Here is a 142,615-nt window from a genome sequence, read left to right as displayed (position 1 = left end):
ACAAGACACACAATTACAATTGAACACAAACAACCATCACAGTGATTGCTCCAGGCACACCCTCACTGTGATGGAAGCCAAAGAAAAGTCTTATCTCCTCCTCATTCTTCTCCCATGGTCATGCAGTCAAACTGCTGCCTCGAGGCGATCGAGGCTCCCGGAAACCCCCGCCGGGCGATGGAAGGTCCCAGGCCGAGCCGAGCAGGCCGTTGAAGGTCCTAAGCCCCCACCGGGCAATGGAAAATGCCGTGGCCGAGCCACGCAGGGCGATGAATGTCCTGCGAGCGGGTCGATCGGACCTCGCGATTCGGGGCGGTCGAGGCTGCTGCGGCTGTGGCTCCCGAAAGCCGGTCGCCAGCCAGGGACCTGCGAGCTCCCAATGTTGCGGTCTACAGGGCACGAGGCCGAAGCCTCCGAAATGGTAAGTCCAGGCCCTGCGACCGGAGTCTTCAAGGTCGATCCCAGCTGGAGGCCGCCAACTCCACAGTGTTAGGCCGTAGCGCAAACGGAGATACGACACGGAAAAAGGTCGCATCTCCGTTGAGGAGGAGATTAGAAAAAAAGGTTTCCCCCACCCCACCCCACCCCACCCCACCCCCCCCCCCCCCCCCACATATACAGAGCTAAAAATAAATCAAAACATACATTTAAACGGTAACAATAGACAAAGACCAAAAAAGACAGAGAGACTGTGACTATACTTTCAGTGACCCTCCCACTCATGCTAGCGTCATAAAGTTGTGCCTTTACTATCAGTGTCTGACAGTGTTTATTATTTCAGAGCGCGGACGGGCTTTAACACAAGGACACCCAGGTCTCGTTGCACCTCTCATTTTCCTAATCTGACACCATTCAGATAATAATCAGCCTTCCTGTTCTTACCATCAAAGTGGATAACCTCACATTTATCCACATTATACAGCATCTGCCATGTATCTGCCCACTCATCCAACCTATTCAAGTCGCCCTGCTACCTCATAGCATCCTCCTCACAGCTCACAATGCCACCCAGCTTTGTGTCATCCGCAAACTTGGAGATGTCACATTTAATTCCCTCGTCTAAATCGTTAATATAAATTTATATTGTAAATAACTGGGCTTCCAGCAATGAGCCTTGAGGCACCTGACTAGTCACTGCCTTCCATTCTGAAAAGGACCCGTTAATTCCTACTCTTTGCTTCCTGTCTGCCTACCAGTTCTCTAAGCATGTCAATACCCTAACCCCAATACCATGTGCTCTTATTTTGCACACTAATCTCTCGTGTGGGACCTTGTCAAAGGCTTTTTGAAAGTCCAGATACAACACATCCACTGGCTCTCCCTTATCCATTCTACTTGTTACATCCTCAACAAATTCCAGATGATTAGTCAAGCATGATTTACCATTCATAAATCCATGCTGACTTTCACCGATCCTGTCACTGCTTTCTAAATGCGCTGCGAGAACATCTTTAATGATCGAGGGGGGATAGAAGGAAAGTGGGTGACTCAGAGAAGGGTGATGTGGGAGATAGCAGAAGGAGAGGAGAAGGAACAGATTAACAGCCTAGTGGGGGAAAGATTGCACTTGGTGGGTGGGAGAGCTGGGGAAGGGAAAGCAAAACAGTGAATGGAAGGGGGTTACATGAAATTGGAGAATTCAAGATTCATAGAAACATAGAAACATAGAAAATAGGTGCAGGAGTAGGCCATTCGGCCCTTCGAGCCTGCACCGCCATTCAATATGATCATGGCTGATCATCCAGCTCAGTAACCTGTACCTGCCTTCTCTCCATACACCCCCCCTGATCCCTTTAGCCACAAGGGCCACATCTAACTCCCTCTTAAATATAGCCAATGAACTGGCCTCAACTACCTTCTGTGGCAGAGAATTCCACAGACTCACCACTCTGTGTGAAGAAATGTTTTCTCATCTCGGTCCTAAAAGACTTCCCCCTTATCCTTAAGCTGTGACCCCTGGTTCTGGACTTCCCCAACATCGGGAACAATCTTCCTGCATCTAGCCTCTCCAAACACTTAAGAATTTTATATGTTTCAAGAAGATCCCCCCTCAGTCTTCTAAATTCCAGCGAGTATAAGCCTAGTCTATCCAGTCTTTCTTCATATGAAAGTCCCGCTATCCCAGGGATCAATCTGTTGAACCTTCTCTGTACTCCCTCTAAGGCTAGAATGTCTTTCCTCAGATTAGGAGACCAAAACTGTACACAATACTCCAGGTGCGGTCTCACCAAGGCCCTGTACAACTGCAGCAGAACTTCCCTGCTCCTATACTCAAATCCTCTTGCTATGAATGCTAACATACCATTCGCTTTCTTCACTGCCTGCTGCACCTGCACGCTTGCTTTCAATGACTGGTGTACCATGACACCCAGGTCACGTTGCATCTCCCCTTTTCCTAATTGGCCACCATTCAGGTAATACTCTGCTTTCCTGTTCTTGCCGCCAAAGTGGATAACCTCACATTTATCCACATTATATTGCATCTGCCATGCATTTGCCCACTCTCCTAATCTATCCAAGTCACTCTGCAGCCTCCTAGCATCCTCCTCGCAGCTAACACTGCCACCCATCTTCGTGTCATCCGCAAACTTAGAGATATTGCATTCAATTCCCTCGTCCAAATCATTAATATATATTGTAAATAATTGGGGTCCCAGCACTGAGCCTTGCGGTACCCCACTAGTCACTGCCTGCCATTCCGAAAAGGACCCGTTTATTCCTACGATTTGCTTCCTGTCCGCCAACCAATTCTCTATCCACCTCAAAACTGAACCCCCAATACCGTGTGCTTTAAGTTTGTACCCCAATCTCTTATGTGGGACCTTGTCAAAGGCCTTCTGAAAGTCCAGATATAACACATCGACTGGTTCTTCCTTATCCACTCTACTAGTTACATCCTCGAAAAATTCTATAAGATTCGTCAGGCATGATTTGCCTTTCATAAATCCATGCTGACTTTGTCTGATGATTTCACCACTTTCCAAATGTGATGCTACCACATCTTTAATAACTGACTCTAGCATTTTCCCCACTACCGATGTTAGGTTAACTTGTCTATAATTCCCCGTTTTCTCTCTCCCTCCCTTTTTAAAAAAGTGGGATTACATTAGCTACCCTCCAATCCTCAGGAATTAGTCCAGAATCTAAAGAGTTTTGAAAAATTATCACTAATGCATCCACTATTTCTGAAGCTACTTCCTTAAGCACTCTGGGATGCAGCCTATCTGGCCCTGGGGATTTATCGGCCTTTAATCCATTTAATTTACCTAACACCACTTCCCGACTAACCTGGATTACCCTCAGTTCCTCCATCTCGTTAGACCCCCGGTCCCCTGCTATTTCCGGCAGATTGTTTATGTCTTCCCTAGTGAAGACAGAACCAAAGTAGTTGTTCAATTAGTCTGCCATGTCCTTGTTCCCTATGATCAATTCACTTTTTTCCGACTGCAAGGGACTGCAAGAGAGAGCTGGATAGAGCTCTTAAGGATAGCGGAGTGAGGGGGTATGGGGAGAAGGCAGGAACGGGGTACTGATTGAGAGTGATCAGCCATGATCGCAATGAATGGCGGTGCTGGCTCGAAGGGCTGAATGGCCTACTCCTGCACCTATTGTCTATTGTCTATTGACCTACATTTGTCTTAACTAGTCTTTTTCTCTTCACATATCTATAAAAGCTTTTTGCAGTCAGTTTTTATGTTCCCTGCCAGTTTTCTCTCATAATCTATTTTCCCTTTCCTAATTAAGCCCTTTGTCCTCCTCTGCTGGACTCTGAATTTCTCCCAGTCCTCTGGTATGATACTTTTTCTGGCTAATTTATATGCTTCATCTTTTGTTTTAATACTATCCTTGATTTCCCTTGTTAGCCACGGATGCACTACCTTTCCTGGTTTGTTCTTTTGCCAAACTGGGATGAACAATTGTTGTAGTTCATCCATGCAATCTTTAAATGTCTTCCATTGCATGTCCACCGTCAACCCTTTAAGTATAAATTGCCAGTCTATCTTGGACAATTCACATCTCATACCCTCAAAGTTACCTTTCTTTAAGTTCAGAACACTTATTTCTGAATTGACTTTGTCACTCTCCATCCTAATGAAGAACTCCACCATATTATGGTCACTATATATAGATTGAAGTCACCCATTATAACTGCTGCACCTTTAGTGCACGCTTTTCTAATTTGCTGTTTGATGCCATCCCCAACCTCACTACTGCTGTTAGGTGGCTTGTACACAACTCCCACTAGCATTTTCTGCCCCTTAGTGTTTCGCAGCTCTACCCATAACGATTCCACATCCTCCGAGCTAATGTCCTTCCTTTCCACTGCGTTAATCTCCTCTCTAACCAGCAACGCTACCCCACCTCCTTTTCCTTTCTGTCTATCCCGCCTGAATATAGAATGTCCCTGGATGTTGAGCTCCCAGCCTTGGTCATCCTGGAGCCATGTCTCCGTAATCCCAACTATATCATAATCATTAATAACTATCTCCACATTGTGATGTCTTGAGAGGTCGGGAGCTTTTCTCTTGAAGGTTGGGAGGCGTGGGTGCCGGAAATGAAGACAGAAAAGTTCTTGTTTTCAAACTTAAATTCCATATATTTAGTCTTTTCCAAAAACAGGTAAACTTAATTGTTTGCAGACAGGTACACAAAACCAAAACAGATAGTTAAATCAAAACTGTAGCTTGCTGCCTTCTTACAGAATATAACTCAAACACTGCTTCTCTCCCTCTCCCTCTCCCTCTCCCTCTCCCTCTCCCTCTCCCTCTCCCTCTCCCTCTCCCTCTCCCTCTCCCTCTCCCTCTCCCTCTCCCTCTCCCTCTCCCTCTCCCTCTCCCTCTCCCTCTCCCTCTCCCTCTCCCTCTCCCTCTCCCTCTCCCTCTCCCTCTCCCTCTCCCTCTCCCTCTCTGCACCAGTTGTTGTCTCTCTCTTTAAATACACTACTTCCCTTCCCTTTTAGCTCTCTCACTGAGGCAATCAGCTCATCTGGTTCAGCTGGGCAGCAATCAGTGTCAGCAGCAATCAGTGTCAGCAGCAATCAGTGTCAGCAGCCATCAGTGTCAGCAGCAATCAGTGTCAGCAGCAATCAGTGTCAGCAGCAATCAGTGTCAGCAGCAATCAGTGTCAGCAGCAATCAGTGTCAGCAGGGCAGGCAGCCCTGCTGACTATGGGTTTTGTAGTCTTTTGCTGGCAGGCATGATGGTTTGTAGTCCTTGTTGCATCCACCAGGAGGAAATGTATCTCCCCTCTATGACGCTACCTCTCATGATATCACAACATTTAATTCATCCACCTTATTACGTATATTCCTTGCATTGAGACACAAAGCCTTCAGGCTTGTTTTTACAACACTGGATTTGTCTGCCTGCCACTTTTACTTTTCACCTTGCTACCTATTGCTTCTACTTTCATTTTACACCCCTCTGTCTCTCTGCTCATGCTCCCATCCCCCTGCCACATTAGTTTAAATCCTCCCCGACAGCACTAGCAAACACTCCCCCAAGGACATTGGTTCCATTCCAGCTCAGGTGCAGACCGTCCTGTTTGTACTGGTCCCACCTCTCCCAGAACTGGTTCCAATGTCCTAGAAATTTGAATCCCTCCCCCTTGCACCATTTTTCAAGTCACGTATTCATCTGAAATATCCTCCTATTTCTATACTGACTAGCACGTGGCACTGGTAGTAATCCAGAGATTATTACCTTTGAGGTCCTACATTTAAGTTTATCTCCTAGCTCTCTAAATTCACCTTGTAGGACCTCATCCCATTTTTTACCTAAACATAGCACAAAAAGTAAGGAAATTTGTGTTTGGTAGATTATTTCTTTGTTGTAACAATGCTTCTTGGCAATAAATCTTATACCGTTGGAAAGCCTGTTTATTTCCCTTTTAAATGGTGCCACATTTGTAAGGAACATGCATTTGTGGGATGAGCAGCAGAGCTGAGTATATGGGATGCGCCCATGAAAAATTTGCCAAATCTTCTCTGCCAATGCCAAACAGCTTATTCTGCTGTTGCTATTGACTCTTGTTTTGAGCTTCTGGTACCCCCAGGTGCTGACAAGATTGGGATGCCATCCCACAACAGTGTGTGACCAGGCTGGTGACCAGCATGAGGAGGAGGTGCCAGGCTGTTGTGGCTGTGTATGGTTCTTCCACACGCTACTGTGGCTCCTGTTTATTAAATGAATAAATTGTTAAATTGCCAATATGTCTTGTTTCTTCAGACCAATCATCCAATCCACCAAACAACACCGAACAAGAGTCAATGGCAGAATAAGCTGTTTGGCATTGGCAGAGAAGATTTGCCAAATTTTTCATGGGCGCATCCCATATACTCAGCTCTGCTGCTCATCCCACAAATGCATGTTCCTTACAAATGTGGCACCATTTAAAAGGGAAATAAACAGGCTTTCCAACGGTATAAGATTTATTGCCAAGAAGCATTGTTACAACAAAGAAATAATCTACCAAACACAAATTTCCTTACTTTTTGTGCTATGTTTATATCGTTGGTGCCAATGTGCACCACGACAACTGGCTGTTCACCCTCCCCCTCCAGAATTAGGCAAGCTAATTTTAAGTTGCAGAATTTATGGAGAAAGGTTGTATGAGACAAAATGATTATTTCTAATTGGGTCAGGCTAGACTTGCCATGGGGATAAGGTTTGAATGAGTTATCTGGTCAATAGACAATAGACAATAGACAATAGACAATAGGTGCAGGAGTAGGCCATTCAGCCCTTCGAGCCCGCACCGCCATTCAATGCGATCATGGCTGATCACTCTCAATCAGTACCCCGTTCCTGCCTTCTTCCCATACCCCCTCACTCCGCTATCCTTAAGAGCTCTATCCAGCTCTCTCTTGAAAGCATCCAACGAACTGGCCTCCACTGCCTTCTGAGGCAGAGAATTCCACACCTTCACCACTCTCTGACTGAAAAAGTTCTTCCTCATCTCCGTTCTAAATGGCCTACCCCTTATTCTTAAACTGTGGCCCCTTGTTCTGGACTCCCCCAACATTGGGAACATGTTTCCTGCCTCTAATGTGTCCAATCCCCTAATTATCTTATATGTTTCAATAAGATCCCCCCTCATCCTTCTAAATTCCAGTGTATACAAGCCCAATCGCTCCAGCCTTTCAACATACGACAGTCCCGCCATTCCAGGAATTAACCTAGTGAACCTACGCTGCACGCCCTCCATAGCAAGAATATCCTTCCTCAAATTTGGAGACCAAAACTGCATACAGTACTCCAGGTGCGGTCTCACCAAGGCCCGGTACAACTGTAGAAGGACCTCTTTGCTCCTATACTCAACTCCTCTTGTTATGAAGGCCAACATTCCATTGGCTTTCTTCACTGCCTGCTGTACCTGCATGCTTCCTTTCAGTGACTGATGCACTAGGACACCCAGATCTCGTTGAACTCCCCCGCCTCCTAACTTGACACTATTCAGATAATAATCTGCCTTTCTATTCTTACTTCCAAAGTGAATAACCTCACACTTATCTACATTAAACTGCATCTGCCATGTATCCACACACTCACACAACCTGTCCAAGTCACCCTGCAGCCTTATTGCATCTTCCTCACAATTCACACTACCCCCCAGCATAGTATCATCTGCAAATTTGCTAATGATTAATGGGGGATATTAGAGAGAACACAAAGAGCAGAATATAAAAGCCGTGAAATCCAGGGATTAGAAATTGCTCAACTTGTCAGCCCATGCTAGTGAGATAGAAATATTACAGATACAGTGCGTTCAGAAAGTATTCAGACCCTTCACTTTTTCCACATTTTGTTACGTTACAGCCTTATTTTAAAATGGATTTAAAAAAAAAAAGTATCATCAATCTACACACAATACCCCATAATAAAAAAAGCAAAAACAGGCATTTATAAATTTTTGCAAAGTAATTAAAAAGAAATAACTGAAATATCACATTGACATAAGTATTCAGGCTCTTTACTCAGTACTTTGTTGAGGCACCTTTGGCAGCGATTACAGCCTCAAGCCTTCATGGATAAGACGCTACAAGCTTGGCACATCTGTATTTGAGTAATTTCTCCCATTCTTGCCTGCAGATCCTCTCAAGCTTTGTCAGGTTGGATGGGGCGTGTCGATGCACAGCTATTTTCAGGTCCCTCCAGAGATGTTCAATCGGGTTCAAGTCCGGTCTCAGCTGGACCACTCAAGGACATCCACAGACTTGTCACGAAGCCACTCCTGCGTTGTCATGGCTGTGTGCTTAGGGTCGTTGTCCTGTTGGATTGTGAACCTCCGCCCCAGTCTGAGGTCCACAATGCTCTGGAGCAGGTTTTCATCAAGGATCTCTGTTCTTTGCTCCGTTCATCTTTCCCTCAATCCTGACTAGTCTCCCAGTTCCTGTCACTGAAAAACATCCCCACAGCATGATGCTGCCACCACCATGCTTTACCGTAGGTATGGTATTGGCCAGGTAATGAGCAGTGCCTGGTTTCCTCCAGACATGACACTTGGCATTCAGGCCAAAGAGTTCAATCTTGGTTTCATCAGACCAGAGAATCTTGTTTCTCATGGCCTGAGAGTCCTTTAGGTTCCTTTTGGCAAACTCCAAATGGGCAGTCATGTGCCTTTTACTGAGGAGTGGCTTCCATCTGGCCACTCTACCATAAAGGCCTGATTGGTGGAGTGCTGCAGTTAGAGTTTCTCCCATCTTCACAGAGGGACTCTGGAACTGTCAGAACCAATGGGTTCTTGGTCACCTCCCTAACCAAGGCCCTTCTCCCCCGATTGCTCAGTTTGACCAGGCAACCAGCTCCATGAAGAGTCCTGGTGGTTCCAAAGTTCTTCCATTTAAGAAAGACGGAGGCCACTGTGCTCTTTGGGACCTTCAATGCTGCAGGAATTGTTTTATACCCTTCCCCAGATCTGTGTCTCGACACAATCCTGTCTCGGAGGTCTACAGACAATTCCTTTGTCTTCATGGCTTTGTTTTTGCTCTGAAATGCACTGTCAACTGTGGGACCTTATAAAGTCAGGCGTGTGCCTTTCCAAATCATGTCCATTCAATTTAATTTACCACTGGTGGATTCCAATCAAGTTGTAGAAACATCTCAAGGATAAGCAATGGAAACAGGATGAATCTAAGCTCCATTTTGAGTGTCATTGCAAAGGGTCTGAAATGTGATATTTCAGTTATTTCTTTTAAATCACGGCAAATTTTTCTATACACCTGTTTTTCTTCTTCATTCTGGGGTATTGTGTGTAGATTGATGATTAGAAAAATGAATTTAATCCATTTTAAGATAAGGCTGTAATGTAACAAAATGTGGAAAAGGTGAAGGGGTCTGGATACTTTCTAACTGCACTGTAGATGACCTACGGCAGACTGGCCAGTTCTGATACAAAACAAAAAAGCAAGTCAGCTGGAAGATGTTGAAATTAATATTCAATCCTGAAAGCTGCAAAATACCTTGATGAAAGATGAAGTGCTGTTCCTCAAACATGCTTTGGCCTTTATTGTAACAATGAGGGAGGTTGCATACAGATTTGTCAGAGTGGGAGTGGGATGGAGAATGGAAGTGGCAGGTAGCAGAAAGCTTGGGTTGCCCGGTGAGTAAATGCAGGTCCTCCTTAAAGCAGTCACCGGGTTTGAATCTGGTTTCCTCAGTGCAGAAAGGGCCACATTGTGAGTACCAAATGTAAAACAATGAATCAGCAGAAGTGTACATGCATAAGCTGCTTCATCTGAAAGGACCGTTTGTCATAAGTGATAGGAGCATTATAAGGCCATTTGACCCATCAAGTCTGCTCCACCATTCAATCATGGCTGATCGATCTCTCCCTCCTAAACCTAGTCTCCTGCCTTCTCCCCATAACCCCTGACAACTGTACTAATCAAGAATCTATCTATCTCTGCCTTAAAAACAGCCCTGAATATTTCTGTCCCTGAATGATGAAAGGGGAAGTGGTGCAAGAGCAGGTGTTGCATCGTTACACTGGAGAGGATGCAGAGGAGAGTGACCAGGAGGTTGCCTGGGGAGAAATAATCCAGTTACGAAGGAAGACTGGATCGGATTGTTTACCTGAGAGCAGAGGAGGCTATGGACCAAGTGTTGGTGGACATTGGCATGGTGGGCCTACTTATGTGCTTTGTGACACTAAACATTTTTGAATCCAAATATAGACCGAGTTCAATGTAAAATTGAGCAACACATGCTGGCTGGTGTGGGCAAGTTGGACCAAAGGGCCATGCATCTAAGACTACTCCAAGTGGCATGGTTTATCGCCCAGAAGAGCCTTGACAAGAGATAGAGACCTGCCTCCAATGGTGGGAGGATATGATCAAAGGTGCCAAAAGGTGAAATTAAAGTCAAATGTTCTCATGAAGGGACTTCAATCTAAAGTGTTAACTCTGTTTCTCTTTCAACAGATGCTGTCTGAACTGTAGAATATGTACATTTTATGTAAAGTGAACATCTATCTATATTTTTGGTGTCCACACATTTACAAAGAAAACCCTGGATTTTTTGTTTTTTAAATTTACTTAATGTCAGTAAAAAGCCTACATTTATGAGGAAATCAGCATATTTAAACTGACCTGATTCAATCAAGCATGTAGATCAACATGAGAGACATCAAAAGCTGGAGTAACTTAGCGGGTCATACAGCATCTCTGGAGAAAAGGAATAGGTAACGTTTCGGGTTGAGACCCTTCTTTTCAAGACCCGAAACTTCACCTATTCCTTTTCTCCAGATATGCTGTCTGACCCGCTGAGTTACTCCAGCTTTTTGTGTCTATCTTCGATTTAAACCAGCATCTGCAGTTCCTTCCTGCACATAAAAGATCAACATATTGTTTTCCTAGAAACTAATTTCCCAATTAATTTTTCAATGTGACTGTTATAATGTATAATGTTTAATATGGCTCATATACATATAAAACATATCAAACATATAATGTTTAATATTACTCAGACACAGCAGGCAAAGAAGGACCTAAGAAAATTATCGGATTTCAGAATGTGGACTCCATGTCTACCTGGATTTGGAAATACCATAATGAAACCCAGGTAAATCCAATAGAAATGCCCATGCCTGAGTGGTGACCAGACCTATTATTGTCAGATCAAGGAGCTTCAAAATAAGATTAAAACATATATCACCTTCCTTATCTGCATCTCCATGGGCTTGCATTAGCCACCAGGATATGATTTTTCTCATGGAATTAGAGCATCACACTCCACCCCCCCCCCCCCCCCCCCCCCCACCCCACACACACACTTTCCCCTCTGTAAAGCAACCTACCATAAATACTGTAAATCTAATAATAAAACAGAAAATGCTGGAAATACAGCAAGCATTTCCTATTGCTCTTGGTTGAATGAATTCATTTCATGTTTGAAGTTGTGGAAATTGAAACGATATGTGCTGGGAGCTTAACTAACCTTCCCCATTCATCCATCACTTTAACCCCTGATGGCATATTTTAGACCTTGAAGAAGAGAAAGAAACAGGTAGAACCAGGTCACCATAGAGACATAGCCATAGAGCCTGGAAGCAGGCCCTTCGGCCTCTCATTCACGTGGGCCAAGAGCCAGATTTAAATACCATGTGGAAACAGGTTCTTCTGCCCATCAAGTCCTCACCGACCATCAATCACACATTTACATTAATCCTCATTTTGATTCTTTCCACATTCTCAAAAAATCCCCATGGATCCTGTCAGTTTCCGTCACAAAAGGGATAGTTTAGAATAGCCAATTAACCTACCAGCGTTCACATGTTTGGGATGAGGGTAGGAATAAAAACATCTGGAAGAATACTGCACAGTCACATGGAGAACATGCAAACTGCACACAGACTCAAGCTGAGGTCAGGATTAAACTCAGAAATCTGGCACTTTGAGGCAGTGGTTCTACTAATGGCACCACCTTTTCACCCACAGATTACTTATTTGGTTACTGATGGAAGACACTTACCAGAGAGCAACACCAAATATCTATGTATAATGGAAGCTGCTTGCATGTTTTCATATCATTCTGAGTACATCATGTGATGTACCCTCCCATACGAATCATTTTACTAAAAATACCAGCAGTATTTGGAATGTTGCACTGTGAGAACCTGTTTGGTTGAAGTTCTTTGAAAACCTGTTCCGCAATTTTTCTATATCTGTTTCACAACAACTATCTACAACTTGCAATGTCATGGCGTATGAATGAAGATCAGCGTGTTTGCATGAAAATGTTGAGACTCGATGCTGTGGCCTTGGACACCAATTAATCTTTTAGGATTTCTTTTAAAAATTAGTTTGTCTTAGTTTAGTTTAGAGATACAGTACGGAAACAAACCCTTTGACCCTCCGAGTCCACACCAACCGCGATCACCCTGACACTAGTTCTATCCTCCACATGTTGTGGCATGCCTGACAGTAGTTTACTGGCATTAGATGGATGGGGTGGGGGGGGGGGGGGGGGGGGGGGGGGGGGAGGGGAGAATACAGAAGACCTGCGTGGACAACCTCCTGCAGATCCAAAAGTAGTTCTGGGTGTGAACCTCATCCATCGTGATATGACAAGATGATAGACAGTAGCAAAGGCATAGCTAGGTTACGGGAGGTGTGGAAGAGGGTACTCGATAAGTAGTCCATGGAGCAAATAGTAATCTCCCAGAACGATGTCTCAACAATCTTACTGACCCACTGAAAAGATTCATGGACTGCTGCACATTTACAAATCCTGAACACTGGAATTCCATGTTTGCAGCACTTTAGGGTTTGAATGGCAGTGGTCTGAACTAAAACCTTTGTTCAAACCTATATTGCAGCTGCGGAAATCTGGAACAAATGCAGAGAATGGTGGATGCACTCAGTAATTGAGCTAGTATCTGTGGGAAAAATACAGAGTTAACAATTTCAGGTGTGAATGATGAAAGAAATAAAGCAGGAGACACTAGAGACTGTTGCTGCTGGAATCTGGAGCAAAAAACAAAGTGCTTAAGGAACTCAGTGGGTCAGGCAGCATCTGTGGTGGGAAATGGGCTGTGTTTCGGGTTGGGATTTTTCTTCAGACTAATATAGTAGAGGGTAAGAAATGGGGCAAAAAACCTGCCAGGTGATAGGTAGATACAGGTGAAGAAAGGTGGAGGTAGTATCAATGACAAGGTGAAATGAAGATAAATGGTTATCAGGGAGAGAAGGGAATGAGTGAAATGTAAACATAGAGGTGAGGGTCTAGTGGGTGGAAGAGATAAAGGTGATAAAAACATAGAAAAATAGGCACTTCGAGCCATTGAATATGATCATGGCGGATCATCTAAAATCAGTACCTCGTTCCTCCTTTTTCCCCCATATCCCTTGATTCCGTTAGCCCTAAGAGCTACCATCAATTTAATTGCTTTTGTATTCAGGTAAATTATATGGAAAGCCTTAAATGGAAAACTACCAAAACCCAGTTTTGTTAATCTTGTCATTATTTTATATTTCATTATTAGAGTCTGAGGAAGAAATATCACAATACTGTTTTTTCCAAGCCAATGGTTGTGTAAATTTAAAATGGTAGCAGCTATCACTGAAAAAGAACTTCTATACATATTGAAAAGTTCAGGTGAGTCTTTTATGTGATTGCACAAGAACATTACTCAAGTTGAGAAGTTTATAATCAGTTCGTAATAGTTAATACATTTATTATATATAATTAGTCATAGAGTATTTCCTTTTAATATATTGTGTTTAGATCTGTCGATTATTTCAAATCTTGAATCAAACAGCACAGAAACAAGCTCTATCGATCAGCATTTCCATACAGATCATTAAGTATCCACCTATACCAATTCCATTAACCAACACTTATCAACCTTCTATGCCTGAGTAAGTCAATGCTTATCCAGATACTTTTTACATGTTGTGTGAGTCACTGACTCCGACACCTTCTCAGGCAGTGCATTCCCGATGACACCAGAATTGGTGGGAGAGTGGACAGTGAAGAGGTTTATCTAAGGTTGTCTAGGGAGTAGATAGATCAAATGGGGAAAGTGGCCCAAGGATTGCCAAAATGAATTGAACTTGGACAAGTGTGAAATGTTATATGTTTGCAAGTCAAACAAGGACAGAACTTGCGTAGTAAATGATAGCTCACTGGAGAATGCAGTAGAACAGGGAGATCAAGTACATAGTTTCCTGAAAGTGGACAGACAGACAAAGACGCATCTTGCACCAAACATGCATTCACAGAAGCATAGAAAAAATAGGTGCAGGAGCAGGCCATTCGGCTCTTCAAGCCAGCACCGCCATTCAATACGATCATGGCTGATCATCTAAAATCAGTACCCCTTTCCTGATTTTTCCCCATTTCCCTTGATTCCGTTAGCCCTAAGAGCTAAATCTAACTCTCTCTTGAAAACATCCAGTGAATTGGCCTCCACTTCCTCTGTGGCAGAGAATTCCACAGATTCACAATTTTCTGGGTGAAGAGGTTTTTCCTCATCTCAGTCCTAAATGGCCTACCCCTTATTCTTAAACTGTGACCCCTGGTTCTGGGCTCTCCCAACATCGGGAACATTCTTCCTGTATCTAGCCTGTCCAATCCCTTAACAATTTTATATGTTTCAATAAGATCCCCTCTAATCCCTCTAAATTCTAGTGAATACACGCCCAGTCGACCCATTCTTTCATTATATGTCGGTCCCGCCATCCCGGGAATTAACGTGGTTAACCTACGCTGCACTTCCTCCATAGCAATAATGTCCTTCCTCAAATTAGGAGACCAAAACTGCACACAATACTCCAGGTGCGGGCTCACCAGAGCCCTGTACAACTGCAGTAGGACCTCCTTGCTCCTAAACTCAAAACCTCTCGCAATGAAGGCCAACATGCCATTAGCTTTCTTCACTGCCTGCTGTAACTGCAAGGTTACTTTCAGTGACTGATGTACAAGCACACCCAGGTCTTGTTGCACCTTCCCTTTTCCTAATCTGACACTATTCAGATAATAATCAGCCTTCCTGTTCTTGCCACCAAAGTGGATAACCTCACATTTATCCACATTATAACACTGCATCTGCCCACTCACCCAACCTATCCAAGTCACCCTGCATCCTCATAGCATCCTCCTCACAGCTCACACTGTCATCCACAAACTTGGAGATGTTACATTTAATTCCCTCGTCTAAATCGTTAATATATATTGTAAATAACTGGGGTCCCAGCACCGAGCCTTGCAGCACCCCCATGGTCACTGCCTGCCATTCTGAAAAGGACCCGTTAATTCCTACTCTTTGCTTCCTGTCTGCCTTCCAGTTCGCTATCCATGTCAATACACTACCCCAATACCATGTGCTTTCATTTTGCACACTAATCTCTTGTGTGGGACCTTGTCAAAGGCTTTTTGAAAGTCCACTTACACCACATCCACTGGCTCTCCCTTATCCATTCTACTTGTTACATCCTCAAAAAATGCAGATGATTAGTCAAGATGATGATCCATGCTGACTTTCACCGATCCTGTCAGTCACCGTTTTCCAAATGCGCTATTTTAAATTCTTTAATGATTGGGGGGGGGGGATAGAAGGAAAATGGGTGGCTCAGAGAAGGGCAGTCTGGGAGAGGTTTGGAGACATGGTTCCAAGAAGAAGCAATTCCCGCGCATGCGCACGTGCATGTGTGGACTTTATTAAGTCGTTCAGTCAACCAAACAAACAGTACATGAATATTATATATCACAGCATCCCCCCTTTTTCCAAAAGATAAAAACTGTCAGATGTACAATGTATGTTGTAAAAAAAAAACTTTTAAAAAAAAAGTAAATGTATCTTAAACATTGATTCTCTAACAATTTGAAAAATATATTTCTTTACTGTGCAATGTGTCTACACTTGTCTATTACCATGACATTTATGAACTCCATTACCATGAACTTGTCATTTCTAAAAAAACATGCATCATCAAACCTAACAAATGACAATGACAAAATCAATGTCACAAAGTCTCTGAGATACTTTGACGGTCTGACTGTGCGACCTGAACGAGTTTTCATTGTTTTGTTCATGTCAATGTCATTGTTTTTGTCAGCTTGCTTTGTAGCTGTTTTCTCTTCAGTAGGCGCTGGCTGTTGTTTAAACGCCTGTGTCGCATTTGTTGTGGTCGGTGTTGTAGACACGCTCTGGTCATTGATGGTCTGGCCGTGCTTCGCGTGTTGACGTGCGACTAGCTCGGCTGGTAGATTTTCGTGGGTCTTGCGGAGGAGTATATGATTGTGACGGTAGATGCCAGAAGGGGTCTGAACCACATATGAACGCTCATCGCTGGGTGGTGCGGACTTGGTGGGCCAAAGGGCCTGTTTCCGCGCTGTATCTCTAAATCTAAATCTAAATCTAAAATCAAGCCGGCGGGAAACGATGGCTTTCTCCCAACTCTTCTTTCCTTGTACGAGGGGTTGCATTCGCAATGTATCCCCTTTGTGAAGTGGGGAAAGGGCTTTAGCTGACGTTGTAATTGTCAGCTTGCTGCAGAATGCGCTGCTTCTTGCGTTCATGATCGTGTACTACCCTGGGTTCGAGTAGGATTGCTGACGTGGGCAGAAGTGTACGCGTGCGGCGATTCATGAGGCGCTGAATGGGACTTGTGCCCAGCTTTGCTCTTACCGGGACTGCTGCACAGGTGCTCAAAATCCCATTCTCTCGTGAACTGGCGAAATGCGATCGATGTGAACTGCGGTCTGTTATCGATCACAACTTGTGTCGGGCTGCCATACCTCGTGAAATGAGCTTTCAACTTGCCAATTACGGTTGGACTGCTTGTGTCTCACAGCCGGTCTATTTTGAAGAAGATGCTATGGTAGGCAACGGTGACGAGATAATCATTCGCGTCCCATGAGAAGAGATCTGTACCGACTTTCTCCCATGGCCTAGTCGGTAGCTCATGACTCATAAGTGACTCTTTTTGCTGGCTGGCTTCATAGGTGCGGCACACATCACATGTAGCGATATATTGCTTGATGTCGCTACTCATGCCAGATCAGAATTGGTATTTGCGTGCTCGTTGTGGACAGCCTTCGATGCCCAGATGTGAAGAGTGAATCTTTTCTTCATGTCTCTGCGTAAGCTTATCGGTATGATCACGTGCTCGCCCTTGAAGATCGAACCATCTAGTACTGCGAGCTGATCCCTGTAGCTGTAATAAGGCGTGAGCTGCTCTGGTAGCGTATCGCGTTCGCTAGGCCAACAACTGATGATGATGCTTTTCAGCATCTGTAGCGTGTCATCTTTCGATGTTTCATCGCGAATTTGCTCGAGACGCTCATCGCGAATTGGCAAGTGTGATACCATGATAAGGATAGCGGAGTGAGGGGGTATGGGGAGAAGGCAGGAACGGGGTACTGATTGAGAGTGATCAGCCATGATCGTATTGAATGGCGGTGCTGGCTCGAAGGGCTGAATGGCCTACTCCTGCACCTATTGTCTATTGTCTATTGTCTATTATTGTCATGTTGACCACCTCGACTGCTTGCTCTCTGCCTGGAATACCGCTAACTGCACGTGACAGTGTATCTGCAAGATACATGAGCTTCCCCTGACGGCAGATGATGTCAAAATCATAGTTCTGTAGGCGGAGTAGCATTCCTTGGAGACCCCTCGGTGCTTTCACTAGCGGGTTCTTCGCTATCATTTCAAGCGGCTTGTGATCGCTGATCTCGCTGGTGAAACACCCAAATGTGTATTGATGAAAACCCTCCATTGCGAATACCATAGCGAGCATCTCCTTCTCGATCGAAGCATATCACGATTTGGTGTCGGTTATTGCTCTGCTCGCATACGTGATAGGCTGTCTCTTTTGGAGCAAGGCTGCCCCTAGTCCTTTGTTGCTCGTATCACACTGAATCGTCAGCTCCTCCTTGGGATTGTAGTACGCTAAGATCGGTGCTTCAGACACCATCTGTCTGATCTTGGACATCGCGTTGTCCTGCTCAGCAGACCCACTCCCACGCTTTGTCTGGTCTCATCAGCTGTCTGATGAGCTCTAGAGTATCAGACGGGCTGGGTAGAAAGCGGCTCAGGTAGTTGACGAATCCAACTAGCCTCTGCACACACTGTACATCTGAGGATGCTGGCATGTTGACGACATTGGCGACATTTCCTGTGCTAGTGATCACGTGTCCCAGGAAGGGTATCTCGGTAGCTCTGAAGACAGACTTGTCTCTGTTGAGTTTGATGTATTGCTGTACGCATTGCTGAAGCAACTGCTCGAGCTTTGAGTCGTAGTCGATGATCACGTCTTCCCTCACCTCTCCTTTGCCATATTCTGGATTTAGCTTTGTGTAATGAACCTGATCTGATAAGGGGACTCGAGGTAAAAGAGCCATTAGGAAGCAGTGATCACAATATGATAAGTTTTACTCTACAAATCGAGAGGGAGAAGGGAAAATCGGAAGTGTCAGTATTACGGTATAGCAAAGGGGATTACAGAGGCATGAGGCAGGAGCTGGCCATAATTGACTGGCAGGAGGCCCTAGCAGGGAAGACAGTGGAACAGCAATGGCAGGTATTCCTGGGAACAATGCAGAAGTTGCAGGATCAATTTATCCCAAAGAGGAGGAAAGATTATAAGGGGAGTAAGAGGCCCCCATGGCTGACAAGGGAAGTCAAGGACAACATGAAAATAAAAGAGAAGAAGTACAACAAAGCAAAAAAGAGTGGGAAGCCAGAGGATTGGGACTCTTTTAAAGAGCAACAGAAGATGACTAAGAAGGCAGTACGGGGAGAAAAGATGAGGTACGAGGGTAAACTAGCCAATAATATAAAGGAGGATAGTAAAAGCTTTTTTAGGTATGTAAAGAGGAAAAAAATAGTCAAGGCAAATGTGGGTCCCTTGAAGACAGAAGTGGGGGAATTTATTATAGGGAACAAGGAAATGGCAGATGAGTTAAACCGGTACTTTGAATATGTCTTCACTGAGGAAGATACAAACCATCTCCCAGATGTTCTAGTGGCCAGAGATCCTAGGGTGACGGAGGAACTGCAGGAAATCCACATTAGGCGGGAAATGGTGTTGGGTAGACTGATGGGCTGACAAATCCCCAGGGCCTGATGGTCTGCATCCCAGAGTACTTAAGGAGGTGGTGCTAGAAATTGTGGAAGCATTGGTGATCATTTTCCAATGTTCTATAGATTCAGGATCAGTTCCTGTGGATTGGAGGGTAGCTAATGTTGTCCCACTTTTTAAGATTGGAGGGAGAGAGAAACCGAGAAATTATAGACCAGTTAGTCTTACATCAGTGGTGGGGAAGATGCTGGAGTCAATTATAAAAGATCAAATTGCGGAGCCTTTGGATAGTAGTAATAGGATCGATCCGAGTCAACTTGGATGTACGAAGGGGAAATCATGCTTGACTCATCTTCTGGAATTCTTTGAGGATGTAACTAGGAAAATTGACAGGGGAGAGCCAGTGGATGTGGTGTACCTTGACTTTCAGAAAGCCTTCGACAAGGTTCCACATAGGAGATTAGTGGGCAAAATTAGAGCACATGGTATTGCAGGTAGGGTACTGACATGGATCGAAAATTGGTTGACAGACAGAAAGCAAAGAGTGGGGATAAATGGGTCCCTTTCAGAATGGCAGGCAGTAACTTGTGGGGTACCGCAAGGCTCGGTGCTGGGACCGTAGCTATTTACAATATACATTAATGACTTGGATGAAGGGAATAAAAATACCATTAGCAAATTTGCAGATGATACAAAGCTGGATGGTAGTGTGAACTGTAAGGAACTATGAGGTTGCAGGGTGACTTGGACAGGTTGTGTGAGTGTGCGGATGCATGGCAGATGCAGTTTAATGTGGATAAGTGTGAGGTTATCCACTTTGGTGGTAAGAATAGGAAGGCAGAATATTATCTGAATGGTGTCAAGTTAGGAAAAGGGGGCGTGCAATGAGATCTGGGTGTCCTAGTGCATCAGTCACAGAAACGAAGCATGCAGGTACAGCAGGCAGTGAAGAAAGCCAATGGAATGTTGGCCTTCATAACAAGAGGAGTAGAGTATAGGAGCAAAGAGGTCCTTCTGCAGTTGTACAGGGCCCTAGTGAGACCGCACCTGGAGTACTGTGTGCAATTTTGGTCTCCAAATTTGAGGAAGGATATTCTTGCTATTGAGGGCGTGCAGCATAGGTTTACTAGGTTAATTCCCGGAATGGCGGGACTGTCATATGTTGAAAGACTGGAGCGACTAGGCTTGTATACACTGGAATTTAGAAGGATGAGAGGAGATCTTATCGAAACGTATAAGATTATTAAGGGGTTGGACACGTTAGAGGCAGGAAACATGTTCCCAATGTTGGGGGAGTCCAGAACAAGGGGCCACAGTTTAAGAATAAGGGGTAGGCCATTTAGAACTGAGATGAGGAAAAACTTTTTCAGTCAGATTATTGTGAATCTGTGGAATTCTCTGCCTCAGAAGGCAGTGGAGGCCAATTCTCTGAATGCATTCAAGAGAGAGTTAGATAGAGCTCTTAAGGATAGTGGAGTCGGGGGGTATGGGGAGAAGTCAGGAACGGGGTACTGATTCAGAATGATCAGCCATGATCACATTGAATGGCGGTGCTGGCTCAAAGGGCCGAAAGGCCTCCACCTGCACTTATTGTCTATTGTCTTTTGTCTATTGCACAATTGTCAGCCCGTGCTAGTGAGAAAGAAATATTATGGATAGATGACCTACGGCAGACTGGCCAGTTCTGATACAAACCGAAAAAGCAAGCCAGCTGGAATATGTTGAATTCAATATTCAATCCAGAAAGATGAAGTGCTGTTCCTCAAGCATGCTTTGGCCTTTATTGTAACCATGAGGGAGTTTGCATACAGATTTGTCGGAGTGCGAGTGGGATGTAGAATGGAAGTGGCAGGTAGCAGAAAGTTTGTGTTGCCCGGTGAGTAAATGCAGCTCCTCCTTAAAGCAGTCACCGGGTTTGAATCTGGTTTCCTCAGTGCAGAGAGGGCCACATTGTGAGTACCAAATGTAAAACAATGAATCAGCAGAAGTGTACATGCATAAGCTGCTTCATCTGAAAGGACCATTTGTCATAAGGTCATAAGTGATAGGAGCTGAATTAGACCATTCGGCCCATCAAGTCTGTCCACCATTCAATCATGGCACATTTATCTTTCCCTCCTAAACCCAGTGTCCTGCCTTCTCCCCATAACCCCTGACAACTGTATTAATCAAAAATCTATCTATCTCTGCCTTAAAAACATCCCTGAATATTTCTGTCCCTGAATGATGAAAGGGGAAGTGGTGCAAGAACAGGTGTTGCATCGTTACACTGGAGAGGATGCAGAGGAGAGTGACCAGGAGGTTGCCTGGGGAGAAATAATCCAGTTACGAAGGAAGACTGGATAGGATTGTTAACTTGAGAGCAGAGGAGGCTATGGACCAAGTGATGATGGACATTGGCATGGTGGGCCTACCATGTGGAAACAGGTTCTTCTGCCCACCAAGTCCTCACCGACCATCAATCACACATTTACATAATTCTACAGAAATCCTCATTTTGATTCTTTCCACATTCTCAAAAAATCCCCATGGATCCTTTCAGTTTCCGTCAAAATAGGGAAAGTTTAGAATAGCCAATTAACCTACCAGCGTTCACGTGTTTGGGATGTGGGTAGGAATAAAAGCATCTGGAAGAATACTGCACAGTCACATGGAGAACATGCAAACTGCACACAGACTCAAGCTGAGGTCAGGATTAAACTCAGAAATCTGGCACTGTGAAGCAGTGATTCTACTAATGGCACCACCTTTTCACCCATAGATTATTTATTTGTTTACTGATGGAAGACACTTACTAGAGAGCAACACCAAATATCTATGTATAATGGAAGCTGCTTGCAAGTTTTCGTATCATTCTGAGTACATCATGTGATGTACCCTCCCATACGAATCATTTTACTAAAAATACCAGGTATTTATAATGTTGCACAGAACCTGTTTGGTTGAAGTTTGGCAAACTTTGTGTTCCGCAATTTTTCTTTGTCTGTTTCACAACAACTATCTTCAACTTGCAATGTTATGCTGTATGAATGGAGATCAGGGTGTTTGCATGAAAATATTGAGACTGAATGCTTTGGCCTTGGACACCAATTAACCTTTTAGGATTAAAGGATTTCTTAAAAAAATTAATTTGTCTTAGTTTAGTTTAGTTTAGAGATACAGCATGGAAACAAACCCTTTTGGCCCACAGAATTGACGCCAACCACGATCACCCTGACACTAGTTCTATCCTCCACATTCTGGATAATTTACAGAAGCCAATCAATCTACCAACCTGAGAAAACCCATGTAGTCACATAGAGAACGTACAAACCCCGTTGACAGCACCCGTGGTCAGGATCGAACCGAGGACTCTCGCGCTGTAAGGCAGTAACTCTACTGCTGTACCACTGCACCATCCTGCACTGAATTGTGTTAACTATTTTTTGAGATAAATCAATCTATGGAGCAATGGTGTTACATACACAATCTCTTTTTTCAGTTGGTGATAGTTGTTGTGACACAGATGGCAATGGTAGAAATAAAATTAGGTTGAAAGTGTAATGGGACATATGTTATCGGCAATGAGGGTTGGATTGAGCTGTGTTTGTTTCTCTGTGTCGGAGGTGCATGATTTATAATTATTGTAGGACCATTCTGAAGAAGGAAAAATGCTTAACTACCAAAACAATGGTAAACAAAACATCAAAGAGCAATACAATATATAAAGATCATGTGGATCTTTGTTCGTGGAACAATCTACCAGATTGTTCCCACTGTTCATTATATTTAATCTTTAATAAAGTCTCAATTGCCTCCTGATCTTTGTAGTGTGTTTGAAAGTTTGCTTTAACACAGTTTAAAATTTGGAACATCTAGAAAGACTTGATGAACAAAAATTTATTATATGTTTTATACATATTTAATGAACTGTTCATTTCCCAGCAAGATTCATTGTAAAAAGTCAATAGTCAATAGTCAATAGTCAATTTATTTGTCACATACACATAAATGTGCAGTGAAATAAAAAAATACCCGCAGTTCAACAATAAGACCAATAAAAATAAGCAATAAAAAATGCAATAACACATACAATCATAAACCAACACCAAACCAAAGAAACATCCATCACAGTGAGTCTCCTCCAGTCACCTCCTCACTGTGAAGGAAGGCCAGAATGGCTTTTTTCTTCCCCTGTCGTCTTCTCCCGCGGTCAGGCTGTTGGATTATTTAAGCAAGTTTTAAGCAGATTATTTCTTGTCAAACCATGCTTTTTGTCCACCTGATCAACCCCTTTTAAAATGATAAAGGTATCATTTTGGCAATAGTTCCAGCAGTGGACAGGTTTACAGTATCTGAGACTTTGTATTTACTATAATTTCTTGTTGCCAGTATCACCTAAGTAAACTGTTGTCACAAGCTGGTTTGCAAAAAACGACACAAAGTGCTGTCTTAACTCAGTGGGTCAGGCAGCATCTCTGGAGAACATGGATAGGTGATGGTTCTGGACATGACTTTTCGTTTAAATAAGCCTGCCCCATATATTTTATTCATTTAAAATGCTTCTGCAACAGATGAATGAAACTGCACATCATAGTCTTTGGTCTAGCTACATTTTAAGGGGCATTCAATGAATACTTTGATAAAATACATTGTGTTATGGAATCATACAATTTTGGGGCAGGCCTTCTGATCCAACTTAGTACAGCATAAGAACAGTAGAGCATAGGAACAGACGGATTTTTGGCCCACACTATTTGTGCTGAGCATGATGCCAAGTTATCGCATCTGCCTGTACATGATCCACATCCCTCTATTCTCTGCACTTCCATGTACCTATCTAAAAGCCTCTTAAACGCCATTATAGCATTGGTCTCTAACACCTGGCAATGCAATCCAGGCCCCCAATATTCGCTGTGTAATATCTTATAGCTATGTCCTTCACCCTGAGAATAAGGTTATGACTGTCTACCCGAAACATGCCTCTCATAATTTTATATACTTTGATCATCTCCCCTGAACCTCCGGCACTCCAGAGAAAACAATCCCACCTATCCCACCTCTCCCAGTAGCTGAAACCTTCTAATCCAGACAGCATTCTGGTAAACTTCCTCTGTACCCTTTCGAATGCCTCTACATCTTTCCTGTAATTAGACAACCAGAACTGTACTCCAAATAAATAGTCTAAAGATACTGCATGTACTTGTACTCCTTGATTCCTCAGCTCTACAAAACTCCCTGGGCCGCTACCATCCACTATAAAGGTCCCGTTGTAGTTTGGCTTGCCAAAATGCAACACTTCACACTTTTCTGAATTAAATTCTATTGACCATTCCTTGGCCTACTTGCCCAATTGATCAAGATCCTGGTGTAATTCTTGATAACCATCTTCACTCTCTGCAGTCCCACCTATTTTAGTGTCCTAGTTTTTAACAGAAATTGAAATGTTTTTATCTTTTTTAAGGATTTTTGGTTTCAATCAATAAAACCCATGGCATCTCATGGTTACAGGATATTATGTTTTAACCATTGTGATATCATGAGAGGTAGAGTCATAGAGGGGAGATACATTTCCTCCCGGTGGATGCAAAAAGGACTACAAACCATCATGGCTGCCAGGTTTAGACTACAAAACCCATAGTCAGCAGGGCTGCCTGCCCTGCTGATACTGATTGCTGCTGACACTGATTGCTGCCCAGCTGAACCAGTTGAGCTGTTTGCCTCAGTGAGAGAGCTAAAAGGGAAGGGGAGCAGTGTATTTAAAAAGAGAGACAATGACTGGAGCAGACAGGGAGAGAAGCAGTGTTTGAGCTATATTTTGTAAGAAGGCAGCAAGCTACAGTTTTGATTTAACTACCTGTTTTGGTTTTGTGTACCTGTCTGCAAACAATTAAGTTTACCTGTTTTTGGAAAAGACTAAATATATGGAATTTAAATTCGAAAACAAGAACTTTTCTGTCTTCATTCCCGGCACCCACGCCTCCCAACCTTCAAGAGAAAAGCTCCCGACCTCTCAAGACATCACACCATCAAGAAATCATTTTTGGAGAGCAGGTTATTTATCTACACGGGACCATTCATTTTGTCTGGCTTTTAACCCCTTAAGCCTGTCCGTCACGTAACGAGGGGGCTGACCCAAGGAGTGGCCTGATCCGCCACAGAGGGGTGTAAAATGAGGGTAGAAGCAACAGGTAGCAAGGTGAAAAGTAAAGGTGGCAGGCAGACAAATCCAGGGCAAAAATCAAAAAGGGCCACTTTTCAACATAATTGTATAAGGGGTAAGAGAGTTGTAGAAACAAGCCTGAAGGCTTTGTGTCTCAATGCAAGGAGTATACGTAATAAGGTGGATGAATTAAATGTGGAGATAGTTATTAATGATTATGATATAGTTGGGATTACGGAGACATGGCTCCAGGGTGACCAAGGCTGGGAGCTCAACATCCAGGGATATTCAATATTCAGGCGGGATAGACAGAAAGGAAAAGGAGGTGGGGTAGCGTTACTGGTTAGAGAGGAGATTAAAGCAGTGGAAAGGAAGGACATTAGCTTGGAGGAAGTGGAATCGATACGGGTAGAGCTACGAAACACTAAGGGGCAGAAAACGCTAGTGGGAGTTGTGTACAGGCCACCTAACAGCAGTAGTGAGGTTGGGGATGGCATCAAGCAGGAAATTAGAAATGCGTGCACTAAAGGTGCAGCAGTTATAATGGGTGACTTCAATCTACATATAGATTGGGTGAACCAAACTGGCAGGGGTGCTGAGGAAGAGGATTTCTTGGAATGTTTGAGAGATGGTTTTCTAAACCAACATGTCGAGGAACCAACGTGAGAACAGGCCATTCTAGACTGGGTATTGAGTAATGAGGAAGGGTTAGTTAGCAGTCTTGTTGTGCGAGGCCCCTTGGGCAAGAGTGATCATAATATGGTAGAGTTCTTCATTAGGATGGAGAGTAACAAAGTCAATACAGAAACAAGTGTTCTGAACTTAAAGAAAGGTAACTTTGAGGGTATGAGGCGTGAATTGTCCAAGATAGACTGGCGATTGATGCTGAAAGGGTTGACGGTGGACATGCAATGGAAGGCATTTAAAGGTCGCATGGATGAACTACAACAAGTGATCATCCCATGTTTGGCAAAAGAACAAACCAGGAAAGGTAGTGCATCCGTGGCTAACAAGGGAAATCAAGGATAGTATTAAAGCAAAAGATGAAGCATACAGATTAGCCAGAAAAAGTAGCATACCAGAGGACTGGGAGAAATTCAGAGTCCAGCAGAGGAGGACAAAGGGCTTAATTAGGAAAGGGAAAATAGATTATGAGGGAAAACTGGCAAGGAACATAAAAACTGACTGCAAAAGCTTTTATAGAAATGTCAAGAGAAAAAGATTAGTTAAGACAAATGTAGGTCCCTTGCAGTCGGAAAGAGGTGAATTGATCATAGGGAACAAGGAGATGGCAGACCAATTGAACAAATACTTTGGTTCTGTCTTCACTAAGGAAGACATAAACCGTCTGCCGGAAATAGCGGGGGACCGGGGGTCTAATGAGATGGAGGGACTGAGGGAAATCCAGGTTAGTCGGGAAATGGTGTTAGGTAAATTAAATGGATTAAAGATAGATAAATCCCCAGGGCCAGATAGGCTGCATCCCAGAGTGGTTAAGGAAGCAGCCTCAGAAGTAGTGGATGCATTAGTGATAATTTTTCAAAACACTTTAGATTCTGGAGTAGTTCCTGAGGACTGGAGGGTAGCTAATGTAACCCCACTTTTTAAAAAGGGAGGGAGAGAGAAAACGGGGAATTATAGACCAGTTAGCATAAGGTAGTGGGGAAAATGCTAGAGTCAGTTATTAAAGATGTGATAGCATCACATTTGGAAAGTGGTGAAATCATCGGACAAAGTCAGCATGGATTTACCAAAGGCAAATCATGTCTGACGAATCTTATAGAATTTTTCGAGGATGTAACTAGTAGAGTGGATAAGGGAGAACCAGTCGATGTGTTATATCTGGACTTTCAGAAGGCCTTCGACAAGGTCCCACATAGGAGATTGGTGTACAAACTTAAAGCACACGGTATTGAGGGTTCAGTTTTGAGGTGGATAGAAAATTGGTTGGCGGACAGGAAGCAAAGAGTAGGAATAAATGTGAGGTTATCCACTTTGGCGGCAAGAACAGGAAAGCAGAGTATTACCTGAATGGTGACCGATTGGGAGAAGGGGAGATGCGACGTGACCTGGGTGTCATGGTGCACCAGTCATTGAAAGCAAGCATGCAGGTGCAGCAGGCAGTGAAGAAAGCGAATGGTATGTTGGCATTCATAGCAAGAGGATTTGAGATTAGTAGCAGGGAGGTTCTGCTGCAGTTGTACAGGGCCTTGGTGAGACTGCACCTGGAGTATTGTGTGCAGTTTTGGTCTCCTAACCTGAGGAAAGACGTTCTTGCCTTAGAGGGAGTACAGAGAAGGTTCACCAGATTGATCCCTGGGATGGTGGAACTTTCATATGAGGAAAGACTGGATAGACTGGGCTTGTACTCGCTGGAATTTAGAAGACTGAGGGGGGATCTTATAGAAACATATAAAATTCTTAAGGGGTTGGAGAGGCTAGATGCGGGAAGATTGTTCCCGATGTTGGTGGAGTCACAAGGGCCACATCTAACTCTCTCTTAAATATAGCCAATGAACTGGCCTCAACTACCTTCTGTGGCAGAGAATTCCACAGACTCACCACTCTCGGTGTGAAGAAATGTTTTCTCATCTCGGTCCTAAAAGACTTCCCCCTTATCCTTAAGCTGTGACCCCTGGTTCTGGACTTCCCCAACATCGGGAACAATCTTCCCGCATCTAGCCTCTCCAACCCCTTAAGAATTTTATATGTTTTAATAAGATCCCCCCTCAGTCTTCTAAATTCCAGCGAGTATAAGCCTAGTCTATCCAGTCTTTCTTCATATGAAAGTCCTGCCATCCCAGGGATCAATCTGGTGAACCTTCTCTGTACTCCCTCTAAGGCGAGAATGTCTTTCCTCAGATTAGGAGAACAAAACTGTACACAATGCTCCAGGTGCGGTCTCACCAAGGCCCTGTACAACTGCAGCAGAACCTCCCTGCTCCTATACTCAAATCCTCTTGCTATGAATGCTAACATACCATTCGCTTTCTTCACTGTCTGCTGCACCTGCACGCTTGCTTTCAATGACTGGTGCCCCATGACACCCAGGTCACGTTGCATCTCCCCTTTTCCTAATTGGCCACCATTCAGGCAATACTCTGCTTTCCTGTTCTTGCCGCCAAAGTGGATAACCTCACATTTATCCACATTATATTGCATCTGCCATGCATTTGCCCACTCTCCTAATCTATCCAAGTCACTCTGCAGCCTCCTAGCATCCTCCTCGCAGCTAACACTGCCACCCAGCTTCGTGTCATCCGCAAACTTAGAGATGTTGCATTCAATTCCCTCGTCCAAATCATTAATATATATCGTAAATAACTGGGGTCCAAGCACTGAGCCTTGCGGTACCCCACTAGTCACTGCCTGCCATTCCGAAAAGGACCCGTTTATTCCTACTCTTTGCTTCCTGTCCGCCAACCAATTCTCTATCCACCTCAACACTGAACCCCAAATACCGTGTGCTTTAAGTTTGTACCCCAATCTCCTATGTGGGACCTTGTCGAAGGCCTTCTGAAAGTCCAGATATAACACATCGACTGGTTCTTCCTTATCCACTCTACTAGTTACATCCTCAAAATTTTTTATAAGATTCGTCAGGCATGATTTGCCTTTCATAAATCCATGCTGACTTTGTCCGATGATTTCACCACTTTCCAAATGTGATGCTATCGCATCTTTAATAACTGACTCTAGCATTTTCCCCACTATCGATGTTAGGTTAGCTGGTCTATAATTCCCCGTTTTCTCTCTCCCTCCCTTTTTAAAAAGTGGGGTTACATTAGCTACCCTCCAATCCTCAGGAACTACTTTGCTTTAACACAGTTTGCTTTAACACAGTTTAAAATTTGGAACATCTAGAAAGACTTGATGAACAAAAATTTATTATATGTTTTATACATATTTAATGAACTGTTCATTTTCCAGCAAGATTTATTGTAAAAGGTTTTAAGCAGATTATTTCTTGTCAAACCATGCTTTTTGTCCACCTGATCAACCCCTTTTAAAATGATAAATAGACAATAGACAATAGACAATAGGTGCAGGAGTAGGCCATTCAGCCCTTCGAGCCAGCACCGCCATTCAATGCGATCATGGCTGATCACTCTCAATCAGTACCCCGTTCCTGCCATCTCCCCATACCCCTCACTCCGTTATCCTTAAGAGCTCTATCCAGCTCTCTCTTGAAAGCATCCAACGAACTGGCCTCCACTGCCTTCTGAGGCAGAGAATTCCACACCTTCACCACTCTCTGACTGAAAAAGTTCTTCCTCATCTCCGTTCTAAATGGCCTACCCCTTATTCTTAAACTGTGGCCCCTTGCTCTGGACTCCCCCAACATTGTGAACATGTTTCCTGCCTCTAATGTGTCCAATCCCCTAATTATCTTATATGTTTCAATAAGATCCCCCCTCATCCTTCTAAATTCCAGTGTATACAAGCCTAATTGCTCCAGCCTTTCAACATACAACAGTCCCAACATTCCGGGAATTAACCTAGTGAACCTATGCTGCACGCCCTCAATAGCAAGAATATCCTTCCTCAAATTTGGAGACAAAACTGCACACAGTACTCCAGGTGGGGTCTCACCAGGGCCCAGTACAACTGTAGAAGGACCTCTGCTCCTATACTCAACTCCTCTTGTTATGAAGGCCAACATTCCATTGGAGTTCTTCACTGCCTGCTGTACCTGCATGCTTCCTTTCATTGACGGATGCACTAGGACACCCAGATCTCGTTGAACATCCCCTCTTCCTAACTTGACACCATTCAGATAATACTCTGCCTTTCTATTCTTACTTCCAAAGTGAATAACCTCACACTTATCTACATTAAACTCCATCTGCCATGTATCCGCCCACTCACACAACCTGTCCAAGTCACCCTGCAGCCTTATTGCATCTTCCTCACAATTCACACTACCCCCCAGCTTAGTATCATCTGCAAATTTGCTAATGGTACTTTTAATCCCTTCATCTAAGTCATTAATGTATATCGTAACTAGCTGGGGCCCAAGCACCGAACCTTGCGGTACCCCATTGGTCACTGCCTGCCATTCCGAAAGGGACCCATTTATCCCCACTCTTTGCTTTCTGTCTGTCAACCAATTTTCTATCCATGTCAGTACCCTACCCCCAATACCATGTGCTCTAATTTTGCCCACTAATCTCCTATGTGGGACCTTGTCGAAGGCTTTCTGAAAGTCGAGGTACACCACATCCACTGACTCTCCCCTGACAATTTTCCTAGTTACATCCTCAAAAAATTCCAGTAGATTTGTCATGCTGACTCGGAATGATCCTGTTACAGCTATCCAAATGCTCAGCAATTTCGTCTTTTATAATTGACTCCAGCATCTTCCCCACCACTGATGTCAGACTAACTGGTCTATAATTACCCATTTTCTCTCTCCCTCCTTTCTTAAAAAGTGGGATAACATTTGCTATCCTCCAATCCACAGGAACAGGAAAGGATAAAGATATCATTTTGGCAATAGTTCCAGCAGTGGACAAGTTTACAGTATCTGAGACTTTGTATTTACTATAATTTCTTGTTGCCAGTATCACCTAAGTAAACTGTTGACACAAGCTGGTTTGCAAAAAACGACACAAAGTGCTGTATTAACTCAGTGGGTCAGGCAGTATCTCTGGAGAACATGGATAGGTGATGGTTCTGGACATGACTTTTCGTTTAAGTAAGCCTAGGAACCAGAGTGCCCGCAAACATCACGTCATTCTCATATATACATGTTGCTACAAGGGCAACAAAGTAGTCCTTGCAATATCACAACATTGCCCGGTGAGTAAATGCAGATCCTCCTTAAAGCAATCACCGGATTTGAATCTGGTTTCCTCAGTGCAGAAAGGGCCACATTGTAAGTAAACATAGCACAAAAAGTAAGGAAATTTGTGTTTGGTAGATTATTTCTTTGTTGTAACAATACTTCTTGGCAATAAATCTTATACCGTTGGAAAGCCTGTTTATTTCCCTTTTAAATGGTGCCACATTTGTAAGGAACGTGCATTTGTGGGATGAGCAGCAGAGCTGAGTATGTGGGTTGCGCCCATGAAAAATCTGCCAAATCTTCTCTGCCAATGCCAAACAGCTTATTCTGCCATTGACTCTTGTTCGGTGTCGTTTGGTGGATTGGATGATTGAAGTCTGAAGAAACAAGACATATTGGCAATTTAACAATTTATTCATTTAATAAACAGGAGCCTCAGTAGCGTGTGGAAGAACCATACACAGCCACAACAGCCTGGCACCTCCTCCTCATGCTGGTCACCAGCCTGGTCACACACTGTTGTGGGATGGCATCCCATTCTTCAACCAGCATTTGTCGCAAGTCAGCCAACGTGGTTGTGTTCGTCACTCTGGCACGAACAGCACGCCCAAGCTGATCCCACAAGTGTTCAATGGGGTTGAGGTCAGGACTGCTGGCAGGCCATTCCATCCTCTCCACTCCCAAATTCTGGAGGTAGTCTCTGAGAAACCCTGCTCTGTGGGGGCGAGCATTGTCATCTTGGAGGATAGAGTTCGGTCCCAGACTGTGGAGATATGGGATTGCCACTGGTTGCAGAATCTCATCTCGATATCTCTCTGCATTGAGATTGCCTCCAATGATGACAAGCCTCGTTTTTCCAGTGAGGGAGATGCCGCCCCACACCATCACACTGCCTCCACCAAAAGATGTTACTCTATCGGTGCAGCAGTCAGCATAGCGTTCTCCGCGTCTTCTCCACACTTTGACCTTATGATCCAACTGCCGTAGGCAGAATCTGGACTCATCGCTGAACATAACGTTCCTCCACATGTTCAGGTTCCAATGCACGTGTTGCCGACACCAGCGCAAACGGACCTGACGGTGAAGGGCAGTCATGGCAGGCCTCCTGGCAGCCCTATGAGACCGGAGATCGGCTGCATGCAGTCTGTTCCGAATTGTCTGGGCAGAGAGCCGTCGGCCATATCGTCCTGCAAACCTTGACTGCAAATCTGTAGAAGACAGCCTACGGTTCCTAAGTGCTGACAGGGTGAGGAAACGGTCTTCTTCGGGTGTCGTCTTCTTGGGACGCCCACTTCGCGGCCTGTCTCTGACATCCCCCGTTATATGGAACTTGGCCTTCACTTTGGAGATGGTACTAGGGCTCACTCCAAATAATGCCGCAACTTGGTTTTGCGGAACACCAGCTTGAAGTTGCCCTATCGCACGGGCCCTATCCAGATCAGTCAAACGTGGCATGCCGATTGTTGGAGCAGACACCTACTGACCACTGTAGCAGGGCCCATGCTCACAGATGCTGCCAATCAGGTGCCAATCAGGCACCTGATTGTCAGCACCTGGGGGTACCGGAAGCTCAAAACAAGAGTCAATAGCAACAGTAGAATAAGCTGTTTGGCATTGGCAGAGATTTGGCAAATTTTTCATGGGCGCAACCCATATACTCAGCTCTGCTGCTCATCCCACAAATGCATGTTCCTTACAAATGTGGCACCATTTAAAAGGGAAATAAACAGGCTTTCCAACGGTATAAGATTTATTGCCAAGAAGCATTGTTACAACAAAGAAATAATCTACCAAACACAAATTTCCTTACTTTTTGTGCTATGTTTTTTATAAGAAAATAACTGCAGATGCTGGTACAAGCTCACACAGCTATCTGGACTACACTTCTTCCCACCCGGTCCCATGCAAAAAGTCTATCCCCTACTCCCAATTCCTCCGTCTACGCCGCATTTGCACCCGGGATGAGGTGTTTCACACTAGGGCTTCTGAGATGTCCTTGTTCTTCAGGAAACGGGGATTCCCCTCCTCCATTATAGATGAGGCTCTCACTAGGGTCTCTTCTACATCCCGCAGCTCCACTCTTGTTCCCCCTCCCCCCACTCGCAACAAGGATAGAATCCCCCTCGTTCTCACCTTCCACCCCACCAGCCAGCGGATCCAACATATCATCCACCAACATTTCCGTCACCTACAACGGGACCCCACCACTGGCCATATCTTCCCATCCCCTCCCCTCTCTGTGTTCCGCAGAGACCGTTCCCTCCGTAACTCCCTGGTCCACTCGTCCCTTCCTACCCAAACCACCCCAACCCCGGGCACTTTCCCCTGCAACCGCACAAGATGCAACACCTGTCCCTTTACCTCCCCCCTCAACTCCATCCAAGGACCCAAACAGTCTTTCCAGGTGAGACAAAGGTTCACCTGCACCTCCTCCAACCCCATCTATTGCATCCGCTGCTCTAGATGTCAACTTATTTACATCGGCGAAACCAAGCACAGGCTCGGCGATCGCTTCGCTGAACACCTGCGCTGGGTCCGCATTAACCAAACTGATCTCCCGGTGGCCGAGCACTTCAACTCCCCCTCCCATTGCCAGTCTGACCTTTCTGTTATGGGCCTCCATAGTGAGCTTAAATCCAGGCTGTTTATTTCACGGCCACCTGGAACCAGAGTGCCCGCCAAAACAAAGGATTTCTGTCCCGTTACATGCCGCCAGTCGGACTTTGCATGGTCGTAGGTGCTGCTTATATTTGTCATGTGGATACATGTCTCGTATGACCCGAAGCGATGGGTATTTCCTCCAGCTCCAGCTATGTTCACCCTCAGTCAATGTTGCCCCTTCATCGACGGGCATATGATGTTCAACGCTTCAAATGCCTCGTCGCCTATTGGAGGCATCCTGTCCATACTTGAAATGGTGATGGTATTGAAAAACATATTTGATCCTTCATCTTGACTGTCACAGTATGATGCATAACCTCCTTGGGACTGTTGCCGTACCTCGTCAACCTGTTTGTATTTGCCACTTGACAATTTAGATGGCCGTATATTACCCTTCTTAGACCTGCAACAACTTGCCCAATGCCCTTTCTTGCCGTACATCCTGCATGTGTCGCGATACACCGGGCATTGCTTGGGCTTATGAAACAAAGCACATTGGCCACAAGGGTATTGTCTCTCCTTATCTTGCGGCATTTGCTTTGTTGTCCCTCTGGTCTTGACTGCATCTATATTGCGAGACCTGGGCTCTAAATTTGCAATGCACTGTCTGCCTGCCGCAATGGCCTCATACTGCCTGCCTAACGTAAGCACCTCTGGAATGGTGTGTCCTGCAGGCTTCTGTAGAAGCTCTCGCTGTAAACCTTCATAGGGCGTTGGCAATGTCCTGCACTTGCCAGTTCATTTCAGGTAACTGAGTCATCGTCTGCCAATGAGTTCCCCTTGTTCAAACAATGTCCCGCACTTGCCAGTTCATTTCAGGTAACGGAGTCATGTTACTTGCCATATACGGCGTAAACACGGAAACATGAAATATTAAATTTGGATTCAAATCAAACGTATCACAGCATTTGCTATCGGTATTACTATATACAATTAAATGCAATCCACATATCTATATATATATATATCGGAGCTTTAAATTCAAATCATTAATACAATGTTGCCTGCACTTGCAAAATCTTACAGAAAATTATGCACAGATACACACAGATTATTAATTTTTAGTCCATATCTTCCCTTCGAGAAGCAGTCTTGCTGTGTAGGTCAGCGTAGTGTAGACTGAGATGAGTGTAGACTCTAGATGAGTGAAGGCTGTTGCTCCAACGTGACGATTTGGCCTCCCACTGCTGGGCCCGTACTCGGCTGCTTCAAGCTGCCAAAACCGCGGTGCGATCGGGTATCGGCTGTGGTGCGCGCTGGCCCCGCCCACTGGTGCTCCCGGTCGCTACCTCTTATTATCGGCACGCGCTGCCGCCGCCTCAGGCCTAGGGCTGTCCCGACTCTCCGGTCGCCGCATTGCACCTTGGTGAGTCTTCAGTCTCTCGGTCTTACCGGGCGGCCGTGGGTGGCCTGTCTCTCCGGTCGCCGCGTTGCACCTTGGTGAGTCTTCAGTCTCTCGGTCTTACCGGGTGGCCGTGGGTGGCCGGTCTCTCCGGTCGCTGTACCTCCGTGGGTGGACGGTCTCTCCGGTCGCATCGCCTCCGTGTGCATCGGTCCCTCCGGTTTCCAAACTCGGGCCTGCACAGGGCTGGGGCGCGATGTGGGCCTTCACACACCGCCCTCAGCCGCTTGCAGCGTCCCGTCGGCAGCTCAGCACTGACTTCTTATCAGGTATTTATATATATATATATAGTGACCCTGTTGAGATGCATTCCTAGCATTCCTTACTGAGCTGGAAATCATTCATATTATCTTTACTTTAGGGGTTTCTATGTTTTGTCTACTTTTTTTTTGTTTGGTTTTTATTTTCTTTACCTTTCTAGGGTTAAATCACCAAACCGCTGCCACCATCTTGTACTTCGTGGTCCGGTATCTGTTATACCGTTGTTATAACTCTGGACTGACCACAAGTACACGTGTTTAAAGGTTTGAAATCTGGAGCTTAAATCCAGGCTGTTTATTCCACGGCCACATGGAACCAGAGTGCCCGCAAAGATCACGTCATTCTCATATATACATGTTGCTACAAGGGCAACAAAGTAGTCCTTGTGATACAACAAAGTAGTCCTTGCAATATCACAACATTTGCCTGGTGAGTAAATGCAGGTCCTCCTTAAAGCAATCACCGGATTTGAATCTGGTTTCCTCAGTGCAGAAAGGGCCACATTGTAAGTAGCAAATGTAAAACAATGAATCAGCAGAAGTGTACATGAATAGCTGCTTCATCTGAAAGGACCATTTGTCATTAGGTCATAAGTGATAGGAGCAAAATTAGACCATTCGGCCCATCAAGTCTGTCCACCTTTCAATCATGGCACATCTATCTCTCCCTCCTAAACCCAGTATCCTGCCTTCTTCCCATAACCCCTGACAACTGTATTAATCAAAAATCTATCTACCTCTGCCTTAAAAACATCTCTGAATATTTCTGTCCCTGAATGATGAAAGGGGAAGTGGTGCAAGAACAGGTGTTGCATCGTTACACTGGAGAGGATGCAGAGGAGAGTGACCAGGAGGTTGCCTGGGGAGAAATAATCCAGTTACGAAGGAAGACTGGATAGGATTGTTTACCTGAGAGCAGAGGAGGCTATGGACCAAGTGTTGGTGGACATTGGCATGGTGGGTCGACCATGTGGAAACAGGATCTTCTGCCCACCAAGTCCTCACCAACACATTTACACTAATTCTACAGAAATCTTCATTTTGATTCATTCCACATTCTCAAAAAATCCCCATGGATCCTGTCAGTTTCCGTCACAATAGGGATAGTCTAGAATAGCCAATTAATCTACCAGCGTTCACGTGTTTGGGATGTGGGAAGGAATAAAAACATCTGGAAGAAAACTGCACTGTCACATGGAGAACATGCAAACTGCACACAGACTCAAGCTGAGGTCAGGATTAAACTCAGAAATCTGGCACTGTGAGGCAGTGATTCTACTAATGACACCACCTTTTCACCCACAGATTACTTATTTGGTTACTGATGGAAGACACTTACCAGAGAGCAACAACAAATTTCTATGTATAATGGAAGCTGCTTGCATGTTTTCGTATCATTCTGAGTACATCATGTGATGTACCCTCCCATACGAATCATTTTACTAAAAATACCAGCAGTATTTGGAATGTTGCACAGAACCTGTTTGGTTGAAGTTTGGTGAATTTTATGTTCCACAAATTTTCTTTGTCTGTTTCACAACAATGTCAATAGTAGAAATAAAATTAGGTTGAAAGGGTAATGGGACATATGTTAGCAATGAGGGTTGGATTGAGCTGTGTTGTTTCTCTGTGTCGGAGGTTCATGATTTATAATTATTGTAAGACCATTCTGAAGAAGGAAAAATGCTTAAGTACCAAAACAATGGTAAACAATACATCAAAGAGCAATACAATATATAAAGATCATGTGAATCTTTGTTCGTGGAACAATCTGCCAGATTGTTCCCACTGGTCATTATATTTAATCTTTAATAAAGTCTCAATTGCCTCCTGATCTTTGTAGTGTGTTTGAAAGTTTGCTTTAACACAGTTTAAAATTTGGAACATCTAGAAAGACTTGATGAACAAAAATTTATTATATGTTTTATACATATTTAATGAACTGTTCATTTTCCAGCAAGATTTATTGTAAAAAGTTGAAAGCAGATTATTTCTTGTCAAACCATGCTTTTTGTCCACCTGATCAACCCCTTTTAAAATGATAAAGATATCATTTTGGCAATAGTTCCAGCAGTGGACAGGTTTACAGTATCTGAGACTTTGTATTTACTATCATTTCTTGTTGCCAGTATCACCTAAGTAAACTGTTGTCACAAGCTGGTTTGCAAAAAACGACACAAAGTGCTGTCTTAACTCAGTGGGTCAGGCAGCATCTCTGGAGAACATGGATAGGTGATGGTTCCGGACATGACTTTTCGTTTAAGTAAGCCTGCCCCATATATTTTATTCATTTAAAATGCTTCTGCAACAGATGAATGAAACTGCACATAATAATCTTTGGTCTAGCTACATTTTAAGGGGCATTCAATGAATACTTTGATAAAATACATTGTGTTATAGAATCATACAATTTAAGGGCAGGCCTTCTGATCCAACTTAGTACAGCATAAGAACAGTAGAGCATAGGAACAGACGGATTTTTGGCCCACACTATTTGTGCTGAGCATGATGCCAAGTTATCGCATCTGCCTGTACATGATCCACATCCCTCTATTCTCTGCACTTCCATGTACCTATCTAAAAGCCTCTTAAACGCCATTATAGCATTGGTCTCTAACACCTGGCAATGCAATCCAGGCCCCCACTATTCGCTCTGTATAGCTTATATCCTTCACCCTGAGAATAAGATTATGACTGTCTACCCGAAACATGCCTCCCATAATTTTATATACTTTGATCATCTCCCCTGAACGTCCGGCACTCCAGAGAAAACAATCCACACCTATCCCACCTCACCCTGTAGCTGAAACCTTCTAATCCAGACAGCGTTCTGATAAACTTCCTCTGTACCCTTTCCAATGCCTCTACATCTTTCCTGTAATTAGACAACCAGAACTGTACTCCAAATAAATAGTCTAAAGATACTGCATGTACTTGTACTCCTTGATTCCTCAGCTCTACAAAACTCCCTGGGCTGCTCCCATCCACTATAAAGGTCCCGTTGTAGTTTGGCTTGCCAAAATGCAACACTTCACACTTTTCTGAATTAAATTCTATTGACCATTCCTCGGCCTACTTGCCCAATTGATCAAGATCCTGGTGTAATTCTTGATAACCATCTTCACTCTCTGCACTCCCACCTATTTTAGTGTCCTAGTTTTTAACAGAAATTGACATGTTTTTTAAATCTTTTTAATGTATTTTTTGTTTCAATCTGTCAAACCCATGGCATCTCATGGTTACAGGATATTATGTATTAACAATCAAGAAATCATTTTTGGAGAGCGGGTTATTTGTTTACATGAGACCATTCATTTTAGGGAATCTTGAAGTTGATCCCCTAGCTTTTACTCAAATCCTTCATAGTATCTTTATTGGGACCTGCTTCCATTCTGCCTCCATTGGATTTAAATAAAGTATGGAAACGGGTTTAATGTGGAATCCACCTAGAACATTGTTGACTTATGCATTGCAGTGTTGAATATTTACCTCAATAATCATTCTATGACATTATAAAATATGTTAATCAAGTCAAACTGGAAGAACTTCCACTAACTTTGGTTATAGGATTAAAAGGCAACAGTGTAAATTGCACCTTTCTGGCAATCAGCCCCCGCCACCTGTACCCACCTACTTGCCAGGTTTGGTCCTAGCCCACCCCTATTTTCCAGCTTTCTGCTCCCCACTCCAATCAGTCTGAAGAACGGTCCCTACCCAGTACATCCTTTGTCCACCCCTTCCACACATGTTGCCTGATTCACTGAGTTCCTCCAGCACTTTGCATTTTGTTGATTGTGAATTACATCACACATTATCTGAAATTTGATTCCTGGTCCTTCAGAATCTGGGTGTTGCCTTAATGTTCCAAATTCTCAATTAAACATACCACATGCCTTTGTGTCCAGATAGTTCAGTTCATAGTGATCTTCAGATTGTGTGGATCAAGGTGGACTGGTACGTGTTAAACTGTGCAAACTATCTCTATATAAGTGTTTTTAAAAAGAGTAAGCAGATGTTATTTGTATTTCAATTAGTTTTAATGATTGTAATTAATTTTTAGTGTGTTGCTGTATTTTTGATCTCTATAAAATGTAATCCAGTTGAAGAAAGGGAATGAATATCTCAGAGTCAAACAAGATGCCATTCTAGTTTTGCTAAGGGTTATTTGAATGATGTGGTCACAACAGGATTTTGTTTGCTGGGGTGCAATCTTCAAGGGAAGAGAAAGATAGATAGAGAATCATGATTTGTCACCCAAGGCTGTAAAGACACTTTGTATTTCTTGCAGTGGAAAAATCTGCGAGCTAGCGCAGAATGGAATGAAAAGCTATTGTTCCTTCTCAACTGAACTCAAAATGTGGCTCATCAAACGTTATCTCTCTAAAACTAATTTGCAAGAGCTATGTTAACTTACTGCTGGACAATCTCGACCACAGATACCATCTTCCCCTTGTTGAAATAGAATTTTATTGTAGGTACTGATTTGCCTCATTATTTACCCAAGATCTGGATACAGGTTGACTTTCAAAGATTTATTGCACCCTGCTAGACGGGTTTCCTTTAAAAGAAAAAAAAGCTGAAAATAGGAGATTACAGGGCAAGATGGAGGAAGAATTCAAGCCAAACCAGACCCAGGATATCACCAATAATGGTAAGTTTTAATTCTGTGTTTTATCATTTAATGTCATGTATTTTAAAATATATATACACTTTGCAACTAGATAGCTGGAACCAAATTGTTAATTTTTGGTGTACTTGTCTTGCATGCTAACATGATTCTTAAAGATCACATTTTCTTAAACTGACAAGGGATTGAGATATGGGAGCACATTGCTTTTTATTTCCAATTTAAATGCACTTTTTTTAATTAATGAGTCTACATGTAAACCATTCAGATTATGATCCATCTAACTTATTGAAGTGACAAAATGTGACTTTCAGTAACAATTAGGTTTGTTTGTTATGGAAAAATCAAGGTTAGATCTCATTTGTGTGACAGTAATCACTTAACTATGTAAATAACAATGCAATGCATGTATTGTTCAAAAACATATTAGCATGATTTGTTTAATCTCACATTATTGGGATCATTTCAAGTCAAGAGTGTTTTATTGTCATGTGTCCTGAAACGGAACAATTAAATTCTTTCTTGCAGCAGCACAACAGATATGTAAACATACTACTCTGTAAAACCCATAATAAATAACAAAAAATGTTCAGTATATATATTAAAAATTCAAAAGACAAATAAATAGACAATAATAGTGTAATAATAATATCCCCAAGTCTATATAGCTGAAAGCCTATTTGGAGGTTGTAGTGTTAAATAGCCTGATGGTTGTAGGGAAGAAGCCGCTCCTGAACCTGGATGTTATAGTTTTCAGGCTTCTATACCCTCTTCCCGAAGGCAGGAGTGAGATGATAACATTTCCCGGTTGGTGTGGGTCTCTGATGAAGTTGGCTGCCTTTTTGAGGCAGCGACTCTTTTAAATCCCTTCATGGTTGGTGAGAGGTCCGTGTCCATGTGGGACTGGGCTGTGTTCACCACTTTTTGCAAACTTCTTCATTCCTGGGCACTCGAGTTGCTGAACCAGGACACGATGCAACCAGTCAATAGGCTTTTTACTGTATACCTGTAGAAGTTCAAGAGAGTATTTGTTGACATACCAAATCACGTCAATCTTCGAAGCAAGTAGGCTTTCTTTATGATTGCATCAATGTGCTGAGTCCAGGACAGAAATTCAGAGATGTGCATGCAAGGAATTTGAAGCTTTTGACATCGAGAGCCAGGTTATTGTTCTGGCACCATTTGATCAGTCAATCGATCTCCCTCCTATAATCCGACTCATTGTCATCCATAATTCGTTCAACATTGGTGGTGTTATCAGTAAACTTGAAGATGGAGTTCGAACTGTGTCCAACTACACAGTCGTGACTATAGATTGAATATTGCAGGGGGCTGTTGACCTGTTGTGGCAGTAGGCAAATTGTAAAGGGTCCAGATTCTTGTTGAGGAAGGAGTTGATATGCACCATAACCAACCTCTCAAAGCACTTCATCACCATGGACGTTAGTGCCACCGGTTGGTAGTCATTGAGGACATCACCTTACTCTTGGGCACCTGTATTATTGATGCCCTTTTAAAGCAGGTGGGAACCTTAGACCTCAGTAATGAGAGGTTGAAAATGTCCACAAAAACTCAAGCCAGTTGGTATACACAGATTTTAAGAAAATGACCAGGTATACCATCAGGTCTAGATGCTTTGTCCAGGGTTCCCCTGAAAGATCTCTGATGTCGACCTCTGTGACTGAGATTGGAATACCATCGAGGGCTATTGGGGCCAGGAAGGCACATCAGTGTTCTCCCTATCAAAGCGTGCGTAGAATGCATTGAGCTCATCAGGGAGTGATGCTTCACTATCACTTGAGCTGCTTTCACCTTCCAGGAAGTGACGGCATACTAGCCATGCCAGAGCTACCGAACACCTGCCTCAACCTCCAGCTGAGAGCGATAGTCCTTTTAGCCTTTTTAATGCCTTATCAAGGTCATATCTGGACTTCTTGCATAGCTCCGCGCTGCCAGTCTTGAATGCCCGAGATCTGATCCTTAGAAAGAATCCAGATCTCCTGGTTCATCCAAGGCTTTTGGTTGGGGAACACTCCATGGTTTTCGGGGGAACACACTCCTCCACACATTTTCTTATGAAATCAGTAACAACTGTGGTGTATTCATACATGTCCATTGCTGAGTCCTTGAACATTTCCTAGTCAACCAACTCCAAGCAGTGCCGTAGTCACTCTTCTGCCTCCCCTTAACAGCTCAGTGCAGTCCTCACTGTTGAGGGTGTGCTCTTCTGTCGCTGCCTATATGCAGGTAGCAGATGTACAGCCAAGTGGTTGGATTTCGTAAAGTGAGGGTGAGGGATTGAGGGACAGGCATCCTTGATGGTATTATAATAGTGGTTGTGGGTATTTGCTCCTCTGGTGCTGCAGGACAAATGCTGGTGGTTGTTTGGGAGTGTTTTCTTTAGGTTGGCTTTGTTGAAATCCCTGGCTCTGATGGTAAAGGCTTCGGGGTACGCTGACTGGTGTTTGTCAATGTACCTGTGATCCTCCGTGAGATCGGGAATTCCCCGGCAGTTGGGAATTCCCTTACAGTCAGCAGCTCTCTGGCCCTCAGTAGATCTCAATAGCGCTAATCCATTTACATGGACTAGCAGCTTGTTAGTTACAACACTACTTTCTGCTGTTTCTTTGCAGGTGATCTGAACTTTGCCAAGTGAAGCAATTAACTGGCATCTTGCAACCATCCAGAAGTGACACCCTCATTCAATAATGTGCAGACAATATACCTTACAAACATAATCATTATAGCAGAGACAAATTCCATGCCAGCTCTTTGTGGAGCTATCAATTCAATCTCTTCCCCCTGTCTTTTTCACATAGCACTTAAAGGTATTTTCTCTGAAATAACATTCAATTTCTTTTTGAAAGCTTGGAAAGATTCTGTTTCCATTAGCCTTACAGACAGTACGTTGCAGATCCTCATCAATTGCTGCCTAATTAAATATTTCCCCACATATTCCCTGTATCTTGTACTGTCTCTCCTGTGTCTCCTGTCTTTAAACTAAATTACTAATTTCAATGAAGGACTTTGCATTTAACCTCTGAGGTGGGAAAGTTAAAGAGAGCATCAACCAAAGCAAAATTAATTGGCTTAACAGGATCATGTTTTACACTTACTATCAATCCACTGATTCCCTCAGCTAAACACAATATGCTGGAGGTACTCAGCAGGTCAGGCAACATCTGTGGAAAGAACAGACGGACAATGTTTTGGGTTGAAAGAAGGCTCCTGACCCGAAGCGTCACCTCCACAGATGCTGCCTGATGCACTGAGTTCCTCCAGCACATGGTGTTTAGCTTAAGATTTCAGCATCTACAGTTCCTTATGACTCGCACAGCTACATAGATTATAACTCTCCCCCCCCCCCCCCCCCCTCCCCGTTTCTTGTAAGGTTGACACCCCTTTCTTCTTGTTTCTCTGACTCTGCCCCATCTTCTCTCAAGATGTGGCCTTCCCTTCCAGGACATCTGAAATGTGTTTCCTTTTCAGGAAACAGCTTCTCTTCTACTACATTTGCTCTCATCTCAATTCCCTCCAGATAGAAAGGAGACAGAGTCTCTCTCATACCTTTCAGCCTACTTGCCTCCATATCCGTTGTCATTTTGAACAGGTACAACAAGATCCAGCCACATCTTTTCCTCCCCATCCCTCTCCACCTTTTGCAGGGATCACTCCCTCTGCAATTCCCAGGTCCATTCCTCCATTCGCATCCAATCCTCCCCAACCCATGACACCCATCTGCAACAGCAGGAGGTGCATCATTTGTTTAGACATCTCCTCCTCTCTCGTCACCATCCAGAGACTTAAATAGTCTTCCCAAGCAAGGCAAAGATTCTTATGCACCTTCTCCATCCCTCATCTTCTGCTTTTAATGCCCCTAAATTGGCCTGCTGTAAACATAAGGCGAGACCACGGGCAGACCGGTCGATGATCCTGCAGAGCATCTGCTCTCTGTTCACACTGGCCATCCTGAGCTCCCAGCGCTTGACATTACAATACAATTTCCCATTCCCACACTATCCTGTCCATCCTCAGCCTTCACCACTGCCAGGGTGATACCCAATGCAAACTAAAGAAACAACACCTCCTATTCCACCTGGGTAGTCTACAATCCAATGGCATGAACATTCAATTTTAAACTTTTAGTTTACTCTCCCTGCCAGAGTGTTCCCCCTCTGCCTTCTGGATCCTTCTCTGGAGACTAGCTTGCTTGGAGAAGTTTGCACTGGAAAGCCCATCAAAGTTAAATGCCTGCTAATAATCAATCGAGAATTCTGAACATATTTGGTGACATTTCTCATTGTTGATTTCTTAAACAGAAAATAAAATTAACACCAGATATTTTAAGAAATTAACTTTCCTACAGGTTTCCCCAAGGTTGGCTATGACAATCCTGGATACCAAAAAGATGAGAAAACAGAAAAGGTTGACCACAAAAAAAGAAAGTAAGAAATTGTCTTACAATTAAGTCATTAAGAATTTTTATTAATAGCCCATGTAAATTTAATACATATGTTTTACTTTGTGTTTTTCTACAGAGGAAAGGAAAGCAAGGCAAATAAGTCAATTGGATATTTTGAACTGGTTTGTTTCTTGTATTCTACCTTTCCTTTACAATATGGAATGAAAAATAAATTCTGCTTGCCACACTCTAAGATAAAGTCCAGAGCACTATAGCAATTATTTTCTGAGTTGCATTTTAATATTCTGGACAGACTGCCTCTATTGCTTTAATATAGGCAGATGTTCAGTGCAAAATTATTTTGGCTGGGCGAGGCATCATGCAGGGGTACAAATTGTGCTTATTAGGGTTTAGAGAATTGAATGAAATCTATTAGCTTAGATGTTTAAATAGGTTGAAAGTGGAAATAAAAAGTAATGAATCAATGTTAACTGTTAATATAAAGTTGCAAGAGGAAGTTAAATGTGAGGAAAATGCAAAAGTGCTGCAATTTTCAAGTAAATGGTACAAAAAAAATGGCATCTGTAGGAATGTGAGGAATATGAAATTATCACTGATTGGAAGAAAAGAGAAAAATTATTTTATAAAATGCCGTAGACTACAAGCAATTTGAATATCCTCGTACTTATCACAGAAGTCAATATGCAGTTGCACAAAGCATTTTGAAAAGATAATATTATTCTACACTGAAAGGTGGTTGGTTTAAAAGAATTGGGAGATTAAATCTAATGCCCATCGTGACCAGTGGGTGGGACTAAATGACTTGCCAAACATGCATATACTGTACATTACCCTGTGAATCATACCAGGACACCTTTACATGAATCAGAAATGCCCCTTGCTTATAGAGTCATAGAGTGATACAGTGTGGAAACAAACCCTTCCGCCCAACTTGCTCACACTGGCCAACATGTCCCAGCTACACTAGTCCTACCTGCTTGAATTTGGGTCATATCCCTCCAAACCTGTCCTATCCATGTACCTGTCTGCTTCTTAAAAGCTGGGATAGTCCCAGCCTCAACTACCTCCTTTGGCAACTTGTTCCGTACACCCACCACCCTTTGTATGAAAAAGTTTCCCCTCAGATTCCTCTTAAATCTTTTCCCATTCACCTTAAACCTATGACCTCTGATCCTTGATTCACATACTCTGAGCAAGAGACTGTGTATCTACCCGATCTATTCCTCTCATGATTTTATGCACCTCTATAAGATCACCGCTCATCCTCCTGCACTCCAGGGAATAGAGCCCCAGCCTACTCAACCTCTCCTTATAGCTCAGACGCTCTAGTCCTGGCAACATCATCGTAAATCTTATCTGTATCCTTTCCAGTTTGAGAACATTTTTCCTATTACATGGTGCCCAGAACTGAACACAATACTTTAAATGCGGTCTCACCAACATCTTACACAACTGCAACATGAAACAGTTATATATGAAACAGTTGTTGGTCAGTCAAAATTGGGGGGGAGGGGTACAGATATGTAAGATGAGAGAAATTTAGTGACACGAAAGGGAAAGGCTTCAAAATGTTTAAAGTCAGAATAAGATGATTAAATTTGAGGCCCAGAGGAAATCTAGTTCAGTGACTGCAGAAATGGAAGACAAATGAAACTTGTGCAAATTAGAATTGTGCCATTGAAATTTTGACTAAATTAAAGTTATTGGAGGTTTAAGTCCTTGACATTGGTCAGGAAAATATTGGAGTAATCAAGCGAAAGTGATAATTAGGGAGATGAGATTGCATGGTGTCCCGGGAGAACTAGCTAACTAGATATAAAACGGACTTCATGGCAGGAAGCCGATGGTGATGGTGGACTGCAGGACCATGACGAGTGGGATCAATGCTGGGCCCATTGTTGGTTGTCATCTATATCATCCAAATTTGGTGTTGAATTTTTTCAACCATTTGGGTACAAAATCTTTGATGAATAAGAGACTAATTTTATGATTATCATGCAAGTGCAAGGAATTTTTCTAAAAATATTTAGTTACATCAACTGACAAAAAATATTTTCATTTATAGTTTCGCTTTGCTGATAGATTCGACATCCTAATGATAATAATTGGAATCCTCTGTGCAATAGCGCATGGGATCTCTCGGATGCTCGTGACCGTTATCTTTGGACGGCTGACTGACAATTTTGTCCAGAGTGGAACTCCCCTGAATATCTCTAGTGCAGGTACTGAACTGTATTGTGATATTAATTAGAAAAAACATTTATAAATTCAGTAGACAATTTATGACCTGAAGATAATCAAATTATTGGGTGTAGAAACATGGAACTGCAGACGCTGGTTTACACTAAGTGCTGGAATAACTCAGTGGATCAGGCAGCATGTCTGGAGAACATGGATAGGTGACGTTTTGGATCAGGACCCTTCTTCAGACTGATTGTAAGGGAGAATGACAGAATGCTGGAAGGGTGGAGAGGAAGGACAAAACATCCCTTTTCACAGAAACTACACGATCTGCTGAGTGTTTCAGGCATTTTCTGTTTTTATTTCTGAATGTTTTCTGATATACAATATAGTATATTGCCACTCAGATTAATGCATTTGTGTTAATCAAATATTAATTTAAATATATAAATATTCCATTAGTCTTAACAGCATTCAACAACAGTTCAACAGAAACATGTTTTCAAGTACCTGGATTGGACTTAGAAGCTGAAATGACACGGTAAAAGTATTATTGAACATTAAAATTGATCATTGTAATTGATTGTATTTGCAGTTTCCACATTATTAATGCAAACTTTTATTATCATAGAAATGCGTACTATTTTGTGGCAATTGGATGTGCAACGTTAGTTTTAGGATCAATACATATCACAATGATTTCAGTTTCTGGTCAAAGACAAACTGCAAGAATACAGCAAAAGTACTTCCATGCAATTCTTCATCAAGAGATGGCATGGTTTGATGCACATCAAATAGGTGAACTAAATACAAGGCTGACAAAGTAAGTAACTGAGCTTTAAAATCTTTAAATGATTTAAATATGTTTTAAATGCTTCAATATAATATTAAATTGCAATAAATATATATGGGTTAGAACTGCCTAAGATATTCTATCACTAATCTGCTTATTTATCAACCCAATTTCAACCCAATTTCATGTACAGATATAAGGTGTTGAGCTTTTCAATGTCAGAATGTAAATTGTAAATCCATTTATTGGAGTTTGCTGAAACCATATGGAGGGTGTGACAACTTTTGCTTGCAGTCTCCAAATATCTTATTAGTTTATAAAAGAATACAATAAAGATTTAACCAGTTATATAATTAGTTATTGCAGGAGAAAAATACCTGTTAGAATATAACCATTGATGAATATGAATTGAAATTCCCTAGTCATAAAAAGTGAAGTGACACTGTTGACCATGAAGTAATCGTTGATGAGGGAGCATGATACTCTATTCTTTTTATATTCACAGTGATATTAAAATCATCAAAGAAGGACTTTCGGACAAACTCAGCATATTCATTCAACTCACCACCACTTTTTTAACAGGAATTATAATTGGATTTATCCATGGATGGAAACTTACTTTGGTCATATTGGCAATTTCTCCTTTCCTTGTCATCTCAGTAACTGTATGGATAAAGGTATAAGCACAACACATTTTTTAAAGAGCACCCATACATGAGGAAGTGGGTAGACACAAATGCTGGAGTAACTCAGCGGGACAGGCAGCATCTATGGAGAGAAGGAATGGATGACGTTTCGGGTCGAGACCCTTCTTCAGACGAAGGGACTCGACCCGAATGTCACCCATTCCTTCTCTCCAGAGATACTGGTTGTCCGGCTGAGTTAGTCCAGCATTTTGTGTCAACCAGCATCAGCAGTTCTTTCCTACACGTGAGGAAGTGGGATTCAATATGCATTGAATATCTGATATTGTTGGAATAGATAAGGAGGCAATTGTAGTGTGCATTCTCAAAGGTAAAGTAATGAAAAATGCATGATCTTTGATAACTGTAATGAGATTAAATGAGTTCAATTAAATCAAATCAAACAAAATACTCCATGAAGTGATTTTATTATAGATATCACTGTACTAATTCTGCTGATCAGGTAGTGTTATACCAATTTTGCTGATCAAAAATACATCTGTGCAGCAAAAACAATTATGACCTTTCAGATATCAGGTCAGAAACTAAGATGCAAAAAGATAATTTAATAACTTTGCAAATGCAGAAGTTAGGGAGGGTAAGAACAAATATATAGACAATTAATATGTTTAATACTTTGAAGACTATGTAATTGTAACACAGGGAGGAGGGGAGCAGGTGGTGATGAGGGAGAATCAGTTAGTCCATTTGGTTGCAGGCCAGCAAGGTAAATCATGAAGGTTGGTGAGGCTGCCTGCTGGAATTGTCGTAAACATGAGAAGTGTAAACATAGAAGAAGAGGTAGGCCAAACAGTCTCCACCATTACCTCCCCATCCAAATTATCTCCATAACACCCTGCAGATTGGGGTTTAAAATTATCTCCTTAGAAGAACATAACACATCGGAGCAGAATTAGTCAATTTGGCCCATCAAGTCTACTCCTCCATTCGACCATGGCTGATCTAGTTTTCCCTCTCAACACCATTTTCTCACTTTCTCCTAATAACCTTTGATTCCCTTACTAATCAAGAACCTATCAATCTTTGCTTTAAAAACACCCAATGTTTTAGCCTTTACGGCTGTCTGTGGCAATGAATTCCATAGATTCAGCATCCTTCTGTTCAGTCTTGTTGCCAAGGCACAAGGGATTCAAATGTCAATGGGACAATTGTGCCTGAAGATCGTTCCCAACATCTTTAGTCTGAGTCATGAGCAAGACTGGGGAATTCTGGGTTCCCTTCCCGCAAAGGAGAGATCTGAGAAATGAATTTCTGGAAGGCACATAAACTTCTTAAAACATTATAAAACAAAAAGAAAACTTTTAATTAAAAAATATTAAACAGGAGTGATAATCTGGGTAAAGTTTCAAATTTGCAAAATGAAACTTGAGGATTGATAAAAAGGAAATGTTTTATCACACAAAAAACCTGAGATGTGCAGAATGGACAATAAAATGAAATCAGCTGTCCATTTCTTCACCCCTGCCAAATCATTTATGAAGCAATAATCTGGTGGAATGCAGAGGCTATCGGCTCTCTCATCACAGAATTAATACAATTGAGCTAAATACTTCTTTATGAGTAATTTGTTTGTTTATGTAATTTGGGTTTCCCAGTTCAATCTGTGATTAAATTGATGCTGTTTATTTAAACCATTTAATCTCATTTTAAATAGATTTTAACATCACTGACCAAAGCAGAATTGAAAGCCTATGCCAAGGCAGGTGCTGTGAGTGAAGAAGTTCTCATGGCAATCAGGACTGTCTTTGCATTCAATGGACAACAGAAAGCTTTAGCAAAGTAAGTTTCATTCCACACCTTTGCTGAAAGTTACAAACCATAACGTTTTAGAGTCAAAAAATACTCGGCGCCAATCAGTTGCTGCTTGATTATTGGTCAAGTGATTATTGGGAAAGTAGTCTACATTTATTATGTAGACGAAAGCTTGGTCTGCATGTAATCCAGTCCAATCATACCGTACACAAGTACAATAGATCCCACTCCGGAACAACATGCAGAGGGTGACCACATTCCCACACCATCTTGCAACTTCCAAGTCTCCAAAAAGTCTGATCTTGCCCCAATTTTTTATTTTCTCATTTAAAAGCCAGGTGTCCTTGAGATACTGGATTGACAAAGTTGGGGTCAAATATACTTCTGAATTGGAATGGATGAGATATGATTAAAGAGCAATGATCTCAGTGAATGCAAATAGAATATTCACTGGGAGATGAAACATGGAACATGAGTATGAATTGTTTGCATAATAAATTAGATGCATCATATGTTGTGAGATGAAAAAAAGTTAGAAATCTCAAACCAACATCACCAAAGTCTTATAAGAGATGGGTTGCTCGCTTAACTATATTAAGGAGCATTAGCTGCTTAACTTCTAGCAGCTGAAGAGAGCTGTAGATAAGTGGCTTTGTCACAGAACATGTGAGATGAAAGAACGCAGAATGGAATTCTCTGCCTCAGAAGGCAGTGGAGGCCAATTCTCTGAATGCATTCAAGAGAGAGCTCGATAGAGCACTTAAGGATAGCGGAGTCAGGGGGTATGGGGAGAATGCAGGAACGGGGTACTGATTGAGAATGATCAACCATGATCACATTGAATGGCGGTGCTGGCTCGAAGTGCCGAATGGCCTACTCCTGCACCTATTGTCTATTGTCTATAGAATGCTTTTCACCTTCCCCTAAAACCACTTGATTCCCCACATCCGAAAAGTGGCTCTATAATTAGAACTATGTACCACGCCTCTACTTTAACTGAATCTAACAATTAACATTCAAAACAATTGAACAGTTCAGACCCACTGATTTCCTCCAGCAGGTTGTTTATATTTTCAGATTCCACCACCTGCAGTTGCTTGTATCTTAATTTTATTGAATCCGCCTGGAATCTTGTTTATCCAAGCCTTAAGCGCTTTTCACGTCAGTTTCTCTGATCCCTTCCTCCACCTTCAATTCTATTTTCACTGATCCTTCTCTGTAATGGTATTACTTCTCCAATCCTCCTTACCCCTCTGAGGTTTTCATCTGTTCTGATCTCCCTCAACTCTTCAGTTGAATTGTTCTAATCTCCTTGCACTGTTAATTTCTCAAATTTTACCCACCTAGGTTTTTTTCTGCTCATTCCAATCAATAATTCCCAGCTCTTTTCTCCCCTACAATATAATCTCCAACTAATTTCATTCCCCTGAACTGATAACAAAATCCATTAATTATCCAAGCATTTCCAATTCCATATCCTCTAACCCTTGCAATCAGTTTTCGCTGTTCCTAATCTCTCTTAATACTTCTGGAATGGCCCACAACTCTTCCAATCCAATGCACTCAACTCTCCCACTTCTTCATAACTCTGACAATTTATCTCCAGCTCTTCCAATCCATCAACACGACTGTTCTTCCCCTGATCTTTTTCATCTTCCCATCTTTTAACCTTTCCCCTCTCCCATAATCCATCGAGCCCCATCCTTGATGTTGGTCTTTAATCGCCTTTGAGAATACTGGGATCTACACAACCTTGTCCTCGGCCTTTCCTACTCCTTATCTCCCTCATTCGATTCTCCCGCTGTAAAGTGGACTGACCCATTGCACAGTCAGTTTTTCAATTGGGATGACTGCAGCCAGATGGCAAAATATGTAATCATATTCTGTTATTAAATTAATCAGGATCTGGAAATAAGCTGCTTGCCCACATATCACCCATTACATCTGACTCAACTCCCTAAGCGCCACCATCACAATATGTCCCCCAGTCTCACTGATATTCTTGTCAAGATTAATGTCTACCAACCCATGTATTCAGTACAGAACATGATCCATGAAAACTCCCAAAGGTCATCTTTTAGAAACCATACTGTGTGTGCCAATGCAAATTTCAATGAGCATTAAATCATGTGATTGGGATTTAATTTTCATTCAGGATCGGTTTAGAGGGATGTGGGCCAAATGCAGGCAGGTGGGAATAGTATAGGTGGGACATGTTAGTCAGTGTGGGCAAGTTGGGCTGTTGGGCCTGTTTCCATGCTATATGACTCTGTCACTCTATTTAAACCTATCACATTAAAGCTGAGTTAACACAGGTAAATTTAGTAACAGTTGTAAGTGGAACCACAGCATTATGGATATAGTTTCAATAGACAGCTATAGAAAAATTGTGCCCCAAAAATCACCTTTGTTTTTCTTTATTCCAGGTATAAAGTCAACCTAAAGCAAGCCAAGGAACTTGGAGTAAAGAAATCTATCACCACAAATATTTCAATTGGAGTATCACAGTTTTTAATTTTCTGCACCTATGCTCTAGCATTTTGGTATGGCTCAAAGTTGGTTGTTGACGAGCCAGAAAATTATACAGTCGGACGAGTTTTGATTGTGAGTATGTATTTTCATTGCTAAATGGTTACTAGAATTTTGTACAATGCTTTAACAAATACCTGCCATATTTTATATTTGTTCTCTGAACCGGCTATAGAATTGAATGTTGCTAAACACAGAGAGGAAACACCAGTGTTTAGATTTTAGAGATTTTATCGGTACAGTGCGGAGATGGGTGCTTCGGCCCACTGAGTCCAACGACGGCCAGCAATCACCCCGGACACTAGCACTATCCTGCACGTTAGGGCCGATTTACAATTTTTACCTAAGGCGATTAACCTACAAATTTGTATGTCTTTGGAGTGTGGGAAGAAAGTGGAACATCTGGAGATAACCAACACTGTCACTGGGAGAACGTACAAACTCTGTACAGACTGCAAATGTAGTCAGGTGCAAACCTGGGTCTCTGGTGAAGTAAGGCAGAAACTCTACTCTGCTGTTGATGCCTCAATAACTGAAACTGTATTTTTAAACATCAATAACTGCCAGAAAAGAGAGATACTCTTGTGTATCCAAATTATAATTATTTCTATTGTCCCTTTCATTTTCCACCCATCTATTTGGTGCCCCTTATCACTGTTGATCTAAATGTGTACCATGTCATGTCTGGCTCACTGAGAAAATGAGAACATATTATTCACAGAATTAATGGGACTGTGTCATTAATCTTATGTAAGATCTTTTTTTTCCTCAAGGATCAAACATTCAGTCTCATTCTCTTGCGGGAATTAGAGTAGGCACACATCCCTAATTTTGTCATTGTTTCAGTACGTCTGTTCGCATTTGGGACCCTGTTCAATTGTTAAGATGAATAAGCTCCTTCCATTTTCACCAGTATTCCTTAACACACTTGATCCAGTTTTCAGTGATATATGTTGATAAAAGTTATACTGTCATATAATATAAATCATCTCCTTTGCACAGCTTTTGAAAAGGCCTTTCAATGGTCCAGGTGAAATAAGTTCTACTGAGTGAGTAACCTTATTTCATTCATGCAGATCCTTCTCTCAGTGATGATAGGATCATTCTCATTTGGTCAGGGACTAGCAAACCTAGAAGCTGTTTCAAATGCTCGAACTGCTGCCTCTGAAGTATATGGTCTCATTGCAAAGGTAAATAACATATTTTGTATCTTCCTCATGTTTATAACCAAACAGATGGGATACAAGGGAGTCACCCTAGTAAAACTGTAAACAATAATAATAGTAGAAACGTAGAAAGAATACAAAATCACTGGGGGAACATAAAAATAATTTATATTGCATTGCAATATGTATTACATGCTCAGCTACCATGGAAGTGATTTAATTATCTATCCAAATTATTACAATGTAAATCTTTGTCTTTGCGTGTCTTTGTTTTCAGCATCGTCCTATAGATAACAGCTCCAATGATGGTCATAAGCTTGATAGTATCAAAGGAGATATTGAATTCAAGGATATTCATTTCAGCTATCCAACCAGACCCGACAGAAAAGTATGCTTCATTATTGTTTATTTCATTTGCTTATGTCAATATACTTTCCAAAAAACAAGACAAGAGTACTAATTTATGTTATTTTATCAATAAATCAAAAAGCCCTTGACTAAGTATGTTTGATTCCCCTGATGGTAGGAAGGCAACTAGTGAAAAGACATATTGCCTGTGGTTGCAAGGGTAAGTCGAGTCAAGTTGTATTGTCATATGCACACGCATGGTGAGGTACAGGTACAGCAAACAATCTTGCTTGCAGCAGCATTCCAGGTACATAGATTCAGACAATACACAAAAACAATATTTACACATAAATTCTGAAATAGAGTGAAATTTTTAAAAGCTGTAATAAAGAAGATCGTTTGTGTAAAACACAATTAGAAAACAAGTCAATGGGACTGCCAGAGGGGGTATGTACATTTTCCTTGTCAAGGTAGGATTAGGACAAATCTCATCTGCCAATTGATTACAGTAAGTGGAATGAATGAATCAAGATGCAGATTTGTCAAGATCAGAGAGTCTCATTGGGATGATAGGGAGAAGAGGGAGATTTGTGGGGACATTTAATACTGGTTTCAGAATGTGATGCAAAACTCCACCACACAGAAGTAATTTGACTCTTGCATTACATTTTCTGAAGTCTTTTGGAGAAGGGAATCTGGTGGATGCTGTTACACAAGCAAAAATCTGTCATCTTTGAATAACATAAATATTAATACATCAATCTGTTTGAGGCAAAAAATGAACTGCTGGAGGAACTCGGCAGGTCAGGCAGCATCTGCAAAAGCTAAGGATGGTTGATGTTTCAAGTCAAAGACCCTGCATCAGGTCTGAGAGTGTAAAACGAAGATAGACATTGTAAAGAAGGTGATAAGTGAAGATATCAAAGGGCAAACTGATAAATGAAAGAGATAAGTGGAACTATGGTGGGCATATGGGAACTGTAGGAGAAGGGGAGAGGAGTCATAATGGGTCGAGTGTGTGGGCAGTAGGCAGATGGAACAAGGTGAGGGAGGGGAAAGAAACTACGTAACAGGGGAATGGAGATGGGTGCGATGGGGTTTGAAAAAAAGGGTGTTTGTGATAGGATCTAGATGGATCGGGAGGTGAGAGAAAGGAACAGAGGTTGTGCGAGTTATCTGAAATTTGAGAATTCAGTGTTCATGGCATTGGACAGTATACCACTCAGACAGATTGTCTTTCATCTGTAATCTCTTGTGGTTCCAACCTGTCTGAGGTCTACATTTAACGCAGCGCAGGAGGGCAGTAATTGCATTTTGTAGATGCAGCATTTATAACAAGGCATCTTTTATGGAAAGATGGGAGAAGCACACTAGGTATGCCAATGAATGTGTTTCCTTTATCTTTTCCTTTGTTTTTGTTATATTACTTTAAAAAAAGTTAAGTAACTTTTAACTCCCCTCCTCCATTATAGATGTTATTCTTCAGGAAACGGGGCTTCCCCTCCTCCATTATAGATGAGGCTCTCACTAGGGTCTCTTCTACATCCCGCAGCTCCGCTCTTGCTCCCCCTCCCTCCACTCGCAACAAGGACAGAATCCCCCTCGTTCTCACCTTCCACCCCACCAGCTAGTGGATCCAACAAATCATCCGCCAACATTTCCGTCACCTACAACGGGACCCCACCACCGGCCATGTCTTCCCATCCCGTCCCCTCTTTGCGTTCCGCAGAGACCGTTCCCTCCGTAACTCCCTGGTCCACTCGTCCCTTCCTACCCAAACCACCCCATCCCCGGGCATTTCCCCCTGCAACCGCACGAGATGCAACACCTGTCCCTTTACCTCCCCCCTCAACTCCATCCAAGGACCCAAACAGTCTTTCCAGGTGAGACAAAGGTTCACCTGCACCTCCTCCAACCTCATCTATTGCATCTGCTGCTCCAGATGTCAACTTATTTACATCGGCGAAACCAAGCGCAGGCTCGGCGATCGCTTCGCTCAACACCTGCGCTCGGTCCGCATTGACCAAACTGATCTCCCGGTGGCCGAGCACTTCAACTCCCCCTCTCATTCCCAGTCTGACCTTTCTGTCATGGGCCTCCTCCAGTGCCATAGTGAGGCCCACCGGAAATTGGAGGAACAGCACCTCATATTTCGCCTGAGCAGCTTGCAGCCCAGTGGTATGAACATCGACTTCTCCAACTTTAGATAATTCCTCTGTCCCTCTCTTCCCCTCCTCCTTCCCAGATCTCCCTCTATCTTCCTGTCTCCACCTATATCCTTCCTTTGTCCCGCCCCCCTGACATCAGTCTGAAGAAGGGTCTCGACCCGAAACGTCATCCATTCCTTCTCTCCCGAGATGCTGTTTGACCTGCTGAGTTACTCCAGCATTTTGTGAATAAATACCTTCGATGTATGCCTCTTGAAACTCTTGATGTATGCCTGAATCGACATTATAATTCAAATAAATTAATATCCTTTATTTATAATACTCTCCTAGATACTGACATTCCGTCATCAGAATCATATAGACGAGCATGGGAGGACGAATTGAATCAACTCATAATGCAAGATATATGGGATGAAAGTTTACAACATATACACCAATGTTCATTAAATACTAGACATTCCTTAATACAATTTAAAATAATACATAGATTACATTATTCGAAGACGAAATTAAATAGGATTTTTCCTAGTATCTCTCCTATTTGTGATGAATGTCAATTTCAAGAAGCTAATTTAACTCATATTTTCGTAACTTGCATAAAAATGCAAAATTTCTGGTTGGAGATTTTTAAAATAGTTTCTAAAGTGATCAACAAGCAATTGGATATGGATCCAAAATTAATTATATTAGGATTATCAGAACATACTACAAACTTTACAACAAGTCAGGTACATTTCTTGATTACAGTTTAATAACTGCGAAAAAATTAATACTTAAATTTTGGAAAAAACCAATAACCCCCACAATTAAAATGTGGATTACGGAAATGACAGAGACCCTGCATTTGGAAAAAATAAGATTTGCCTTAATTGACAAACCTGAGTTATTTTTTAAAATATGGTCTCCATTTATTGAATTTTTAGAAAAGTAAATGGGTTTGGCACAGGACTAAAATAAAAATTTTAAATTTAAAGTTGAAACTTGAGTTTAGGGTTGGATGTACAACTGTAGTTATTGTCTCCTGGATCTACCCCCTTTAATTTTTATGGTTATACCTTTTTTTAAATTTTCTTATTCTCTCTTTCCAATAGTTTATAGTTTTTTTTTCTTTCTTCTTTATTTTTTATTTTCTCTCTTTAAAAATTTAAAAATTGAAGCTATGTAAGAACTTTGTAAGAAATTTGTCTTTTATTTCTATTTGTACATATGCTTTTCAAAAAAAAAACACAAAAAAACCCCTTCGATTTGTACCAGCATCTGCAGTTATTTCCTTATAAAAAAAAGTTAAAGTAATTTACTAAAGCCATGGGCCAAAACATTATGACCACTGACAGGTGAAGTGAATAACATTGATTATCTTGTTACAATGGCACCTGTCAAGGGGTGGGATATATCAGGCAGCAAGTGAACAGTCAATTCTTGAAGTTAATGTGTTGGATGCAGGAAAAATGAGCAGGAGTAAAGACTTGAGTGAATTTGACATGGGCCAAATTGTTATGGCCAGACAACTGGGTCAGAACATTTCTGAAATGGCAAGGCTTGTTGGGTGCTCCTGGTCAGCAGTGGTGAGTACCTACCAACAGTGGTCCGAGGAGGGACAAACCACAAACCGGCGACAGGGTTGGACGCCCAAGGCTCATCGATGCGCAAGGCAACGAAGGCTATCCCTTCTGGTCCGAACCGACAAAAGGTCTACTGTGGCACGTCACAGTAAATTTTAATGGTGGACACTGGAGGAATGTGTCACAATACACAGTGCATCGCACCCTGCTGCGTATGGGGCTGCATAGCCGCAGACTGGTCTGTCAGAGTGCCCATGATGACCCCTGTCCACTGTCGAAAGCGCCTACATTGGGCACACAAGCATCGGAACTGGACCTTAGAGCAGTGGAAGAAGGTCGCCTGGTCCGATGAGTCCCGTTTTCTTTTAGATCACATGGATGGCCAGGAACGTGTGCGCCATTTACCTGGGGAAGTGATGGCAACAGGATGCACTGTGGGAAGACAACAAGCCAGTGGAGGGAATGTGATGTTCTGGGCAATGTTCTGCTGGGAAACCCTGGGTGCGGCCATTCATGTGGACGTCAATTTGACACGTTCACCTACCTAAACATCATTGCAGACCAGGTACACCCCTTCATGGCAAAGGTATTCATCATCATCATCATATCATCATATATCTACAGCCGGAAACAGGCCTTTTCGGCCCTCCAAGTCCGTGCCGCCCAGTGATCCCCGTACATTAACACTATCCTACACCCACTAGGGACAATTTTTCACATTTACCCAGCCAATTAACCTACATACCTGTACGTCTTTGGAGTGTACGTATTCCCTGATGGCAATGGCCTCTATCAGCAGGATAAGTGCCCTGCCACACTGCACACATTGTTTGGGAATGATTTGAGGAACATGATAAAGTGTGCATGGTGTGGCCTCCAAATTCTCCAGATCTCAATCCGATTGAGCATCTGTGGGATGTGCTGGATCGACAAGTCCGATCCACGGCGGCTCCACATCACAACTTACAGGACTTGAAGGATCTGCTGCTATTGTTTTGGTGCCAGATACCGCAGGACACCTTGAGGGGTCTTGTAGAGTCCATGCCTTGGCGGGTCGGCGCTGTTTTGGCACCACACGGAGAACCAACAGCATATTAGGCAGGTGGTCATTAATGTTTTGGCTCATCAGTGTATATGTGATTAACAAACTGTTGTTTGAGGGAGAAAACAGTGAAACAGTGTACCAGTTGTTACAGCTGCAAGGGTGAGATCAACTTCAGGTTCCTATCAGTACAATTGTGTCATAACATTGCCAATTCAACTCATTTGTTCGGATAGCTTCTGCCACTTTTTTTCTACAATGCTGAACTACCCAAACTAGCTCCCCTCTCCTCTGTATATCAGGGTGGATCAATACTACACAGTTCAAAAATGTCATTGCAATTTTTTAAATAGGAACATGTAAACATTTTACATTTTGCTATTAATTCTTTCCATCTTCCATCAGAAAGCATGACTAAAATATATGGACCAAAAAAAAAAGAAAGCAAGGGATGAAAAGTTATTTTAATATAGCAATGTGCTTGTAAGTTCTTTAATTTAAAAATGTGTCACTTTATATCACTATGTTAAAAGATTATAACTCTGTAGTTTTTCCTTAAACTGTAGATTCTTAATGGTTTGAATGTGAAGATTACAAGAGGTCAGACCATGGCACTGGTTGGAGCGAGTGGCTGTGGTAAAAGCACGACAGTTCAGCTGCTCCAGCGTTTCTATGACCCAGAAGCAGGAGAGGTAAGAGATACAGAAAGTACAGTTACAGAGGTACATGTGTTTTGAGGTACTGAAAGTACAATGGCTTACATAACTCCACGCCGTGGTGTCAACCTAGGTCAAATGGAAAGAAGAGGCTTGGCTTGAATCACGTGCCAAATCATTGGCTGGCAACTTGGCATTAAAACTTTACCTATTAACTGCAAAGAATGTCACATGCTAGCATTGGAAGATTGTATTACAATAACAAAGCAATAGTACAATGAGGGAGGTTTGGCTCTACCACCCTTTTAAGGTATTGAGTTTCAGACCCAACCAGTCAATGAGTGAAAAAGTTTTCTTCACTTCCCTCGAATCCTTCCACCAGTTAACCCTCACCCATGCCATTTAGTTACTGACCATTTAGAGTAATAGAGTCATACAGCACAGAAACAGGCCCTTCGGTCCAACCGATCCATGCCAACCAACCAAGATGACCTAGGTTAATCCCATTTTCCTGCCTTTGGCCTGTATCCCTTTAAACCTATCCTATACTTGTACCTGTTCAAGTGTCTTTTAAATACAATTATATACTACCTCCTCTGGCAGCTCATTCCACATACCCAAAATGCTCAGAGTGAACGTTGCTCCTAAAGTTCCTCCTAAATCTTGCCCCTCTCACCTTAAACCTATGTCCTCTCATTCTTGATTTCCCTGCCCTGAGTAAAAGACTCTCTGCATTCATTCTTTCTATTCATGATTTTATGGACCTCTATAAGATCACCCCTCAGCATCCTGTGCTCCCTACAGTTCATGCCCTCAACATCTGGCAATATCCTCATAACTCTTCTCTGCACTCTTCCAGCTAAATGACATCTTCATATAGTAGGGTGTCCAAAACCAAACATAGTACTTCAAATGTAGCCTCACCAAAGTATTCTGCATCTGTAACATAACGTTGCAACGTCTATACTCAATACCCTAATTGATGAAGGCCAGAGTACCCAAAGCCTTTGTTACCACCCTCAGGGAACTATGTACTTGTATTTGCAGATCTATCTGCTTTCCAACACTTCCCAGGGATCTACCACTCACTGTAAAGGTCCTGCCCTGGTTCAACTTCCCAAAACAAACCTCTCAGTTGTCTGCATTAAAGTACATTAGCCCTTTCTAAGACTCATGTAATAACAAGAAACTGCAGATGCTGGTTCATGCCAAAGACAGACACAAAATGATGGAGAAACTCAGTGGGTCAGGCAGCATCTCTGAAGAACGTGGAGAGGTGACATTCCATCACCAATCCATTTTCTTCAGAGATGCTGCCTGACCAGTTGAGTTACTCCATCATTTTGTGTCGATCCAAAGACTTTCATGATCAATGCACCTCATCTAATTCTCTCTGCAGTCACCAATGTTCCACAGAAAACAATCACTTTTTGCCCATTGCTCTATCGTTAATTATATGTTGGTGCCTAGCAAATTAATAAGAGGTTTGTTTTAGAAACAACTTCAGAAATAGTATTCAGTGAGAGTTGAACTATTGCAAAATCACTTTCCACTGAGAAGTAAATACTTACGGTGGCACTTAATAATTCACTGGTATTTGAAGAACAGTTCCTAATTGACTTATTACTGGTTATAAGCACACATTGAGACCTACAGCCGAAAACAAGCACATATTCATCGTTTATTTGAATTGATGCAAAAAGTAAATAATTTTTGACTCGGCTTTCATTGTCCACAGGGACAGATGGTCAGTACCTTAGCCTTAGTTTACCAATTTTCTTTTTAATTGATCGACTAACCTTCACATACATGAGTAGTTATTTATATGTCCTGGTATGAATCTGTGCCCTGAAATGTTACTACTATATTGCTATTATATCTTCAGAAGATAAAATAAATATATCAACAATAGAATTAAAGAGTCAAGGAGTTATATAGCACAGTACCGGCCCTTCTTGTACCACCTTTTTCAGGTAGTGAGTTTCAACTGGTCAATGAGTGAAAAAGTTGTCTTCGTTTCCCTCTAATCCTTCTACCAGCTGACTCTCACCCATGCTATTTAGTTACTGACCATTTAGAGTAATACAGCCATGCAGTCATACACCACAGAAATTGGCCCTACTGTCCAACCGATCCATGCCAACCAAGATGACCTAGGTTAATCCCATTTGCCTGCATTTGGCCTGTATCTCTTTAAACCTATCCTATACATGTACCTGTTCAATTGTCTTTTAAATACAATTATAGTACCTGTCTCAACTACCTCCTCTGGCAGCTCGTTCCACATAGGTAACATGCAAAATTCTAGATAACTAAAGGTAAAGAAGGTGCAGAAAATAAATTTGGACAGATACATGGGTCGGAAAGATTTAGAAGGATATGGGCCAAAGGTAGGCAAATAGGACTAGATTTAACCTTCCTAACCTGTGGGACTTTGTCAAAGGCCTTGCTAAAATCCACGTCAACAATATTTACCATATTGCCCTCGTCGATACTCTCGTTCATCCATTTAAAAAATGAATCAAGCTTGTGTGATATAATTTCCCACTTACAAAGCAATGCTGACTTTTTCCAATCAAACCTTGCTTTCTAAATCCAGATAGATCCTGCCGTGCTGAATTCCCTTGAATAACATTCCCACCACTGATGGGAAGTATCACCAGCCTGTAGTTCCTTGGGTTGCACTTGTAGTCTTCTTCAATAATGGAACAAAAATATCTGCGAGAGTTCCAACAATTTCTTCTCTTGCTTCATGCAATGTTCAAAGATGCTTGGCCAGACCCCAACATCAAAAGAAAAATAAAATATAGTGGAAATCTGAAATACATCAAAGTATGTTGATATTATTTAACAAAACAATTATTTTACTAGAAAGAGATTAAAGCTATTGCTTCTGATAATTTAGATAACTCTCGATGAGCATGACATCCGTACACTGAATGTGAAGTGGTTGAGACAACACATTGGCATTGTGAGCCAGGAACCAATTCTGTTTGCTACAACAATTGCTGAAAACATTCGCCATGGCCGAGAGGACGCGACTGATGAAGATATTGAGCAAGCGGCAAAGGAAGCAAATGCTTATGATTTTATATCAATGCTACCTGATGTAAGTCATTACTGGTGGATTTAAACTAAATAGTGGGTTTAAACGGGTGGGTTTAAACTAAATAGCAGTAGGGAGGTATTAACAAATTGGGAGTATGAGGATGGAGTTAAAGGGGAAGAGATTACAGGAAAAGTTACAAAATACACCCAAATTAATGGGACGGAAAGTTCAAGAGGGATAAGAGAGTAAGGTCAGGTGAAATAGGAACTGGTGTGAGAGGGGAGGTGAATACTGAATTAAAAGTGTTATATATGAAGTATCATAATCATAATCATAATCATAATCCTACATTATTAGCCAAGTATGTTTTGCAATATATGTGGAATTTCACTTGCCATACAGTCATACTGTGGCGGCTCCCAAGGGTCGGGCCATACCACTACCGACCCCTCAGCACGGAAATGGACCAGTCCAGGAGGGCGGTCCGGACTACATATATAAGGACAAGGTTTTGGGCGCGAAGCCATTCCGGCAGACTCGACCTGTCTGATAACCGCGTATTAAAACCATAACGCCCCCCAAAATACCTGGCTCCTTGCCTTTATTTCGGGCCTCTACCGACGCGCCACATTGGTGACCTCGACGGTCCATTCACAGTATGATGGACACAAGATCAAAAGCCGACCATCCGTCCAGCTCGCAGGCCGACCAGGCCGCAGCTGTCGACGCGGTAGCAATCAAGCTCCCGACTTTCTGGACCACCCGGGCTCGCGTTTGGTTTTACCAAGCGGAGGCCCAGTTCCAGCTGCGGGGCATCACATCGGATGACACCCGTGTCTTCCACCTGGTGGGAGCCCTTGACCAGGACACGGCCGAAGAGTCAAGGTGTTCCTCCAGGACCCACCGGCCCACGATAAGTACACAGCCCTGAAGGAGCTGCTGCTCCAAACTTACGGGCTAACCCGAATGGAGCGGGCCGAAAGGCTCCTCCACATGCCAGGCCTCGGAGTCCGGCGCCCATCTAGCCGCCTGAAGGAGATGGTCGCGTTGCTCGACGGGCACAGACCTTGCCTGATGTTTGAATACACTTACCTGCACCTGCTGCCGGCCGACATTCGCCTGCAGCTCACCAACGCCTCCTTTGCAGACACCCGGGCCCTCGGCAGGCGCGCGGACTCGCTGTGGGCGGCGCGCCGTGATGACGTCAGCGCGCTAAACATCACTCAAGCAGCGCCCGATTTTCTCCACTGCCGCCTGAGAAGCTACGCCTGGCACGACAGGAGTTCAGCACAATGGAGTCCTTGGGGATCGTCCGCCCTTCCAACAGCCCATGGGCATCCCCACTCCACATGGTCCCCAAGGCAAACGGGGGCTGGAGACCTTGCGGGGATTATCGGCGGCTGAACGTCACTACCGCAGAGGACCGATACCCCGTGCCTCACATCCAGGACTTCAACGCCCATTTGGCTGGGGCCATGATATTCTCGAAGGTGGATCTGGTGCGAGGCTACAACCAGATCCCGGTCCACCCGGAGGATGTGCCCAAGACGGCAATCATCACGCCGTTCGGACTCTACGAGTTCGTACGGGTGCCGTTCAGCCTCAAGAACGCCGCGCAGTCATTCCAACGATTAATGAACGGCGTGTGTTGCGGGCTGGATTTCCTGTTCGTCTACCTCGACGACATGTTGGTAGCCAGCCGCTCGCGGCAGGAGCACTGTGCCCACCTCTGGCAGCTCTTTCAACGGCTCAGCGAGCACGGGTTGGCTATAAACCTCGCCAAGTGCCGCTTTGGCGTGGCCACAATTGACTTTCTCGGCCACCGTGTGTCCTCGCAAGGCGCGGTTCCCCTGCCGGACAAAGTAGACGCCATCCGCCGGTTTCCCCGTCCGTCCTCGGTGCGTGGCCTGCAGGAGTTCGTCGGCATGGTGGCCTTTTATCACCGGTTCCTGCCATCCGCGGCCCACATCATGCGGCCGCTATACGAGCTGCTGGCATGCAACCGTGAGAACGTTGTGTGGACCAACGAGGCGATAACGGCTTCTGACGACGTAAAGAAGGCCCTGGCTCGGGCTGTGCTGCTGGTTCACCCACGGGAGGATGCCCCGACAGCCCTTACGGTGGACGCCTCAGAGTTGGCGGTTGGTGCCATACTGGAGCAACTGACGGACGGGGGTTGGCGCCCCCTGGCCTTCTTCAGCCGGCACCTCAACAACGCCCAGAGGAAGTACAGCGCTTTCGACCGCGAGCTGCTCGCCCTGTACCTGGCCATTCGTCACTTCCGCTATTTTCTGGAGGGCCGCCCGTTCACCGCTTACACGGACCACAAGCGGCTCACGTTCACCCTGGCAAAGGTCTCCGACCCATGGCCTGCCCGACAGCAGCGCCAGTTGGCGTACATCTCAGAATTCACTACCTCCATCCGCTTCATCGAGGGGAAGAAAAACCGGGTGGCCGACGCGTTGTCTCGCCCTGCCATCAACGCCGTGTTAGAAGTGGCGCCCGGCATTGATTATTCTGCCCTGGCGGAGGCCCAGCTAATGGACGGGGAGATGCCCGCCTACCGGACTGCCATCTCTGGCCTCCGCCTTGAGGATGTCCCCCTCGGATCCGGAGGAGCGACGATACTGAGCGATGTGTTGGCAGGTCAGCCGCGCCCCATCGTCCCGGCCGCGTGGCGCCGGAGGGTGTTCGAGGTGGTCCACGGGCTGGCTCACCCATCCATCTGGGCGACGACTGCACTGGTAGCTGTGCGTTTCATGTGGCACGGTCTACGCAAGCCGGTTGGCCACTGGGCCCGCACCTGCATTCCGTGCCAGACGACAAAGATTCAACGCCACGTCCGGGCGCCACTCCAAGAGATCGGTCTACCCTGCCGACGTTTCGACCACCTGCACGTGGACATTGTGGGGCCGCTCCCGCCGTCCCGGGTCATCACCCACCTCCTCACGGTGTTGGACCGCTTCACGCGGTGGCCGGAGGCCATACCGCTGGCCGATACATCAACAGCCACATGCGCTCGTGCGTTGGCCGCGCACTGGATTGCTCGCTTTGGGGTGCCGGTGGTCATCTCATCGGACCGGGGGCCACAGTTCACCTCCGAGCTGAGGTCGGCCATGGCCCACCTGTTGGGCGTGCGGCTACACCACACCACGGCCTATCACCCGCAGGCAAACGGCCTGGTGGAGAGGTTCCACCGGCAGCTGAAGACAGCGCTGAAGGCGCGACTCTCTGGCCCCGACTGGATGGACGAGCTACCATGGGTCTTGCTGGGCATCCGGACTGCGCCCAAGGAGGACCTGGCTTTTCGTCAGCGGAGCTAGTATACGGGTCACCGCTCAGGGTGCCCGGGGAGTTCGTGCCCTCGTTGCCGGGGCGAGAGGAACCGCCCTCATCCACCCTACAGCGCCTCCGAGAGCGAGTTGGCAAGCTTGCACCCGTGCCGACGTCCCGCCATGGGACATTATGCCCTTACGTGCCATTGGCCCTCCGGGACTGCGCCTTTGTGTTCCTGCATCGTGACGCCCACCGGACGCCACTCCAGAGGCCGTATGAGGGCCCGTACCGGGTGCTGGAGCACGGACAGACAACCTTTGTCTTGGACATTGGGGGCCGGCCGGAGGCAGTGTCAATTGACCGCCTGAAGCCGGCCCACTTAGACATTGACCAACCGGTGCGGGTTGCCCAGCCTCGGCCACGAGGTCGCCCACCTTTGCGGGTTCCACCACCTATCCCTCCAACTGTGCCTCCGCCGGCCCCTCTGTCGACTGATTACCGTATGCGGTCCGGTCGGGTTGTGCGACCACCAGTGCGCTTCGTGCCTCTGGTTCTGGGAGGGGGTCCTGTGGCGGCTCCCAAGGGTCGGGCCATACCACTACCGACCCCTCGGCACGGAAATGGACCAGTCCAGGATGGCGGTCCGGACTACATATATAAGGACAAGGTTTTGGGCGCGAAGCCATTCCGGCAGACTCGACCCGTCTGATAACCACGTATTAAAACCATAACACCCCCCAAAATACCTGGCTCCTTGCCTTTATTTCGGGCCTCTACCGATGCGCCACAATACCAATAAAAAACAACAGAACACACAAAATACATTTTAACTTGAACATCCACCACAGTGACTCCTCCGCATTCCTCACTGTGATGGAAGGCGAGAAAAAGTTCAATCTCTTCCCTTCTTTGTCCTCCAGTGGTCGGAGGCCTCGAACCCATTTACGGGACGATCTTGACTCCCATAGCCAGTGGTCGGGCCTTTGTCGTCGGGGCGATCATGCACCTGCATCGGGGGAGAATCTCAGCTCCCTTTAGTCCCTTGCGAAGGGTGACACGGAATCAGAAGATGTAGAGTCATTGTGGATAGAACTGAGAAATTGTAAGGGTGAAAAGACCCTAATGGGAGTAATCTAAAGGCCCCCAAACAGCAGCCTGGAGATAGGGTACAAGTTGCATCAGGCGTTAAAATTAGCATGTAACAAACATCCACCACAGTGGCTCCCCACATTCCTCACTGTGATGGCAGGTAATGAAGTTCAACTTCTTCCTCTTTCTTCTCGGGGATGTCGAACCATCCGCAATCTGGGCGATCTAAGCCCCCGCAACCGCTGATTTGGAGGCCTCGCGTCAGGGTGAACAAAACTCTTGCGTCGGGGCGGTTGCAACTCTCTCTGTGGCATGAAGCTCCCAAGTCAGCCTCTTCTTACCAGAGACTGCAGGCTTCATGATGTTAAAGTCTACAGGCCCCGTGGTTGGAGCTTCGATCCCCGGCAAAGAGATCGCAAGTTCCGCGATGTTAAAGTCCTGCAGACTCCCGTGGTTTGGAGCGCCAGGAAAGGCCGCCAAAATCTCCACGATGTTAGGCCGCAATGTGGACGGAGATACGATACGGGGAAAAATTGCATCTCCATCGAGGTATGATTGAAAAAAAAATCCCCCAAATCCCATGCCCCCCCCCCCCCCCACACCCCCCACATAAAACAAACCAAGGGACACTAAAACATACTCTTTAACATGTACTAAAAAAAACAAAAAAGAAGAAAGGCCACAGACTGTTGGCGAGGCAGCCACTGCTGGTGGTGCCACCTGGTGGTCATAAGGATGGACACAAAATGCTCAAGTAACCTCATAGGTCAGGCAGCATTCCTGGAGAATATGGATCTGACGAGGGGTCCCGACCCAAAACGTCACCTTCTATGTTCTCCAGGATACTGCCTGACCCATTGAGTTATTCCAGTATTTTGTTCTTTCCTTGGTAAACCAACATCTGCAGTTCCTTGTTTCTAAAATTCATAAGGATGTTGCCTGGATTGGAGGGCTTGTGTTATGCAGAGAGATTGGATAGGCTGGGTCTGCTTTTCCTTAAGGGAAAAAGGTCGAGATGTGACATGATAAAATTATGAGAGCCATGGACTAATAGCTAGGCAGAGACCGATTCTTGTGGTTGGACTGTCTAAAACTAGAGGGCATAGGTTTAAGGCGACGGAGATGAGATTTGAAGGGTTCTTAGGGATATTTTCTTTACACAAAGAATAATAGGTAACTGGAATGAGCTGCCAGAAGAGGTGGTAGAGTTAGGAACAGTAATAACATTTAAGGCACATCTGGGCAGGTACCTGAATGAACAAGGCACAGAGAGAAACTGAACTAATGCAGGAAAGCAGGATTGGTATAGATGGGAAAGCTGGACACAAAGCTCTGGAATATCTCAGCGGGTCAGGTAGTATCACTGGAGAAAGAAAGGATGGGTGACATTTCGGGTCGGGATCCTTCTTCAGACTGGCTGTGTAAACAATAGATGGGCATGGGGTTGGCATTGATGCAGTGGGCCAAGGGACAGTTTCTATGCTATACAGCTTCATATCATTATGATTCTAAATGCATAAGCCCAGATGATAGTTTTTTTTAAAGTTAGAAAGTCTCTTTTGAAATTGTCTTGTATCCTTTCGTTCCTCTGTCAATTTGCTGAGCCAGGCTACATTGATATTCATGATTTAAATCTGATCTGATCCCATGACAAATGACGACATTGACAAATATGCAGCACTCTCTAAATGTATCTGAGATATAGCCCCCTTCTCTGTTGAAAAAAGGAATATCGTCGGTGCATCACTAATTCTGTAATGGATGGATAATGAATCTGCTATAAAGAAAGTGTCATAATTCAAAAGCGCAATTTTCACATTCACCTTCACAGAAATGAGATTTGAATGGGTCTTGCGATGGACATGCAATCAATGGTACCAGGTTAATGTTCAGGCAAGAAGATGAAAACTATCTCTGGAGACATTGGAAAACTGATAGCTGGAGTTGACATAAGGGTCAGGTGTCCTATTCTTGTTTCTATTTCTTTTAGTTCTAGTATTCATACAGCCATTAATTTGGTCAAAGTAGGCACATTTATATCTCACTGTACACATATCAGTGAGATATCAATTTTATTAATATATAATATATTAATATTTATTTTACTGGATATATTTAATAAATCAGTTTTATTTCATCTCCAGTGATGGTTACTTCAGTTATTTTGATCTTAAGCTCAGGAATTCTGTCTTTGAACCCCAATTTTTCATGAGCCCCTTTCAAGATTAATTTGCTGTATTTGTTTAAAGACTGTAGGAAATAGCTTAAGGTTTGTGCTTTCAAATCTTACAGAAATTTAACACAATTGTTGGTGAAAGAGGTACCCAGCTGAGTGGTGGACAGAAGCAGCGAATTGCTATTGCACGTGCAATAGTCAGCAACCCAAAAATTCTTCTGCTGGATGAAGCGACATCTGCTCTCGATACTCAGAGTGAATCCATAGTGCAGGCAGCTCTGGATAAGGTAAGTGGGCGTGAATTAAGGCATACCAGAATTCCTCACTGACCCCTCTATTATGTATCAGACTGCTTGAAGAAGCATCATTTAACCAAAAACTTGAATTACTGATACCTACTGAAAGTATTAAATTTACTTCCAGGTTTCTTCTTTCATATGAAAAGTTTTACTAAGCCTCAAATAATGTTTAATTCTTTAAGCCGCAAAAGTTTGAATGTCCTTGAATTTTAATTTCCATTTAATTTGGACAGAGTAAAGCAGATACCTGATCCAATCCCATCAGCTTCTGAGAAGGCATGTTCATTACAATTATTGCATGGTTTTTAATTTCCTTCACTCTCACATTCTCTTTTTTTATAATGGCATGATCATTGTTCCTGAGATTTCCCGTTTCCTAGCTTTTACAGACACCACCTCCCTAATTTCCCACTGTACTCAAATTGAAAATGTTAAACTCCATCCTTACCCTGATTCTCCTGACCTTTCTCAATATTCCAGGCTTTTACAAAGGTGTTAGAATTATAAGAATGACTCACATTGTCCTCTCTGCTATGTCATTCAACCTCAGTGTCGTTTACTTTCAATATTTTGCTTCACCTAGATAACTCTAATAATTATGGACATGGAACTCTAACAGGCTATATGATGTTTTAAGATGTGGAATTGCAGACAAACTGTGAATGAGCACCCAGTATATTTATGATAAAAATTTGAGTTGATTTATAAATGGGTTCTGGATTCATGTGATTATCAAGATATTGTTGCACAAGATATTGTTTTACTGGAATAAGGCTTGCAATCGGAGTTCTACCCACTGGATGAAATAATATTGAACCTAAATATGATATGTCTATGGTGGGGAAGGAAAGAATGGATTTAGTGGCAGAGATGGGAAGTGAAAGGGTGAGACAAACAACACTGCTGACTATGGAATCTGATAAGAAAAGAAAGTGATGAGTGGAATCGGGTAAGGTGGGGATGGTGGATGAATGGAACCAGTAGGGGAGAGGACAGAGAACCCATAGGTCTGAGTCCTTTTTTTGGCTCCACTTTTCACCTCCTAATCTGTGTTGCAATCTTTACTGTACCCCTCCTCACCTGTCTCCATCTACCCTTCAAACTCTCTTCACCTGGATCCACCTGGCTACTGCCTCCCCCTTCACCTGTTCATGCTGTTTATCTCTCCTTTATATTCTTAGCCCCAATGTAGGGTCTTGACCTGAAACATCAAATTTCCTTTTGGCTCCACAGATGCTGCTTGATCCACTGTGTTCCTCCACCAGCTAACTTTATGCTCCAGATTCCAGTATCTCCTGTGTCTCCATGTACTATACAATGCTCCATTTAAGAATTTTAATTAATTTTATTCTCTTGTGTTCAATTGTAGCTGTTTTAATGCCTTGACTGTCATATAAAAAGTACAATTAATTCAATAGGCATCTGTTGAAGGTGGAGATAAACTATTATTTTAATGATATCTAAACAATATAATGTAAAAGAAACCCAAGCTGGTTTAACCAATTGAGAATTCTAGCAAAAGAACTGGAATATATGAAACGTCCCTCAATTGCTCATTCTCCTTTTGGTAATCAGTTATATTCCTCAGGAAATAAGGCTGTCAATAGTTTCAAAAGTAAGAAATGTTATTATATCTTCCAAGAACACCTTAAGTAATGTCCCATACAATTGCCGCATTATTTAGAAAATGTTGCAGCCTGTTAGTGTGAAGCAACTTCCGCATAATAAAGATCAAATAATCTGTTTGAGGTGCATTATCCCTTTTACTAATGGAGTTATAATTATTTCTTCACATCCTCAATGATTTAAATGGGAAGATTGGTCAATTCTTGTATGGAGCTTTGTGTTTCGGATGTGCATGCTCATTTGAACTTGAATTTTGGTGTTGACAGTCTAATATCTTAGAGTCATAGAGTCATAGATTGATACAGTGTGGAAGCAGGCCCTTAGGCCCACCTTACCCACACCAGCCAACATGTCTCAGTTACACTAGTCCCACCTGCCCATGTTTGGTCTGTATCCCTCCAATCCTGTCCTATCCATGAATTAGGTTAATTTGAAGGTCTACTTGTAGATGGACCAGAATATGTATACCATGCACCTTAAATGAAAACATGAGAAGAAAATTTAAGACAAATGATCTTCCACTTGGAAGAGTGGAGATTAAAAAGCTCCGGTTCATTCCAGTCAGACGATAGAATGAGGTCACGCACAATTTTTAATCAGTACAGGTGACTTGGACTCTAATTTAAACGTTTGAAAATACTATGGGATATGCTGGCCTCTGTTTTAAAATATTGATATGACTTTTGTTCACAAACTAATGAAAATTAAGTTCCTGTTTGTCAATTAAAGGTTTTCTGCAAGGAATTTAGCATCAGTGGAAGTTTGACTCATTTTAGATGACTAGTTTCTTGTTGCCTAGCTTGCTTTGGAAACACTCTCACTGAGAATTTTACTTTCTTCCAAGTAAAGTGTTCTGAACCCATTTTGGTTCATAAATTCCAGACATATAATATGTAATTTTAGTGCATTCCATTTCAGCATCTTAATTTTCTCTCCATACAACTTCTATTGGTCAAGCCAACTATAGGAAAAAAATGTTAAAGCTGGCAACACAGTGGTCACTTGATTTGGGGGATAGTCTAAAAGACTTTTGGCATTTCAAGTTTAGCATTTATTGGCATATGCACACGTACGATGAGGTACAGGTGCAATGAAAATCTTGCTTGCAGAAGTATCACAGGCATATAGATGACACACAAAAACATAAATTATGCACAAGTAATATGTCGGACCTGAGAGTCCCAATGCACAAGTTATTAAAAGTGGCAGACACAAGAAACTGCAGAAGCTGGTTTACAAAAATTGACGCAAAGTACTGGAGTAACTCAATGGGTCATGCAGCATCTCTGGAAAACTCTCTGCTATTTCAGTCAGGACCAACTCAAAACATCACCTATACGTGTTCCCCAGAGATTCTGCTTGACCCGCTGAGTTATTCCACCACTTTGTGCCTATATTTCATTAAACATGGCAGGCAGGTTGTGAAAACAGGTAAAGAGGCATAGGCCATTCCAAGCTTATCAACAGAGACATTGTGTGTAACAAGTCAGGACATTATTGTGAACTTTATAAAATAATGTTCCAGCCTCATCTGTTGCACAATGTTCCATTCCTGTCACCACATTATTGAAAGAAAGTGAAGGGATGAAGATGATCTAAAACATCTATGAGAATAGTTCCTGGAATGAGTGATACGGTTATAAAAAATGATTGTAGTGGCTGGGAGCATTTTCTCTACTGGAGGATAATTAGAGGCTGAGGAGATTTGATTGCAGTACATAAAATAATGAGTCTGAACAGAGTGGATAGTGGGAGACTGTTATCTTTGGCAATGTAGTGGAGGATAGAGGACACAGATATAAAGCAGAAGGGAATTGAGAGTGACATGCAGAAATACTTTTTGGTGAAAGTTGTGGAGGAATCTGGATGCACTGCCTGTTGATGTGTTAGAGGCAGCTTCTAATGTGTGCTTCAAGAGAGAAATAGTTATGTATATATGGCAGATAAAAAATTGCAAAGCTGCAGAAAAAGTGATAGTGTATAGAACTAGAATTCACAGCGAGTTCATGGACAAGAAGGGCATCTACTATTCCCTGGTAATCAGCTTTGTTTATTTTGTTCTGAGACTGATGCGTTTGTATAATTTGCTTGCAAATTATTAATATTTTAAGGAAATGGGAAACCTAAGAGGTTATTTTAGTGATTATTAATTATTAATATTTTAAGGAAATGGGAAACCTAAGAGGTTATTTTCTATTCGTGGTAGAACCTTTTAAGAGCAGAAATGCCAGCCAAATTGCCTCCTTCTTTGCTGTAACCATTCTCTGATGCCATGTCCAGTGGTGGCACACATGCAGCTTTCAGCAGAATAGAGAATCTAGTCCAAGTGTTAAATCAATTCCAAAGAATGATTATGCCTGAAATATGAAGGACAAGGCTTCTTTCCAGGGTTACTGTCTGGACCACTCCTGTTTGGAAACTTTCTTGTATCTGTTTCATGTTATGTTTAATGCTTTAACAATGCTTTAGAAAGGCTCTAGTCGATTCTAATAATTTGTCTTAATAAAATTAAAGGCTCAAGATTATGCTACATGATTATTAATGTATAACAACTTAACACACATCTCTCACATCATTTGACTCCACTTTAAGATAAGTATTGAAATCGTAAGCAAGGGGATTTATTTTGTTAATAGTCACGTTTCAAAGCATGTAAACCAAAGTCTTTCATTAACAAGCAATGTGATTCCCCAAATTTAATATTTTAATGTTTCCAACCATTGTGAACAAGATTTAGATCATTCTTTCTGATCACCTTTTCACTACAGGCCAGAGCAGGTCGGACAACCATCGTGATTGCCCATCGCCTCTCAACAATCAGTACTGCTGATACCATTGCTGTTTTTTCCAATGGAGTAATTTCTGAACAAGGTATGCACAGTGAGCTCATGGACAAGAAGGGCATCTACTATTCCCTAGTAATGCAGCAGGTAAGCAGTAAACTGCAACCAAATCACCTTTGTTTATTTGTTATTCTATGACTGATATAGCTGTATAATTTGCTTGCAAACTATTAATATGTGAAGGAAATGGGAAATCCGAGGAGGTCACTTTCTATTCATGACATTCTCCTTAATAGCAGAAATGCCAGTCTTAGGTCATGGTATTTCATTTTTAAATGTTAAATTATCACAGTGGAGACTTGTTGACATTTTTCCTCTTTGCCACTTGGATTATCTGAGTTGAGGACGCAATAACCTGGAAAATTGGTCACCTGTTTAGTATAATAATTTTAAGCAAATTGGCCGATGTTATTCTATGCAAATCTGAAAGACCCTTCATTTAGAAGTCTGGGTTTCAGAAGACTTTCATTGCATCCAGAAGCCTATGGCAGATGTTGGGACTGATCTCAAAAAACAACTGACACACTGGCACGCTTTCTGCTGAGCCTGAGACTTTTCAATCCTCTGAGAGATCGGCTTTTAAATGTAAGTGTGTTGGAGCAATTTAAGAATAAGCATTTGAGAGTATGCAGGATGAGTGTCAAAATGAAAATTATGTAAGAATACAAAGTGGATGATCACAGAATTGATGATTGTTAAACACGAGGATTTTTTCTTGTCCCCCATTGAATGGGAATGAAACAGGTGGAATGCATGATGAATTGTGCCAATGGGAATGTGAGACTACAAAGTGTGTTTTAAGTTATTGGATAGGAGGAGTTCATCATATTTGTATGGAGGAACATAAACAGAATGAGATATATAAAAGCCTATCCATGTTCTTCAGAGATGCTGCCCAACCCATTGAGTTACCCAGCATTTGGTATCTCTTTTTGTACACCAGCTTCTGCCGTTCCTTGTCTCTACATTCTCACTCAGACATCTTTATCTTTAATCTTCTGAACTACTTCAATGAAGAGCAGCAGCATGTCATCTTTCATTGAGGCAGGCTACCGCCAGTCCCGATGTGAGACCATGCACGTATGACATTAACTCAGTTGTCTCTCCATCGGCCTCATCTGAATACCAACGTATTTTCAGCAATCACTTCTCTTTCAGCAGTCCAGTAACTGATCTTTTGTGCATCACACAGTTACTCTATATTCCAGTTAGTCCTGTTCACTCGAACATCCGCCACCTGCTATGTCCCTGAACCTACACTCCTCCAGACAGATCAGCTGTGATCAACAGGATGGCACCAAATGTAACACCGTCCCTTGGACAGTCTTGTTTTCTGCACTATCACATAGATATTTTTCTGTCCTCTCCATTGCTCCTCTCTCAGTAACACGCAGCATGCCTGTTTTCTCACTTTTCAATTTATGATTAATTATATTTCCTCCTCTACAGACGTGGCCATATCCACTTAGTTGCAAACTTTTCCACTTTTATTTCAGATTTCCAGAAGTCGCACTATTACCCTTTTCAAAATTTCATATATGTGTGAGACCTCCGTCTGTAACTGTAACCCACAATTCAAACTATGCAAAATTAATGAACAAAATGCCGTTTGATTTATTAAGCAATGTGTTGTTTGTCTGTTCATAAATTATTAACTGATTAAGGATTACATGCATGTGGCAACATCCAGCAGCATGAACAGCCTACCAAAGCCTCAAATTAAACATTTTCATCTCAGATTGTAAATATTCTATGTCCTTGGCTCTCCCTGCTCTCCCATTGAACTTATTTCAATGCAAAATCCTACATGAACCTTGCATTCATTCTACTCTCTGAACTCTTGCATTCTCCTTTCTTTTGTTCCCAGCATGTGGCTTGGCCTAATCCACTGGAATACCTTCCATTCCATTTTATCCCTTTGGCTGCCCTTTAAAACTCACTTCTGACCAGAGTTTTGCTGCCTTGCCTGTCACCTCTTTTATTTTGTGGAACAGTAGCTATTTCTGTGGCCCTACGCTTCTGCCAAGATCCTCTGGATATTTTTTATGCAAATTGATTTTTTATGCAAATAGAAGTTGTTGCTTTAAGCTGCAGTGGAGGTTCAGCACTGAATGTTTATGGCTTGTTAAAGTATTTAAACCACATTATGAGTGACAAAATCCAAACTAAGAATTGCTCATTGCAAAAATAAGTGATCTTTATTAGACATAAATACTATGTGGTGTGGATGCTTCTCAGCAACATCAGACATACATCTCCATCTTAAATTCTAACTGTATCTATAGTTTAAGTGTGGTGAATTGCAAAATGAATAACTACCTCTTCGAATGTGCTGTATGCCAATACTTTTGTGAAGACATAATAGTTCCCTTCTGGCCACGATTTATTCCTCCATTGTTTATACTTGCTGGGGCATTCATTGCAGTTTCTCAATAGGTTAGCATGTTATGAAAGAGTGAACAGATCACAAATATAACCTGACTTGTAGGATTTGACCTGACATGCTTTTGTATGAAAGGACACTTCCCCCCCTTCCCACCCCCCCCCCCCCCCCCCTTCCCTCACCCCACTCCTCCCAACCCCACTCCTCCCATCTCCCACTTTCTCCTCACAAGCTTTGGAAAGGTTTTGTTGATGTATTTACCAAGCAGCTTAAAATCTGGAACCAACACTTCTTGAGGGGAGGTGACTAGCTTGGGTAATTCTAACTTGCTGATAATGCAGGGCCTTTGAAATTCACCTTGCCCACTTAGAACTTCACTACATGACACAGGTGTGTTTTTTTTAGCACTTAAGTGATCGCATTTAAGTTAATCAGCAATCTTAAGAAATACTTTCTTTTTCCTCTTCTTTAAGAGTTCAAATAAGATGGGTGACTGTGCCGAAGAAACAGGCGATGCTTTGGAGAATGTGAAAGAACTGGAGAACGATGAAGTCAAAAGCATGCAGATGATGAGCAGGGGCAGTTTCAGAAGAACGTCAAGCAAGAAACTTAAAAAAATTGCTTCCTCTGAATCAAACGAAACAACAGAGAATAATGAAGAAGCAAACAAATTGGTCAGAACTGAATGTATATATGTGAATTTCCATATGGCAAACATTTTGTATAAATATTTATATATTGGCTGTGCACACATAAAACTAACAATAAAGATGAGGTGCAAGTTACAGTTAAAATGGATAAATAACCTGGTCCAAAGAGATATGTCCTTGGGTATGGAGGGAAGTTATGAAGGAAATTGGAAGGGGTGTGTCTATAATCTTCCAAACATCCATAGGTACAGGTGTGGTCACTGAGGACCGTAAAACCCCAACAGTTGCATTCTTGTTCAAGGAACTGTACTTGGATGAACTGAGTAATTACAGACCAGTCAGTTTAATGATGGTAGTGGGGACTGTTCTAAAAGAATAGTCAGGGATGGAATTAAAAGTCACTTGAACAAGTATGGATTGCATAGAGAAAGTCAACATGGTCTTATTTAAGGTAAACCATGTTAGAGTTTTTTGTTGAGGTATCAGAGGGTTGATGAGTCAAGTTTGGTTGCTTTGGTATAATGGACATACAAAATGCATTTAATATGGTACTGCATATTGGTCTTGTCATCAAGATTGAAGGCCACATAATTAAAAGGGTCTATGGTAACTTTTTTGCAGGAACAGAATGCTGATGTGAAAGGTTGTTTTATTGGACTGGAGGTAAATAAATGGGGACATTCACCAAGACAGTATTATGACTGCTGTATTTCCCAATGTATATTAACAATATCAAATCTGACATAGTTCTTTCCTCCTCAGATAATAGAGGAATGGCTTTTTGAATGCATGCCCTTATTCTGACATCTATGCTGGAATGATTTAATTATATTGTTTTAATTCTGGAATTTTTATAGGAAGAAGATTTGGCAGAAGTTTCATTTCTACAAATTCTTGCTCTGAACAAAACAGAGTGGCCATACATTGTCATTGGATGCCTCTTTGCCATTGTAGGTGGTGTTGTACCAGTAGCATTTGGTGTGGTGTTTTCCCGGATTATTGGGGTGAGATTTGTTTTTATGCACTCGGTAAAGTCAAAGATTTGAAGATATAAACCTAATTAAATGTACTAATATATATAGTCGACATTTACCTAGGAAAATGATAGCGACAATAATTTTAACATTAAGGTGGAAACTCATCCTATGAGTCAAACGTTTCAGACCCATCAAAGAGCATATGATTGTGGGTCACACAACACTGCTATTTAGTCAATGGTGCTATCTTCAGATTAGATACAAAATATTGGACCTATCTTCTCAGATGAAAGTAAAAAAAATTGCAATGTTTTAATGGAAAACTGGAGTGCTCTCTCAATTTTACTGCCCAATACTACCCTTTGACCAGAATTTAAAATGATTAGACCTTGTTTGGTCATGACATCGTTAGTTTGGAAGACATGGTGCATGCCAATGAGCTGCCACTTTTAATTACACACAGCAGTAATTTATACTTTATTTTGAGTCCAGACCTACTAACTGGTCCGTGAAATACAAAGGCCTATGTGAGAAAAATGCCAGGGTAAACTCTCTCAAATTGAGATAGATGAGGTGATTTTTTAAAATATACATCTTAAAAGCAGTGAAAGTCAACTGTTCTGTCCATGGTTGTTAATCTTATCTTGTTGGCTCCAACTGATGCCACCAAATACTAATCAATGACAATGTCTGAGGAAGGGTCTCAACCCAAAATGTCACCTATTCCTTTTCTCCAGAGATGCTGCCCGACCCGCTGTGTTACTCCACCTTTATATGTCTATCTTCAGTGTAAACCAGCATCTAATATTCTAATTACACTTCCTTCCTACACTAAACATTACCCTTATCTATTCCTCTTTATCCAAGTTCCTGGGTTTAATCTCTTTAGGTCCAACAATGTTCATAATGCCCAATGCCCTAATCATTGTTATTCACTAATAGCTGTAAGGTAATTATCATCAACCTGCAGTTTTAACTGTTTCCTTTACAATTGGCTGATAAATACTGAAAAGCTGTAAAAGACACTGCCTTAATAACATCTTTGTTTTTTTCCTTCATCTAGGTATTTGCAATCACTGACCCTGAACAGAAACAGCAGAGGGCTTCTATATTTGCTTTGATTTTCCTAGGTTTGGGAGCTCTCTTATTATTGAGTCACTGTATACAGGTGAGTGAACAGAAAGAATAGAAGCCCCTTGCCTTCCTCTGTCCACACATAATATCAAGTTGCAAAATTATAACCATTTCACTTGCTAGTATGAATGTTACTTTAGGAAATCATGAGAATACAAAAGCTCCATGGTCATCTAACATTCTAATTATATTTTTTTCTTTTGAAATCTTCAAGGGTTACATGTTTGGAAAATCTGGGGAAATCCTTACAATGAGGCTGCGTGTATTATCATTTAAAGCAATGTTACAACAGGTGGGTAGTTCTTCTAATTCCTGTTAGGACTGAAGTGCAAAGGTATAACTGTGAATTATTAATCTATACGGATCTCAGACACACATCAAGTATCTGTAAAAGTTGGAAGAGAGAGAGGAATTTGTGCAATTTGTTGGAGATTCCCTAGATTTTGGGAATCCCTAAATTTGGGGAATTAACTTTTTACAATTGGACAATAATGCTGGAGTAACTCAGCTGGTTAGGCAGCATAGAAACATAGAAAATAGGTGCAAGAGGAGGCCATTCGGCCCTTCGAGCCAGCACCGCCATTCATTGTGATCATGGCTGATCATCCCCAATCAATACCCCGTGCCTGCCTTCTCCCCATATCCCTTGATTCCACTAACCCCTAGAGCTCTATCCAACTCTCTTAAATCCATCCAGTGATTTGGCTTCCACTGCCCTCTGTGGCAGAGAATTCCACAAATTCCCAACTCTCTGGGTGAAAAAGTTTTTTCTCACCTCAGTTTTAAATGGCCTCCCCTTTATTCTAAGACTGTGGCCCCCGGTTCTGGACTCACCCAACATTGGGAACATTTTTCCTGCATCTAGGTTGTCCAGTCCTTTTTAAATTTTATATGTTTCTATAAGATCCCCTCTCATCCTTCTAAACTCCAGTGAATACAAGCCTAGTCTTTTCAATCTTTCCTCATATGTCAGTCCCGCCATCCCGGGATCAATCTCGTGAACCTACGCTGCACTGCCTCAATTACAAGGATGTCCTTCCTCAAATTAGGAGCCCAAAACTGTACACAATACTCCAGATGTGGTCTTACCAGGGCCCTATACAAATGCAGAAGAACCTTTTTACTCCTCTACTGAAATCCTCTTGTTATGAAGGCCAACATTCCATTAGCTTTCTTCACCGCCTGCTGTACCTGCACGCCAACTTTCAGTGACCTGTGTACAAGGACACCCAGGTCTCACTGCACCTCCCCCTTACCTAACCTAACTGAGCATCTCTGGAGAACATGGACAGATGACATTTTGGGTCGAGAGCCTTCTTTAGTCTCTAATAGTTGAATTGGACCGCAGAAGTAAATTATAATGTGATTAAAAGAAAGTTAAAATATGATATAGATGGGATAAGTGAATGGTCAAATGTCTGGAAAATTGATTTTTGCTGGTGTGCAACTTGGTGCTGTAGAATCTGTCCACTCCATCAAATGGTATTTGGACCTACCTGGAAGTGAGTAGATGAAATCGAGTTTAAACTTAGTTTAGTTTAGTTTTGTTTAGAGATACAGTGTGAAAACCGATCCTTCAGCACACTGAGTCTGTGCCACCATTGATCACCCGTACACTAGTTCTATGTCATCCCAGTTTCAGATCCTACACTTTAGAGGTGAGTTACAGAAGCAATTAACCCACAAACCTGCACATCTTGGGAATGTGTGAGGAATCCGAAGCATCCCACGCGGTCACAGAGAGAACGTACAAGCTCTCTGCACAGCACCCTTAGTCAGGATCTGTCTCGAAGGCAGCAACTGTACCACTCTAATGTTTACATGAGGAAATGAAGCAATTAATATATATTTTAATGCAAACTATTAGCAATCATTGGAAAAATAACGTACACAGTTTTCTTGAAGTCACTTTACTTTCTGGACACTATTTCAAATGGACATTTTAGTCTATTATTGAATAATTTGATCACAGGGATGTTCTATTTTAATGAGAATTCATAGGCACAGGTCACATCAATATGATCATAATCGGGGGCATATGGGTGGGAATAAACTCGAGCTAATCTTCCAATGGGAAGTAGATGTGCCTTTTTGGAGACTTATTTGGAATTCTTGCTCTCAAGCATTGTACAGCAAAGAATATTTCAACAGTAAAACAATTTAGATCACTATCTTTTTGAGGAAGTGTTTAGAAATAAAATACATGTGAAGTTGTCTATAGAAAATGATTTCTTGGCACAGAAACAAATGTTGAGATGATATCATCAGTGCACAGTCAGAGGATTCATCATCAAAGAGTACAATTGAACCTGCTGCGATGTGCGGTGGTAGAGTTGCTGCCTTACAACGCCAGAGACCTGGGTTCAATCTTGATTACGGGTGCTGTCTGCACAGACTTTGTACGTTCTCCCTGTGTGGATTTTCCCCAGGAGCTCAGGTTTCCTTCCACACTCCAAAGACATACAGGTTTGTAGGTTAATTAGTTTAGTAAAATTGTAAATTGTTCCTAGTGTGAGAAGAATTGTGTTAATATGGGGGAATCACTGGTCGCAACAGACTCGGTGGGCTGAAGGGCCTGTTTCCGTGTTGTGTCTCTAAACTGAACTGAACTGAACTAAACTCCATTGGATCACCTGGTCGATTGTAGACTTTAATCACTGGCATAGATGGGACACAGGACCAACTGAAATAACTGACAATGCTGAACTACATAAGGCAGACCCAAACATGCATTAGCCATTAAAAACACCACAATGCCATTTGCTGTGACCTGCAAAACAAAATGTCAAAATGTCAAACGTGCGCCATGCCTCTCGACTTGCAAAGCAAAAGCCATTGAAGGGCCCAACAAATATGGAGTAAGTAGACCTTTTGTGAACTGTGATTTATACCCTTTGCCATCAACTACCTTTTATAGAAAATGTCCTCTCCAGCTTCCAAATGGCCAACTTGTGTACAAGCCGAATGTACAATTGAGCAGTGGGGAGACCTTCGGTATTGACTTGCTGGCTGCTGTGGGTCTGTGGCCATCCTCTGCCAGCTGAGAACTTGGTTTGCGGCTGCACTTCCGACTTGCGAACTGTTCGGCCTATGAACAGCTTGCAGGAAGAAAGCTTGTCGTAAACTGGGAAAACCTGCAAATGATTAATAATTCTTAGGTTGTGGACATTTCCACTGAAATCTTTTGTGGGGGAATAGATGCAAGTCTGAATGACCCACATACTGAGTGAAATCTTAGATATCAGTTAAAGGGAGATGATCCACATGGAATATGCAATGATTCCAGACAGATCTTTGTCGGGTACGTCGAACAATCCCTGTTCTGGGCGTACACCGGCCCCATCCCCGAACTCTACCTCCGTTACATCGACGACTGCATTGGTGCTACCTCTTGTACCCATGCAGAACTCACTGACTTCATACACTTCACTTCCAATTTCCATGCTGCCCTTAAATATACCTGGACTATCTCCGACATCTCCCTCCCGTTTCTGGATCTCACCATCTCAATCACAGGAGACAGACTAGTGACTGACATCTACTATAAACCCACTGACTCGCACAGCTATCTGGACTACACTTCTTCCCACCCGGTCTCCTGCAAAAAGTCTATCCCCGGCTCCCAATTCCTCCGTCTACACCGCATCAGCGCCCGGGATGAGGTGTTTCACACTAGGGCGTCAGAGATGTCCCCATTCTTCAGGAAATGGGGCTTCCCCTCTTCCATTATAGATGAGGCTCTCACTAGGGTCTCTTCTACATCCCGCAACTCCGCTCTTGCTCCCCCTCCCTCCACTCGCAACAAGGACAGAATCCCCCTCGTTCTCACCTTCCACCCCACCAGCCAGCGTATCCAACAAATCATACGCCAACATTTCCGTCATCTACAACGGGACCCCACCACAGGCCATGTCTTCCCATCCCCTGCCCTTTCTGCGTTCCGCAGAGACCGTTCCCTCCGTAACTCCCTGGTCCACTCGTCCCTTCCTACCCAAACCACCCCATCCCCGGGCACTTTCCCCTGCAACCGCACGAGATGCAACACCTGTCCCTTTACCTCCCCCCTCAACTCCATCCAAGGACCCAAACAGTCTTTCCAGGTGAGACAGAGGTTTACCTGCACCTCCTCCAACCTCATCTATTGCATCCGCTGCTCCAGATTTCAACTTATTTACATCGGCCAAACCAAGCGCAGGCTCGGCGTTCGCTTCGCTCAACACCTGCGCTCGGTCCAAGTTGGCCAAACTGGTCTCCCGGTGGCCGAGCACTTCAACTCCCCCTCCCATTCCCAGTCTGACCTTTCTGTCATGGGCCTCCTCCAGTGCCATAGTGAGGCCCACAGGAAATTGGAGGAACAGCACCTCATATTTTGCCTGGAACATCGACTTCTCCAACTTTAGATAGTTGCTCTGTCCCTCTCTTCCCCTCCCACTTCCCAGATCTCCCTCTCTCTTCCTGTCTCCACCTATATCCTAACTTTGTCCCGCCCCCCTGACATCAGTCTGAAGAAGGGTCTCGACCCGAAACGTCACCCATTCCTTCTCTCCTGAGATGCTGCCTGAGCTGCTGTTACTCCAGAATTTTGTGAATAAATACCAGACTGAGATGCTGTAGCTTTTTATTAAACCTTATTGTTTAATAGTTTGAATTTAATTATCACTCAATTTATCCTAACACTAGGAGATTGGTTGGTTTGATGATCAAAAGAATGCTGTTGGTGTGTTACTAACTCGTTTGGCTACAGATGCTTCACAGATTAAAGGGGTAAGTGACTTGCACTGCGATATTTTTATTTCAGACAGAGAAGCCGCAATGCACCCAGTTGCAGCCAGTGACATTTTATAACCATACATTCTACAATGCAAAGTAGAACATATCCTTTGATGCTGTTGTCCATCATCGATTATATTTTTCTACATCCTCCTTCTTTAGCGCATGCCTCATAAAATAAAGCAAACATGCATGCAAGCAATATAGCGAAGCTTATAAAAAATGAATATACTGATCAACAATCTAACAACTATGGCAAAGCAAAGCAGAGCGAAGCAAAGCAAAGCAAAACCCACTGAAATTGAATCATTTATACATAGTCTCTGTATTTGGGATTCGGCTTGCAGACTCGTCCTACATGAGGTTTGTAGGGCCCTTCAGTGGTACTTTTCACAGGTGATGCCACCACTGGCACGAGCTTCACAGGCGATTTCTTCACAGGCAACTTCTCTACCTGCACAGGCTTCACGGGAGACTTTCCCATGGGTGGTTCCTCCACTGGTAGCAACATCACTGGTGGTTCTTCCACAGGTGCAGACGTGGGAACCTGATCCCAAAACTGTTCATGGTCCACTGTCACGTGTCTATCATTTAGAAGAGCATTTCCATCTTCTGTCCACATCATTTCATCCGGGTATTCCGTGGGATCGTAAGGGATTCGCTGTGATGGTACTGGCTCCTCTACCGAGAGGTGTCTCCGATTTCTTCTGCAGAAACTACCTTCTGACTGAACAAGATAGGACCTGGGTTCCTGGCATTTCTCTTTGACCGTGCCCATTGCGATCATTGCCTTTCTGGGTTTGTAGCCTGACAGGCTGTCCTTCCTGCAAAGGTTGGAGTGGATGACTTGATTGATTGTAGCACACCTTCTGTGACAACCTTTTGTGGAGTAACTGAGCCTGAACCACCTGCTTTGACAGTGCACTTGTGGCTCTAACAGTAGCTTCGAGATGGAAAGAGGAGCACGAGTATATCTGGACATCAGTCTTGGAGATGGAGAGCTAAGAGTTGAGTCACGCAGTACGTTTCTGAGATTGAGGAGATCTAGGAACAGTACAAAGACTATCTGCACTCATCAAGGAGTCAGTGTATTGCTGCTTATCGCACAGGAGACACAATCAAACCCAGAGTAATTTAAATCAGAAATTACCTCACCTTTTTTTTCTGGTTGTGGCGTAGAATCATCTAGGGGTTAGTGGAATCAAGGGATATGGGGAGAAAGCAGGCACAGGTTACTGATTGTGGATGATCAGCCATGATCACAATGAATGGGGGTGCTGGCTCGAAGGGCCAAATGGTCTCCTCCTGAACCTATTTTCTATGTTTCTATGGGTCCGACTGGGCTCAGTGGGACTTCTCCATTACTTGTTTGGCGCTGCGGACTGCCTGTTCTGCCAGTCCGATCGATTGGGGATATTCCGGACTGCTGGTGATATGTTTGAAATCCCACTGCACAGCAAAATCTTCAAAGCACTGGCTCATGGATTGCCCAGCATTATCAGACATGAGAGTATGTCAAGTCAAGTCAAGTCAATTTTATTTGTATAGCACATTTAAAAACAACCCACGTTGACCAAAGTGCTGTACATTTGATTAGGTTCCAATAGAAAAAAAATGAAAACATACAGTAGCACGCAAACAGTTCACAGCGCCTCCTCAATGAGCCTCAAACGCTAGGGAGTAGAAATATGTTTTGAGCCTGGACTTAAAGGAGTCGATGGAGGGGGCAGTTCTGATGGGGAGAGGGATGCTGTTCCACAGTCTAGGAGCTGCAACCGCAAAAGCGCGGTCACCCCTGAGTTTAAGCCTAGACCGCGGGATAGTGAATAGCCCCAAGTCGGCCGATCTGAGGGACCTCATGGTGCCCCATGAGTATGTGGTGCCCCATGGACCGAGAAATGTCTCTTTAGCTTTAGAATCACCGCTGCAGAAGTGGAAGTGCGAAGTAGATCAATCCCAAACCAGCTGGAGTATGAGTCCACGAGAACTAGGTATTGTTGATTGTGCCAATCGAAGATGTCGGCTGCCACCAGGGTTCAAGACAATTCGGCAACTGGATGCAGCAGAAGTGGTTCCCTCTGCTGGTGGGGCTTTGTGCAGTGGCACCTGGGGCAAGATTGTAACCTCTGGTGGATGTTATCTGTCATTGCTGGCCGGAAAAAAATGGCCCTCGGCCTTTTCACTGTGGTTCCCCTAGGATGCCCCCTGTGTATGGTGTCAATATACTCCCATTGGAGCGAGACTGGGATCATGGCCTTGTGACCCTTCATGCCGACCCCGTCATGAATGGTTAATTCGTCTCTAATGGGAAAGAAGGGCTGAATAGAGGGCGGAAGCATGTGCTGTTTGCTGGGCCATCCATGTTTAATGATAGAGGTGAATGTCTGCAAGGTGGTGTCCTCAGCCGTGTGTGTCACCAGTTCCTCCAGAAGAAATGAATGGATGTGGTTGACCACCATAACATCGAAAGTGTCCTTCTCAGCCGCGAGCTAGGCTGTGGATTTCCTGAGAGCCCGAGACAGAGTGTCGGCCAGGTACATAAGTGTTCCGCGATTGTAAACAAGGGTAATGTCGTACTTCTGGAGCCTTAACATCATCCTTTGTAGTCGTGCTGGAGCCCTGTTTATTTAGGATGATTGCCAGTGGCTGGTGATCTGTTTCGATGGTCACTGGCATGCCGAAGATGTAGCCATTGAACTTGCCGCGTGCAAAGACCACTGCCAGCAACTCTTTTTCGATCTGTGCATATTTAGTCTTAGTGTCCGTCATTGTCCTGGAAGTATACGCGACAGGATTTCCTTCCTGCCGGCATGCTGCGCCAAGGCCGTGTTGAGAAGCGTCACATGTAAGCGTGACAGACTTATTTACATCGTAATAGGACAGTGTAGGAGGACACGACATTTGTTGTTTGTGTGTATCAAAAGTGTGTTGCTGCTGCTTGTCCCACGTCCAGGCAGTGTCATTGTGGGTGAGGGGGGTAGGGGTGATGACAGTTCGCTAAAGACCCGACATGGATCAGGAATAGAGTGACTGATCTACATTCTGTGATTCTGGCAGTTCATGTGAGATTTCACATGAGTTTGGAGTGAACTACTGCATCGTGATCTCCAAAGGTTCACCTGTGTTAAAGTCAGCTCTATTTCTAGCCAAGTGTTAACATGAAAAAAAGAAACTTATGCCAATACGAGTTGAATGGGATGTGTGAAGGAAACTGTGTCTTCACTTGCCTTGGGCAACGATAGGTTACTAAGTGTTGTTGCACACCATTCAGTAAATGATAGAGGTTCACCTCAGTGTGTCTATACTTTCCCTATCGGTTATTTGAACCATCCTTTTTATGGTTCTTACTTTTTCCATCCTTGGGAATTATTTTTATTGCCACAATGTAGAATATCAAATGATCCATCAGCAAATTCAAGAATCATTGCTGCTGCTGGATCCTCCCATACAACCAACCACCAAATCCCCAATAAATGATTAAAGGCTGCTGCTTCCTAATTTATTTTGGCACTCTGTGTAAAAAAATAATCCACCTCTTTCATTAGCTATTACGTTTTGGATTCCATAGAACCATGGACATTTAAGCCTTCTCACTGTTGGTAAGCTAATGTATTCAAACTCAGTGAAAGCTCACATAACTTTTGAGGAACTTGAATCAGCAACAACAGAATGGTAAGGCTGATCTGACCAGGAGCCAAGCTATGGCATGAGTGAAAATTCAACCTATTAATTCCATAAAAATGATCTTTACATTATTTAGGTCCAAAATTAAGATAAGTTCCAAGCTATCTTGTCTCCTTGGAAGGCACCAGTTAGAGCATTTTTAAGTTGGATAAGACAGAATAGCGTGTCATTTGTAGCGTTCACTCTACAAATAAAACTCTACACTAGATAATGCAATCCTAATATCTTAACCCCCTTTTGTAATTTTAGCACTCAAGCTACGCTGGCTGAGAGGTTAACCATAAACACGTTAGAAAGCCATTCAATAGAACCTGTGAAAATCTAGTTTTATTATAATAAAACTTTATTAAAATAAAATTATAATAAAAGGGTTTATATCCCTTTGATACCAAGAGTAAAACAAATCTAATTTGCCTCAAGGAATCTTTGATATATAATGGATATTTTTATTTTGTGGCAATATTTCGCAAAATTTAACAGATATTTCAGGCATATAAATTTTTTTTAAAAAATAAGGACCAGAAGAAACAATACCTAGATTTATTTGAAAAAGAATGTACTAATTATGGACAGACAGCATGGCCTTGTCCAGGAAAGTCATGTCCTACAAACTTGATTGTTTTTTGAGGAGTTGACAAACATGATTGATGAGGGTCTGATAGTGGAAGTTATCTACATAGACTTTGATAAAACATTTGACATGGTCCCTTGTGGTAGGTTGATCCATACGATTAAGATGCATGGGATCCATAATGTCTAGGGAGCTTGGATTTGGAACTGGCGTATCTATAGAAGACAGAGGATAGTGGTGGAAGGATATTTTTCTGGCTGGAGGTCTTTGACCAGTGGTGTTCAGCAGGTATCAGTACTGGATTCTTTATTGTTGTTTGTGATTTATGTAAATGGCTAGGACAAAAATGTAGATGGACTTGTTAGTAAGTTTGCAGATAACACAAACATTGTTGGAGTTGTAGACATTGAAGAAGGTTGTCAAATGATACAACAGGCTGCAGAACAGTTACAGATGTAGGTGGAGCAATGGAAGATGGAATTTAATCTGATCAAGTATGAGTGTTTCACTCTGGGGGTCAAATGTAAGGGGAAAATATCTAGTTAATAGCAATATCCTTAACAACATTGATGAACAAAAAGGGATTTTGGGATCTGTCTATAGCTTCATGCTTTCGAGAGAGAGTTAGATAGAGCTCTTATTGAGTCAGGGGGTATGGGGAGAGGGCAGGAACGGGGTACTGATTGTGAATGATCAGCCGTGATCACATTGAATGGCGCTGATGGCTCAAAGGGCCAAATGGCCTACTCCTGCACCTATTGTCTATTGTCTATTGAAGAAGCAAAACTAATAGAGCGATAACAAAGGCATTTGATGTGCTTGCCTTCATCAGTTGGGGCATTAAGTGTCAAGGAGACATGTTGCAGCTTCATAAAACTGGTTAGGCTGAATTTGGAGAATTGTGGCCTTTCTGGTCACCCCATTTTTGAATGGATGTGGAGACTTTGGAGATGGTGCAGAAGAGCTTTACCAGGATGCTGCCTGGATTAGAGGGTATTCGCTATAGGGAAAGGTTGGATAAAATTGGGATGTTTCCACTGGAGGAGAGACCAGACAGAAGTTTATAAATTTACTACACAAAGTGGACCCATTGGGCCCAAACCTCTCCTGCATTGGTACAGCACCCTGTCCTCCCCTCCTCTCCCCTCTCTCCTCAAACCCCCTCCCCTCTCCCTTCTCCCCCTCTCCCTTCTCCCCCTCTCCCTTCTCCCCTCTCCCCTCCCTTTTCCCTCCTCCCCTCTCTCTCCCCTCCTTTTAAACTTTAAAATGTGAATAACTTAAAAATAGACATCAGAACCATGTTCCCAGGGTGGAAATGCCAAATACTATTGCACACAGCTTTAGGGTCAGAGGGACACATTTTAATGGAGATGTGTGGGGTAAGTTATTTTACACAGAGCATTGTAGGTGCCTGGAACACTCTGCCAGGGATAGTGGTGGAGGAACAGAATGTGGTGTGTAGGTGGCTTTTAGATAAGCACATGAATATGCAGAGAATATGGATCACATACAAGCATCATGTTTGTGCAGACATGGTGGGCCCAAGGGCCGATTTCTGCACTCTACTGCTCTACGTTCTATTTAGTTAATATTGTGTAAATGAGTTAAACTGTTTGCCTGCTGCCCACTTTAAAACACATTGTCCTTCATATGTTGCATTGGAATCAATGCATGTTTCTTTTTTCTTTCAGGCCACAGGATTACAGATCGGTAACGTTGCAATGAATGCCTGCACCTTAGGAGCTGCTATAATCGTTGCATTCGTTTTTGGATGGCAGCTGACTTTACTTATTCTGTGTTGTATTCCATTTCTTGTTGCTGCAAATGTGATTATAATGAGAACGTATTCAGGGCAATCATTAAAGGATGATAAATTTCTTGTAAAATCTGGACAGGTGAGAATTTACCAGAGTCTATTTGGAGAGTTAATTCACCAGGAAAAGTGTATTTTCTATGCATAAGGCAAGTTTTCCAATTAATTGGGGAATTAATTATAATCCAATAGTAGTTATGATATTATGATATTATATTGCCCTTTGAAAATAAAATTTAAAGAATGTTTTGTACATTGTCAAACCAGAATTGCCTATTTGATCTAAAGTTAAAATCAGCTCTAATATTTCTCATCTTCCAAGTATATTTGGAAAATTATTCCATTATAAAGACCAGTTTATTATCTCACCCACATGTAGCATGAAGAAAATCTACTCCCCTCTTTTAATCAATATAGTTATATATTATATTTCTGTTCAATTCAGACTGAAGATACTTGAGAGATGATTTTCCAAATATTATTTTTTCATATACCGAGGTATAACAAAAAGTTTTTTGTTGTTGTGTGCTATCCAGTCAACGGAAAGACTATACATGATTACAATCAAGCCATCCACAATGTACAGATACAGGATAAAGGGAATAATGTTTGGTGCAAGATAAAGTCAGGTAAAGTCCGATTATAGGTAGTCGGAGAGTCCAATGAAGTAGATGATAGGTCAGGAATCTTCTCTAGTTGGTGTTAGGATGGTTCAGTTGCCTGATAATGCTGGAAAGAAACTGTCCCTGAATCTGGAGGGATGCATTTTCACACTGCTATACCTCTTGCCTGATGGGAGAGGGGAGAAGAGTTGAGTATAGGAGCAAAGAGGTCCTTCTGCAGTTGTACAGGGCCCTAGTGAGACCGCACCTGGAGTACTGTGTGCAGTTTTGGTCTCCAAATTTGAGGAAGGATATTCTTGCTATTGAGGGCGTGCAGCGTAGGTTTACTAGGTTAATTCCCGGAATGGCGGAACTGTCATATGTTGAAAGACTAGAGCGACTAGGTTTGTATACACTGGAATTTAGGATGAGAGGGGATCTTATCGAAACGTATAAGATTATTAAGGGGTTGGACATGTTAGAGGCAGGAAACATGTACCCAATGTTGGGGGAGTCCAGAACCAGGGGCCACAGTTTAAGAATAAGGGGTAGGCCATTTAGAACAGAGATGAGGAAAAACTTTTTTAGTCAGAGAGTTGTGAATCTGTGGAATTCTCTGCCTCAGAGGGCAGTGGAGGCCAATTCTCTGAATACATTCAAGAGAGAGCTAGATAGAGCTCTTAAGGATAGCGGAGTCAGGGGGTATGGGGAGAAAGCAGGAACGGGGTACTGATTGAGAATGATCAGCCATGATCACATTGAATGGCAATGCTGGCTCGAAGGGCCGAATGGCCTACTCCTGCACCTATTGTCTATTGTCTATTGACCAGGGTGAGACTCATCCCTGATTATGATGGTGGCCTTGCAGAAGTACCGTGAAGTGTAGATGGAGTCAATGGAAGGGAGGCTAGTTTTAGTGATGGTCTGGGCTGTGTTCATAATTTTCTGCAATTTAAAAATGATAAAACTTTGAGCACAGTTTCTTATATTTGTAGTCCATTACAAATATGAATATACATTCATTGATGGTGTTGCTCGTAGTGCAGATCCCAGGTGTTGATCCTTCCAAGCAAAATGGCATGTTCATTTATTTACTTTGAATTACACTGGAACATTCTTCTCAATTGAAAGGAGCACAACAAATACACCTTTCAAAGATTCTATAAAAAGCTTAAAACTACTTCCCTTATGTGAAAAGACACAAAGTGCAGGAGTAACTCATTGGGTCAGGCAGCATCTTTGGAGAACATGAATCTGTCCATACATGAATCTGTGACTTCTCTTGTGTTTTTATTCTGAGCAATAACAGTTTTTGCTGAATTTACCAAATTAATAGAGAGACATAAAACAGAATTTACATGATATCTAACTCCACTCTCTTCTACTTTGGTGAGATTTACTTTGTATCCGATTAATTTTGTCATGTGCAGGAAAATTAGAAATAGAGTCATTTACAATATAAATCAAGACACTAAATATTTGGGCCAGTTTTTACAATACTATTTGCAAGTCTTAGCACTAAGTAGTTTATCATATCATCACTGTTTTCTGTATAATGTAAATAGTCTCTATCTACCACATCAGCCAACCAAAGGTTGTAGAAGACCTTAGGAGGCTATATATTTATTGATTGTTGAACTAAAGACACTCTGAATTAATGTTATGTTATTTACTATTACTCAGTTGAATATTGTGCTAAACTGTGAAGAAACCTCTCCATCTTATGGAGATTAGTTCAACAATATTCAGATTTTTCAGAATTATTCTTGTTCAAACTCTTATCAAGTGAAATTGTGCCCCTAATTTTAGAATTTAAATTTTCTGAAAAATACTTTTAAAAAGTTATTTGAGTTAATACATTGCATTTTGTTAACTTGCCTGCTGTTGTGTATACACATAGAAAAATAATTATGTGAAATAGTAATTATAACACTCTTGTACACATTAATGCAGATTTCAACAGAAACTATGGAGAACATAAGAACAATTGCATCATTAACAAGAGAAGATGCTTTTTTCAAACGATACATGGACTGCATAGATGGACCCTGCAGGTGCAGAGTGTTTCTAAATTACCAACTTTTAATTTACTGTATTAAAGTACAGTGTCAACTTTGAAATCATGTTTGTTGATATACACATTTCACTGGATTTTATTAAAAAGGATTTAATACTCCAGACTGTCTTTGATTTAGAATATTTGCCTGGATTATTAAGAAACCATTTTTCTGTTGTATTAGCTTCAGCAGTTTGCAGTAGGATTAGGGCAGTTACAACTGGAACGTTACAACCTTTCCACTTTGACAGTAAAATCTGCCTACATTGGAAAACGTTCTCTTTATATGGTCTCTGTCTTTAAATACCAGCATTGAAAAGAACATTGACATCAGAAGTACTGTATGTACTGCTATATGATGTCAGAAGCATAGGAGAGGTGACAAGCAGGGCAAAGGAAAGGTCGAACGATAATCATTTCAGCATGTTAAAGATGTGTGCCTACATGCATTTGTGGACTAAAAACCCTTCCATTATTCTTCAATAAAAAAAGCAATATATTCAGATTCTAATTATCCATGTTATCAAACTAACGCCAAATATAATTCAAAATCTCTCTCTCAAATCTGGGAATTGAAGCATAACTATTTTTCGCTCAATGCATGATGGGTATATTTTGCGAAAGAGGGAGGATTGTTCCATGTATAGTTCCCAGTAGCTAGGAAATCCTAAATCAAATGGCGATTTGTCATATCTTTAATATGAAAGTGAAACCTTTCACATTTCTCTGTGATGTTAATCTGAATAATATTAATAAAACATAGACTAGGATAAGAAAGCAGAATTTGAGTTTGGTTCTCATCAGTCCGAGACCATCAAATATTTTGAGTCAGACTATACAAATTTTCCAGAAGATAGTGACATACAAAATGATAAAGAAAACATTTTGGATCAATCCTTATAATAGGAATATATAATTGAAGCTGGAAGAAGCACAGCAAAAGGAGTCCTTTGATGGCATCATCACTGCAACTGTCATCTCCTCTGGGACCTGGCACGGACTTCCATGTCAATGTTTTGTATAGTTTTGATTGTTCACAATATCAAAGATGCAAAAGGATGACAAAATAAGATAAACAAGTATTTGGTTATTTCTGAACTTTAGAGAGAGTGATCACCACTCACACTAACCTCCCCAATTGCCATTTGTTACCCTAGAGGAAACATACCCCAGAGGAAACAGCCTCAGGAATTTTCCACCAACAGTTTGCTGCTGCTTCTTTGGCAAAGAAATGTTCTCATGAAACTGTTTCTCCCCAATATTTTAAATAAAATGTTGTACCCAATTTCAAACTTGTAATTGTTCAAAACTCAATGCAGCAAATAAATTGACTTTAAAATATATTGTTGCCGTTTATTAATTCACCGTTTAAAATATCAAATTTTAATTAATATTTTGGTGTGATTTTTCTTCTAGATCCACATATAGGAAAGCTCCTTTATTTGGCTTAAGCTATGGTATAGTACAAGCTATTCCCTTCTTCGTTAATGCTGCAATTTTCCGATTTGGAGCATGGCTCATTGTAAATTGCTTCATGGTTTTTGAAGATGTTTTCTTGTAAGTTACTTTCTAAAATATGCCATTGATTTAATAATTGCTATAGTTGATCTATAGTTGCCTTTATATGGTTAAATCTATACTGCATTGTGTATGAACAGGATTAACAAAACATTTCTACATTTAACAACTTTGGTTTGGTCATCTTAAATCTCTGTCCATCGCATAAGTTGTGCAAGCTTCTCAAGATTATATTTTGTTATATTCTCCCCCAAAAAGTAATAAATATTGTACCAGCCACAGGTGAAGTTTCAGATGATTGGATGCTTGCAAATGTTGTACCATTATTTAAGAAGGGCAGCAAGGACAAGCCAAGGAACTACAGGCCTGTGAGCCTGATGTTAATCTTGGGAAGTTTGGTGGTGGGGAATCTTAGGGATAGCATTTAGGTCAGCAGAAAATGATTAGGGATAATCAGCTTTGTGAATGGAAAATCGTGTCTCACAAATCCGATGAAGGTTTTTGAAATAGGTCAACAAGAGGAAATATGGAAAATATTGGCTGCATCATTTGCATAATTTGCCCAGCTCTGGCAAAACATTTGATTAATAATTGGGTTGCTATCCCAAGAAACTAAAGACGAAGAATGTGATTTTTCATTGCAAGTTTTTTTTCAAATAATTTCAGGGTTTTTGCTGTCATTGTATTGAGTGCTATCTATCTTGGACAAACAGCATCATTTGCACCAAACTATGTCAATGCTAAAGATTCTACACGAAGAATAATTCAACTTCTTGAAAGGAAGTCATTAATTGACAGCTGCGGTGAAGAGGGGGAAAAGCCGGTAAATGCCCAATATGTTTACATAACTAAGATTACTTGTCTACATATTGTTGCTTTCATTCCTATTAAATAAATGGTAATTAACTGTTTACGTTTTAATGGAAAGTTCCTGGGATTCTTATAGTTGCTCAAGAGGACCATAATTCAGAAACAAATCCAAAAACGTGGGCGGTGCTTCCCTCACATCATTTGGTGATTGAATCGCCACAAGGTATTCCTGGTAAAATGGTTTGCCCTGCTTAGACCTGTTTGAAATTGAACCAAAGTTTTAAGAACTTGATTCATATTTAATCCTCTGTTGAGTTCCCAATCTCATGTTAGTGTCTCTTTCCATTTTTCAAGAATCACATGAATCTGATTTGATTTCAGCTGAAATCCACATCTATGCCTTCTTTATCTTTACACATGACCATACCAACACAATGCTGTCTGGCCTTCTTCCCAACTTGCCCATAGAATTGTTGCTATCACTTCGAGCCGTATTGTTCACCATAAACCAACATGTTAATTTTATCATTCTTATCCTTGATTTCAAAATTATCCTCACAATTATCCTCACTTTGTCCCTAGCTATCCTTGTAATTTACTATAGCCTGCTATAAACTCAAAAGCCTGCTACAATATCTATCCAATTATGTACTCTTAGTATTCTTGAATCGAATCATAAGACCATTGGCAGTTAGCAAACGAGCAAACCTCAGATTCTGTCATACCTTCCCTTAAATCATCATCTTTGCTCATTTATGTTACATGTTAAAATACCTCCCTTTGTCCAAGCTTTTGATCTGCTTTATATTTCCTTACATGCCTCTAAATGGAACGTCGTATAGATTCCATGGAGATTGTGTTATACAACATGACAACAAGCCGTTTAGCCCAACTTGTCAATGCTGACCAGGATGTCTATCTGTGCCAATCTCATTTGTGTGCATTTGATCCATTTCCCTCTAAACTTATTGTATGAAATGCTAGAGTAGCATCATGCTCATCTGTGGGCAGAACACACTGGCCCTATCATGATTGTTTCAAAAATCTACCTTTTTAATAAAGTATTTAAGATTATATAAAATACTACATGGGTGTGGGGAAATGCCTACTCCAAGTAAGGTCATAATCACCAAATAAAAGAGGAAATCATAATCACAGTTAGGTTTCTACATCCTTGGTGTGCTTAGTAAAACACTATTCCCACCACTCAGCATGCTTCACCTATTAGAGTATGCCATCTCCACCACAGTAATATATTCAATTAGTCTGAAGAAGGGTCTCAACCCATGTCCTCCAGAAATGCTGCCTGACCTGTTGAGTTGCTCCAGCACTTTGTGTTCAATTCAAGATTCTAGCATTTGCAGTTCTTTGTGCCTTCAATATATTGAATTATCTGCCTCACATATTCTTTCAAATGATCCACATAATGGTTTATCTTCTGAATTATGCCAATAGGGATTTGGTTAAACCACACAAACTATTTGGACATTGGACTCTCCCAGTCCACAGATAAAGACAAGTAGAAACAAGGAATTGCAGATTTTGGTTTATATTAAAAAAATCATACAAAGTGCTGGAGTAATTCAATGGGTCAGGCAGCACCTCTGAAGAACATGGTAGGTGACGTTTCAGGTTCAAACCCCTCTTCAGACTGATTGCAGAAAAGCACTGGAAGAAAGGAGGGCCAGGCCAAAGCCTGCCAAATAGTTTGACACTGGTGAGGAATGTTTTTTGATATGCAGGTGGTTGGACAAGGCCAGAGATGAAAAGACAGAACTTGTCCTGTTGAACCCAATATTTCTATCATGTGAATAATCTCCCCTATTCCACCCCCCCCACCCCCCCCCCCCCCCCCCCCATCCAATCCAAAATGTCTTAGCTCCCTTCTGCTGGTGCTGCCTGGATGAATAAAAAGTCTGTGAACAAAACTAATTTAACAATATCACAAAGTATAAGGGACAAAACCAATGGAAAAATATGCTAGGGCAACAAGTGTACATTATTTTGGAAATTATATTGGGAATAATGTTCATCCAAATTGGGCTCAAATTGGATTAAAGAAAAATCAGATTGAATCCTCAAACACAGATATCAATTTCACTCAATCTCCATTTTTATTGTATTATAATACAACACTAGTAGTATTATTACTAGTGTCTATTCATTCAATTTCCACCATCATTACGATTTGATAGAATTTTATTTATCCCAGGAGGGAAATTGATCTGCCAACAGTCATAAAAACACAAAATACACATAATACATATGAGGGGAAGGGAGTCAGTCTCAGTCTACCCCATGACAGAAGGGGGAGGTTGTGCAGTTTGATAGCCACAGGGAAGGAGGATCTCCTGTGGCATTCTGTCCTGCATTTTGGTGGAACCAATCTTGTGCTGAAGGTACTCCTCAGGTTGACCAGTGTGTCATGGAGGGGGTGAGCTGTATTGTCCAGAATGCTCCGCAGTTTGAGGAGCATCCTCCCCTCCAAGACCACCTCTCATGAATCCAACATTATATGTAGAAAGTAACTCTTAACAGTCAGCTATAAAAGTATCCAAAATTTCAATGCTCACAAATGATTTAAATCAAATGCCTTTCTGCCATGAGTAGTCTCTTTTAGTACATAGACACAAAATCCTGGAGTAACTCAGCTGGACAGGCAGCATCTCTTGAGACAAGGAATGGATGAGGTTTTGGGGCGAGACTTTTTGACCTGAAATGTCACCCATTCCTTCTCTCTAGAGATATGTACTGCCTGCCCCGCTGAGTTACTCCAGCATTTTGTCTATCTTCGGTTTAAACCAGCATCAGCAGTTCCTTCCTACACCCTTTTAATACATCTTTTATATCTGAATTCTCATAATCATTTCAAATTATTTATTTTCAGAGCAACTTTGAAGGCAATATTGAGTTTCAAAATGTCAAATTTGCTTATCCAATGCGACCAGATGCAGAGGTTCTCCAAGGTCTCACCATAAAAGTGAATAAAGGACAGACCATAGCATTGGTTGGAAAGAGTGGATGTGGAAAGAGCACCTTGGTTCAGTTACTTGAACGATTTTATGATGTCATGGGTGGACAAGTGGTAAGTATCACTTCATAAAAGGAAACATTTTATCGGAAATTCCTATCCAAGAGTTCAGCTGCGATGTGGAGGCTGAGTGAATTAAAATTTCTGTTGTTGGGTTTTCAACTTTCCTGTCTTCTTCAATCTCCAGCATTCTTTTTTGTAGCAATCTATTTGTTCAACCACTGCTTATATGATCATAAGGTTATAAGTGATAGGAGCAAAATTAGGCCATTTGCCCCTTCAAGTTCAAGTTCAAGCTCAAATTTCGTTCAAAGTTCAAAAACGCTTTATTTGCCTCCTTAACCCCATTTTCCTGCCTTCTCGCCATAACCCGTGACACCAGTACTAATCAAGAATCAAACTATCTCTGCCTTAAATGTATCCATTTACTTGACCTCCATAGCCTTCTGTGGCAAAGAATTCTACAAATTCACCACCCTCTGACTCAAGAAATCCCTCTTCATTTCCTTAAAGGAATGTCCTTTAATTCTGAAGCTATGACCTCTAGTCCTAGACTCTCCCACGTGGAAAAATCCTCTCCACATCCACTCTATCCAAGCCTTTCACTGTTCACTATGCTTCCTTGATCTTCCTCAATCTCATGTTCCAGTAATTGGTACTGATAAGAGGACGGCAACCAGTTCATAAACCATTTGATCTTCCTGAAATATTATTGATTCTACATGTGGGACTAATCTTCCAGCAGGGAAGCAATTCCAATCTTTTTTCTGATACCTTTGCAACTCTCAGTCTCTGATTTTAACCCAAATTTCCATTTACGTGCATCTCATTAATAAAAATAAAACAAACTAATAATTGTTCAACAATGTAAGTAAAATATAAAGACAAACAGTAAATGTAAGAAAAATTAATACTGTGAAAAGACAACCAGTAATTTATTCATTTAAAATACTTTGTCTTAAAAAAAACAGAAAATGCTGCCTTTTAAAATGTTTAGTTATCAATTATTAAAATGAGACTTTCAATAGCGAATGGTTCCCATTTATTTCTTGTCTATCAATGCTGATATCAGTATGCTTAACACAAGACTATCAAATAATATTTATTCACAAAATGCTGGAGTAACTAAGCAGGTCAGGCAGCATCTCGGGAGAGAAGGAATTCCTTCTCTCCCGAGATGCTGCCTGACCTGCAGAGTTACTCCAGCATTTTGTGAATAAATCCATTTGTACCAGCATCTGCAGTTATTTTCTTATATCAAATAATATTTGATAGATATTCTTTGTTGACTATACCGCCGAATATGAAAACATACTTAATACGATCTATAGTGTGTACGCAAGCATTTTTAACTTTTCTTAGGTTTGCATCATTATTATCAGCACGGATCATGACTTGTTATCTTTTCCAGTTGGTGGATGGGAAAGATACAAGAAGCATCAATTTGCCATGGTTGAGACAACAGTTGGGAATTGTATCCCAGGAGCCCATACTTTTTGATTGTAGTATTGCTGAAAATATTGAATATGGTGACAACAGCAGAGCTGTATCTCAAGAAGAAATTGAAAAAGCAACAAAAGCAGCCAATATTCACACTTTCATTACAAGTTTACCTGAAGTAAGTCTATGTCATTCTGTGTGCTTTCTAATACACTGGTATTTAATATTCTATCTGTATATGCTTATTTTATGATAATTATATGGTTAGATATAAATGAAAAACATATGAACATATTTAAGATAGAAAAGGGCAATGCTATGTGATGTTTTCACTCAATCTCCTTTGTTGCATTATCTAAAATATTTTGCAATAAGCATTGTTTACAAATTGACTTATGTGGATAGAAATGGTTATAAGCTGTACCTGTTCTCAGTGAGCTGTCTGGACATCTTTGAGCAAATTTTTTTAAATGATATGGTTGATCTCCTGATCTCAGCTTTCAGAGTTTGTATTATGAATCACTTGCAGTGACTTTACAGGGTCTATTAAAATAATTAATGGAACGGAAACAATAAATATGGAGTACTATCTTAAATTTATCTCTAGCAAAGTAAGGAACACAGCTTCAAACAATGAAAAGCAACGTTAGCACTGATGCTATGAAAAGCTATACACAAAGAGTGATCAAAATTTTGCATGGACTTCCAGATAGTTTGCAATCATTTAAAAAGCAATAATTCAGTACATCAATGAGAGATAACACAATTTGAATAAATAAGTTTGACACCTTATATTTCTTCATCTATTAACATCTTGTATTGGTCATTGAAGTTTTTTTCAAGTAATAATTACTAGAATGATACTGTGTTCGATGGATTTAAACAAACAAGTTACTTTTAAATAGGGATACAACACAAAAGTAGGAGATAAAGGAACACAGCTCTCTGGTGGTCAGAAACAGAGAATAGCCATTGCCCGAGCTCTGATACGGAAACCAACGGTTCTAATCCTTGATGAAGCTACATCTGCCCTGGACAATGAAAGTGAAAAGGTTACAAATCTTGAATTCTCAACTATATTAAGTAAACAATATTATGTTTATGGTGCATGCATTTAATTGTATAAAATTCAAAGGGATTTAATTATCCAAGCACAGGGAACTTGGGATCTCTTTGGCATTAAGATATGACGTTATAGCGAGTCCGGAAACTTGTTCTTTGTTGAAGAAGTTTATTGCGACAGCAATATTCGATTACAAAGTTTTCTTAACAAGATAACGGACAACCATTAAAACTCACTGTCTTCTTCGAAGACGTCTCCCAACTAACTCTTTACGGGCGCCAAAAGCGCACATGACAACGCTGTCCAATCAGCGATGTCGCTCTCTGGACCAATCCCTACGGTCGCGCCCACACGTGACCTTGCTGGCCAATCTGAGGGTTCGACGACTAGAACCACTCTCTATGGTCGCTACAACATTATATATCAAAGATATGATGTACAAAGGGTTTATCACAGCAAAAATTAAAATTGGTTTGCATGTCACTATATGTAATGTTAGAATGGCAATAGTTAGCAGTGATAAGAAACCTCACAAAGGGCTTGCTTTTGATTCTTATTTTGGAGAATAAAACAGATTATATTTTAGTAAATATTAGAAAAACCCACAATTGCAATATATTTAGTGCTGTGCTGATTCTGAATAGTGAACCCCAATTTATCACTATTTTATTATAGCTTCTCACTATAATAGATACTATTTATTCTGAACTATAACATTACTATGTGTAGGAGCCATTTGTGTTTGTGCTGGCTGTTTTAGCATATTATATTATTTTGTCTAGATATCTTGCTGTGTTATTTTGGACACTTGGGGGCTGTAGTGAGATGAATACATATATGGGCAGAACGTACTGTGAGGAGCCAGAACTTGGCGGTATACCTGGAGACACAGAGACGGGAGGGATCAGACACAGGGTATAGGCAACTTCGAACCTTTCCATCGATTCGTCTCCTTTAGTCACCACTTCACAAAAGGAGTAGAGTGATCATTCTTGACACAAACAACAACAGAGATCTTCACGACATTTCAGTTTAATTAGTCATTTATTGAAGTAGTGTTACAAACAGATAGTGTTTCTCCCGTCATAGACTTGATAAAGACTCTATCTCGCCATAGCTTCTCGCCATTTTTTAAAGCATTATGTCAGTGCATTCCCAATTATACTCCTAATTATCGCTCCTCCCAGTCCACATATGACCATATGCCCATATATGTGTTCATCTCATGACAACCCCCAAGTGTCCAAAAATAGTACAGCAAGATGCAAAATAATATAACATGCTAAGACAGCTAACAAACACACATGGCTCCAACACAGGGAGTATGGTGAGATACAGTTCTTACCAGACCTGCATCGAGAGCTGAAAGCTTGGGGAGCCACAGACCTGCAACAGACCTGTTTGTACCGCTACTTCAATAAACGACTAATTAAACTGAAAATACTTTTGGAAAATCTCTTTGTTGGTTTGCGTCAAGTTCACTCCCACTCCCTGTGAAGTAATGGCAAGCGGAAAGGACTTTACTGGAAAAGGCTGAAGTTGCCATTACACTATGTTTAAAGATTTGTAGGCTGGAACTGATCTCTTTGCACCTTGCATGTTGTACAGCACCCTTGCTATTCCTGCTCAAATTTAGCATTTGTTTTATTTTTCCTTTTTACAGATTGTCCAGAAAGCCTTGGATGAAGCTAGGCAGGGCCGAACTTGTTTAATCATTGCCCACCGATTGTCGACAATCCAAAATGCTGACATTATAGTTGTTATACAGAAAGGAAGAGTGGTGGAAATAGGAACTCACAACCAGCTCCTGGCAAAAGAAGGGGCTTACCATGCACTTATCAATGCACAGTTTCAAAATGAACGTGAAACTTGAATAGATTTATTTTTAATGGCTTTGTAATGTAGTTCCTCAGTGTTTCACCCATTACATTATTGAAATTGTGATGAAACTCCTGTGAAAAATAACCCACTTTATCCTTTGTCTATGGTAAAACTTGAAGCTGAGTTATCAAATAAGAGTTTGTTCGCAAACTCACAAATATTGCAAAATTACAACCTGATTGCAAAATAATTTGTTTATCTCCAAACAAGTAAAATTTTGAATATTTCTCATAAATGTTTTCCGTATTTTTCCTAAAAAAAACGGATCCTCATTTTAAATAGCAGGTAGCTTGTTAAGACCATCTGGATTATTTGATTGCATGCAGTGAAATATAAATCAAAAAGCTGATTTTTAAAAATTGTTTTATAATTTTGATTCACCATTTACATGAGAGGGATATGTGTTGTAATTAAGGCTGAATTTACAGTTGGAAGTCCCACCTGCCTGCATTTTTCCATATCTCTCCAAACCTGTGCTATCCATGTACATGTCTGACTACTTCTTAAATGTTATGATAGTCCCTGCCTCAATTACCTCCTCTGGCAGCTTGTTCCATACACCCACCACTCTGTGTGAAAGAGTTACCCCTCGTATACCTATTAAATCTTTTCCCCTTCACCTTAAACCTATGTCCTCTGGTCCTCGATTCACTACTCAATTATCCATCTGCAACTGAAACGTATCCACTCTTATTGATCCATCTGCAACTGACACCTTAATGTACCTCTTCTCAAGTAAAGTACTGTAAGTGTAGGCTTCAGTGGTTGGCACGGAATCATTGGGCGAAACAACCTGTTTCTGTGCCGTATGATTCTATGCCTTCTCTGTCGTGAACTCATGTGCCTTGGGCTGTGATGAGTCCAAAGATCTCATTGTCTTTCATATGCTGGCATTGGATTGATACTGGGCTTCTTCCCACTGTTTTAGTTGTGTCCAAAACGTATATTATATATGACAAATAAATGACTGTATATAAAAAGTTTACAGAATGATATGGGAATGTACTGCCAAATTGGTCATCTGGTACAATATTTGACAGATTTTATAGAAATGTTATATTTGTTATCCCTCAAGGGATTCATATAAATTTTTACTAGTGATGTAATTGTTCTGCATTGCTGCCTGAAAGAAGCAATATTCTTGTTTTTGTATAACAATGTTAATAAATACATATATCGAGGGGAATTATGTGAATTTATTTTTTGTGTTAACTGCTATAAGAGTTCTTCTGAGGTTTGTATAATACCAGAAATCATTCAGAAGATCTTAATAACAATAATACATTTAATTTATATAGCACTTTTCAGGAAACTCAAATATATTTACAGAGCAAACAAGACATAAAAACAAACAAACAAACAAAAGATTTGTCCAGACGGAGAAGCGGCGAACAAACAGCGCCAGCGTCCTCTCACGTCAGGGTCCGGCAGTAAACAATAAAGAACACAAGACACACAATTACAATTGAACACAAACAACCATCACAGTGATTGCTCCAGGCACACCCTCACTGTGATGGAAGCCAAAGAAAAGTCTTATCTCCTCCTCATTCTTCTCCCATGGTCATGCAGTCAAACTGCTGCCTCGAGGCGATCGAGGCTCCCGGAAACCCCCGCCGGGCGATGGAAGGTCCCAGGCCGAGCCGAGCAGGCCGTTGAAGGTCCTAAGCCCCCACCGGGCAATGGAAAATGCCGTGGCCGAGCCACGCAGGGCGATGAATGTCCTGCGAGCGGGTCGATCGGACCTCGCGATTCGGGGCGGTCGAGGCTGCTGCGGCTGTGGCTCCCGAAAGCCGGTCGCCAGCCAGGGACCTGCGAGCTCCCAATGTTGCGGTCTACAGGGCACGAGGCCGAAGCCTCCGAAATGGTAAGTCCAGGCCCTGCGACCGGAGTCTTCAAGGTCGATCCCAGCTGGAGGCCGCCAACTCCACAGTGTTAGGCCGTAGCGCAAACGGAGATACGACACGGAAAAAGGTCGCATCTCCGTTGAGGAGGAGATTAGAAAAAAAGGTTTCCCCCACCCCACCCCACCCCACCCCACCCCACCCCACCCCCCCCCCCCCCCCCCCACATATACAGAGCTAAAAATAAATCAAAACATACATTTAAACGGTAACAATAGACAAAGACCAAAAAAGACAGAGAGACTGTGACTATACTTTCAGTGACCCTCCCACTCATGCTAGCGTCATAAAGTTGTGCCTTTACTATCAGTGTCTGACAGTGTTTATTATTTCAGAGCGCGGACGGGCTTTAACACAAGGACACCCAGGTCTCGTTGCACCTCTCATTTTCCTAATCTGACACCATTCAGATAATAATCAGCCTTCCTGTTCTTACCATCAAAGTGGATAACCTCACATTTATCCACATTATACAGCATCTGCCATGTATCTGCCCACTCATCCAACCTATTCAAGTCGCCCTGCTACCTCATAGCATCCTCCTCACAGCTCACAATGCCACCCAGCTTTGTGTCATCCGCAAACTTGGAGATGTCACATTTAATTCCCTCGTCTAAATCGTTAATATAAATTTATATTGTAAATAACTGGGCTTCCAGCAATGAGCCTTGAGGCACCTGACTAGTCACTGCCTTCCATTCTGAAAAGGACCCGTTAATTCCTACTCTTTGCTTCCTGTCTGCCTACCAGTTCTCTAAGCATGTCAATACCCTAACCCCAATACCATGTGCTCTTATTTTGCACACTAATCTCTCGTGTGGGACCTTGTCAAAGGCTTTTTGAAAGTCCAGATACAACACATCCACTGGCTCTCCCTTATCCATTCTACTTGTTACATCCTCAACAAATTCCAGATGATTAGTCAAGCATGATTTACCATTCATAAATCCATGCTGACTTTCACCGATCCTGTCACTGCTTTCTAAATGCGCTGCGAGAACATCTTTAATGATCGAGGGGGGATAGAAGGAAAGTGGGTGACTCAGAGAAGGGTGATGTGGGAGATAGCAGAAGGAGAGGAGAAGGAACAGATTAACAGCCTAGTGGGGGAAAGATTGCACTTGGTGGGTGGGAGAGCTGGGGAAGGGAAAGCAAAACAGTGAATGGAAGGGGGTTACATGAAATTGGAGAATTCAAGATTCATAGAAACATAGAAACATAGAAAATAGGTGCAGGAGTAGGCCATTCGGCCCTTCGAGCCTGCACCGCCATTCAATATGATCATGGCTGATCATCCAGCTCAGTAACCTGTACCTGCCTTCTCTCCATACACCCCCCCTGATCCCTTTAGCCACAAGGGCCACATCTAACTCCCTCTTAAATATAGCCAATGAACTGGCCTCAACTACCTTCTGTGGCAGAGAATTCCACAGACTCACCACTCTGTGTGAAGAAATGTTTTCTCATCTCGGTCCTAAAAGACTTCCCCCTTATCCTTAAGCTGTGACCCCTGGTTCTGGACTTCCCCAACATCGGGAACAATCTTCCTGCATCTAGCCTCTCCAAACACTTAAGAATTTTATATGTTTCAAGAAGATCCCCCCTCAGTCTTCTAAATTCCAGCGAGTATAAGCCTAGTCTATCCAGTCTTTCTTCATATGAAAGTCCCGCTATCCCAGGGATCAATCTGTTGAACCTTCTCTGTACTCCCTCTAAGGCTAGAATGTCTTTCCTCAGATTAGGAGACCAAAACTGTACACAATACTCCAGGTGCGGTCTCACCAAGGCCCTGTACAACTGCAGCAGAACTTCCCTGCTCCTATACTCAAATCCTCTTGCTATGAATGCTAACATACCATTCGCTTTCTTCACTGCCTGCTGCACCTGCACGCTTGCTTTCAATGACTGGTGTACCATGACACCCAGGTCACGTTGCATCTCCCCTTTTCCTAATTGGCCACCATTCAGGTAATACTCTGCTTTCCTGTTCTTGCCGCCAAAGTGGATAACCTCACATTTATCCACATTATATTGCATCTGCCATGCATTTGCCCACTCTCCTAATCTATCCAAGTCACTCTGCAGCCTCCTAGCATCCTCCTCGCAGCTAACACTGCCACCCATCTTCGTGTCATCCGCAAACTTAGAGATATTGCATTCAATTCCCTCGTCCAAATCATTAATATATATTGTAAATAATTGGGGTCCCAGCACTGAGCCTTGCGGTACCCCACTAGTCACTGCCTGCCATTCCGAAAAGGACCCGTTTATTCCTACGATTTGCTTCCTGTCCGCCAACCAATTCTCTATCCACCTCAAAACTGAACCCCCAATACCGTGTGCTTTAAGTTTGTACCCCAATCTCTTATGTGGGACCTTGTCAAAGGCCTTCTGAAAGTCCAGATATAACACATCGACTGGTTCTTCCTTATCCACTCTACTAGTTACATCCTCGAAAAATTCTATAAGATTCGTCAGGCATGATTTGCCTTTCATAAATCCATGCTGACTTTGTCTGATGATTTCACCACTTTCCAAATGTGATGCTACCACATCTTTAATAACTGACTCTAGCATTTTCCCCACTACCGATGTTAGGTTAACTTGTCTATAATTCCCCGTTTTCTCTCTCCCTCCCTTTTTAAAAAAGTGGGATTACATTAGCTACCCTCCAATCCTCAGGAATTAGTCCAGAATCTAAAGAGTTTTGAAAAATTATCACTAATGCATCCACTATTTCTGAAGCTACTTCCTTAAGCACTCTGGGATGCAGCCTATCTGGCCCTGGGGATTTATCGGCCTTTAATCCATTTAATTTACCTAACACCACTTCCCGACTAACCTGGATTACCCTCAGTTCCTCCATCTCGTTAGACCCCCGGTCCCCTGCTATTTCCGGCAGATTGTTTATGTCTTCCCTAGTGAAGACAGAACCAAAGTAGTTGTTCAATTAGTCTGCCATGTCCTTGTTCCCTATGATCAATTCACTTTTTTCCGACTGCAAGGGACTGCAAGAGAGAGCTGGATAGAGCTCTTAAGGATAGCGGAGTGAGGGGGTATGGGGAGAAGGCAGGAACGGGGTACTGATTGAGAGTGATCAGCCATGATCGCAATGAATGGCGGTGCTGGCTCGAAGGGCTGAATGGCCTACTCCTGCACCTATTGTCTATTGTCTATTGACCTACATTTGTCTTAACTAGTCTTTTTCTCTTCACATATCTATAAAAGCTTTTTGCAGTCAGTTTTTATGTTCCCTGCCAGTTTTCTCTCATAATCTATTTTCCCTTTCCTAATTAAGCCCTTTGTCCTCCTCTGCTGGACTCTGAATTTCTCCCAGTCCTCTGGTATGATACTTTTTCTGGCTAATTTATATGCTTCATCTTTTGTTTTAATACTATCCTTGATTTCCCTTGTTAGCCACGGATGCACTACCTTTCCTGGTTTGTTCTTTTGCCAAACTGGGATGAACAATTGTTGTAGTTCATCCATGCAATCTTTAAATGCCTTCCATTGCATGTCCACCGTCAACCCTTTAAGTATAAATTGCCAGTCTATCTTGGACAATTCACATCTCATACCCTCAAAGTTACCTTTCTTTAAGTTCAGAACACTTATTTCTGAATTGACTTTGTCACTCTCCATCCTAATGAAGAACTCCACCATATTATGGTCACTATATATAGATTGAAGTCACCCATTATAACTGCTGCACCTTTAGTGCACGCTTTTCTAATTTGCTGTTTGATGCCATCCCCAACCTCACTACTGCTGTTAGGTGGCCTGTACACAACTCCCACTAGCATTTTCTGCCCCTTAGTGTTTCGCAGCTCTACCCATAACGATTCCACATCCTCCGAGCTAATGTCCTTCCTTTCCACTGCGTTAATCTCCTCTCTAACCAGCAACGCTACCCCACCTCCTTTTCCTTTCTGTCTATCCCGCCTGAATATAGAATGCCCCTGGATGTTGAGCTCCCAGCCTTGGTCATCCTGGAGCCATGTCTCCGTAATCCCAACTATATCATAATCATTAATAACTATCTCCACATTGTGATGTCTTGAGAGGTCGGGAGCTTTTCTCTTGAAGGTTGGGAGGCGTGGGTGCCGGAAATGAAGACAGAAAAGTTCTTGTTTTCAAACTTAAATTCCATATATTTAGTCTTTTCCAAAAACAGGTAAACTTAATTGTTTGCAGACAGGTACACAAAACCAAAACAGATAGTTAAATCAAAACTGTAGCTTGCTGCCTTCTTACAGAATATAACTCAAACACTGCTTCTCTCCCTCTCCCTCTCCCTCTCCCTCTCCCTCTCCCTCTCCCTCTCCCTCTCCCTCTCCCTCTCCCTCTCCCTCTCCCTCTCCCTCTCCCTCTCCCTCTCCCTCTCCCTCTCCCTCTCCCTCTCCCTCTCCCTCTCCCTCTCCCTCTCCCTCTCCCTCTCCCTCTCCCTCTCCCTCTCCCTCTCCCTCTCCCTCTCCCTCTCCCTCTCCCTCTCCCTCTCCCTCTCCCTCTCTGCACCAGTTGTTGTCTCTCTCTTTAAATACACTACTTCCCTTCCCTTTTAGCTCTCTCACTGAGGCAATCAGCTCATCTGGTTCAGCTGGGCAGCAATCAGTGTCAGCAGCAATCAGTGTCAGCAGCAATCAGTGTCAGCAGCCATCAGTGTCAGCAGCAATCAGTGTCAGCAGCAATCAGTGTCAGCAGCAATCAGTGTCAGCAGCAATCAGTGTCAGCAGCAATCAGTGTCAGCAGGGCAGGCAGCCCTGCTGACTATGGGTTTTGTAGTCTTTTGCTGGCAGGCATGATGGTTTGTAGTCCTTGTTGCATCCACCAGGAGGAAATGTATCTCCCCTCTATGACGCTACCTCTCATGATATCACAACATTTAATTCATCCACCTTATTACGTATATTCCTTGCATTGAGACACAAAGCCTTCAGGCTTGTTTTTACAACACTGGATTTGTCTGCCTGCCACTTTTACTTTTCACCTTGCTACCTATTGCTTCTACTTTCATTTTACACCCCTCTGTCTCTCTGCTCATGCTCCCATCCCCCTGCCACATTAGTTTAAATCCTCCCCGACAGCACTAGCAAACACTCCCCCAAGGACATTGGTTCCATTCCAGCTCAGGTGCAGACCGTCCTGTTTGTACTGGTCCCACCTCTCCCAGAACTGGTTCCAATGTCCTAGAAATTTGAATCCCTCCCCCTTGCACCATTTTTCAAGTCACGTATTCATCTGAAATATCCTCCTATTTCTACACTGACTAGCACGTGGCACTGGTAGTAATCCAGAGATTATTACCTTTGAGGTCCTACATTTAAGTTTATCTCCTAGCTCTCTAAATTCACCTTGTAGGACCTCATCCCATTTTTTACCTAAACATAGCACAAAAAGTAAGGAAATTTGTGTTTGGTAGATTATTTCTTTGTTGTAACAATGCTTCTTGGCAATAAATCTTATACCGTTGGAAAGCCTGTTTATTTCCCTTTTAAATGGTGCCACATTTGTAAGGAACATGCATTTGTGGGATGAGCAGCAGAGCTGAGTATATGGGATGCGCCCATGAAAAATTTGCCAAATCTTCTCTGCCAATGCCAAACAGCTTATTCTGCTGTTGCTATTGACTCTTGTTTTGAGCTTCTGGTACCCCCAGGTGCTGACAAGATTGGGATGCCATCCCACAACAGTGTGTGACCAGGCTGGTGACCAGCATGAGGAGGAGGTGCCAGGCTGTTGTGGCTGTGTATGGTTCTTCCACACGCTACTGTGGCTCCTGTTTATTAAATGAATAAATTGTTAAATTGCCAATATGTCTTGTTTCTTCAGACCAATCATCCAATCCACCAAACAACACCGAACAAGAGTCAATGGCAGAATAAGCTGTTTGGCATTGGCAGAGAAGATTTGCCAAATTTTTCATGGGCGCATCCCATATACTCAGCTCTGCTGCTCATCCCACAAATGCATGTTCCTTACAAATGTGGCACCATTTAAAAGGGAAATAAACAGGCTTTCCAACGGTATAAGATTTATTGCCAAGAAGCATTGTTACAACAAAGAAATAATCTACCAAACACAAATTTCCTTACTTTTTGTGCTATGTTTATATCGTTGGTGCCAATGTGCACCACGACAACTGGCTGTTCACCCTCCCCCTCCAGAATTAGGCAAGCTAATTTTAAGTTGCAGAATTTATGGAGAAAGGTTGTATGAGACAAAATGATTATTTCTAATTGGGTCAGGCTAGACTTGCCATGGGGATAAGGTTTGAATGAGTTATCTGGTCAATAGACAATAGACAATAGACAATAGACAATAGGTGCAGGAGTAGGCCATTCAGCCCTTCGAGCCCGCACCGCCATTCAATGCGATCATGGCTGATCACTCTCAATCAGTACCCCGTTCCTGCCTTCTTCCCATACCCCCTCACTCCGCTATCCTTAAGAGCTCTATCCAGCTCTCTCTTGAAAGCATCCAACGAACTGGCCTCCACTGCCTTCTGAGGCAGAGAATTCCACACCTTCACCACTCTCTGACTGAAAAAGTTCTTCCTCATCTCCGTTCTAAATGGCCTACCCCTTATTCTTAAACTGTGGCCCCTTGTTCTGGACTCCCCCAACATTGGGAACATGTTTCCTGCCTCTAATGTGTCCAATCCCCTAATTATCTTATATGTTTCAATAAGATCCCCCCTCATCCTTCTAAATTCCAGTGTATACAAGCCCAATCGCTCCAGCCTTTCAACATACGACAGTCCCGCCATTCCGGGAATTAACCTAGTGAACCTACGCTGCACGCCCTCCATAGCAAGAATATCCTTCCTCAAATTTGGAGACCAAAACTGCACACAGTACTCCAGGTGCGGTCTCACCAAGGCCCGGTTACAACTGTAGAAGGACCTCTTTGCTCCTATACTCAACTCCTCTTGTTATGAAGGCCAACATTCCATTGGCTTTCTTCACTGCCTGCTGTACCTGCATGCTTCCTTTCAGTGACTGATGCACTAGGACACCCAGATCTCGTTGAACTCCCCCGCCTCCTAACTTGACACTATTCAGATAATAATCTGCCTTTCTATTCTTACTTCCAAAGTGAATACCTCACACTTATCTACATTAAACTGCATCTGCCATGTATCCACACACTCACACAACCTGTCCAAGTCACCCTGCAGCCTTATTGCATCTTCCTCACAATTCACACTACCCCCCAGCATAGTATCATCTGCAAATTTGCTAATGATTAATGGGGGATATTAGAGAGAACACAAAGAGCAGAATATAAAAGCCGTGAAATCCAGGGATTAGAAATTGCTCAACTTGTCAGCCCATGCTAGTGAGATAGAAATATTACAGATACAGTGCGTTCAGAAAGTATTCAGACCCTTCACTTTTTCCACATTTTGTTACGTTACAGCCTTATTTTAAAATGGATTTTTAAAAAAAAAGTATCATCAATCTACACACAATACCCCATAATAAAAAAAGCAAAAACAGGCATTTATAAATTTTTGCAAAGTAATTAAAAAGAAATAACTGAAATATCACATTGACATAAGTATTCAGGCTCTTTACTCAGTACTTTGTTGAGGCACCTTTGGCAGCGATTACAGCCTCAAGCCTTCATGGATAAGACGCTACAAGCTTGGCACATCTGTATTTGAGTAATTTCTCCCATTCTTGCCTGCAGATCCTCTCAAGCTTTGTCAGGTTGGATGGGGCGTGTCGATGCACAGCTATTTTCAGGTCCCTCCAGAGATGTTCAATCGGGTTCAAGTCCGGTCTCAGCTGGACCACTCAAGGACATCCACAGACTTGTCACAAAGCCACTCCTGCGTTGTCATGGCTGTGTGCTTAGGGTCGTTGTCCTGTTGGATTGTGAACCTCCGCCCCCAGTCTGAGGTCCACAATGCTCTGGAGCAGGTTTTCATCAAGGATCTCTGTTCTTTGCTCCGTTCATCTTTCCCTCAATCCTGACTAGTCTCCCAGTTCCTGTCACTGAAAAACATCCCACACAGCATGATGCTGCCACCACCATGCTTTACCGTAGGTATGGTATTGGCCAGGTAATGAGCAGTGCCTGGTTTCCTCCAGACATGACACTTGGCATTCAGGCCAAAGAGTTCAATCTTGGTTTCATCAGACCAGAGAATCTTGTTTCTCATGGCCTGAGAGTCCTTTAGGTTCCTTTTGGCAAACTCCAAATGGGCAGTCATGTGCCTTTTACTGAGGAGTGGCTTCCATCTGGCCACTCTACCATAAAGGCCTGATTGGTGGAGTGCTGCAGTTAGAGTTTCTCCCATCTTCACAGAGGGACTCTGGAACTGTCAGAACCAATGGGTTCTTGGTCACCTCCCTAACCAAGGCCCTTCTCCCCCGATTGCTCAGTTTGACCAGGCAACCAGCTCCATGAAGAGTCCTGGTGGTTCCAAAGTTCTTCCATTTAAGAAAGACGGAGGCCACTGTGCTCTTTGGGACATTCAATGCTGCAGGAATTGTTTTATACCCTCCCCAGATCTGTGTCTCGACACAATCCTGTCCTCGGAGGTCTACAGACAATTCCTTTGTCTTCATGGCTTTGTTTTTGCTCTGAAATGCACTGTCAACTGTGGGACCTTATAAAGTCAGGCGTGTGCCTTTCCAAATCATGTCCATTCAATTTAATTTACCACTGGTGGATTCCAATCAAGTTGTCGAAACATCTCAAGGATAAGCAATGGAAACAGGATGAATCTAAGCTCCATTTTGAGTGTCATTGCAAAGGGTCTGAAATGTGATATTTCAGTTATTTCTTTTAAATCACGGCAAATTTTTCTATACACCTGTTTTTCTTCTTCATTCTGGGGTATTGTGTGTAGATTGATGATTAGAAAAATGAATTTAATCATTTTAAGATAAGGCTGTAATGTAACAAAATGTGGAAAAGGTGAAGGGGTCTGGATACTTTCTAACTGCACTGTAGATGACCTACGGCAGACTGGCCAGTTCTGATACAAAACAAAAAAGCAAGTCAGCTGGAAGATGTTGAAATTAATATTCAATCCTGAAAGCTGCAAAATACCTTGATGAAAGATGAAGTGCTGTTCCTCAAACATGCTTTGGCCTTTATTGTAACAATGAGGGAGGTTGCATACAGATTTGTCAGAGTGGGAGTGGGATGGAGAATGGAAGTGGCAGGTAGCAGAAAGCTTGGGTTGCCCGGTGAGTAAATGCAGGTCCTCCTTAAAGCAGTCACCGGGTTTGAATCTGGTTTCCTCAGTGCAGAAAGGGCCACATTGTGAGTACCAAATGTAAAACAATGAATCAGCAGAAGTGTACATGCATAAGCTGCTTCATCTGAAAGGACCGTTTGTCATAAGTGATAGGAGCATTATAAGGCCATTTGACCCATCAAGTCTGCTCCACCATTCAATCATGGCTGATCGATCTCTCCCTCCTAAACCCAGTCTCCTGCCTTCTCCCCATAACCCCTGACAACTGTACTAATCAAGAATCTATCTATCTCTGCCTTAAAAACAGCCCTGAATATTTCTGTCCCTGAATGATGAAAGGGGAAGTGGTGCAAGAGCAGGTGTTGCATCGTTACACTGGAGAGGATGCAGAGGAGAGTGACCAGGAGGTTGCCTGGGGAGAAATAATCCAGTTACGAAGGAAGACTGGATCGGATTGTTTACCTGAGAGCAGAGGAGGCTATGGACCAAGTGTTGGTGGACATTGGCATGGTGGGCCTACTTATGTGCTTTGTGACACTAAACATTTTTGAATCCAAATATAGACCGAGTTCAATGTAAAATTGAGCAACACATGCTGGCTGGTGTGGGCAAGTTGGACCAAAGGGCCATGCATCTAAGACTACTCCAAGTGGCATGGTTTATCGCCCAGAAGAGCCTTGACAAGAGATAGAGACCTGCCTCCAATGGTGGGAGGATATGATCAAAGGTGCCAAAAGGTGAAATTAAAGTCAAATGTTCTCATGAAGGGACTTCAATCTAAAGTGTTAACTCTGTTTCTCTTTCAACAGATGCTGTCTGAACTGTAGAATATGTACATTTTATGTAAAGTGAACATCTATCTATATTTTTGGTGTCCACACATTTACAAAGAAAACCCTGGATTTTTTGTTTTTTAAATTTACTTAATGTCAGTAAAAAGCCTACATTTATGAGGAAATCAGCATATTTAAACTGACCTGATTCAATCAAGCATGTAGATCAACATGAGAGACATCAAAAGCTGGAGTAACTTAGCGGGTCATACAGCATCTCTGGAGAAAAGGAATAGGTAACGTTTCGGGTTGAGACCCTTCTTTTCAAGACCCGAAACTTCACCTATTCCTTTTCTCCAGATATGCTGTCTGACCCGCTGAGTTACTCCAGCTTTTTGTGTCTATCTTCGATTTAAACCAGCATCTGCAGTTCCTTCCTGCACATAAAAGATCAACATATTGTTTTCCTAGAAACTAATTTCCCAATTAATTTTTCAATGTGACTGTTATAATGTATAATGTTTAATATGGCTCATATACATATAAAACATATCAAACATATAATGTTTAATATTACTCAGACACAGCAGGCAAAGAAGGACCTAAGAAAATTATCGGATTTCAGAATGTGGACTCCATGTCTACCTGGATTTGGAAATACCATAATGAAACCCAGGTAAATCCAATAGAAATGCCCATGCCTGAGTGGTGACCAGACCTATTATTGTCAGATCATGGAGCTTCAAAATAAGATTAAAACATATATCACCTTCCTTATCTGCATCTCCATGGGCTTGCATTAGCCACCAGGATATGATTTTTCTCATGGAATTAGAGCATCACACTCCACCCCCCACCCCCCCCCCCCCCCCCCCCCCACCCCACACACACACTTTCCCCTCTGTAAAGCAACCTACCATAAATACTGTAAATCTAATAATAAAACAGAAAATGCTGGAAATACAGCAAGCATTTCCTATTGCTCTTGGTTGAATGAATTCATTTCATGTTTGAAGTTGTGGAAATTGAAACGATATGTGCTGGGAGCTTAACTAACCTTCCCCATTCATCCATCACTTTAACCCCTGATGGCATATTTTAGACCTTGAAGAAGAGAAAGAAACAGGTAGAACCAGGTCACCATAGAGACATAGCCATAGAGCCTGGAAGCAGGCCCTTCGGCCTCTCATTCACGTGGGCCAAGAGCCAGATTTAAATACCATGTGGAAACAGGTTCTTCTGCCCATCAAGTCCTCACCGACCATCAATCACACATTTACATTAATCCTCATTTTGATTCTTTCCACATTCTCAAAAAATCCCCATGGATCCTGTCAGTTTCCGTCACAAAAGGGATAGTTTAGAATAGCCAATTAACCTACCAGCGTTCACATGTTTGGGATGAGGGTAGGAATAAAAACATCTGGAAGAATACTGCACAGTCACATGGAGAACATGCAAACTGCACACAGACTCAAGCTGAGGTCAGGATTAAACTCAGAAATCTGGCACTTTGAGGCAGTGGTTCTACTAATGGCACCACCTTTTCACCCACAGATTACTTATTTGGTTACTGATGGAAGACACTTACCAGAGAGCAACACCAAATATCTATGTATAATGGAAGCTGCTTGCATGTTTTCATATCATTCTGAGTACATCATGTGATGTACCCTCCCATACGAATCATTTTACTAAAAATACCAGCAGTATTTGGAATGTTGCACTGTGAGAACCTGTTTGGTTGAAGTTCTTTGAAAACCTGTTCCGCAATTTTTCTATATCTGTTTCACAACAACTATCTACAACTTGCAATGTCATGGCGTATGAATGAAGATCAGCGTGTTTGCATGAAAATGTTGAGACTCGATGCTGTGGCCTTGGACACCAATTAATCTTTTAGGATTTCTTTTAAAAATTAGTTTGTCTTAGTTTAGTTTAGAGATACAGTACGGAAACAAACCCTTTGACCCTCCGAGTCCACACCAACCGCGATCACCCTGACACTAGTTCTATCCTCCACATGTTGTGGCATGCCTGACAGTAGTTTACTGGCATTAGATGGATGGGGGGGGGGGGGGGAGGGGAGAATACAGAAGACCTGCGTGGACAACCTCCTGCAGATCCAAAAGTAGTTCTGGGTGTGAATCTCATCCATCGTGATATGACAAGATGATAGACAGTAGCAAAGGCATAGCTAGGTTACGGGAGGTGTGGAAGAGGGTACTCGATAAGTAGTCCATGGAGCAAATAGTAATCTCCCAGAACGATGTCTCAACAATCTTACTGACCCACTGAAAAGATTCATGGACTGCTGCACATTTACAAATCCTGAACACTGGAATTCCATGTTTGCAGCACTTTAGGGTTTGAATGGCAGTGGTCTGAACTAAAACCTTTGTTCAAACCTATATTGCAGCTGCGGAAATCTGGAACAAATGCAGAGAATGGTGGATGCACTCAGTAATTGAGCTAGTATCTGTGGGAAAAATACAGAGTTAACAATTTCAGGTGTGAATGATGAAAGAAATAAAGCAGGAGACACTAGAGACTGTTGCTGCTGGAATCTGGAGCAAAAAACAAAGTGCTTAAGGAACTCAGTGGGTCAGGCAGCATCTGTGGTGGGAAATGGGCTGTGTTTCGGGTTGGGATTTTTCTTCAGACTAATATAGTAGAGGGTAAGAAATGGGGCAAAAAACCTGCCAGGTGATAGGTAGATACAGGTAAAGAAAGGTGGAGGTAGTATCAATGACAAGGTGAAATGAAGATAAATGGTTATCAGGGAGAGAAGGGAATGAGTGAAATGTAAACATAGAGGTGAGGGTCTAGTGGGTGGAAGAGATAAAGGTGATAAAAACATAGAAAAATAGGCACTTCGAGCCATTGAATATGATCATGGCGGATCATCTAAAATCAGTACCTCGTTCCTCCTTTTTCCCCCATATCCCTTGATTCCGTTAGCCCTAAGAGCTACCATCAATTTAATTGCTTTTGTATTCAGGTAAATTATATGGAAAGCCTTAAATGGAAAACTACCAAAACCCAGTTTTGTTAATCTTGTCATTATTTTATATTTCATTATTAGAGTCTGAGGAAGAAATATCACAATACTGTTTTTTCCAAGCCAATGGTTGTGTAAATTTAAAATGGTAGCAGCTATCACTGAAAAAGAACTTCTATACATATTGAAAAGTTCAGGTGAGTCTTTTATGTGATTGCACAAGAACATTACTCAAGTTGAGAAGTTTATAATCAGTTCGTAATAGTTAATACATTTATTATATATAATTAGTCATAGAGTATTTCCTTTTAATATATTGTGTTTAGATCTGTCGATTATTTCAAATCTTGAATCAAACAGCACAGAAACAAGCTCTATCGATCAGCATTTCCATACAGATCATTAAGTATCCACCTATACCAATTCCATTAACCAACACTTATCAACCTTCTATGCCTGAGTAAGTCAATGCTTATCCAGATACTTTTTACATGTTGTGTGAGTCACTGACTCCGACACCTTCTCAGGCAGTGCATTCCCGATGACACCAGAATTGGTGGGAGAGTGGACAGTGAAGAGGTTTATCTAAGGTTGTCTAGGGAGTAGATAGATCAAATGGGGAAAGTGGCCCAAGGATTGCCAAAATGAATTGAACTTGGACAAGTGTGAAATGTTATATGTTTGCAAGTCAAACAAGGACAGAACTTGCGTAGTAAATGATAGCTCACTGGAGAATGCAGTAGAACAGGGAGATCAAGTACATAGTTTCCTGAAAGTGGACAGACAGACAAAGACGCATCTTGCACCAAACATGCATTCACAGAAGCATAGAAAAAATAGGTGCAGGAGCAGGCCATTCGGCTCTTCAAGCCAGCACCGCCATTCAATACGATCATGGCTGATCATCTAAAATCAGTACCCCTTTCCTGATTTTTCCCCATTTCCCTTGATTCCGTTAGCCCTAAGAGCTAAATCTAACTCTCTCTTGAAAACATCCAGTGAATTGGCCTCCACTTCCTCTGTGGCAGAGAATTCCACAGATTCACAATTTTCTGGGTGAAGAGGTTTTTCCTCATCTCAGTCCTAAATGGCCTACCCCTTATTCTTAAACTGTGACCCCTGGTTCTGGGCTCTCCCAACATCGGGAACATTCTTCCTGTATCTAGCCTGTCCAATCCCTTAAGAATTTTATATGTTTCAATAAGATCCCCTCTAATCCCTCTAAATTCTAGTGAATACACGCCCAGTCGACCCATTCTTTCATTATATGTCGGTCCCGCCATCCCGGGAATTAACGTGGTTAACCTACGCTGCACTTCCTCCATAGCAATAATGTCCTTCCTCAAATTAGGAGACCAAAACTGCACACAATACTCCAGGTGCGGGCTCACCAGAGCCCTGTACAACTGCAGTAGGACCTCCTTGCTCCTAAACTCAAAACCTCTCGCAATGAAGGCCAACATGCCATTAGCTTTCTTCACTGCCTGCTGTAACTGCAAGGTTACTTTCAGTGACTGATGTACAAGCACACCCAGGTCTTGTTGCACCTTCCCTTTTCCTAATCTGACACTATTCAGATAATAATCAGCCTTCCTGTTCTTGCCACCAAAGTGGATAACCTCACATTTATCCACATTATAACACTGCATCTGCCCACTCACCCAACCTATCCAAGTCACCCTGCATCCTCATAGCATCCTCCTCACAGCTCACACTGTCATCCACAAACTTGGAGATGTTACATTTAATTCCCTCGTCTAAATCGTTAATATATATTGTAAATAACTGGGGTCCCAGCACCGAGCCTTGCAGCACCCCCATGGTCACTGCCTGCCATTCTGAAAAGGACCCGTTAATTCCTACTCTTTGCTTCCTGTCTGCCTTCCAGTTCGCTATCCATGTCAATACACTACCCCAATACCATGTGCTTTCATTTTGCACACTAATCTCTTGTGTGGGACCTTGTCAAAGGCTTTTTGAAAGTCCACTTACACCACATCCACTGGCTCTCCCTTATCCATTCTACTTGTTACATCCTCAAAAAATGCAGATGATTAGTCAAGATGATGATCCATGCTGACTTTCACCGATCCTGTCAGTCACCGTTTTCCAAATGCGCTATTTTAAATTCTTTAATGATTGGGGGGGGGGGGGGGGGATAGAAGGAAAATGGGTGGCTCAGAGAAGGGCAGTCTGGGAGAGGTTTGGAGACATGGTTCCAAGAAGAAGCAATTCCCGCGCATGCGCACGTGCATGTGTGGACTTTATTAAGTCGTTCAGTCAATCAAACAAACAGTACATGAATATTATATATCACAGCATCCCCCCTTTTTCCAAAAGATAAAAACTGTCAGATGTACAATGTATGTTGTAAAAAAAATACTTTTTAAAAAAAAGTAAATGTATCTTAAACATTGATTCTCTAACAATTTGAAAAATATATTTCTTTACTGTGCAATGTGTCTACACTTGTCTATTACCATGACATTTATGAACTCCATTACCATGAACTTGTCATTTCTAAAAAAACATGCATCATCAAACCTAACAAATGACAATGACAAAATCAATGTCACAAAGTCTCTGAGATACTTTGACGGTCTGACTGTGCGACCTGAACGAGTTTTCATTGTTTTGTTCATGTCAATATCATTGTTTTTGTCAGCTTGCTTTGTAGCTGTTTTCTCTTCAGTAGGCGCTGGCTGTTGTTTAAACGCCTGTGTCGCGTTTGTTGTGGTCGGTGTTGTAGACACGCTCTGGTCATTGATGGTCTGGCCGTGCTTCGCGTGTTGACGTGCGACTAGCTCGGCTGGTGGATTTTCGTGGGTCTTGCGGAGGAGTATATGATTGTGACGGTAGATGCCAGAAGGGGTCTGAACCACATATGAACGCTCATCGCTGGGTGGTGCGGACTTGGTGGGCCGAAGGGCCTGTTTCCGCGCTGTATCTCTAAATCTAAATCTAAATCTAAAATCAAGCCGGCGGGAAACGATGGCTTTCTCCCAACTCTTCTTTCCTTGTACGAGGGGTTGCATTCGCAATGTATCCCCTTTGTGAAGTGGGGAAAGGGCTTTAGCTGACGTTGTAATTGTCAGCTTGCTGCAGAATGCGCTGCTTCTTGCGTTCATGATCGTGTACTACCCTGGGTTCGAGTAGGATTGCTGACGTGGGCAGAAGTGTACGCGTGCGGCGATTCATGAGGCGCTGAATGGGACTTGTGCCCAGCTTTGCTCTTACCGGGACTGCTGCACAGGTGCTCAAAATCCCATTCTCTCGTGAACTGGCGAAATGCGATCGATGTGAACTGCGGTCTGTTATCGATCACAACTTGTGTCGGGCTGCCATACCTCGTGAAATGAGCTTTCAACTTGCCAATTACGGTTGGACTGCTTGTGTCTCACAGCCGGTCTATTTTGAAGAAGATGCTATGGTAGGCAACGGTGACGAGATAATCATTCGCGTCCCATGAGAAGAGATCTGTACCGACTTTCTCCCATGGCCTAGTCGGTAGCTCATGACTCATAAGTGACTCTTTTTGCTGGCTGGCTTCATAGGTGCGGCACACATCACATGTAGCGATATATTGCTTGATGTCGCTACTCATGCCAGATCAGAATTGGTATTTGCGTGCTCGTTGTGGACAGCCTTCGATGCCCAGATGTGAAGAGTGAATCTTTTCTTCATGTCTCTGCGTAAGCTTATCGGTATGATCACGTGCTCGCCCTTGAAGATCGAACCATCTAGTACTGTGAGCTGATTCCTGTAGCTGTAATAAGGCGTGAGCTGCTCTGGTAGCGTATCGCGTTCGCTAGGCCAACAACTGATGATGATGCTTTTCAGCATCTGTAGCGTGTCATCTTTCGATGTTTCATCGCGAATTTGCTCGAGACGCTCATCGCGAATTGGCAAGTGTGATACCATGATAAGGATAGCGGAGTGAGGGGGTATGGGGAGAAGGCAGGAACGGGGTACTGATTGAGAGTGATCAGCCATGATCGTATTGAATGGCGGTGCTGGCTCGAAGGGCTGAATGGCCTACTCCTGCACCTATTGTCTATTGTCTATTGTCTATTATTGTCATGTTGACCACCTCGACTGCTTGCTCTCTGCCTGGAATACCGCTAACTGCACGTGACAGTGTATCTGCAAGATACATGAGCTTCCCCTGACGGCAGATGATGTCAAAATCATAGTTCTGTAGGCGGAGTAGCATTCCTTGGAGACCCCTCGGTGCTTTCACTAGCGGGTTCTTCGCTATCATTTCAAGCGGCTTGTGATCGCTGATCTCGCTGGTGAAACACCCAAATGTGTATTGATGAAAACACTCCATTGCGAATACCATAGCGAGCATCTCCTTCTCGATCGAAGCATATCACGATTTGGTGTCGGTTATTGCTCTGGTCGCATACGTGATAGGCTGTCTCTTTTGGAGCAAGGCTGCCCCTAGTCCTTTGTTGCTCGTATCACACTGAATCGTCAGCTCCTCCTTGGGATTGTAGTACGCTAAGATCGGTGCTTCAGACACCATCTGTCTGATCTTGGACATCGCGTTGTCCTGCTCAGCAGACCCACTCCCACGCTTTGTCTGGTCTCATCAGCTGTCTGATGAGCTCTAGAGTATCAGACGGGCTGGGTAGAAAGCGGCTCAGGTAGTTGACGAATCCAACTAGCCTCTGCACACACTGTACATCTGAGGATGCTGGCATGTTGACGACATTGGCGACATTTCCTGTGCTAGTGATCACGTGTCCCAGGAAGGGTATCTCGGTAGCTCTGAAGACAGACTTGTCTCTGTTGAGTTTGATGTATTGCTGTACGCATTGCTGAAGCAACTGCTCGAGCTTTGAGTCGTAGTCGATGATCACGTCTTCCCTCACCTCTCCTTTGCCATATTCTGGATTTAGCTTTGTGTAATGAACCTGATCTGATAAGGGGACTCGAGGTAAAAGAGCCATTAGGAAGCAGTGATCACAATATGATAAGTTTTACTCTACAAATCGAGAGGGAGAAGGGAAAATCGGAAGTGTCAGTATTACGGTATAGCAAAGGGGATTACAGAGGCATGAGGCAGGAGCTGGCCATAATTGACTGGCAGGAGGCCCTAGCAGGGAAGACAGTGGAACAGCAATGGCAGGTATTCCTGGGAACAATGCAGAAGTTGCAGGATCAATTTATCCCAAAGAGGAGGAAAGATTATAAGGGGAGTAAGAGGCCCCCATGGCTGACAAGGGAAGTCAAGGACAACATGAAAATAAAAGAGAAGAAGTACAACAAAGCAAAAAAGAGTGGGAAGCCAGAGGATTGGGACTCTTTTAAAGAGCAACAGAAGATGACTAAGAAGGCAGTACGGGGAGAAAAGATGAGGTACGAGGGTAAACTAGCCAATAATATAAAGGAGGATAGTAAAAGCTTTTTTAGGTATGTAAAGAGGAAAAAAATAGTCAAGGCAAATGTGGGTCCCTTGAAGACAGAAGTGGGGGAATTTATTATAGGGAACAAGGAAATGGCAGATGAGTTAAACCGGTACTTTGAATATGTCTTCACTGAGGAAGATACAAACCATCTCCCAGATGTTCTAGTGGCCAGAGATCCTAGGGTGACGGAGGAACTGCAGGAAATCCACATTAGGCGGGAAATGGTGTTGGGTAGACTGATGGGCTGACAAATCCCCAGGGCCTGATGGTCTGCATCCCAGAGTACTTAAGGAGGTGGTGCTAGAAATTGTGGAAGCATTGGTGATCATTTTCCAATGTTCTATAGATTCAGGATCAGTTCCTGTGGATTGGAGGGTAGCTAATGTTGTCCCACTTTTTAAGATTGGAGGGAGAGAGAAACCGAGAAATTATAGACCAGTTAGTCTTACATCAGTGGTGGGGAAGATGCTGGAGTCAATTATAAAAGATCAAATTGCGGAGCCTTTGGATAGTAGTAATAGGATCGATCCGAGTCAACTTGGATGTACGAAGGGGAAATCATGCTTGACTCATCTTCTGGAATTCTTTGAGGATGTAACTAGGAAAATTGACAGGGGAGAGCCAGTGGATGTGGTGTACCTTGACTTTCAGAAAGCCTTCGACAAGGTTCCACATAGGAGATTAGTGGGCAAAATTAGAGCACATGGTATTGCAGGTAGGATACTGACATGGATCGAAAATTGGTTGACAGACAGAAAGCAAAGAGTGGGGATAAATGGGTCCCTTTCAGAATGGCAGGCAGTAACTTGTGGGGTACCGCAAGGCTCGGTGCTGGGACCGTAGCTATTTACAATATACATTAATGACTTGGATGAAGGGAATAAAAATACCATTAGCAAATTTGCAGATGATACAAAGCTGGATGGTAGTGTGAACTGTAAGGAACTATGAGGTTGCAGGGTGACTTGGACAGGTTGTGTGAGTGGGCGGATGCATGGCAGATGCAGTTTAATGTGGATAAGTGTGAGGTTATCCACTTTGGTGGTAAGAATAGGAAGGCAGAGTATTATCTGAATGGTGTCAAGTTAGGAAAAGGGGGCGTGCAATGAGATCTGGGTGTCCTAGTGCATCAGTCACAGAAACGAAGCATGCAGGTACAGCAGGCAGTGAAGAAAGCCAATGGAATGTTGGCCTTCATAACAAGAGGAGTTGAGTATAGGAGCAAAGAGGTCCTTCTGCAGTTGTACAGGGCCCTAGTGAGACCGCACCTGGAGTACTGTGTGCAATTTTGGTCTCCAAATTTGAGGAAGGATATTCTTGCTATTGAGGGCGTGCAGCATAGGTTTACTAGGTTAATTCCCGGAATGGCGGGACTGTCATATGTTGAAAGACTGGAGCGACTAGGCTTGTATACACTGGAATTTAGAAGGATGAGAGGAGATCTTATCGAAACGTATAAGATTATTAAGGGGTTGGACACGTTAGAGGCAGGAAACATGTTCCCAATGTTGGGGGAGTCCAGAACAAGGGGCCACAGTTTAAGAATAAGGGGTAGGCCATTTAGAACTGAGATGAGGAAAAACTTTTTCAGTCAGATTATTGTGAATCTGTGGAATTCTCTGCCTCAGAAGGCAGTGGAGGCCAATTCTCTGAATGCATTCAAGAGAGAGTTAGATAGAGCTCTTAAGGATAGTGGAGTCGGGGGGTATGGGGAGAAGTCAGGAACGGGGTACTGATTCAGAATGATCAGCCATGATCACATTGAATGGCGGTGCTGGCTCAAAGGGCCGAAAGGCCTCCACCTGCACTTATTGTCTATTGTCTTTTGTCTATTGCACAATTGTCAGCCCGTGCTAGTGAGAAAGAAATATTATGGATAGATGACCTACGGCAGACTGGCCAGTTCTGATACAAACCGAAAAAGCAAGCCAGCTGGAATATGTTGAATTCAATATTCAATCCAGAAAGATGAAGTGCTGTTCCTCAAGCATGCTTTGGCCTTTATTGTAACCATGAGGGAGTTTGCATACAGATTTGTCGGAGTGCGAGTGGGATGTAGAATGGAAGTGGCAGGTAGCAGAAAGTTTGTGTTGCCCGGTGAGTAAATGCAGCTCCTCCTTAAAGCAGTCACCGGGTTTGAATCTGGTTTCCTCAGTGCAGAGAGGGCCACATTGTGAGTACCAAATGTAAAACAATGAATCAGCAGAAGTGTACATGCATAAGCTGCTTCATCTGAAAGGACCATTTGTCATAAGGTCATAAGTGATAGGAGCTGAATTAGACCATTCGGCCCATCAAGTCTGTCCACCATTCAATCATGGCACATTTATCTTTCCCTCCTAAACCCAGTGTCCTGCCTTCTCCCCATAACCCCTGACAACTGTATTAATCAAAAATCTATCTATCTCTGCCTTAAAAACATCCCTGAATATTTCTGTCCCTGAATGATGAAAGGGGAAGTGGTGCAAGAACAGGTGTTGCATCGTTACACTGGAGAGGATGCAGAGGAGAGTGACCAGGAGGTTGCCTGGGGAGAAATAATCCAGTTACGAAGGAAGACTGGATAGGATTGTTAACTTGAGAGCAGAGGAGGCTATGGACCAAGTGATGATGGACATTGGCATGGTGGGCCTACCATGTGGAAACAGGTTCTTCTGCCCACCAAGTCCTCACCGACCATCAATCACACATTTACATAATTCTACAGAAATCCTCATTTTGATTCTTTCCACATTCTCAAAAAATCCCCATGGATCCTTTCAGTTTCCGTCAAAATAGGGAAAGTTTAGAATAGCCAATTAACCTACCAGCGTTCACGTGTTTGGGATGTGGGTAGGAATAAAAGCATCTGGAAGAATACTGCACAGTCACATGGAGAACATGCAAACTGCACACAGACTCAAGCTGAGGTCAGGATTAAACTCAGAAATCTGGCACTGTGAAGCAGTGATTCTACTAATGGCACCACCTTTTCACCCATAGATTATTTATTTGTTTACTGATGGAAGACACTTACTAGAGAGCAACACCAAATATCTATGTATAATGGAAGCTGCTTGCAAGTTTTCGTATCATTCTGAGTACATCATGTGATGTACCCTCCCATACGAATCATTTTACTAAAAATACCAGGTATTTATAATGTTGCACAGAACCTGTTTGGTTGAAGTTTGGCAAACTTTGTGTTCCGCAATTTTTCTTTGTCTGTTTCACAACAACTATCTTCAACTTGCAATGTTATGCTGTATGAATGGAGATCAGGGTGTTTGCATGAAAATATTGAGACTGAATGCTTTGGCCTTGGACACCAATTAACCTTTTAGGATTAAAGGATTTCTTTAAAAAATTAATTTGTCTTAGTTTAGTTTAGTTTAGAGATACAGCATGGAAACAAACCCTTTTGGCCCACAGAATTGACGCCAACCACGATCACCCTGACACTGGTTCTATCCTCCACATTCTGGATAATTTACAGAAGCCAATCAATCTACCAACCTGAGAAAACCCATGTAGTCACATAGAGAACGTACAAACCCCGTTGACAGCACCCGTGGTCAGGATCGAACCGAGGACTCTCGCGCTGTAAGGCAGTAACTCTACTGCTGTACCACTGCACCGTCCTGCACTGAATTGTGTTAACTATTTTTTGAGATAAATCAATCTATGGAGCAATGGTGTTACATACACAATCTCTTTTTTCAGTTGGTGATAGTTGTTGTGATACAGATGGCAATGGTAGAAATAAAATTAGGTTGAAAGTGTAATGGGACATATGTTATCGGCAATGAGGGTTGGATTGAGCTGTGTTTGTTTCTCTGTGTCGGAGGTGCATGATTTATAATTATTGTAGGACCATTCTGAAGAAGGAAAAATGCTTAACTACCAAAACAATGGTAAACAAAACATCAAAGAGCAATACAATATATAAAGATCATGTGGATCTTTGTTCGTGGAACAATCTACCAGATTGTTCCCACTGTTCATTATAATTAATCTTTAATAAAGTCTCAATTGCCTCCTGATCTTTGTAGTGTGTTTGAAAGTTTGCTTTAACACAGTTTAAAATTTGGAACATCTAGAAAGACTTGATGAACAAAAATTTATTATATGTTTTATACATATTTAATGAACTGTTCATTTCCCAGCAAGATTCATTGTAAAAAGTCAATAGTCAATAGTCAATTTATTTGTCACATACACATAAATGTGCAGTGAAATAAAAAAATACCTGCAGTTCAACAATAAGACCAATAAAAATAAGCAATAAAAAATGCAATAACACATACAATCAAAAACCAACACCAATCAAAAGAAACATCCATCACAGTGAGTCTCCTCCAGGCACCTCCTCACTGTGAAGGAAGGCCAGAATGGCTTTTCTCTTCCCCTGCTGTCTTCTCCCGCGGTCAGGCTGTTGAATTATTTAAGCAAGTTTTAAGCAGATTATTTCTTGTCAAACCATGCTTTTTGTCCACCTGATCAACCCCTTTTAAAATGATAAAGATATCATTTTGGCAATAGTTCCAGCAGTGGACAGGTTTACAGCATCTGAGACTTTGTATTTACTATAATTTCTTGTTGCCAGTATCACCTAAGTAAACTGTTGACACAAGCTGGTTTGCAAAAAACGACACAAAGTGCTGTCTTAACTCAGTGGGTCAGGCAGCATCTCTGGAGAACATGGATAGGTGATGGTTCTGGACATGACTTTTCGTTTAAATAAGCCTGCCCCATATATTTTATTCATTTAAAATGCTTCTGCAACAGATGAATGAAACTGCACATCATAGTCTTTGGTCTAGCTACATTTTAAGGGGCATTCAATGAATACTTTGATAAAATACATTGTGTTATGGAATCATACAATTTTGGGGCAGGCCTTCTGATCCAACTTAGTACAGCATAAGAACAGTAGAGCATAGGAACAGACGGATTTTTGGCCCACACTATTTGTGCTGAGCATGATGCCAAGTTATCGCATCTGCCTGTACATGATCCACATCCCTCTATTCTCTGCACTTCCATGTACCTATCTAAAAGCCTCTTAAACGCCATTATAGCATTGGTCTCTAACACCTGGCAATGCAATCCAGGCCCCCAATATTCGCTGTGTAATATCTTATAGCTATGTCCTTCACCCTGAGAATAAGGTTATGACTGTCTACCCGAAACATGCCTCTCATAATTTTATATACTTTGATCATCTCCCCTGAACCTCCGGCACTCCAGAGAAAACAATCCCACCTATCCCACCTCTCCCAGTAGCTGAAACCTTCTAATCCAGACAGCATTCTGGTAAACTTCCTCTGTACCCTTTCGAATGCCTCTACATCTTTCCTGTAATTAGACAACCAGAACTGTACTCCAAATAAATAGTCTAAAGATACTGCATGTACTTGTACTCCTTGATTCCTCAGCTCTACAAAACTCCCTGGGCCGCTACCATCCACTATAAAGGTCCCGTTGTAGTTTGGCTTGCCAAAATGCAACACTTCACACTTTTCTGAATTAAATTCTATTGACCATTCCTTGGCCTACTTGCCCAATTGATCAAGATCCTGGTGTAATTCTTGATAACCATCTTCACTCTCTGCAGTCCCACCTATTTTAGTGTCCTAGTTTTTAACAGAAATTGAAATGTTTTTATCTTTTTTAAGGATTTTTGGTTTCAATCAATAAAACCCATGGCATCTCATGGTTACAGGATATTATGTTTTAACCATTGTGATATCATGAGAGGTAGAGTCATAGAGGGGAGATACATTTCCTCCCGGTGGATGCAAAAAGGACTACAAACCATCATGGCTGCCAGGTTTAGACTACAAAACCCATAGTCAGCAGGGCTGCCTGCCCTGCTGATACTGATTGCTGCTGACACTGATTGCTGCCCAGCTGAACCAGTTGAGCTGTTTGCCTCAGTGAGAGAGCTAAAAGGGAACGGAAGCAGTGTATTTAAAAAGAGAGACAACGACTGGAGCAGACAGGGAGAGAAGCAGTGTTTGAGCTATATTTTGTAAGAAGGCAGCAAGCTACAGTTTTGATTTAACTACCTGTTTTGGTTTTGTGTACCTGTCTGCAAACAATTAAGTTTACCTGTTTTTGGAAAAGACTAAATATATGGAATTTAAATTCGAAAACAAGAACTTTTCTGTCTTCATTCCCGGCACCCACACCTCCCAACCTTCAAGAGAAAAGCTCCCGACCTCTCAAGACATCACACCATCAAGAAATCATTTTTGGAGAGCAGGTTATTTATCTACACGGGACCATTCATTTTGTCTGGCTTTTAACCCCTTAAGCCTGTCCGTCACGTAACGAGGGGGCTGACCCAAGGAGTGGCCTGATCCGCCACAGAGGGGTGTAAAATGAGGGTAGAAGCAACAGGTAGCAAGGTGAAAAGTAAAGGTGGCAGGCAGACAAATCCAGGGCAAAAATCAAAAAGGGCCACTTTTCAACATAATTGTATAAGGGGTAAGAGAGTTGTAGAAACAAGCCTGAAGGCTTTGTGTCTCAATGCAAGGAGTATACGTAATAAGGTGGATGAATTAAATGTGGAGATAGTTATTAATGATTATGATATAGTTGGGATTACGGAGACATGGCTCCAGGGTGACCAAGGCTGGGAGCTCAACATCCAGGGATATTCAATATTCAGGCGGGATAGACAGAAAGGAAAAGGAGGTGGGGTAGCGTTACTGGTTAGAGAGGAGATTAAAGCAGTGGAAAGGAAGGACATTAGCTTGGAGGAAGTGGAATCGATACGGGTAGAGCTACGAAACACTAAGGGGCAGAAAACGCTAGTGGGAGTTGTGTACAGGCCACCTAACAGCAGTAGTGAGGTTGGGGATGGCATCAAGCAGGAAATTAGAAATGCGTGCACTAAAGGTGCAGCAGTTATAATGGGTGACTTCAATCTACATATAGATTGGGTGAACCAAACTGGCAGGGGTGCTGAGGAAGAGGATTTCTTGGAATGTTTGAGAGATGGTTTTCTAAACCAACATGTCGAGGAACCAACGTGAGAACAGGCCATTCTAGACTGGGTATTGAGTAATGAGGAAGGGTTAGTTAGCAGTCTTGTTGTGCGAGGCCCCTTGGGCAAGAGTGATCATAATATGGTAGAGTTCTTCATTAGGATGGAGAGTAACAAAGTCAATACAGAAACAAGTGTTCTGAACTTAAAGAAAGGTAACTTTGAGGGTATGAGGCGTGAATTGTCCAAGATAGACTGGCGATTGATGCTGAAAGGGTTGACGGTGGACATGCAATGGAAGGCATTTAAAGGTCGCATGGATGAACTACAACAAGTGATCATCCCATGTTTGGCAAAAGAACAAACCAGGAAAGGTAGTGCATCCGTGGCTAACAAGGGAAATCAAGGATAGTATTAAAGCAAAAGATGAAGCATACAGATTAGCCAGAAAAAGTAGCATACCAGAGGACTGGGAGAAATTCAGAGTCCAGCAGAGGAGGACAAAGGGCTTAATTAGGAAAGGGAAAATAGATTATGAGGGAAAACTGGCAAGGAACATAAAAACTGACTGCAAAAGCTTTTATAGAAATGTCAAGAGAAAAAGATTAGTTAAGACAAATGTAGGTCCCTTGCAGTCGGAAAGAGGTGAATTGATCATAGGGAACAAGGAGATGGCAGACCAATTGAACAAATACTTTGGTTCTGTCTTCACTAAGGAAGACATAAACCGTCTGCCGGAAATAGCGGGGGACCGGGGGTCTAATGAGATGGAGGGACTGAGGGAAATCCAGGTTAGTCGGGAAATGGTGTTAGGTAAATTAAATGGATTAAAGATAGATAAATCCCCAGGGCCAGATAGGCTGCATCCCAGAGTGGTTAAGGAAGCAGCCTCAGAAGTAGTGGATGCATTAGTGATAATTTTTCAAAACACTTTAGATTCTGGAGTAGTTCCTGAGGACTGGAGGGTAGCTAATGTAACCCCACTTTTTAAAAAGGGAGGGAGAGAGAAAACGGGGAATTATAGACCAGTTAGCATAAGGTAGTGGGGAAAATGCTAGAGTCAGTTATTAAAGATGTGATAGCATCACATTTGGAAAGTGGTGAAATCATCGGACAAAGTCAGCATGGATTTACCAAAGGCAAATCATGTCTGACGAATCTTATAGAATTTTTCGAGGATGTAACTAGTAGAGTGGATAAGGGAGAACCAGTCGATGTGTTATATCTGGACTTTCAGAAGGCCTTCGACAAGGTCCCACATAGGAGATTGGTGTACAAACTTAAAGCACACGGTATTGAGGGTTCAGTTTTGAGGTGGATAGAAAATTGGTTGGCGGACAGGAAGCAAAGAGTAGGAATAAATGTGAGGTTATCCACTTTGGCGGCAAGAACAGGAAAGCAGAGTATTACCTGAATGGTGACCGATTGGGAGAAGGGGAGATGCGACGTGACCTGGGTGTCATGGTGCACCAGTCATTGAAAGCAAGCATGCAGGTGCAGCAGGCAGTGAAGAAAGCGAATGGTATGTTGGCATTCATAGCAAGAGGATTTGAGATTAGTAGCAGGGAGGTTCTGCTGCAGTTGTACAGGGCCTTGGTGAGACTGCACCTGGAGTATTGTGTGCAGTTTTGGTCTCCTAACCTGAGGAAAGACGTTCTTGCCTTAGAGGGAGTACAGAGAAGGTTCACCAGATTGATCCCTGGGATGGTGGAACTTTCATATGAGGAAAGACTGGATAGACTGGGCTTGTACTCGCTGGAATTTAGAAGGCTGAGGGGGGATCTTATAGAAACATATAAAATTCTTAAGGGGTTGGAGAGGCTAGATGCGGGAAGATTGTTCCCGATGTTGGTGGAGTCACAAGGGCCACATCTAACTCTCTCTTAAATATAGCCAATGAACTGGCCTCAACTACCTTCTGTGGCAGAGAATTCCACAGACTCACCACTCTCGGTGTGAAGAAATGTTTTCTCATCTCGGTCCTAAAAGACTTCCCCCTTATCCTTAAGCTGTGACCCCTGGTTCTGGACTTCCCCAACATCGGGAACAATCTTCCCGCATCTAGCCTCTCCAACCCCTTAAGAATTTTATATGTTTTAATAAGATCCCCCCTCAGTCTTCTAAATTCCAGCGAGTATAAGCCTAGTCTATCCAGTCTTTCTTCATATGAAAGTCCTGCCATCCCAGGGATCAATCTGGTGAACCTTCTCTGTACTCCCTCTAAGGCGAGAATGTCTTTCCTCAGATTAGGAGAACAAAACTGTACACAATGCTCCAGGTGCGGTCTCACCAAGGCCCTGTACAACTGCAGCAGAACCTCCCCGCTCCTATACTCAAATCCTCTTGCTATGAATGCTAACATACCATTCGCTTTCTTCACTGTCTGCTGCACCTGCACGCTTGCTTTCAATGACTGGTGCCCCATGACACCCAGGTCACGTTGCATCTCCCCTTTTCCTAATTGGCCACCATTCAGGCAATACTCTGCTTTCCTGTTCTTGCCGCCAAAGTGGATAACCTCACATTTATCCACATTATATTGCATCTGCCATGCATTTGCCCACTCTCCTAATCTATCCAAGTCACTCTGCAGCCTCCTAGCATCCTCCTCGCAGCTAACACTGCCACCCAGCTTCGTGTCATCCGCAAACTTAGAGATGTTGCATTCAATTCCCTCGTCCAAATCATTAATATATATCGTAAATAACTGGGGTCCAAGCACTGAGCCTTGCGGTACCCCACTAGTCACTGCCTGCCATTCCGAAAAGGACCCGTTTATTCCTACTCTTTGCTTCCTGTCCGCCAACCAATTCTCTATCCACCTCAACACTGAACCCCAAATACCGTGTGCTTTAAGTTTGTACCCCAATCTCCTATGTGGGACCTTGTCGAAGGCCTTCTGAAAGTCCAGATATAACACATCGACTGGTTCTTCCTTATCCACTCTACTAGTTACATCCTCAAAATTTTTTATAAGATTCGTCAGGCATGATTTGCCTTTCATAAATCCATGCTGACTTTGTCCGATGATTTCACCACTTTCCAAATGTGATGCTATCGCATCTTTAATAACTGACTCTAGCATTTTCCCCACTATCGATGTTAGGTTAGCTGGTCTATAATTCCCCGTTTTCTCTCTCCCTCCCTTTTTAAAAAGTGGGGTTACATTAGCTACCCTCCAATCCTCAGGAACTACTTTGCTTTAACACAGTTTGCTTTAACACAGTTTAAAATTTGGAACATCTAGAAAGACTTGATGAACAAAAATTTATTATATGTTTTATACATATTTAATGAACTGTTCATTTTCCAGCAAGATTTATTGTAAAAGGTTTTAAGCAGATTATTTCTTGTCAAACCATGCTTTTTGTCCACCTGATCAACCCCTTTTAAAATGATAAATAGACAATAGACAATAGACAATAGGTGCAGGAGTAGGCCATTCAGCCCTTCGAGCCAGCACCGCCATTCAATGCGATCATGGCTGATCACTCTCAATCAGTACCCCGTTCCTGCCATCTCCCCATACCCCTCACTCCGTTATCCTTAAGAGCTCTATCCAGCTCTCTCTTGAAAGCATCCAACGAACTGGCCTCCACTGCCTTCTGAGGCAGAGAATTCCACACCTTCACCACTCTCTGACTGAAAAAGTTCTTCCTCATCTCCGTTCTAAATGGCCTACCCCTTATTCTTAAACTGTGGCCCCTTGCTCTGGACTCCCCCAACATTGTGAACATGTTTCCTGCCTCTAATGTGTCCAATCCCCTAATTATCTTATATGTTTCAATAAGATCCCCCCTCATCCTTCTAAATTCCAGTGTATACAAGCCTAATTGCTCCAGCCTTTCAACATACAACAGTCCCAACATTCCGGGAATTAACCTAGTGAACCTATGCTGCACGCCCTCAATAGCAAGAATATCCTTCCTCAAATTTGGAGACAAAACTGCACACAGTACTCCAGGTGGGGTCTCACCAGGGCCCAGTACAACTGTAGAAGGACCTCTGCTCCTATACTCAACTCCTCTTGTTATGAAGGCCAACATTCCATTGGCGTTCTTCACTGCCTGCTGTACCTGCATGCTTCCTTTCATTGACGGATGCACTAGGACACCCAGATCTCGTTGAACATCCCCTCTTCCTAACTTGACACCATTCAGATAATACTCTGCCTTTCTATTCTTACTTCCAAAGTGAATAACCTCACACTTATCTACATTAAACTCCATCTGCCATGTATCCGCCCACTCACACAACCTGTCCAAGTCACCCTGCAGCCTTATTGCATCTTCCTCACAATTCACACTACCCCCCAGCTTGGTATCATCTGCAAATTTGCTAATGGTACTTTTAATCCCTTCATCTAAGTCATTAATGTATATCGTAAATAGCTGGGGCCCAAGCACCGAACCTTGCGGTACCCCATTGGTCACTGCCTGCCATTCCGAAAGGGACCCATTTATCCCCACTCTTTGCTTTCTGTCTGTCAACCAATTTTCTATCCATGTCAGTACCCTACCCCCAATACCATGTGCTCTAATTTTGCCCACTAATCTCCTATGTGGGACCTTGTCGAAGGCTTTCTGAAAGTCGAGGTACACCACATCCACTGACTCTCCCCTGACAATTTTCCTAGTTACATCCTCAAAAAATTCCAGTAGATTTGTCATGCTGACTCGGAATGATCCTGTTACAGCTATCCAAATGCTCAGCAATTTCGTCTTTTATAATTGACTCCAGCATCTTCCCCACCACTGATGTCAGACTAACTGGTCGATAATTACCCATTTTCTCTCTCCCTCCTTTCTTAAAAAGTGGGATAACATTTGCTATCCTCCAATCCACAGGAACAGGAAAGGATAAAGATATCATTTTGGCAATAGTTCCAGCAGTGGACAAGTTTACAGTATCTGAGACTTTGTATTTACTATAATTTCTTGTTGCCAGTATCACCTAAGTAAACTGTTGACACAAGCTGGTTTGCAAAAAACGACACAAAGTGCTGTATTAACTCAGTGGGTCAGGCAGTATCTCTGGAGAACATGGATAGGTGATGGTTCTGGACATGACTTTTCGTTTAAGTAAGCCTAGGAACCAGAGTGCCCGCAAACATCACGTCATTCTCATATATACATGTTGCTACAAGGGCAACAAAGTAGTCCTTGCAATATCACAACATTGCCCGGTGAGTAAATGCAGATCCTCCTTAAAGCAATCACCGGATTTGAATCTGGTTTCCTCAGTGCAGAAAGGGCCACATTGTAAGTAAACATAGCACAAAAAGTAAGGAAATTTGTGTTTGGTAGATTATTTCTTTGTTGTAACAATACTTCTTGGCAATAAATCTTATACCGTTGGAAAGCCTGTTTATTTCCCTTTTAAATGGTGACACATTTGTAAGGAACATGCATTTGTGGGATGAGCAGCAGAGCTGAGTATGTGGGTTGCGCCCATGAAAAATCTGCCAAATCTTCTCTGCCAATGCCAAACTGCTTATTCTGCCATTGACTCTTGTTCGGTGTTGTTTGGTGGATTGGATGATTGAAGTCTGAAGAAACAAGACATATTGGCAATTTAACAATTTATTCATTTAATAAACAGGAGCCTCAGTAGTGTGTGGAAGAACCATACACAGCCACAACAGCCTGGCACCTCCTCCTCATGCTGGCCACCAGCCTGGTCACACACTGTTGTGGGATGGCATCCCATTCTTCAACCAGCATTTGTCGCAAGTCAGCCAACGTGGTTGTGTTGGTCACTCTGGCACGAACAGCACGCCCAAGCTGATCCCACAAGTGTTCAATGGGGTTGAGGTCAGGACTGCTGGCAGGCCATTCCATCCTCTCCACTCCCAAATTCTGGAGGTAGTCTCTGAGAAACCCTGCTCTGTGGGGGCGAGCATTGTCATCTTGGAGGATAGAGTTCGGTCCCAGACTGTGGAGATATGGGATTGCCACTGGTTGCAGAATCTCATCTCGATATCTCTCTGCATTGAGATTGCCTCCAATGATGACAAGCCTCGTTTTTCCAGTGAGGGAGATGCCGCCCCACACCATCACATTGCCTCCACCAAAAGATGTTACTCTATCGGTGCAGCAATCAGCATAGCGTTCTCCGCATCTTCTCCACACTTTGACCCTATGATCCAACTGCCGTAGGCAGAATCTGGACTCATCGCTGAACATAACGTTCCTCCACATGTTCAGGTTCCAGTGCACGTGTTGCCGACACCAGCGCAAACGGGCCTGATGGTGAAGGGCAGTCATGGCAGGCCTCCTGGCAGCCCTATGAGACCGGAGATCGGCTGCGTGCAGTCTGTTCCGAATTGTCTGGGCAGAGAGCCGTCGGCCATATCGTCCTGCAAACCTTGACTGCAAATCTGTAGAAGACAGCCTATGGTTCCTAAGTGCTGACAGGGTGAGGAAATGGTCTTCTTCGGGTGTCGTCTTCTTGGGACGCCCACTTCGCGGCCTGTCTCTGACATCCCCCGTTATATGGAACTTGGCCTTCACTTTGGAGATGGTACTAGGGCTCACTCCAAATAATGCCGCAACTTGGTTTTGCGGAACACCAGCTTGAAGTTGCCCTATCGCTCGGGCCCTATCCAGATCAGTCAAACGTGGCATGCCGATTCGTGGAGCAGACACCTACTGATCACTGTAGCAGGGCCCATGCTCACAGATGCTGCCAATCAGGTGCCAATCAGGCACCTGATTGTCAGCACCTGGGGGTACCAGAAGCTTAAAACAAGAGTCAATAGCAACAGCAGAATAAGCTGTTTGGCATTGGCAGAGAAGATTTGGCAAATTTTTCATGGGCGCATCCCATATACTCAGCTCTGCTGCTCATCCCACAAATGCATGTTCCTTACAAATGTGGCACCATTTAAAAGGGAAATAAACAGGCTTTCCAACGGTATAAGATTTATTGCCAAGAAGCAAGAAGCATTGTTTATATATAAATCTATCGGAGCTTTAAATTCAAAACATTAATACAATGTTGCCTGCACTTGCAAAATCTTACAGAAAATTATGCACAGATACACACAGATTATTAATTGTTAGTCCATATCTTCCCTTCGAGAAGCAGTCTTGCTGTGTAGGTCAACATAGTGTAGACTGAGATGAGTGTAGACTCTAGATGAGTGAAGGCTGTTGCTCCAATGTGATGATTTGGCCTCCCACTGCTGGGCCCGTACTCGGCTGCTTCAAGCTGCCAAAACCGCGGTGCGATCGGGTATCGGCTGTGGTGCGCGCTGGCCCCGCCCACTGGTGCTCCCGGTCATTACCTCTTATTATCGGCACGCGCTGCCGCCGCCTCAGGCCTAGGGCTGTCCCGACTCTCCGGTCGCCGCGTTGCACCTTGGTGAGTCTTCAGTCTCTCGGTCTTAACGGGTGGCCGTGGGTGGCCGGTCTCTCCGGTCGCTGTACCTCTGTGAGTGGCCGGTAGCAACAGTGTGAATTGCACCTTTCTAGCAATCAGCCCCCATCACCTGTACCCACCTACTTGCCAGGTTTGGTCCTAGCCCACCCCTATTTTCCAGCTTTCTCCTCCCCACACCAATCAGTCTGAAGAAAGGTCCCGACCCAGTACATCCTTTGTCCACCCCTTCCACACATGTTGCCTGATTCACTGAGTTCCTCCAGCATTTTGCTCATTGTGAATTACGTCACACATTATCTGAAATTTGATTCCTGGTCCTTCAGAATCTGGGTGTTGCCTTAATGTTCCAGATTCTGAATTAAACATACCGGATGCCTTTGTTTTTGAGTATCCAGATGGTTCAGTTCATAGTGATCTTCAGATTGTGTGGATCAAGGTGGACTGGTACGTGCTAAACTGTCCAAACTATCTCTATATAAGTGTTTTTAAAAAGAGTAAGCAGATGTTATTTGTATTGCAATTAGTTTTATTGATTGTAATTAATTTTTTGTGTGTTAGAAACATAGAAAATAGGTGCAGGTGTAGGCCATTAGGCCCTTCGAGCCTGCACCGCCATTCAATATGATCATGGCTGATCATCCAGCTCAGTAACCTGTGCCTGCCTTCTCTCCATACCCCCTGATCCCTTTAGCCACAAGGGCCACATCTAACTCCCTCTTAAATATAGCCAATGAACTGGCCTCAACTACCTTCTGTGGCAGAGAATTCCACAGACTCACCACTCTCTGTGTGAAGAAATGTTTTCTCATCTCGGTCCTAAAAGACTTCCCCCTTATCCTTAAGCTGTGACCCCTGGTTCTGGACTTCCCCAACATCGGGAACAATCTTCCTGCATCTAGCCTCTCCAACCCCTTAAGAATTTTATATGTTTCTATAAGCTGTATTTGCTGTATTTTTGATCTCTATAAATGTAATCCAGATGAAGGAAGGGAATGAATATCTCAGAGTCAAACAAGATGCAATTCTAGTTTTGCTAAGGGTTATTTGAATGATGTGGTCATAACAGAATCCTGTTTGCTGGGGTGCAATCTTCGAGGCAAGAGAACGGTAGATAGAGTATCATGCGTTGATCACCCAAGGCTGTAAAGACTGCTACACTTTGTATTTCTTGCAGTGGAAAAATCTGCGAGCTAGCGCAGAATGGAATGAAAGCTATTGTTCCTTCTCAACTGAACACAAAATCTGGCTCATCAAACGTTATCTCTCTAAATTTAATTTGCAAGAGCTATGTTAACTTACTGCTGGACAATCTCGACCACAGATACCATCTTCCCCTTGTTGAAATAGAATTTTATTGTAAGTACTGATTTGCTTCATTATTTACCCAAGATCTGGATACAGCTTGACTTTCGAAGATTTATTGCACCCTGCTAGACGGGTTTCCTTTAAAAGAAAAAAAAGCTGAAAATAGGAAATTACAGGGCAAGATGAAGGAAGAATTCAAGCCAAACCAGACCCAGGATATCACCAATAATGGTAAGTTTTAATTGTTTATTTTATCATTTAAAGTCATGTATTCTAAAAAATATATACACTTTGCAACTAGACAGCTGGAACCAACTTGTCAATTTTTGGTGTACTTGTCTTGCATGCTAACATGATTCTTAAAGATCACATTTTCTTAAACTGAGAAGGGATTGAGATATGGGAGCACATGGCTTTTTATTTCCAATTTCAATGTACTTTTTATTATTAATGAGTCTACATGTAAACCATTCAGATTATGATCCATCTAACTTATTGAAGTGACAAAATGTGACGTTCAGTAACAATTAGGTTTGTTTGTTATGGAAAAATCAAGATTAGATCTCATTTGTGCGACAGTAACAAGTAAGTGGTAATTGCAGTCTAAAAAGTCAGTTTAAAAAGAGCGTCAAAGAGACGCTAGCAGGCAATCAGTGAAGCGCATAACTCCAAGCTCGTCAGGAAGGCCAGAGCTACCGAACACCTGCCTCAACCTCCAGCTGAAAGGGATAGTCCTTTTAGCCTTTTTAATTCCTTATCAAGGTCATATCTGGACTTCTTGCATAGCTCCGCGCTGCCAGTCTTGAATGCCCGAGATCTGGTCCTTAGAAAGAATCCAGATCTCCTGGTTCATCCAAGGCTTTTGGTTGGGGAACACTCCATGGTTTTCGGGGGAACACACTCCTCCACACATTTTCTTATGAAATCAGTAACAACTGTGGTGTATTCATACATGTCCATTGCTGAGTCCTTGAATATTTCCTAGTCAACCAACTCCAAGCAGTGCGGTAGTCACTCCTCTGCCTCCCCTTAACAGCTCAGTGCAGTCCTCACTGTTGAGGGTGTGCTCTTCTGTCGCTGCCTATATGCAGGTAGCAGATGTACAGCCAAGTGGTTGGATTTCGTAAAGTGAGGGTGAGGGATTGAGGGACAGGCATCCTTGATGGTACTATAATAGTGGTTGTGGGTATTTGCTCCTCTGGTGCTGCAGGACAAATGCTGGTGGTTGTTTGGGAGTGTTTTCTTCAGTTTGGCTTTGTTGAAATCCCTGGCTCTGATGGTAAAGGCTTCGGGGTACGCTGACTGGTGTTTGTTGACCACGGTGTGCAGCCCCTCTAGTGCAAGATGGACATCTGCATGGGGTGGGATGTGGACCGCAGTCATCATGATGGAGGTGAATTCCCTCGGGAGATAGAAGAGATGGCACTTCATCACCAGGCGTTCCAGGTGTGGGGAGCAGGTGTTGGACAAGACTACTACATCTGAGTTCCACGAGGAGTTTACTATGAGGCCAAAGCCTCCGCCTCTTCTTTTTCATGATGCCTCAATTCTGTCCATGCGATGGATGGAGAAATCTTTGGGCTGGATAGTTGAGACTGAGGTACTGGGGTCCTGGCACTGTACTCAATGTACCTGTGATCCTCCGTCAGATTGGGAATTCCCCGGCAGTTGGGAGTTCCCTTACAGTCGGCAGCTCTCTGGCCCTCAGTGGATCTCAATAGCGCTAATCCATTTACATGGACTAGCAGCTTGTTAGTTACAACACTACTTTGTGCTGTTTCTTTGCAGGTGATCTGAACTTTGCCAAGTGAAGCAATTAACTGGCATCTTGCAACCATCCAGAAGTGACACCCTCATTCAATAATGTGCAGACAATATACCTTACAAACATAATCATTATAGCAGAGACAAATTCCATGCCAGCTCTTTGTGGAGCTATCAATTCAATCCCTTTCCCATCTTTTTCACATAGCACTTAAAGGTATTTTCTCTGAAATAACATTCAATTTATTTTTGAAAGCTTGGAAAGATTCTGTTTCCATTAGCCTTACAGACAGTACGTTGCAGATCCTCATCAATTGCTGCCTAATTAAATATTTCCCCACATATTCCCTGTATCTTTTACTGTCTCTCCTGTGTCTCCTGTCTTTAAACTAAATTACTAATATTAATGAAGGACTTTGCATTTAACCTCTGAGGTGGGAAACTGAAAGAGAGCATCAACCCAAGCAAATTTAATTGGCTTAACAGGATCATGTTTTACACTTACTATCAATCCACTGATTCCCTCAGCTAAACACAATATGCTGGAGGTACTCAGCAGGTCAGGCAACATCTGTGGAAGGAACAGACGGACAATGTTTTGGGTTGAAAGAAGGCTCCTGACCTGAAGTGTCACCTCCACAGATGCTGCCTGACGCACTGAGTTCCTCCAGCACTTGGTATTTAGCTTAAGATTTCAGCATCTGCGGTTCCTTATGACTCCCACAGCTACATAAATTATAACTTTCCCCCCTCCCCATTTCTTGTAAGTTTGACACCCCTTTCTTCTTGTTTCTTGTCTTGTTATGTGTCTTGTGTTTCTTTTTTTTTTGTGTGACTGCTGGTAACGTAATCTCGTTCGGTACCTCGGTACCGAATGACAAATAAAGGCTCTGTATTCTGTATTATGTATTCTCTGACTCTGCCCCATCTTCTCTCAAGATGTGGCCTTCCCTTCCAGGACATCTGAAATGTGTTCCTTTTTCAGGAAACATGGCTTCTTTTTTACTGTAGTTGATGGACTACATTTGCTCTCATCTCAATTCCCTCCAGATAGAAAGGAGACAGAGTCTCTCTCATACCTTTCAGCCTATTTGCCTCCATATCCAGCACACCATCCGTTGTCATTTTGAACAGGTACAACAAGATCCAGCCACATCTTTTCCTCCCCATCCCTCTCCACCTTTTGCAGGGATCACTCCCTCTGCAATTCCCAGGTCCATTCATCCATTCGCATCCAGTCCTCCCAACCCATGACACCCATCTGCAACAGCAGGAGGTGCAGCATTTGTTTAGACATCTACTCTTCTCTCGTCACCATCTAGGTAGCTAAATTGTCTTCCCAAGCAAGGCAAAGATTCTTGTGCACCTTCTCCAACCCTCATCTTCTACTTTTAGTGCCCCTAAAGTGGCCTGCTGTAAACATAAGGCGAGACCACGGGCAGACCGGTCGATGATCCTGCAGAGCATCTGCTCTCTGTTCACACTGGCCATCCTGAGCTCCCAGCGCTTGACATTACAATACAATTTCCCATTCCCACACTATCCTGTCCATCCTCAGCCTTCACCACTGCCAGTGTGATACCCAATGCAAACTAAAGAAACAACACCTCCTATTCCACCTGGGTAGTCTACAATCCAATGGCATGAACATTCAATTTTAAACTTTTAGCTAACTCTCCCTGCCAGAGTGTTCCCCCTCTGCCTTCTGGATCCATCTCTGGAGAATAGCTTGCTTGGAGAAGTTTGCACTGGAAAACCCATCAAAGTTAAATGCTTGCTAATAATCAATCGAGAATTCTGAACATATTTGGTGACATTTCTCATTGTTGATTTCTTAAACAGAAAATAAAATGAACACCAGATATTTTAAGAAATTAACTTTCCCACATGTTTCTCCAAAGTTGGCTATGACAATCCTGGATACCAAAAAGATGAGAAAACAGAAAAGGTTGACCACAAAAAAAGAAAGTAAGAAATTGTCTTACAATTAAGTCATTAAGGATTTTTATTAATAGCTCCTGTAAAATTAATACGTATGTTTTACTTTGTGTTTTTCTACAGAGGAAAGGAAAGCAAGGCAAATAAGTCAATTGGATATTTTGAACTGGTTTGTTTCTTGTATTCTACCTTTCCTTTACAATATGGAATGAAAAAAAAATTCTGCATGCCACACTCTAAGATAAAGTCCAGAGCACTATAGCAATTATTTTCTGAGTTGCATTTTAATATTCTGGACAGACTGCCTCTATTGCTTTAATATAGGCAGATGTTCAATGCAAAATTATATTAGTTGGGCGAGGCATCATGCAGGGGTACAAATTGTGCTTATTAGGGTTCAGAGAATTGAATTAAATCTATTAACTTAGATGTTTAAATAGGTTGAAAGTGGAAATAAAAAGTAATGAATCAATGTTTTATTCACAAAATGCTGGAGTAACTCAGCAGGTCAGGCAGCATCTCGGGAGAGAAGGAATGGGTGACGTTTCGGGTCGAGACCCTTCAGACTGATGTCAGGGGGGCTGGACAAAGGAAGGATATAGGTGGAGACAGGAAGATAGAGGGAGATCTGGGAAGGAGGAGGGGAAGGGAGGGACAGAGGAACTATCTAAAGTTGGAGAAGTCGATGTTCATACCACTGGGCTGCAAGCTGCCCAGGCGAAATATGAGGTGATGTTCCTCCAATTTCCGGTGGGCCTCACTATGGCACTGGCGGAGGCACATGACAGAAAGGTCAGACTGGGAATGGGAGGGGGAGTTGAAGTGCTCGGCAACCGGGAGATCAGTTTGGTTAATGCGGACCCAACGCAGGTGTTCAGCGAAGCGATCGCCGAGCCTGCGCTTGGTTTCACCGATGTAAATAAGTTGACATCTAGAGCAGCGGATGCAATAGATGAGGTTGGAGGAGATGCAGG

The 142,615-nt window shown here is 42.6% G+C and overlaps 2 protein-coding genes across 2 annotated transcripts; both read left to right on the top strand.

The window, feature by feature from the left end:
* Window positions 1-39,801: 39,801 nt before the first annotated feature.
* On the top strand, window positions 39,802-46,581 carry LOC144606798 (multidrug resistance protein 2-like). The gene is made up of 4 exons (XM_078423178.1): window positions 39,802-39,931; window positions 44,274-44,352; window positions 44,446-44,491; window positions 46,396-46,581. The coding sequence occupies exons 1-4, from the start codon at window positions 39,883-39,885 to the stop codon at window positions 46,579-46,581; spliced, it is 360 nt and encodes a 119-aa protein (XP_078279304.1). The 5' UTR covers window positions 39,802-39,882.
* Window positions 46,498-103,148, top strand: LOC144605992 (ATP-dependent translocase ABCB1-like). The gene is made up of 25 exons (XM_078421734.1): window positions 46,498-46,552; window positions 46,974-47,052; window positions 47,143-47,334; window positions 47,810-47,981; window positions 49,663-49,787; window positions 52,187-52,364; window positions 53,366-53,479; window positions 53,733-53,843; window positions 59,142-59,267; window positions 62,137-62,340; window positions 68,938-69,108; window positions 73,515-73,676; window positions 76,446-76,646; window positions 77,480-77,626; window positions 78,663-78,767; window positions 78,948-79,025; window positions 83,414-83,497; window positions 89,450-89,653; window positions 92,127-92,227; window positions 93,646-93,786; window positions 94,414-94,570; window positions 97,445-97,642; window positions 99,000-99,206; window positions 99,934-100,080; window positions 101,755-103,148. Exons 2-25 carry the CDS (start codon window positions 47,045-47,047, stop codon window positions 101,962-101,964), a joined length of 3,543 nt encoding a protein of 1,180 aa, XP_078277860.1. The 5' UTR covers window positions 46,498-46,552; window positions 46,974-47,044; the 3' UTR covers window positions 101,965-103,148.
* Window positions 103,149-142,615: the final 39,467 nt, after the last annotated feature.

This window comes from Rhinoraja longicauda, chromosome 2 (genome assembly GCF_053455715.1).
Source record: "Rhinoraja longicauda isolate Sanriku21f chromosome 2, sRhiLon1.1, whole genome shotgun sequence".
Classification (NCBI taxonomy): Eukaryota; Metazoa; Chordata; class Chondrichthyes; order Rajiformes; family Arhynchobatidae; genus Rhinoraja; species Rhinoraja longicauda.
The sequence above is the reverse complement of the archived record's forward strand: the minus strand, read 5'-3'. Positions and strand labels throughout refer to the sequence as shown.

Coding starts and splice junctions, on each gene's coding strand:
- LOC144606798 (XM_078423178.1), top strand. CDS start 39,883: ATGGAGGAAGAATTCAAGCCAAACCAGACCCAGGATATCACCAATAAT. Junction 39,932..44,273: donor CCAGGATATCACCAATAATG/GTAAGTTTTAAT, acceptor ACTTTCCTACAG/GTTTCCCCAAGGTTGGCTAT. Junction 44,353..44,445: donor GTTGACCACAAAAAAAGAAA/GTAAGAAATTGT, acceptor GTTTTTCTACAG/AGGAAAGGAAAGCAAGGCAA.
- LOC144605992 (XM_078421734.1), top strand. Junction 49,788..52,186: donor CAACAGAAAGCTTTAGCAAA/GTAAGTTTCATT, acceptor TCTTTATTCCAG/GTATAAAGTCAACCTAAAGC. Junction 76,647..77,479: donor ATGAAGAAGCAAACAAATTG/GTCAGAACTGAA, acceptor GAATTTTTATAG/GAAGAAGATTTGGCAGAAGT.